Source organism: Uloborus diversus, chromosome 2 (assembly GCF_026930045.1).
Source record: "Uloborus diversus isolate 005 chromosome 2, Udiv.v.3.1, whole genome shotgun sequence".
NCBI lineage: Eukaryota > Metazoa > Arthropoda > Arachnida > Araneae > Uloboridae > Uloborus > Uloborus diversus.
In genome coordinates this window covers 190,058,479-190,202,657 of record NC_072732.1, presented here as the reverse complement: position 1 = coordinate 190,202,657, position 144,179 = coordinate 190,058,479, and the positions used below count along the sequence as shown (strand labels likewise).

General features: G+C 33.3%; 1 protein-coding gene across 1 annotated transcript; it reads right to left on the bottom strand.

Moving 5' to 3' along the window:
* Positions 1-85,915: 85,915 nt before the first annotated feature.
* Positions 85,916-123,531, bottom strand: LOC129217580 (4'-phosphopantetheine phosphatase-like). The gene is made up of 17 exons (XM_054851907.1): positions 123,439-123,531; positions 123,210-123,349; positions 122,326-122,411; positions 115,376-115,593; positions 111,993-112,176; positions 110,697-110,789; positions 105,766-105,937; positions 104,712-104,896; positions 102,271-102,352; positions 99,176-99,270; positions 96,788-96,943; positions 94,442-94,554; positions 94,265-94,352; positions 91,928-92,132; positions 91,689-91,843; positions 90,672-90,841; positions 85,916-87,894 (listed from the first exon to the last, which is right to left on the bottom strand). Exons 2-17 carry the CDS (start codon positions 123,307-123,309, stop codon positions 87,672-87,674), a joined length of 2,325 nt encoding a protein of 774 aa, XP_054707882.1. The 5' UTR covers positions 123,310-123,349; positions 123,439-123,531; the 3' UTR covers positions 85,916-87,671.
* Positions 123,532-144,179: the final 20,648 nt, after the last annotated feature.

Genomic DNA, 144,179 nt, shown 5'->3' with positions numbered 1-144,179 from the left:
ATTTTACTCATTGGAATGATAATGGTAGCGGCATATGTGCCTGACATGCATGAAGGGTTTACTGTTACTTGAACGATGGCAGGCGATTACTTAACTTTTCTGCTACACATCCTGATAACTGCCCGTTCTAAAGTTGATTCAACCCACCTTCCGCGTGTAAAGGAGACTCAATATGTGTTGGAGAAAATACTATTTACAAGTCAATCTTCAGACGATATTTAAAAAGGAGCAAGGATAATTTTGCCATCTTTTATACATTTTTAATTTATTATCTGTCAAGTTTGCTCACATTATTATTTTTCAATTTATCGTCAAACATCCATTGTTTGAATCATTGAATAATGAATAATAGCTAGTTACCTAGCCCTAGATGACCAAACATGAAACTTGGTATAAGTAAAGAACATAACAGTATGTACAATGCATATGTTCTTCAGATTTTTAAAATAATATCTTTTGGAAATGGTTTTTCAAGACCGAAGGTCATTCCAAATGACCTTCAAAACTTGAAATTGCACTTTTGTATCAGGTAAGGTATCATTTCAAATCTCGCTTCAAGATCTTTGAAATGGTATCAAGTTTTTGCATGTATTTCAATTAAAAAAGAAAAGACATGCATTCAAAAGATACTCTATCTATCCAAATTCTTTTTTTTTTCTTTTTGTAATAACACTTTGATTGCTACTTATATTAACTATCTGCTATCTCTGTATAAAATTTTAGAAAAATCCGAAGCGGTCAGTTTTAAAATCTTACTTTTTGATCGATTTGAAATTTTGTGATAGAATATGGGTCCAGTGCAGTGAGAGAATAACAAACAGTGAGGCAGTCCCAAGGATCAAGTGGCAAGACAGACGTCCTTAAATATACTTTTAAAAATATTATTAAAATAATACCTTCTGAAATTATTCAAAATGAAAGGTCATTTAAAATGACCTTTAAAATTTAAAATTGTACTTTTGTATCATGTAATATAATAATCTATCATTTACACTTGTTTCAAGACCTTTAAAATTGTATCAAGTTTTTACATGTAGTGCAATTTGAAGAGAAGTTACATGCATTCGAAAGATACTCCATCAATCATTTTTTGTAATACCCCCAATCGAAGAATATCTGTCTTAAGAATCTAAAAACTTGGCTTTTTATTTATATGACTAACTGCTATCTCGGTATAAATTTTTAGAAATATCCGAAGGGGTCAGTTTGAAAATCTTACTTTTTCATCGATTTGATATAGAGTGACTCCAGTGGTAGAATAACAGCAAACAGTGAAGCAGTCCCGTGAAATCAAGTGGCAAGGCAGTCGTCCTAAAAGCCTATGGTATATTGCACCCCAATATAGTTTGGGCAAATTTTTTTTTCCTTGTGCGACACTATCTAGGCTCGCGGAGACCAGGAGATGACCAGAGTTCCGGAATTGCAGATTGGGCATCTATTGCTGTTTAGAACACCTAGAGATATTTTAACGAATTCAATTTGCTGCGACTGTGATCAAAAATTAACTTTCAATTGAAGATTCACCATTATTTTAGAATGAAGTTCGTTAAAAGCAATCATTTTTTGCGTTCTAATTACCTTCAAGCATTGGAACAAATTTTATCTGGTGCAGAAAAAAAATCAAGGGTTACTATAGATATATAATTATAATTTATGCTAGCATTTTTTCATCCTCACATGAGATGTTTTATGCAAAAAAAAATGATTAATGTGGGAACAAACTAATAATTAATTATTAAGCAGTAAGTTACCAATCTTAAGCCAGAGTTAAGGGAGGACTTCATGCAATACACCAACATCTTGGTTATCTCATCCAGAGACTGCAGTTTTGTCTGGGATAACAGGGCTGTTGGTCTATTGCATGTAGTTCTGCCTTAGCCTGGCTTGAGGGTTGTATATTATAGTTGATTGCCCAAGTTATGCCTTCAATTTCCAAATTGAGTTGCACCATGTCTGCGGATTCTCGTAGGTGCGATTAACTTTCTTTAGCTACCAGTTTCATGAACCTTTCAGCTGTAATGAGACGACATCTGCCTCCAGCTCGGTTATTCCCTATTTCCGACTAATGAGCCCATAAAAAGGACCATGCTTCAGTCTCCGGCTGAGCGAACTTTTGAAACGTCGCATGAAATATTTAAGGGTTAATTCATTCGATTAAAGAATACTGCTTCCTAATCGGGTCTGAGATTGCATACCAAATTTCATAAGAATTGGATCACAGGAAGTGGTTTAAAATTGAGCTGCCATATTTGAGGAAGATACATAAATAAATAAATCAAGGGAAAGCGTGAAATAATCGTAAAAATTTGAAAAAGAAAGGAAAAACAAGCTTGATAAAATCCTTAATAAAATATGAAATGATCTGGGATACTTAATCTGAAGTGAATCTGAATCCATTTAAGTCACATCTCGAAACTATAAATAACGTATTATTGCTGCTAGTGATTGTAATACCGGTATACCGAATACCGGTATTTGGAGCTATTTTGCGATTTCGTAATACCGGTATTTGATGGTGTAGAATACCAGTATGGTGTAGAAAACCCTTAGCAAAAAATACAACCCAAATTCAAGAAAAAATAGAACATCAAAACTCTTTAAAACAAAACTTGTCAGTGAGTCAGGTTACATGAATGCATGCTATTTAAACACAGTAAAACATGTTATTAATAAATGGGTAAAACAATTTCAGCAACTTTAAAGGTATTATTTTAGCAATCTAAGGGTCGTTAACACATTTTAAAATTATGTTGAATTTTTATATGGGTCAAAAGAATAGAATAATCAATTCATTTAATGTGAATTTGAAAAGTATTGAAAAGTATTGAAGCTTTGCGCCCCAAAAAATTTTACGTTATTATTTTGCTTAAAAACAGGTCAAAACGTGATAAAATCGATAAAAAGGAAGTTGCTTATTGGCATCATTGTTTAAAGTTAGAAAAAAAAATAGATAATCTTGGATCAAAAGAACAGTTAACTATCTACGTTCTCGAAGATTTTAAAAGATCATTGTAAAACTTAACAATTAAAAAACAAACTAAGTAAATGATGTAGAAAGCTTGCAAGAACTGGTACATATGAAAGCAAATTGAAGCGAATCTTCCTAAATAATCAGTAGAAAAATGTCTGTTACACCCACAAGTGTTGGAAAGAGTCAGCAGTTATCGTGTCCAAACCAACTACACTTGGACGATTGCATAAACTGCAGCTGCAACTGCGATCCTCGAATTACAGCCAAATATGAACATGAAGCAGAGACGCGTCTAACTCTCCTTGAGCAAACAGAGGCTCAACTAGGTGCAACAAGACTGAGAAAATATTTTTTTCAGGAAGAAATCTTTATTTGAAATATCTGTTAATGAAAGAGGTGTTCGGGTTTGACATTATAAAAGCGAACCGCTTGAGAAATATTTTGTATAAGAATTGTCACTCGAAGAACAGTTACGATATCGTCGCCTCAAAGCAACCATAAGACATCTAATCCCAGAAACAGTAAGATAACCTACTGTTGTTCTGAGGCGACGATATACAGGCTGTCTCTGAATGCCGTGTACAAACTTGGACTGGAGGTAGAAAACATTTAAACAAGCAAGAATCTCTTTGGAACAGATGGTCGCAAACGCAATGCTGACGTGTTTCATGCACACAAAGCCAGACACGGAGAGATTTTATACAAATCATAAATCCAAGTCAAAGATCCAGCTTTTGCCCCCCACCAAGAACTACAGTTAGTAAATCCTTGGTTAAATACAAATCTATTTATGGAGATGATGTAGGCACAGAACTACCTAAAATACATAACCATCTGTAGTCCCTGAACTCAGAGAAGCGATCTCATTTTTTGATGATACTTTATAAAGGGAAAAAAAGTCGAAACAAAGAAGGCTGCAAAAGTAAAATATGAAGTAGGAGATAATGAAGATGATTGTGATGATAGGAATACAAAAGCACAGCTCAATCTGAAAAAAGTTTAGTTTATTGAGAAAAGAAGTAGATGTTTTTCATTTCTCCTCTAACTTTTTACGAGGTTCAATTTTTTAAAGATATTTGAAATCGATACAAAGCTTTTAAATACTGATCTTGTGATCAATAGTGTGAAAATCAATATTATATGAAAGCTACAAAGATAGTAAACAGTTTAAGGGTCGTCAATGGCACAGCTGGAAAAGGAATAAAACTTACTAAACTTTAAAACTAACAACATTTTCTATTACAAGTTATGTCTGAATGTTGGCACATTTTTCCACATACATCAAAATCTAACCGATTGAAACCATTACCACTTTAACTTGTCAATGAAAAGTAATAACATATTGATTTATGATTTAACAGTGTATGTAATAAAATGCATTAGATTTTTTTTCTTTTTGTAATTTTAAGTCTGCTTTCTCTTCTGAACTGCTTAGTTCCTTTATTTTAAATCAGCAATCTGTAGCATTTAATTTTTAAAATACCACCAAATTAAGCTTTTCCAATTGATAAGTTAAAATCAACAAAGAGCAAATAAATGGATTTCAATATTGTAATGTTTTAGGTCGCTGCATGAAAATTCTTTATTGATGATATCTTCCATTACCTGACCAGAAAAATGCCAAGTACCATTCTGTACGTTTTGTCTTTAAAAAAAAGATATCGTATCACGAGAATAAAATTTCCTGTTAAATGAGACCTAGACAAAGTTTCTACGTTGAAAAGTTTTGGTTTTAAAGAAGCAAAACACGATTTTGTTTTGCTAAAAATTGCTGTTTTTTGTAACTTTCGTCTATTTCCGAACGTGTTAATATTATCGGATTAAGTTGAAACGTCGCAAATCATGTTTTCTAGTCTATTGACACATTTTAAGCGGGTTCCGCAGAAGGAATTCGAAAATCAAATTTTTGTGACCACCCTACTGCACATGCATTCACACTTAAATAAAAATGAAAAATTCACATTTTAAGCTGAAATCAAGAGGGTTCGCGACATATCTTTAGCATAGCTCAGGGGAAAGAATGAAACGAAACTTTAAAAAAATGGACCTAAAAAATCAACCCTTAATTTACAATTTTACGGTTGAAAATAATAACATAGTTGTTTTCCAATCCCTGTACAGTTGCAATTCTAAGGGTAATAATGTACACAGTTCAGACAAACAGTACTACTAACAGGAAATATCCAACGTTGTCTAGCACAAATAAACAGATTACAAAATACACGTGTTTCGGGGTTTTAAGGAACACGTTTTACTGCTTTTACTGGGTGTTTTTACATCTAGAAGTTCACACCGTTGAACTGGAAAAGGGCTTCCTTGAAACCCCGAAACACTTGGATTCCGTAATCTGTTTATTTGTGCTATACAACATTGTATATTTCCTGTTATTCCTCGGCACAGAGGTACTTATTCATTGTTTAAACCGTACGACTGATTCATAAATCCTCAATTTGAACCCATAAATATTATGGAGTAATAGTATTAATGCATCAGAGTCACATATTAATGCATCATTATACGAGAAGGAAGCAGTAGCCATAAAGTAAAAGTAATTAAAAGTATGAATATTGTTAAAGAGACTCATAAAAATGATAAATTACAGTTCATATGAATACGACATAAAATATACAACAGTTGTAAAACTATTAGTAAATAGGAAGGGAACAAAAAACAAATCTAAATAGCAATGTAAAGATTACAAAAATTGAAGCATTGAAATCAGTTAAGATGAGGCAAAAACAAAAAGGTTTAGAGAGACAGTTAAAAGCACAATAAAATCAATTATGACAAACACAAGCACTTTATCAGTAATCTTAAAACTTCTTTTAAATACTGCTACCTTTCGAGGCGTGCAAAAGTGAGCGGGTACGTATTTTTAGAGTTATTGGATGACTAAACTATTTCAAAAAAAGTTTGTATTTGATTTTGCCAGTAGTATATTTACATATTGGTTGAGGAAACCTCGACTGAATTACAATCATTTTTTCATTTGAAGGGGAGAGGAAGAGATACATAGCAGTATCGGAAGGAAGTTTCAAACTACTGGGAATAAAATGAGTTATAGAAGATATTGTAATTTCAGTATTTAAATGCGAAAAAAGAAAAAAACCTGCAGAATTCGTTAGTATAACCAAAACAGCACCTCTGAATTAGTTTTACAAGTAAATATACGATTTAACTTAATATCCCGACATATATATATTTGCCATTTAACCCTACATTATTTCCACCTGTTTCTATTTTAATAAGAAATTACATAAACGTTAAGTAAAATTAGAAGCTTGAAATATTTCATATTAATAATTTTATTTGAATTCTAATCTAATTATTTTTGCAAGGAAAGTATTTGAGTATTTGTTTACGCCATGTTTTTTCAACCTTTTGTCTATAATATGTTGAAGCTGAAGCATCATTGTTTTCTTATGTTTATGAAAACAAATACTGAACTAATTCTTTGTTTCAGGAAATTGAAATCATGTGCAGTTATATTTTTACAATAAAAAAAGAACACACATCAATCAATGTATAAATGTACACATATGTATATTTTGATGTATATGACTTACGTTTCGTCGCTTGAGTGCTTACAGGATTCATAGCTGATCGAACCAGTGTTTGCGTTTCGCTGCAATAAAATATTTATTATTGTATGACACAGAGAAAAAAAGATAAACATAAATTTATATTACGCGAATATTCCACTAATTCTCGATTAGTTAGAACTACAAGCGGCGGCCTTCGGTTCAATCAAAAATGGCAGTAATATTTTGAAAATTTTCAAATTCGAAACATAATATGCACAGTAAAAGTTTGTCTGTACAAATAGCACTGAAAACGCCAAACTCCTAATACACAAATCTGCAGATAGCAGAGTGAAAATCAGAGGTCGTATTAAAACATTAAGTGCAATAGAGCCATGAGAAAATAAAACGGAAAATTTTAATGTTATTGGGAAAGAGATTTGCCAATTCACAAAAATAGCAATCTTGTAGCCCTTAAAATCTGCAAGTGCAATTCTTATACTCAGGGAATGAAACGTTTACAGTTCCAATTTAATTCCTAGCATTTTATTTTCATTCATCTCAAAATGTTTATTTAAAATTTACATCTTTTAAATGATACGTTTCAAAAAATGTATGTACCACAAAATGAATGTACTAATAACTTAGGTATAGTTAAAGGGATGAAAGAATTATTTTAATCTAAACTGTTTAACTATTCAAAGTTCATCTTTTTAATTGATTCCCAAGGTTTTCATGTCACTCTCCTGACCTAAGAACGTGTTAAAGTTACAGGTAAAAAGAAGGAATTTTGAATCTGCTATAAAACAAAACTCTTGATTCCCTCCGATTTGTTGGATTTGTTAGGTATTTGGCAGATCTGATTAGCCTGGTGTTCTTATTAAATATTTAAATTTTGAAACTAAGGCACGTGACTTTTTGTATTCATTCTCTTGAACAACATTCCTGCTTTATACAAAAATTGTATTTCTTAATAATACATGTGATGTATAATTTATAATTAAGAAATAAAAATAAAATAACACTTTAAACCTTAAAACTAATTCTGGGCCTAGCGTAAGAGACCCTCCTGTATTTCTCATAACACCTTTTACACCTGGTGGTTATAGTTTAAACGTATTGTTCAAGTGTGTTATTTTTACTTTTATTTTAACAAGCTCATCATAGGCTCAGTATATTTTTTAAATGTTTAAACCATTTTTATTTTTAAAGAATTAGTGATTAGAGAATATCATGTTTTTAGAGAATTTTCCAGTTAAGTATTCTTTCTATTTTTTGGAAAAAAGAGGGTATGAAAAATGAAAACAATTGGAAAAAATACTGTTACTTAAATGCCAGATAGATAAACTATTACAGTATTCAGATTTTTTATGAGGACAACAAAATCCATTTAATCCACATGTTACAGCAGTCTTTTACTATTATTCAAACTAAGTCTTATAAATTCACATTAAGTCTTATGTATATATTTCAAATATATACCTTTCCGACAAACCCAAAACGCAAACTTCAAACATATGATTACTATACACATCAATACTGGTTGAAGAAGAGGAAAACCACGTAAATAAAACACAAACTATCCAGAAAATACAATATTTATCTATATCATGGCTACAATGGAGCCCCTTCATTAGGACAAAAATGATCAACAAGCAAAAGATTCGTAAAAGATTCAGCAAACTAAAGAGAGGACACAATTAAAGCCAAGTGGACACCAGTATAAATATTAAATTAAATATGTCAGAAGATATGTTGACCAATAGAAATACAGGACACAAACGCACCAATAGCCTTTATATAGCTGTATGAGGCAGTGAGAAGCAAAGGGATGTAAGTTTACATTTTCGAGTTTTGAGTAAGACACGTTTAAAGATAACATCCTAGGTAGGCTTTCATTGATTTTCTTTTCTGAATAATGCTGTATAGCAGCAACTACCAGGGTTACTAGTACCATCTCTTGCCCCAAGACAGATGAGAGGTTCACCTACCATTTGTACGGATTATCTCCAACTTTTAAATATTGCCACTTACATCCCTTTGCTTCTCACTCCTTCATATGACGTATATTTTTGAAAATGTGTATATATTTATGATGGTTTTCCATTTACCCACGAGAAAGATGTAAATCTTGAAAACTGATGGCAGGAAACTGAGTAATGGCATTGAAGTACAAAAAACACTCAATTTCAAAACCATATAAAATTCCATGAAACTAAAGGATCGTTTGGTGGGATGTTTTTTCAGCTATAAGTTCATTTCTTTGAATGGAAAAATATGTTTTAGAAACTCCGTTATATCTCTTTTTTGCGTCCAATACACGACAGCCTGGTTATTACATTCAGAAATTGCATCAGTTTCATCCTTGTTACGGGTTCATCAGTCGGGAGTAGAAAAAAACCAAGCTACAGGAGTCTTTTCAATGAAGAAAAGACTAGCCAACAAACTAGTGACTTAAGTCAATATAGCTCACCAACGAGAGTCTGTAGTCATGGGGCGGTTCAACTCGCATATTAAAGGCAAAGCTTGGGTATTAAGCTGTAAGTTACCGCCCTTAAAACGTAACTAAAGTAGAACTACATGCATTATTTGCACAGCTAAATTTACTTTAGCCACAAGTTTCTTGCACTCTTGACTTCAATGAGATGGCACCTCTGCCTTCAGCTCGGTTAATCACTATACCAGAGTGATGAGTCCATAAGAAGGACGAAACTTGAGTCTCTGGATGTGATAGCCGGACTGTCTGTATATTGCATAGGGTTTTTTGGGGGAAAGTGGTCAATGGGGTAAAATGGTCATACTTCAAATAAATGATTATAGCTTGGAAAGTAAATGTTCGAATGAATGTGAAAATTTTATTTTTGGTTCGAGGAGTTAGAAACTACATTTTGAATACAAAATTTCCAAAACTGGCAAAATTTTATTTGATAAGAAAAAAATATTTTGTGTAAATATGAAAATTTTAAAAATCTAAACACCTTTTTTAACTTCTTTGGGAAATTTTGTTTGTTAGAATTATGAAAAGATTGGCGGCACAAGAAACTTCCTACATGTCTTAAGATCGTTTACTCATTAGCAGTTAGCTGAATATATTTTAGATCATTTTTTACAATAATTTCAGTAATATGGGGTAAAGTGGTCATAATATTAGGCTTAACGAATATTGTTCTTCTAATATCACTTAATAGCTATGTATGAAGCAGATTTAAATTTAATTTCACTAAATATGTATTGTTTTTACCGTAAATGGGGTTAAATGTACGAGAATATACGTATGCATACGTATATACTCGTGTAGGTGCGTATATAAACGTATTCACATAAATGCACCAATAAATACGTATATGGGTATCTGCGAAATGGGAATTTCCTATCTATGCAGATATACATTCGACTATACAAGTATATACTTGTTTTTACTCGTATGTATACGAACACTTATATACTCAGGTAGACACGTATATACACGTACGTACTCGAGTAAACACTTACATACGAGCATATTACATACAAGTATACAGGGTTAGCTTCAATTCCTGGAAAAAATTTTAACAGGTGTTAGAGGGGAGGATAAGAAGCCTTTGTTGCGATGCGTGTATTAGAACTACTACGGGACCTAACTTTTAACAAGTGCTCTAAATATTTCTTAAAAACTAAAATTTTGCGTAAAATCATCTTTGTGTAAAACATTTGTGACCTGTTTTGCATCCATCAGTTTCTGGCTTTGTGTGCATGTAGGGCGTCATCGACCATAAGCTCCTTATTATTCTTTTCTTTTTATCTTCACCTCTCACACCCCTTAGATTTTTGCTCAAGAACTTGGATTCACTCTGTAGGCATACATGTATGTAAGTGTATATACTCGTGAATACATATATGTACTTTTCTCCGCGCACACCCCACCTCTTAGCTGTAAGCCTTAGGTTCCACCGCCCGGGGGGTCCGCGTAGCAGGCCCCCCGCGCAGCTGGGTGCGGCAGTCGATAGTCGTAACGTGCTACGGACGCGCTTGATGCTTATTGCGCCGGGGAAGGTCCCCGTGCTGGGCGTCAACCCAGCTGGGAGTTTACCCATTAATGTTTGAACCTTGCTCACCATGAGATACGGTATGTCTCCCCGTACCTCGTCGGTAATACATATATGTATTGGTGTATACACGGAAATGTACGTAAATACGTCTTTTCAGGTATATAATTGTGTTTACACGTATAATTACGTATATACTCGTGCATCCATATATACATGTATATACGTGAGTAGACACGTACAAACACGCACTGGATGCATCCACGAATTAACTCGTGTATACCCGTATATATACATTTATGTACAGTTATGTATATACCCACATGTACACTTGTACATATATGCGTATATACGTCTACTATACATGTATATACTCAGGTATGCACGGTATCTACTCATATGAACGTGATTATTCATGTTTACACGACACGTATATACTCGTGAATACACGCATATATTAGTGCATATACTTGTAACTATAAAAAAAATAAAATATATACATATTAGGGTTGTTTATAATGGTTTTGCATCTATTTTTAACTATGACCACTTTACCCCATGCTATGACCACTTTCCCCCACTCCATGGGGTAAAGCGGTCATAAATACAAAGGGAAAAGAAAGTATCATAAAACTAATTAAATCAATATTTTTTTTCTAACCTTCAATGTACTGTGTTCTTTAATAATGAAATGTAAAATAACAAAAAAAAAATGAAGTGTTTAAATAATTTGTTGTATTTATTATCCACCAAAGTTGAAAACCTACGATTTTATGACCCCTTTACCCCACCAGACCCTACACATTGCCTTAGGTCTGGTTAAGAACGGTTCCTCACAGCGTAATACCCAAGCTTTGCCTTTAATTCACGTGTTGAACAGCACCATGGCTGTAGTCTCTCGCTGTTAAATTTACTTCAGCCAGCAGTTTGTCGGCACACTTTGCTTCATTAAGCTGGCATCTGCCTCCAGCTCTGTTTATCACTATAACAGAGTGATAAGTCCATAACAAGGACAAAACTGCAGTTCCTAGATGGATGTCGGTATATTGCACATAAATCTGCCTTGGTCCTGGCTTAACGGAGGTAACTTACAGCTAAATCCTTTTATTATTTTTATCAATGCATTCTCAACCTTCTTGCAAGATTTTTGAGAGAAAAGTTTCGATAAATGAGTTTATTTTAAAATTATTCTCACTTAGAAAAATTAATACACCAACATGTTTACTACATTACCTACAACAGAGGTCGGAGCGAAAATTCAAAAATCAATTAGGGCACAATTTTGAAAAATTTTAGCTCATTTATAGGTCACCAAATGTTGAGAAATAAAAAAAAAAGTTGTTTTGAGGGTTCACTTTACTTTCATTAACTTTGTTACTGTGTCTTTGCAACTCCCCTCCTATCCTCATCCCCCCCCCCAAAAAGCTATCGAGTTTGTTTCTTCTTTAACGACAATTAGCAGCGATCTGTAGATTTAATTTATCATAAAATTTACATTTAATGTGAATAGTTTCCTCCATTTTCCTTTCACGCATTTTAAGGAATTTCTTATTTTCAAAAGATGAAAAGAAATAAATCACATTTGAATGTAAGTCCTTCTTATCAAATAGAAATTTTTGCGGGTAAATGAACACTATGAATAACCAGTTTTGAACTTTTCTTGCCGTGGCATGCATTCTTTCTCCTTCCATTTAAAGACCTAGCCGGGTTTCTACGTTAAATCTGCCCATGCGGTTTTTTCGTCTCGCACCTGGAGAATCATTTTAGCGCCGGAAAAAATTATTTAGCCAAATTTTCAGCTCTTTATATTAACGACCTACGAGTTTTTCAAAAAAAAAAACATGTGTTTTCGATTTTATTTTATTTTTTTTCATAGTAAAATTCCAAATTATTCGATGTTATTTTTTTCCTTATTCTTAGTAATAAATATATGAAAAATTAAGTATAGTTATAATTTTCAAACGAAAAGCCGATTTCTGGAAACGGAAATATAATTTAATTTTTTTCAATACTTTTCTGAAAAATGTCACTCACCAAATTTTGTCATAAAATATCTTCTATACTCTTACTCTCAGGATTTTTTTATTGTTTTTAAAGTGACGGAACAATACGAAGAAAAATAATACATGATTGAAAAATAATACATGATTTTTTTTCAGAATTTCGTGTTTAAACTAATTAAAATATTTATTATTTCCAAAAAACTCATTTGAACTAAGTTAGTAAAAAATCGTCTGCTGAATAAAAAAAAAATCATAAAAGATATATTTTTTTTCGAAAATACTATCTTACTAGAGCAAAAACAAAAAGAAAACCATAAAAAAAACAAGACAGATCCTTTATGAAGTTATTCGGAGTGTAAAAACAATGATTAAAGAGTTTTTAAACGATTTGTTAACGCTATTTTGAACTATTTTTCATTCTGGATCTAATAAAGACCAACATTTCCAATATTAAAGTATTTTTTTTATAACTTAGACACCGTTTAACATATTTGGTTTAAATAACTGACATTAGATATAATAGTTTTCAACAATTTGTGATGATTTTTTCAATTAAGGTTAGTATTCATCACTGTCTTCATTCACAACGACATTGACTTTTTCATCAATTAACAGCCGACTCAGTATTTTAGCATGCTTTACTATTTTCGACAAATATCGAGCATGAGACAGAAAATATATAATCGCTGCGATGTGTGAGCAACATTCAACAATGCGGCTACCAATAGCAGTCACAACAATATCGAATAACCCCAGTGATGCCATTCTTATCAGACTGATAATCAAGAAAGCAACGATATGTTTTTGACTTAATGCGTCGCGACTTCACTTCAAGTTTTATGATATTAGGTGTGACAAAATGGAGTTTAATCGTGCCATCTTCATTCATCACCTCACCTAAATATGATACATTTTGAGTCATTCATGTCAATGTTTAACAAATAAAAATAATTTTTTTAGACTTTTGTTTCACTTTGAAATAGTGTTCCAACCTTTATCACTTGCAACCTAGTCTGCCGTGGGAAGGCAAAAGGGAGTGATAGCAAATGTTTCATTTTTCAGTTGTTCGTCACTCGTGTTTGTCTTCTATTTTACTTAAGCTTTGTTGTATAATAGGGTGGTCACAAGGTACATTGGGAAAAACCTTTTTCAACTAATCTTTTGCGGCACCCCCCTAAAATGTGCCAATAGACTAGAAAATATGATTTGGAAAGTTTCAAGTCATTTCGATGATATTAACACGTGCCGCAAAGAGGCTAAAGTTACGAAAAATGGCAATTTTTAGCAAAAAAAAACGTAGTTTTTCACTTGTACAACCAAAACTATTCATTCTAGAAACTTCGTTCGGGTCTCATTTTATGGAGAAGTTTATTCTCTTTAAGGGGTCTAAGGACCTTTAAACTTCAAAATTTTCGATTTTCTGGAAAAAATATATATTATGCACAGTTTAATTCTGAACAATTTAATACCTTATTTATTACTATACGCCAAAAACTTTTCGAGTTATTGTAAAAATGCCTAAACTTTCCCCATAAAGATTTATGTTAACAGTAGCTGTTTAAGCCTCTTTTTCTCAGGTGCCGGTTTCTTCGGTTTTCTCGTTTTGCGCGCATGGTATCTCACAAAGTTTCTTATATATCTCCGTAAAACTTTTAATATATGTTTATCTGGTTCATATTTATGACCTGAACCTAAATTTATTTATTTTTTTTAATTATTTATTTATTTTTTTGAAATTTGGTAAGTTAATATCGAAAAGTTCCAAAATTTTGGGTAAAAAAATATTGATTTTTAAATATTAACTTTAACTTTTTAGTTGAAATTTAGGTTCAGATCGTTAAGATGTATCAGACGAATATGCATGAAAAGCTTTACGGAAATATATAAAAAACTTTCTGAAATATCATGCGCGCAAAACGAGAAAACCGAAGAAATCGGCACCTGAGAAAAGAGGCTTAAACTGCTGCTGTTAACAAATCTCTACGGAGAAAGTTTACGCATTTTTACAAGAACTCAAAAAGTTTTTGGCGTATGGTAATAAATAAGGTATCAACTTCTTCAGAATAAAATTATCCTTAGAAAGTTACGAAAAATGTCAATTTTTAGCAAAAAAAAGGTAGTTTTTCATCTTAAAAACCAAAACTATTCATTCCAGAAACTTCGTTCTGATCTCATTTTATAGAGAATTTTATTCTCTTTAAGTCTAATTTCATCTAAATTCTTGTAAAAATTGATTGAACATTATTCAGCATTTTTCAAATCAGGTCGTAGCTTATATCCTCAAAATCGCGTTAAAAGAACGAATCATTATAATATAAATTGTATTGCTTCTTTTAGTGTTTCAGTTAATGGTTGTAACTCCCTTACAATGTTTAGCTATCAGAGCAAAAACAGCAATATTATCAGAAATATATGCAGTGAAACCCCGTTACAACGAATACCGATACAACGAAATATCTGTTATAACGAAAGAAATTTTCAGCTCCGGTTTGATTTCCATTACGTTGATTGAATTTCCTTGCTACTAAAACCTTGTTACAACGAAGAAAATTTCTGGTAATTTGAAGTTCGTTGTAACAGAATTTCACTGTAATAGAGTTTTGAGTTTTAGAGACATAACTAAAACAAACAATTGCATGCAAAACTTTTGAAACTTGCTGTAGAGGCCATAAATACGGAACGTTGCTTTCTTCCTCGGTGGTCAGCTCTAAAAACTAGCTTAAAAATCCCAGTCTTGTAAGGGTTTTCGACCGACGAGAGAAAGGAACAGCTACGATTCCCAGGAAAGTGGCCTGTGTTCGTAGACGAGGACTTGTTAGGGCTTTCTTTAAAATGACAGTCATTTTATGGCTCCTTTCTGCAGTAAAAACCTCCGTTTTGTATACAGATGTTACAGAAAAAGGTTTTGTATTTAGCATGTCGCTACATCTTAGAAGATGGTTTGAAAGGAGTGTTGATTTGCAAAATAGGTACGTCCACTAGTCCTCAACCAGATATTTTTAAAGAATTTCAGGATGAATGGTATAGATAAGTGGCAATTCAAAGCAAGTATAAAAGATTAAAAACAAGCAATCCAGGTGAAATTTCAAGCTTTCTTTTTGAGAAATAAAATCAGCAGCTCAGGGATGCCTATAAAAAGTTCATTCCACTTTGCTTAACTTATTTAGGGAGTCTTTCTCCAAACAAGGTTTCTCTTCGAGTATCTGGCGTCATTCATCACACAAGATGGATGGCAAAGGCCAAATGAGGCAGTGAGAAGCAAAGGGATGCAAGTGGACTATTTTAAGTTTCGAGGAAAACGCGTTTAAAGATCAGATCCTAGGTAGGCTTTCATTGGAATTTTTTTCTAAATCATGCTGTACAGCAGCACCTACCAGGGCTACTAGTACCATCTCTTGCCCCAAGACAGAGGAGAGGTTCACTTACCAATTGTATTGTTTATCTCCAAATTTTTAATTTTGCCACTTGCATCCCTTTGATTCTCACTACCTCATATGACGTAGTGAGAAGGAAAGGGATGTAAGTGGACATTTTAAAGTTCCTCATAAAATGCGTTTAAAGTGCAGATCCTAGGTAGGCTTTCGTTGAACTTTGTTTCTAAATCATTTTATATAACAGCCCCTACCAGAGCTACTAGTACCATCTCTCCCCTAAACAGAGCAGACGTTCCCCTATTATTTGTAATGATTATCGAAAATTTTAATTTTGTCAATTGCATTCCTTTGCTTCTCACTGTCTCATATATTCTTTAAAAATATGTCGTCTCAGGGATCAGTTTTCCTTAATTGATTTAATGATAAAAGGTGTTGAAGATATTTGGTTGTTTATCAACAATATTTATGGAAAAGTATGGTTTATTGTCTGGGATCCAGCTTTGGCCCCCAACCAAGATCTACAGTTAGTAAAATCTTTGGTTCAATACAAGAGTGTTTATGAAGATGATGTAGGCACAGAACTGCCTAAAATAATTAATCACTTGTAGTCCCTGAACTCAGAGAAGGTTTCATTTCCCTTTTTTGATGGTATTTAAAAGAAAAAAGATCAAAACAAAGAAGGCTGCAAAATTAAAATCTGAAGACGGAGATAATGAACATGATTGTGATGATAGGGATACGAAAGCACAGCTCAAGCTGAAAGAAGCTTAGTTTGTTGGACAAAGAAGTAGATTTTTTCATTTCTCCTCAAACTTTTTAAGAGATACAATTCAGAGATTCGAAATCGATACAAAGTTTTTAAATACTGATCTTGATGACTAGTGTGAAACCAATATTATATTAAAGCTAAAAAGATAGTAAACAGTTTAAGGGTTGTCAATGACACAGCTGAAGCAGGTGTAAAACTAATTTCTAACTAACGACAGTTTATATTACAAGTTATGTCCGAATGCAGGCACATTTTCCACATTCATCAAAATATGTCATATCGAAGCCATTAGCACTTAAACTTCTCAATGAAAAGTAATGACATAATGATGTATAACTTAACAGTGTAAGCAATAAAATGCATTCGATTTTTTCTTTTCTTTTTTGTAATTTTTTAACTCTGCTTTCTCTTCTGAACTGCTTAGTTATTTTATTCTAAATCAACAATTTGTTGCATTTAATTTTTAAAATACCTCCAAATGAAGCCTTTTTAATGGATAAATCAAAATCAACAAAGAGCAAATAAATGTAGTTGAATATTGTAATGCTTTTAGATCTTTGCATGAAAATTCCTTATTGATGGTATCTTCCATGACCTGACTTGAAAAATGCCCAGTACCATTCTATAAATTTTGTTTAAAAAATGGATAAGATAACTCATCACGAGAATAAAATTTCCTATAAAATGAGACCAGAATGGATTTTCTAGGATGAAAAAATTTGGTTTTAAAGAAGAAAAACTATGGTTTTTTGCTAAAAATCACTGTTTTTCGTAACTTTAGCCTCTTTGCGGCACGTGTTAATATTATCGGATTGAGCTGAAACTTTGCAAATCATGTTTTCTAGTCCATTGTCACATTTTAGTGGGGTGCCGCGGAAGAAATTCGAAAATCGATTTTTTGTGACCACCCTATTGTACAAGCTGTTTATTTGCTTTCCCGTATAAAAAAAACACGGGGGTGGGGGGGGGGAAGGCAAAATCTTACGTTTCCCTGTTGTTAGTAAGATATCCTAAACTCATTTCTTCTAATGTTTCAAAAACTCATTACAACTGCAGTTGTCTTTTGTGCCACGGCTGCATTCGATCCCACTGGCAGGATTGAGTGCGAGGGAGAAAGTTCTGTTTTTTAATTATCGCCCATTATATGTATGTATCAGAGTTTTAGATATACTTTTTTTTATAATTTCGAAATTGAATCAAAATTGTCGTGAGCTTTTGAGGAAAACAAATCTAGAAAAAAAACATAAAAGGAAAAAAAAATATGTCTTATTCACTGCGATTCTCCCCCTTTGTTTTAAAAAGAAGTGCAGGTAAGGAATACAGTATTTTTGAAACTGACTTATTTCATTTTCCTAAGCAATGGGACAAAACAGTTATCTTGCTTGTGAGTAGAGAAAATTTAACTTACCTATTAAAAAACCTAAATGATACGAAGTTTTTTCCTTTCACTGTTGAGGCAGCTGAGAGCTCGACTCTCGTTTTGATTAACTTGGGAATTTAATTTCTGAAATAAAATGATGAAAATAAGAAAGTTTGTAATGCATATGCATCTACAAAGTATTTTACCCAGACACATTTAAGGAATTGCTGGATTTAAGAAGATTACGAAAATCCGCGAAAATTTTGCACTTTCGATACATATCTAAGCACTATTATGTTATCAAACGTAAATAATGTGTACAAAATAATAACTTCTAAGTGAAACATGTAGAACCAGCCTGGGTAAGACGCATTAAAGACCTTCAGTTAAACGTTGATCATACTAATATAAAAGTAATTTATTAATTCAAATAAAGTCACAACGATGACTATTCATCAGTACCAGTGTTTGCTCGATTCTTTGGAGAACTTCTTAAAAAGCAATCATGCCCTAAGCGAAGAACATTCTATGAATATTCTATTGCGCTCTTCGAACTTTAAACTTGATCAACTCCAAATCTCATTCTGGTCCATTAGAATACCAAATTTCGATTGAATCCCTGCAATATGATCCGCTTGAACTAATTGCTGTGAGCGACAACTCATTCCACAAACGGTTTTCGTTCAAATATTTTTAGCGTTTGAAACACAGCAGGGCCTAACTTTATGTAAAAAATGATCAATTTGCGTCAATTACTTGCCCAAAGATCGATAAAGGTCACAAAAAGTGGCATTTTTGACGTTTTTTTTAGCATTTTTGAGGCCTAAAACTAGCTTGCACTAATTAGTTGACACAGCAAAAGTAGTGTTGTATGGAAGGCAAGTATAAGCAATTTTAAAAAAATGCACAAATTATTCAGGCAAATTCAATGTGCTTTCAGGGTCTTTAGGCCGAAACGTTGAAAATGTCGTATTTTACGGATATTCAAACTGTCATAATATCTTGCGCGAAAAACATATTGAAATGTTTCTCTTGCCATTACTATACTCTTATGTGTCTTACCATAGCAATAAAATTCATTGAGGATAAATGCCTTTTTTTTTCCTTTTAATTTTTAAACTTAGCCTATCGCCGAAGTCTTTTTTTTTATACTACTTGCCTCTCTCACTTATTTTTTTTTTTTTATCATACAGTGTGCAAAGTATAGTAAAATTTTATTGGTCTGTGACACTTTTATGTTATTTTTGACAGTTTTTTGTTTTTATGTATGACATTACTAACATTTAGATGAGATTGAGGACAGTTGATACCCTTTTTCGATGGAACTCGCAACCTTTCGTTTGATTTAATGGATTTAGATGATCTAACGTTGCATATTTTGAGCTGTCTTTTCTCCCTTAAATGCTATTCCGTTTTTAAAATTACACATAAAAATAAAATATTTTGTAGAAAAACGAAATGTTGGTAAAAGAACAAAGTCTTACTTGTACAAGTGGGTTTAATTCCAGAGTAGAGTAGACATGATCTTGGGAGAAAAGAGCTTTTATAAGTGTTTTAAATGCAAGTCAAACATGTATTATTGCGACATGGTTATTATTTACCCATATAACATATTTGTTTTAAAAAATACCAATCACTTTTCATTATGCACTAAAAATGACATTTTTTTTTTTGCAATTCTTTTTTTAAGCTTTCTTCGAAATTTCACATAAAATGACTATTGAAAGGATGAAGGATTGCCCACACCCCATTACACTCGATGTCGTTCAAAGAAATTTGTTTTTTTCCGGCATGAAACGAAGCTTGTCCCAATTTTTACAATTAATTAGTACAGCAGGGATAAGGGCTTCTAATTTACCGAAATGTCCTAAGCTCAACTCAATTCAAGCCCGGAGCTAAATAGCAAAATATATTACTAGAGCCCAGAATTTGAAAGTGACTTTTCAAGCGTTTAAAACTTCCGTTCTTCAGCGCTTAAAGGATCCCTCAGCTTTTATAGTTGTGCAAGTTGGTACAAGTAAGTTTGGAACCCAGGAAAGGAATGCTTTTCAAAGTGTTTTTTTTTTTTTTTTTTTTTTTTTTTTTTTTTAATACTTTGGTTATGCATATTTCTATCATTTTTTTTTCTCCCGGGAGGTGTGGGATTGTGCTCCAATTGTGAGTTCTTTACTTGAATTCAAATTTCTACGGATGGGAGAGGAGGATTTTCATTCTGTCGAAACCGGAATTCGTAACCCGCTCCTTTATCCGATTCTTTCTAATGGACGATATAAATAATCGCGAACCAATAAGACTGTCAAGAAATCTTCAGGGGTTGGTGAAGGCTAGCGGTTGGGGGCGGAACCACCTAGTTTTTTTAACAAACATGTAGGTCAATCAGAAAGTTAGTTTGCACTGCTTCGTAAATATGTTCCATCTAAGACAATTTTGATGACAATGTGTGGCAACACTTCAGACATGTACCTTTATCGTGTGACGTAGCGGCTTCGCCAAGGCAAGTTTAGTTTTCTGAAAATCAGTCGCAAACATGTCTCGACAGCTGCAAGTAGCGTCCAAATCGGAATTGCGTGCAGCGATTTGATTTTGTGGACAAAAAGGTGCAACTGCACTGAGAGAAATTTATAGGTAGTAGCACGAAGTGTATGGTGAAAATACAATGTCACGTTTAAGCTATCGTAAAATGGTGCAATATGTTTAAGAATGGACGTACAGATATCGACGACGCTGAGCGCGAACGAAGACCCATGTTAAGGTGGGATGAGTCGAATGCCCTTCCCTAGCAGCTTAAACCTTTCACCTCTTGACTTCCATGTTTTTGGCACCATGAAACAAGAACTTTTAAAGCGACAGTACTATTCGGATGACGAAAGGAAAGCTGCAACCCAACTATGGTGATCGGACATTGGTTTCTTTGCAGAAGGCATCGAAAAATTTGTACCATGCGCGACAAATGCTTAAGAAACTGAAGTGGTTACGTTGAAAAGTAGATTTTGAATCGAACTTTAAGATATCGGTAAAGTTATGGTAAAATTTCTATCCTTTTTTTGTTTTAAATTTTCGAGCAGTGCTACTAACATTTTGACTGACCCTCGTGGTTTTACTAACTGTTGATTTTGTTTTGTTTCTAGTTTTAGTTTCACATTTACAACTGTTTTTTTTTATCGGTAAGTATTAACTATTTAGCAACAGTAATTGTTGTTTGTGTTTGCATTTAAAATGCTTTTAATGATATTTTTGTCCCCCGGATCACGTCTCTTGCAGACTCGGATCATATTTCCTGGAACAAGGAAGACTTGATCCTTTTACAGTCCGATATTTTGTTAAATATTTTATTTTAAATATTTTTTTTTAAAAAGGCACAGCAATTTGACAGGGAAAAGCCTATTCTTAATATGTAACGTTACATGTTTCAATAATTTAAAAAAAGCTCCAAAAAAAAGGAGACAACTCCCCCTTGACTAACTTATATATTATTAATGTGACACATAAAAGTAAATACATTTTGTTGCTTTGTGTTGGCACAAAAATGTCATATATGTACCACGGAACATTAAAATATCACTTTCAGTTGCTAAGTAGTCTCAGTATCATTAGGCGAGTAGTATGAAGAAGCAAAACCCCAGACCGGATAAGTTTAAAATTTTAAAGAATTTCATCTTATTGGATTTTACTGCTGTGGTAAGACATATAAGAGAAAAAATGGCAACAGAATTACATATTACAATAGGTTGCTCTCGCAAGAAGTTATGACAGTTTGTATATCGGTAAAATATGACTTTTTCTACAGTTTGGCCTAATGACACCGAAAGCACATTGAACTTGCTTTATTTATTTGTGCATTTTTAAAGTGTTCATACTTCTCTTTCAAACGATACTATTTTTCTGGTCGCAACTAAAATATGCATGCTGTTTTCGGACCTCAAAAATGCTAAAAAAAGTCGAAATCACGAGAAAATGCAACCTTTTTGTGACCTTTATTGACCTTGAGGCAACTCGTTGTCACAAATTTATTGATTATTATATAAAATTAGCCTCTTCTATAGCTCATAGCATTTTTTGGTCAGAAAAATCCGCTTGGTTTTTGAAACCGCATGTAAACCTTTATAGGCCCGTAGAAACTGAACTTTAGAATAAGATATTATGGGTTTGGTCAGAATTTTTTGTCAATAAGATAAGTAGCAATTGGAAATTTTTTAGAGAAAATCTGAGAGGGCATGAATCACATGCGTGACACTTTCTCAGATTATTACTCTTAAGAGCCAAGTTGTACATTAAGTTTTGGGCGAGTCTCAGCATTACCTTTTGAGTTACAACAGTCACAATCAACGAGAGAAAATGAAACCAATAGTGATAAGTTTCCAAAACCAATTAACACTATTTTTTATATTGTTTTATTATTATACTTCGTTTCGATTCTTTTCATTACTCTTTTCATTATAGTGCTCACAAAAAGCAAATAAATTAAATAACTAGGAAGTGTGCACTCGCATTTAGATACAATCATAAGTATCAAATACTGAAGCAAACAATTTTCCAAAAACGGCCAAAAAGTTTTCAGTGTCCCCTAAAACGGGGAAATCCTTCCTGAGACGGGTAAGTGGATGTTTTGCATTCTTTGCGTACTGATTCTCTGATTTTAATTTTGTTTGGGTTAGCTAAAAATATAAATAAAGTACCATACATGAACCATAGTATTTCTGATTTGACATTAGTAGTGTAACTAATTATGTTTTACATACTTGAGCACAGTCTCTTGATAGTGTGTGGAAGGTATAAACGAAATCGGGCAAGAATTACGCTCTGTTGCTACTGAATCCATACCTGCACAATACACCCTCATTTATCCAAACTGGGACCAAAAGCAATCTGGATGAACAAAAAATCGGATGATGAGTGTAATATGGGCCTAAGCAAAATACAATCTTTTATCATTTACAGTTCAGCTGCAGTGTTGTCGGACTAACACCCCGAGTACACCATGGTATATCTTCAATTACCGTAGTTCAATTTACGATCTATGCGGAAGTTGTACTTTGAATCAAAATAAAAAGCGAATATTTGTCGTTTGTAATTCCATTCTTGCGATCTTAGTTTAAAGTTTTTAAGCATATATTTTTTTTTTACTTTAGGTTTTTGATCCGAATGAACGGAAGATCCGGTAAAACAGGGAACAGACAAACGAGGTTTTACTGCACTTTAAATTCTAAGCTCTGTCCACCCAAGAGACTGATTTCCCTTCCGTATAGTGAATGGACAGGATGTTTATCAAGTCTTGCACCGATGAAGGGAATTCAGTAAACATTTTTTTACAAGGTTAATACACTTCTGCGCGTGTACCTTTTGTAGCTTTGAGAAGATGCAGACTTTTGCAACTTTGCACCATATACTAGCGCAGCCAAAATTTACGTTATGAAGATTGTAGGTATAGATTGGTAATTCATGTTAAAACCCATACTTCTGGGGGCTTGACAATCAAACCCTCTAAATAGCAGTTTTTTTCTTTAACAAAGGTCATTTTCAATTCATGCAATTAGCTTGTATTATAACAACAAGAGTGGGGGGGGGGACTTGAGATAGATATCAAAATAATAAAAAAAATGTTCTTAGAGATAAATGAAATAGTTTTTTTTTTAAATAAATTTTCTATAGCAGAACAAGATTTAGCATTCGATACTTGTACCCACATAAACACCCTGAACTTTGGATCCGGATAGGAGTTAAAAGGTTGTGTGAGAAGGCGATACGGCAAGCGACTTTTAGCAAGCTCAGAATAAGGGGAAATAGAACGCGTGGAGTGAAAAAATGAATTTTCCATTCAGATTACATTTTTATTTTGGAAAGTTTAAAACATGCAATCTTTTATAAATTACTTTTGAAAATGGCTCATTGCGGTTGGAGCAAAATAAATCTTTGGCACACTTTTGGATATTCCATGGTTTAATAATTTCATTTTCAAAACCAATTAAAAATTTATTGCCCTCTAGTCATAGTTCAAGCAGCATTACAAGCAAATAAACAGATCACTGTTCTAACCTACTGGGGTTGGACTTTCACTTTAATTTATAAAAAGTTTACCAGCTGCAATACGGCAATTCCAAACTCTTGATCCTTGATAAGGTGAAACTGCACTCCCTGGATGATATAACAGGCGTTTCGAGTTTTATTTGTTGTTCTAGCCGTTGAAAACATTCCTCGCTGATGATCTTCAAGACGACTGTCGTTCGTTCTCCTAGAAAAGTCGAAAACATAAACATAATCTATTAACCACTGGAGCTCAACTTCTTTACTTACATTGTCAAAATTCTAATATTTTTTGAAGAAAAAGTTTGAAATTATCTATGTAATATTACTGCTGGTACCCTACCCAGGGAGCAGCACTTTCATCTAATCCTTACAGTGTTTTTACCTTTGCAGTTAACACAAATACCTTTACTTTTAAGTTTGCTGATGAGTCCAACTCCTAACATTTTAAAACCTCAGACTTACGACATCTTCACCTTTCCATTAGCTTTACTCCAACTCCACGAATCCGACAGCTGGCGGATCGGAGGGAAAATAAAAGACTCCAAGTTTTCAATAACAAAATCTGTCTTACTCTCATTCCGCCGCCTGGCTATTTTCAAAATAATCCTCCCGATGAAAAAATCGTATACTTTTATGTTCTAAAAATTATGACATCTTCTTTTTTTTTTCAATTGAGTAGGAACTCCTTCCACAGTGGTAGCCACAATGATACGTAAAGAAGAAAAATCAACAAATCTTGGCTGTATTTGGTCGGAAAGTTACGCAAATTCTATGAGTGGAAACTAATGGTAAAAGAAACATTTTTTTTTATTTTTTTTAAATACATAGGATTTTCGTATTCATAGAATGAAGCTTGAAATTAAACATCCTCGTTATATGGACAACATTATGAGGAGAATTAGATTTGAGTGTTCTTAAAAGCAAAATTTGCTTTTTTTTTTTTTCTTCTGCACACTGCAAAACAACGATATAAATGTTTAGTAAGCGATTGGTGACGTCACACTCTATTTTGAAAGTCATCTCGTTAGGTACTAAGCTTCAAGGGTTTGAGAAAAGGAATATGGTAGCTTGAAAAACTTCAAAACTTACTGTACGTCAACTAGCAATACATCTGAATAGATAGCGATCGGTCATTTAGAGCCGTCTCAGAAATCCTCGCAGATAAGGACCACAAAGACGAACAGGTAGGCTTGCTCCTAAAAACAAACAGTAATGGATATTACATGGGATTTCGAGTTACGACACAATTATCGAACTGGTCAACAGGTTTTAAAAAACGACAAAAAGTTTCATGATCTGAAACTTATCTCAAGACCGACTTAAAAAAAATTCATAATAAATCAAACATTGAGAGTGCCAAAAAAGGCATTGTTATGGGTAAAAGAGGGATGATGCAATCTTTTCTGATGAGAAAAAGCCCAATTAGGATAAACTACAATGTTTTTGACACTTATCGTACGATCTCTGAAGGGTAAAGAAATCTCGAAGCATACATTTAGAGGCGGCTCAGTAAAGATCCGAGGAAGCTTCGCAACGGATAGAAACTGAACCAATACTTTATTTTCAGGAAAAAATGAATTCTGAATAATGGTGATGCACTGAGTTTTTTTTTTTTTTTAAATCAAAAACACCATTACGATTTTCCAGCAATTTGTTCCAGCAGGACAATGCCTAATTACATGTTTCTCAAACCTCAAAATCATTTCATAATACTTGTTTCGCGCAATTACTGTATTGGCCATGCAAAAGGCTCGATCCAAATTTAATGAAAACTTTGTGAGGAAGTTTGGCACCCAAAGTATGAAAAACTGGCATTTAATATTAAAGCAAGCAAGAACTCATTTTCTTCATCGAAAGTGCCTGGATAAAAATTTCTAAGAACGTTCTTCAACCTTCTGATTTGAGTGACTGGGAAAGAAGGGGATATTATTGATTAATGGAGTGTTTCAGGGCAAAATGCTCGTTGTCCTTATTTTGTCCAGTTTTAACAATGACATTTTGGTTAATGACGGCAAAACATTTTTCTTCTGTATTTTCAAATGCTCTGCATTCCACTTTGATTTCTAGCATAAAAAGGTATTTTTTGCATAAATATCACTGAATTATGTCAGAAATATTTTTTTTACTGTGCACTTTTCTGTGTGTCCTTATATTTTGATCACCACTGTATAGGAAGTAAATGCACATCACAAGGTCTAGCTCAAAGAGGTACAATGGTTTGATTTTTCCCAATGTTATATAGTAACCGTTTTTATTTTGTATTATTTTATTTTTCCTTATTTACTGCAGCCAGTAATATGTTAAAAATATATAATGAAGATATAATGGTATTTGATAGATTATAATTGTAAATCTGTTTTGAATAAATAAAAAGTAGACTCTTTTTTTTCACTTTAATGGAGAAAAAACAAACTATTTTGAGCTTTTACGAGCCTACTTTTGCTTCTAATATTCTTGAAATTATTTGAAATTGCTTACTTACTAGAAACCACGATAAAATAAGTTAAAAAAAAAGAAAAAAAATAAGGTATTAAAAAATTGCGAAGCCCGTAATTTATTAAAAGTGAAAATTGGCATCGTAATAAAGATATGGGTGATTCTCCAAAAACCTGACATTTTAAAAATCAAATTTTAAAACAAAATGCTCAAAAAAAATCTGAAAACAAATTATACTTACTCTTTTTCAGGATAGAGGAAATTCACTTTAACTATGTTACACTCTCGAAAGAGGGGGTCGAAGTTTCATGCAACAAGAGACTGAGAAGCAACATTTGGAGAGTTACAAAATGAATTTATTCATGGTTTATCTAAAACATAACAAAATTAATACAGAAATAACTGAAGCCGAATTTTTAAAATATGGTTATTAAATGACACAACAAAATGTATGTAACGGACACCCCCATTTTCTTCCAGTACAAGTTTTTCCGTATTATTCACTTTGAATAGCTTACACTCCGAATAACGGACATTCATTTCAACAAAAAAGAAGCTGATGTGTGCATCACATGACTTCCTTTTACCCCAATTTAATGATAATTGTTATAGATGCCTTGGATAAAACAAAGATACACTTTAAATATTTTTGCCCCAAGTTTGTTGCGAAATGAAGCAAAAAAGCGTTTTATACTGGTTAATTTTCCCAATATTGGACATTTTAATGTGATTCAATGGTTAACTCTCTAAATTTCGCCAATAGTGGCCAAAATGAAACTATATTTAAAAAAAGATATTTCTTTTGTCGGCAAGTTGGCAGAAAAACTTGGCGACTAAAAGCTTGGTGATATGTCGCCAAGTGTTTGCCAAATGATAATAACACTTGAGTTTGCAATGATATTAACAATGATTCCCCCCCCCCAAAGAGGTATAAAAAAATCCCCTTAGGAACATCCGAATGCAACCAAAAGGGGAGGTGCACAACTAGACCACACTAGGGGTCTACGTGCCGAATTTCAACTTTCTAGTTCATACCGTTTTTGAGTTATGCGAGATACATACGCACATATATACAGACGTAACAAGAACACTCGTTGTAATTAATTCGGGGATCGTCAAAATGGGTATTTCGGGAGTCTATACGTTCTTAGACATATATCCACGTGTGGTCGGGTAAAAAAACCCCTCAACAACCCCTTTATTCTGGGACGAGCAAATGGAAATTTAAGGCCTATTTTTGGGTTAGATTTTTCTCTTGAATACAATAATTCCTTTTCTTTGTAAAAGGAAGTAAAAAATCGTTTGCTACATAGAATCTTTCCTTAAGTTAGCCATACACAGTATGATAAAATTTAACAAAAGAAAAGTTACCTTCTCATTACCTGCGAATTGTTTTTTAGTTCAGGAAATACAAACATAAAAAGAATCATCAATATTAATAACATATATTTTACTTTTAATTTAAAGCAAGTACGGAATTTACAGTAACCTCACTAACCTATTCGAGCAACACTTAGGTAAATAAATGTCTAACCAATAAATCTCTTTTGGAACGATTCGTCTGAACAACAACAGAAAACGAGCTCATGTGTGCATCACATGACTTCCTTTTACTCCAATTTAAAGATAATAGTGCCTCAGAGTGCGCAAAGAAACACCTTCACTCCAAATATTTTCACTCCAAGTTTATTGTGAACCGAAGCAAAGAAAACGTTTTATGCAGATAACTTTTCGCAATATTTGCAGTTTTAATATAACTCAATAGTTAACTCTCTAAATTTCACCAAGAATGGCCAAACTGAAACCAGATTTTTAAAAAAGCCAAATTTGTCAAAGACCCCCTTTGGAACATCAGAATGCAACCAAAAGAGAAGGTGCACAACTAGACCCAATTGGAGTCTATGTACCAAATTTCAGCTTTCGAGGACATACCGTTCTTGCGTTATGCGAGATACATACGCACATACGTACGTCACGCGAAAACTCGTTGTAATTAACTCGGGGATCGTCAAAATGGGTTCTTCATGTATCCACGTGTGGTCGGGTTGAAAAAAAATCTCAACATTCATTCGGGGGTGAGCAAAATGGAAAATAAGGCCGATTTTTAAGTGAAAATTATTTCGCGAATACAATACTTCCTTTTTTGTAAAAGGAAGTAAATATTAAATAGAATTATTCCACTGATACATTTTTTATTTATCGTTGCGTCATTTTTTTTTTTTCATTTAATTTTGTTTTTCAACTTGAGAAATAAATCCGTCTATTCTACGGGATGCATTAGCAGTGCTTCAGAAATAATGACAGCAAAGTGATTCTTGTAGGACAGGATTATGACATTTTTCAAAGACAGGAGTAAGAGATTTTCCATACAATTTGCCTGTTACGTAGGCCCAGGATTATATTAAAGGTAACTAATGTTATTTTTCTATTCTAACTTCTTAACCCAATTACACACTATGAGTAGAGTTAAAATTTTTCGTTTATTTAAAACAGAAATATTGACAGCGAAAATGTTACATACCCTATTCTTGAACTTCAAAATGCTAATAAGAACAGCAAACAAACCAAATGAACAAAATACTTAAGGAATCCAACAAAATGTTGATAACAAACAGTTTTCTATTACAGAAGATTAAAAATTCATTCTTTTACTTACAATAATTGAACTCATTCCTAGGACAGGAGAATGACATGAAAACCTTGGGAAAAAGTTTAAAACGATGTGCCTGGATAATTTAATTTATTCAAAGGATACTCTCATTTAAGTATGCATAATTTTGTACTACTAATTGACTTAGTGAAATGATGATATAACAATTGTAAATAATTTAAGTCCATTTGAAAAACGGATGGAGGTGTTCAAGGTCATAAAACAAAAAGTTATCGGGAAAACCATTCAATCAGACTGTAAATGAAATAGGGGTGATTGGATGAACTTTTGAGCGGTCTGTGAAACCGCACCTCCTCTGTTACGGGTTAAAATGCAATGTTCTAAACATAAATCAGTGCCACGCCTTCATGCATGTTTATCATTTTAACAAAATGCTATGTGGTGAAGACAACATACTACAAAATGTACTTATTTTTATTAGAGCTGCATGAATCATTTTTTATTCCATCGCAGGCATTTATTTCTTTAACTCAGCGAGGATTTGATTAATATAAAAGACAGAAGAGGAAAACAATTATCATTCATTAAAAAGGAAAATACCAATTAACAATATTCAAACTAGTCTATTTCCTTTTGAATTTACTTCAGTCTCTACTCATTTAGTTCAGTTACAAAACTACCATCTCTATATTCCACCGAAACCATCGTAAAACCATTTAATAGAGTATCCATAAAATCCATACCATAATTAAACTATAATTAGACAAACTTAGAACGTCTTCCAGGCGTTTGCAAAATCTTTGTGTTTACATTTTTTTTTCAAATCATTATTTTTGCGATATAGGAACTTACTTAAATCGGTAGAAACGTTATTTTAAGAATAGAAACCAAAAGATTTCCAAAGACACATTTATTACCAAAGAAACACTAATTTATTACAATTGTCATCCTTTAATTCATTTAAAATTCATAAACAATCATTCATTCACACTCATTCTGTGAATTTTTTTTAAAGTCTTTCCATCACATAACAACTAATCACTCATCCATTTAGCCATTCATTCCCCAAACAACCATTTCAGATCAGTCATTGACTGATGATAATATGGTATCATCAGCCAATATCAGGCACTCGAATTCAACGGCCAGGCAGTTAGAAAGTTTTGCAGTTCATGCGAGAAAAACCGATAGAATCCATCGTGCCACCCAAAGTTGTTCCGCGAAAATAAGCAACGAGACCAGGGAACTGCTCTCTGGATAGCCGACCCGGGTGCTTGCAAGAGAAAGTGCGGGTTGGGACGGAGTTTACGAAGACAGACGGGAAGAGACCCTCGAACTGCCAGACGAGGAAAGAGGGATTGGTTGGAAAATGGCAAGTCCTGAAAAACCCATTCTCCAGTTCCGAGAAAGAACATTTTGCAGGACATCCTTCCCAATGAAACAGTTCATGTTATTTGATAGAAACTATTCCAAACAATTGTCTGGTATAGTGTGGCTCTCATACGTTAAGCTATGACCTTGACAAAGTTTACCTCTTTCTTGGATGTTCATCGAAAAGGGGTCGCGTTATTTGTATCAGAATAATTTTGAAAAGCTATTACAAAAGTTATACTACTCAGCTGCCTTGACTGCCGCATCCAGAGGGGGGCAACTGCCCCTACCCTCCTCTTCTAAACTACAAAAAAAGTCAAAAATTTAGAGAGAAGTTTAAACAATTGATTAATTGACAATTGCTACAATTTCTTAATTTATCGTCGAGTTTGGCTTTAGTAATTTTTTAACCGATTTTTAATGTGTATATTCCTTCCTTTGAAGGTTATTGGAAAGGGAATTTCGTTGTTGTTAAGTATTAAGACTTATGCGGGCACTTTAGAAACGCTACCCTTTTCCACAAACTCCCACCTCAAAAAAAAAGTCTTGTTTTTTAAAAGTGTGTGATTACACTTAACCCCACTCTCAACACACTGGGGGAAAGTTTGAATTCAGAAAAATGCCCCCCCCCCTCTCCAAAGGCCTGGCAGTTCATATTTTGTCCTGCGTGGCGTGGTACATACTCAGTGCATTTTATATGGAAAAACAACGAAGTACATATACAAATGCATAGTTAGCTTGTATACAAAATCTGGGGATGGAAGACAACGGACACGACCCCTGGTTTCCCAAGTGATGAACTGCCTCCCCTTCCAGGTTGAGCCAGATACGTCATTACTTCCCAATTATCCCTAAAAGAGGTTAACATGGTCAAGGTCATAGCTCAACGTATCAGAGTCACTGTATTTCCGTTATGATGTGCCAATCGCTCACTTAAAATTTAAGTTCATTTTTCCGTAGCTCAAAATGAGTGCGCTTTTGCCGTATTAAAACACTCCGTCAGGGATTAACCTAAACTGAACGGTTCATTTCAGAAACCAGCTCTAAAATTTCAAAAAAATTTTTTTAAATTTATATTATTTTTTTCAGTTATGATTGCAATATTTTAAAATGAACATATTTATGTCTATTCTTTTCAATGAAAGGCATTGCAATCCCGGTTGAATAACTTAATTTGATGCTATAAATGCTTTTCGGAAACTATAAGTGTTGGCGTCTAACTGTTTCCTGAAATAACCGATTCAATTTCGTTTTTTAAAGTCTAAGGTAGACATAATGTATAAAAACAGTTTTGTTTGATTCTCATTCAATTGCTATCTTTACATCTACGGCATTATATTGTTTTAATTTGCAACCTGCTTCATTCTAACATATCTGGCTCAGCATGCGGCTAAATAATCAAGAAACACCTAGTTGGTCTTTTTTGTGTAAACCAATGAAGGAAGCAGAAAATAGTACATGCCATTTAAACTCACAATTCTTGTACGCGGAAAACACACACACGAAAAACGAACCCTCAAAACCCCAGATAGTGCAGATCGTTCTTTTTTTTTTTTTTTAACCTCTTGCTGGTTTCTCCTTTCCACTGTATGCACACTATTTTAAGGCCTGCATGATACATGGTAAGGAAAATTTCATTTCTGAATTTGGGAGGAAGAAGGGGGGGGGGCGCTATATATATATATATATACATATATATATATATATATTTAATACATCGCTTTTTATTTTAAATACATTTTTGATACAGAAATGGCAGAAAATATCCATCGTTATTAGTTTAAAAATCCAGTCTCTTCTTATAGAAATGCTGTGTGTGTATATTGCCCCACCCCTCCCACCGATTTTTGAATAACATGTGCTGAAAAATTTTGGGCACTTGGAGAAGTGAAACTGTTAGATTAAAAGCCCGCTCCTATTCTAAAGGACTGGTTCCTTTCTTATGATGATAAGAAACAGGGTCAGGTGGGGTAAAATGGGTAGTCAAAATATATGGTTTAAAAAGCAAGTTTTTTTAATTAAATTTGCATTTTTTTTAGTTGGTTATTATACTCGACTGTTCTGAATTTTGTTTCACAAAATATATTTTTCCAATAGATTATTTTTTAGTGAGAGGTAACACATTAAATTGAAGTAGATAAATTCAAGTCGCATGTTGTCTGCTTAAACTTCTATCTCCAGCTCCTGATTTGAGAATTTTTTTTTACTGTGTCATAATATCTTTAGTTGAACAATTTTATTGCTGCTTCAACTTACAGGAAATTTTTTTTTTTTTTCTTCCAATTTTTAATCTCATATTATGAAAATGGGGTAAAATGGGTATATGGTTAGGCTTATCATTCCAACAAGTTGTTTTAAAAGATACAACAGCATAGTTTCCTTTAAATGAATATTAATTCATTTGCGGTTAATTTAAAATGATTGAAACATAAAAGTATGCCAATACCATGACTTTATAAAATAAACTTCGTTCCATCACAACAATTAAGAAGCCAGCGGTATACTTATTTTGGAGTTTTTGTGCACTTGTGCACAAAATAACAATTTCCTCAGAATATGCTGGGCCCAGCCTGTTGCTGGTCGTCACATTTGTATTTGATTGCAATCAGATGCTACCAATTTCTCTAATGAACCTTTAAACTCGCAGAACACATCCTTGTTTCAATCCGAAAATTATGCCTCACAAAGCACAATTTCGTCACCTTATAAATATTTGAAAAGTGCAATATTATCTGCAATTTCAACAATAGCTTCAGATTTGACAACTACCTGCATGAGTTATTTAAAACAACTTAAATGTATGCTGGCAAATACAGGTAACATTGGCAAAGATGTTTCAGAAAGGCTAAGAGTTGAAAGTGGGAAAAATAATGAATTAAAAAACAAGAAAATAAAAAATAGTGGAAAAAGAAAGTTTCCATTCAGAGGAAGTATCTGGAATAGAAACTGCTAAAAATATGCTTATGAAGCAAAGTTTAACCACAGATGCATGGGTATAAATATTATACTTAGAGGAAACAAGCAAAAAAGAATTTATTCACAAATATATGGCTGTTTAGGGAAATATGAGATGAAATATTTATAAAAAAATCCGAGATTGGAGAGTTTTCTTATTTTTCCTGATATAGACGACATGGATTTCATTGAAAAACATCAAATAAAAAAAATTAATGAGTCACAATTTAACAATAGAGGCCATTATTTTTTTTTTAAAGAATGACAAGTATGGATATCATGCATAGAAAGAAACATCATTAATATTTTGTCAAACTTACTGTTTGTACTATTTTTTTTTAAATTAAATTGTAAAATTTTGTTAACTGACTCTTAAGTCTATAATATCACACTGCATTGAACAAATAGTGTGCTTTTTTTTCACTTCTTAGACTTCAATACCCATTTTACCCCAGAGGCTACCCATTTTCACCTGCGTGGGGTGAAATGGGTATAGAAAACATATAGTCATAAACACTCCACTCAAAAATAAATTTGTATCAAATTATGTGTGAAAATCATTTAATTCTACTCTCAACATATGTAATGTATACATAAAACAAAAAAATAGAAACAAAATAATTTGACAAAAATATTTGAGTCAAAATCGAAAAGTAGGCTATTTTATACCCATTTTACCCCACCTGACCCTACTAATCTGTTACCGCAGGCGCTAAATCTCTGTTGAACACAGCAGCTAATCTTGGCGCTTATTTTTAAATTCTGAATAAGATGATTTCAATTTATGGTTTGCAGTCGATACTACACGAAATAAAAAGACAAAATATTTTCATTAAATTAAAAACTGAGGTTCAAAATCACTTTAAAATGAATTATCAAACAATGTATGAAGCTTAAAAGCAAAATCTAGAATAACCCTCACATAATAAAAATGTCTTTCTATTATGTAGGGGAAAGTTGTCCAAAACTGGGACGTCGGGTCAAATGGGGACGCAGTGGCTTCAGTTGAAAGATGATGCCTACAGCGCCAATGATATGTATACTGTTGGACCTGGCAGCCATTACGGCATTCTGAGTTCGTTGTTGTGATACGGGCAAACAGTGTTGATTTAAGTGAAGTTGAAGTCTTTGTGTTTATATTTTATGATTTATAACTGTATTTTCATTTCATTTAGAACAAAATTGGTTGTGAAACCGAACTAGGTAAGCAAACTACTACATCTATTGTATGTTAAACATTTTACATATTTTATTTGAATGGTTACTCAACCTCAAATCTGTTTTAATCCATGCGTTTTGTACAGTTGTATTGTCGGCCAAAACGGGACATTTAGGGTAACTCAAGATGGGGACGGCCCCACTTTGGACGGCAAAAAGTATGAATGTAACTCTTTTACACAGCATATTTGTATTTTTCGGAAAAATTTAAATGGTATTTTTGAGTTTTCTTCCTTTTGTTAAAGGGGGGGAGTAGTTACGAATTTAATTGACGCTCAAAAACTCAATATGACAGACTTATTTTATATTCATGATATTGTACACCTAGTCTTTAGATTGACTTATTTAACTTGATTTTTATGCATGTTAAAGTAGAAACAAAGTTCAAACATTTTGACTGCTTAGGTAGGCTACATGTCATTTTTCGCGTAGGGCTCGAGTAGGCTTAATTTTTAGTGGTCTTTCTCCGGAAAACAAACCAGCCATCCTGTTTATTTTCAGATCTTGATATGGGGCGATACAAAAGGAAGACAGACAAAGCTGGTCCAACAAAAGCATGATTGGAGCTGTTTAGGCGGTTCTTAATGGAAAAATGGGATACAGGTGTGCTTCCGCAAATTTCAATGTACCGCAAACATTGCTTGAGAGACGTGTGAAAAATGTTCGTGGAAAATGTTTGTCGTCAGAAAGTGCTGCTGAAAAAGGGACTTGGTAGATGTAAGAGTGTTTTTTCAAATGCTCAAGAAGAACTAGTTAAATATATATTACAAATGGAAAAAAAGGCTCTTTGGATTGATAATGACTGATTTGAGACACTAGCATAGGAACTGGCCGAATTAAATGGCATTGAAAATGGCTTCAACAGGGATAAGAAAGTCGCTGAAAAGAACTGGCTCTACGGATATCTTAAACAAAATCAGAGGATTTATTTGCGAGATCCTGAACAAACTTCCATTGCACGAGCGAAGGGTTGCTGTGGACAGATTTTTTGACCTGTTACACTCAACAATGGAGAAACATATTTATGTCAATGAGACGAGAATCATGACTGTTCCCAGCAAGCAGTCGAAAGTTCTCGCTCTTCGAGGCAAAAAACAAATTGGTTGTCTAAGTTCGGTGGAAAGAGGGACACTAATAACAGCAGAAACCTGTATGAGTGCTGCTGGAAACTTCATGTTAACCATGTTTGTCTTTCCCAGGAAGAGGGAGAATCCAACTTTAATGGAAGATATTCCTCCAGGATCGTTTTCTTACTTTCATGAAAGTGGATGGATTACAAAAGAGAGTTTCCTGTTTTGGTTCACACTCTTTGCAGAATTTTCCAATCCAAAATCTGAAAAACCGGTTCTTGTGATCCTAGATGGGCATAGGTCACATGCAAAAAGCATAGAGCTAATTAATCTTGCACGAGAAAAAACGTTATTTTACCATGCTTTCCTCCTCACACGACCCACCGACTCCAGCCACTTGAAGTCACATTTATGGGACCACTAAGCACATATTACGAACAAGAAGTAATTTAACCACCCTGGCCGTGTAGTAACCATTGCACAAGTTGGAAAACTATATAGTGCTGCGTTTCAAACAGCTATAAAAGGTTTCGGAAAAACCGGTATTTTTCCATTGAATCGTAATGTGTTCCCTGATCACCTATTTGCACCAGCTGAGACTACAGATAGATATTTTTTCTGTAACCCTCAAGAGGTAGTACCTGCTTATAGACTATGGATTCTTCTACGGTTCCAAGTCCTCCAACAGACAGTATCTTTTGGTAAAGCATGTACAGTAGGGGAAGCTGCTGTACCCACGGACGGTTGTATCTGTACGGACGTTGGTCGGAAAATTCCGGCTAATGTCGAGACGGATCCTAATTGGGGCTCACCATGTGTATCACAGCCCTCTCCAGTACCCCTGGAAGTTTCAACGCCATCAAGCGAACATTTAAGATTCTATCACATTTTTTTCGGTTTTAATAGGATCTGAGTAAAAAAAAAACAGGAGACTTTTTTTTTTTCTTCCATCGTGGATGTATTATTCATTTTTGTTGTAGGTCTCATGATTCCCTATATTTTGAAGGTTTTGTTTCTGATTTTAGATGTTGTAAAACTGTGGTCCTGTCGATGTGACTGGCTTGCAAAGCCAAAATGGGGTACCTATGTACCCAATGACACAAACATCTGTACCCACGGACGGCAATTTTTAGTCTCTTTGGGTCACACCCTAGTCTTCTTGCAATGTGAAGTACCTCAAAATGGTGCCTTGTCATCAACGTCCGAAATTTGCTTTCAACAATGATGGTGAATTTGAAGTAGGGCTTGAAGATGTAGTATTGAAGTAATTCCAACCTGTTGTAGGATCTACAGACCGTCAATCCCACCTGTTTTCATTTGAAGTCGACTTTTCTAGATATTTGTTGGTTTAATCTAAGCTGAGTTTTTTGTAATGGGTTAATTTTGGTTAAAGGTTTCAATTTGCATATAAATTGAACTTATTATGTAGGTACATAGAGAGCCATACTATGCTGAATCTAGTCTTTTTTTTTTTGTTCAAAAACATAACATCATTAACTCTTAAAAGTAATAACTTTTTTAATGAGTTCACTGATGTTAAAAATGAAGAAAATTTAAAAAAGGGGAAAAGTCTTCGATTCATTTAAAAGTTTAATTTCTGTTAGACATTTCATTTAATGTCATTTTCAATGGATGTTTGAAATTTTTCAATATTAAATCACTTATGAAAATGTATTGAGTTCCTCAAACCTATTTTTATATTATTTTTTTATATGTCGAAGGGTACAAAGGCACCTGTCCGCGGGGTGAACGGGGCGTTGTACCCACGGACAAAAAAGATGGTTTTTAAGAATTTTTTTGAGTTGAAAGCCTTGAGATTTTCACCTGACGAAAATATCCAAATTAAGGTAATATAAGGTGTAGCTTCTGCCAGAAATTTTTCCAATCGATTATCCATTCCCAGAGCCCAGCAAAAATTGAAAAGTAAATTTTGTCCGTGGGTACAGCAGTTTCCCCTAGGTAAACCAAATCATAATCATCCAGGCCAACTTGAAATCTCTTCTTATGGGGCTATTAGAGATTTACCTATAGTGCCTCTTGTTCAGCACTCAGTCTCTTCTTCTGCTGCTGCCGCTACTAACAAAGCTACAGTGTTTGAGCCGCAACAAGCAGTCCAGATGCCCGGAACTTCTAGTGATAAACCTTCGACATCCTTTAGTGTTTCACCAAGTATGCTCATGCCTCCACCACAGGAAAAGGAGAGAATTATGAAGGTCATAAATGACAAGAGACGTGAATAAACTGCAATTCTTACATCAAGTCCATACAGAAAAGAGCTAGACTTTGAAGAAGAAAAAACAAGAAAGTCCCAAAAAAGAAATTTAAAAATAAATCTCAAATGATTAACAATCAGAACAAGACTGAACAGAGAAAAAGAAAATTATGATGGAGGGTCAACATCAAAGAAAAATAAAGTTGGGAAAAAAAGCCTGAGTATTCTTCTTCCTCCGAAAAAACTGATGGTTCTGGGGAGGTTTGCATTTTTTGTAACGAACTCTACTCGCATTCTAAACAAAAGGAGGGTTGAATCCAGTGTTCAGGTTGGGCCCATGAAGCATGTTCAAGTGCTGAAGAAGACTGCGACACTTTTGAATGTGATTTCTGCAAAATTGGCACAACTCTCCGCTAGAAAATTCAACTTTTACTAGTCTATTACGAGCCAAATAGTGTTATTAATGACATTTATTTAGGATTATTGTTATAAAAAGATTTTTAATGATCGATATCACAGACTATCTAAATCTAATATGAAGATCTATTTACATATACCCTTCTGCATTTTCATTTATATGGCAAAGTTTTTGTAAAGAAAACTTCTAAAGGTTAATTTGTGTTGCAAAATTAAACAGTAAAAAAATTTTAAAAAACAAATTTTGCAATGGTTTTTATGGTAACCCCATTTTAGCCGAATAGTCGTTCAAAACGGGGACTTGTGCACTTTAATTGTTTAATTTTCATTATAAAAATAATTTAATTATTGTCAATGCTCAACATAATTTTTTATAGTAATAGACATGTCAAAGCTTTCAAGCAGTAAATCTCTTTTTTTTTTATAAAGAAAAAAGCATAAGCTGCCCCATTTTGGACAACTTTCCCCTGGGCGTGTAATTTTTTTCTAGTCTACACAGTGTTCATGACAGGCTACGAGATTGAGATAAAATTGAAACTGACGCAGAATATGTTACTAACTCTTCAACGTATTTGTTATTTAGGTTTTATATTGAATTTTCTTTTGAAATATTATGCTTCTCCTGCATTTTTTACCCGTGCTCACATGTGCCTCAGGCCTGTTCATATGTGCCCCCTTATAGGGGCACATGTTAACGACTGAAGACGTTTTTTAAAAATACCACAAAGTATAGAAATATTTTTTACAAAAAGCCTCAAAGAAATCTACGACACAAAGAAAAGTTGATACAATCATGGGGACATTTTTGCGTTGAGAAATTAATAATATTTTTGAAAAATAAAGAAATAAAAAAAATATGTTTACGTGCCCCCCTTTCCCCCATATTTACTGATTTGGAAAAAGTTGAAATGAGTCAAATGATTTGAAATTTCTGTAAGATTGTTATTATCTAGATACAAAAAAAGGTTTTTAGAACTTACCAATTTTAATAACACAGAAATAAATTTTGCAATTTTAACCAAGCATTAATAAGATATTAATATATAAATCATTTTTGCTGTTCTACTAAACTCAAAAAGTAAAAAAAACTTATCGTTAGAGCCAAGTGAAAGTGCAAATGATTACATAATGCGTTTCAATGCAATTACGGCTTTGATTCTACTCCAGTCACCAAACTTTTTCTAAAAAGTCATTTTATCGCTTTTCTGAAGATCCTCTATGACATCCCATTAACTTATATCTATATTGATTTGGTTCTCTTTTTAACTAGCTTGGCAACTTTTAAGTCTCAATTTTAACATTCAGTATCTTGAGAATTTAGATAGGAATTACGATTGTCCTTTTTCTCCCTTATTTTAATTTTTGTTCCATCCCCTACCCCTTATTTTACTTCCTTTTACGAAAAAGGAAGTAAAAAAAAGGTGTATTCGCGAAACAATTTTCAGAAATCAGCCTTAATTTCCATCTTGCTCACACCCGAATGAATGTTGAGTATATTTTTCAACCCGACCACACGTGGATATATGCCTAGGAACGTACAGACACCCAAAACATCCGTCTTGACGATCCCCGAGTTAATTACAACGAGTTTTCTCGTGACGTCTGTATGTACGTCGCATAACTCAAGAACGGAGTGTCCTAGAAAGTTGAAATTTGGTATCCTAGTGGGGTCTAGTTGTGCACCTTCCTTTTGGTTGCATTCGGGTGTTTCCAAAGGGGTCTTTTGCCCCTTTTTGTTCAGGAAATCATTGTTAATTTCGACGTAAACTCAAGGTGTTATAATTTGGTGGACACTAGGCGATACATCGCTAGTCTTTTGGTCGCCAAGTTGTCACCAACTTGGCAACAAATTTGGCGATTTTTTTTAAAAATTTGTTTCAATTTGGACCTCTGTTGGTGATATTCAGAGAATAAACTATTGAATCACATTAAAATTGCCAGTAATTGGGAAACGACATTGAATTAGAATAAAAGGAAGTCATGTGATGCACACATCAGCTGGTTTGTATGTGTGTGTACTAATTTTTATTATTTTTGTGTGTGTGTTCTGTGGGTACTATGGGATAATTTTGAAGTTTCTTAATGTTCAGATGAATTCTATTCAGGAAATTAAAATATTCGGTACCCCAGCTTAGTTACTGATATTTTTGTTGCATTATATACTATCGATTGGTATATTATATACATCTGAACCTAAATAAAATATTTGTAAAATAATCTTTATAGGCATATATTCTTAATTTTAGGTCATTTTAGTTTTTTTTTTTTTTTCCGTAAATGATTATTGCTGATGTAATGAAATATTTCGAAAGTATGTCTGACAGAAAGATCACATGCAACATTTTTAAAGGAACGAAGTTGTTCAAATGAACGAGTTCAGTGAACGGATCATTAAAAATAACGACATTTCCCATCTCTAATTGTTATGTGTATGTTCCACTAACTCTGAGTATTCGACAAAACACATGTGAATCCCGAAGTAGCGCTACCAAACTCAACTTGGTCGAAAGGGGCGTTGTTTGGCCGCGCGTTTCATTTTAGTAATTATATTTAAACTATGAAAATTAGTCGACACTTTTCATGGCCCTCTGCCCGACAGCATTATTCAAAAGGCACATAGCTGCATGACTTCAACATTGCGCATAAGGGTAGTTCCGCTTGAAAAAAAAATTCTGCATTTCACTAAACATAATTATATTGTTATACTATGTTGTGTAATACGTCAGTACGTAAGCACTAGTAATTAGTATACATGCATATATATGTACGAATTGCATATTTTGAAACAAGTTCAAGATACATAACACTACATCTGACATGTTCAATCAAATATAAATCATACATTAGTAAAACAAAACAGATGCATACCTTTTGAGTTGTTTTTCAGCATCCCCGAAATTTTCTTTTCATCAATCAATATCCAGGCTCTCCGCAACTCGCAAAAGGCATTTGGTTGACGAAAAAAGGAAAAAGTGTTTTAATTAATATTCGGGTGATATTCTCACAGAGAGAGCATTTTCTTATCCCTTTTATAGTTTATAAAAGTTTCAGAAAATACATAATTTTAGTAATATACTTAAAATTTCAAAAAAAATGTGTATTTTATTGATCTAATCTAATCTTGCGCCTCATATGCCCATCTTTATGCACTATAGAGATACCAAAATTAGCATTCACGGCTCCACATTAAGAATAATAATGTATGCATTAATCAAAGTCTCATGTTTTCAGTGTAAAATATTGCGCTTTTGAATAGCATGTTTAGACACAAGTCAATTTTTCCTTTTAGATTCTCAGCGAGACGGTGAGCAGTATAATTTCACCGCCACCTAAAGACACAATTAAGAATTCTAGTTTACTTTTTTTTGTTAGGGCTTTTTTCCCTTCATTTGGAGCATTAATGATCGGTAGAGCTTGGCGCTTTTTTGGTTCAAACGCCGTCGTGCTTTGCACGACCTTGCACATAGGGACGGCGCGGCCCTGTATGGTTTCTTGATTAAAAGACTAAAAAGTATCATTTGGTCTTAATATCTTTATATTTAGAGCAATTCTAAAGCAACCAATAAAATTTAAAAATTGAGAAGAAAGAGGCAGTCTTGTAAAAGCTCGTAAAAAGCTGTATACCGCCTGTTTTTCAATTTAATTTAAAATTTATTGGTTGCTTTAGAATTACTCTCTCTCTCTCTCTATATATATATATATTAAGATCAACTGCAACTTTTTTAGTGTTTTAACCAAGCTTATAGAAATAGTCTTTAGAATTAAAAAACATTTTTTTTAAACTTTATAATTCTTCTCCTCTCAAATTTTTATTTTTTTGCAGCAGCTTTGAAGTATAAAGAAAATAGATGAACTACAATTTTCCAGTGCTGTAATTAAAAAAAAATCTTACATTTCTTTCATCCTTTTTATTGCTATCAAGCTTATAGAAATGGCCTTTAGAATTAAAAAAAACATTTTGATATTTTATCGCCATTGCAATGTATTGGAAACTGTTTGGTAATTAAGACATGTTATTCCTACTCGCAAATGAAATGTTCCCTTGTTTGTGTGTTAAGTTGTGGTTTGTAGTCCTCGAAAACTATTTACACAAGCAGGTGGAACTACAACCCGGTTTTGCTTTCTGTGCTGCACTTTTCAAAAGAATAGAAATTGATTTATATCAATTATGTGCCCAAACTTTTCACCTGATACAATAAAGTTTCGGAAGGGAATGTGGTGCAAAGTGAAATATCGGGTAAATTAGTGAAATATTTTTTTTGCTTTTAGCATCACCAAACCTGTAATATTTTAACTATGTAGTAAGAGTAACACACGTAGTCTATTCCAATCAGGAAAAAAATACCGCTGTCGATCAAAGGATATGGTAATACAAGCAATTTTTTAAAAATAGATGCTTAAATTGTAATATTTGTTGTTAGTCAGAAATTAATTTTATTATTATCCAACAATAAAGTTCTTGCTCTAACGTTTTAAATATAAATTCAGACCTTCTAATATTCGGTGAAGTATTTATTAAGTTAATATTAAGCTTATTTGTATTGTAAATATTTTGCTTAATTAGTCAAGCGCATGCAGGGCAAAGTGAAATAGTTCATATCGTCTTCTCACTCTATCTTTTACCTAATCATTTACTTATTCAATCATTACATTGTTTATTTACATTCTTTCATTTAATAATTCACTTTTTTGTTCACACAATCATTTCTTGTTATTCGTTACTACTTTGTTCACTCATTTATTTTCCTTCATAAATTTATTTGTTTATTAGTTTATTGTTACATTATTTTTCGCTCATTCATTTATCATTTAGTTTACCCAGGAAAAAATGTCAGCATAAAACCTGCATTGAACTACAGGTTTTAGGAAGGTTAATGCAGGTTTTTCAAAGGGAAAACTTGGATACGGGTTTAATGCAGGAACAATGCAGGTAATAAACAGGTTTTGGGAGGGTAATTTAACTTTGCATAAAACAACACAGGGATTTGACAGGTAGATGCAGTCACTGGAGAATAATTTGAACTTAGAAAATTTCCTACTGACATCAGTACAGGTTTTTCGAAGGAAAATTAAAAGCAGGTTTTATGCAGGGAAAGTTTCTAGTAATGTACAGCTTTTTAGATGGGCGCCCATATGCAAAATTTGAAGAAGGGGGGGGGGGGCTCAGATATTTTCGTTGTGGTTTTGGAAGATATTTTCCACATGGGAACCGCGTTTTCAGTTGATTAGAGTAATTAAAATTTGACATTTTTAATAACTTATTCATTAACGGCTGGAGAAGAAATGTTTTTACATTTTTGTAAAGAAAAGAGTACTAAAAGCAAAAAGTTTTAATTTCTAAAGGAGAAGTGGGGGGGGGGGCTTGAGCCCCCCCATTCCCCCTCATATGGGCGCCCATGGTTTTTTAAATCTATGATGATTGCAATTCAACGTTCTAAAAAATAGTACAGGTATTTGAGGAGTGAATTCAACCATTTTCGAAAGACTTTATAGTTTTCTACTGACAAACAGGCCCGTCATAAGCCCCCCCCCCCCCCCGGCTTTCGAAAACGAATGTGAGAGTTATTTTTTTCTCGTTTCTTTCCTCCTAGTATAACTTACATTGTTCTCGTCAGCCTATAAAACTCGAAAAGAAGAGTTTTTCGGAAAATTTTCTTTAATATAATTATACTTTTAGATTGGGTTTCCATTTCAAATGAGCTATTTTTGAATTGTTATCTGATTTTTTTCCCTTTTAAATAAATATATTTATTCAAAACCGTAGTTTCAAAAAATTGCTCCCCCCCCCCACCGCTTCTCTCCACGAAGAGCGTGCGGTACTCAGAACATTCAAGTGAAAAAAAAATCAGTTTCTATCCTGCCGGTAAAACAATATATTTTTTGTAAAAAATGCTTTTTTTAAGCAAGGGATCCTCCCCCAAGAGCACAAGAACGCTCCCTTGTAAAACTACTGAACTTCCGAAGAAGCGAGATCCCCCAGAGAAGCGAAAAAATGTCGAAAGAATCCCTTCTGAATATTTTAATGGCGCAATGTTCCCCCCTCCCCCCCCCCCCCGGATACACCCAGCTCAAAGAAAATCAATATTAAAAGAGACTTGAACGACTTTTTGCTGACAAACTTCTGTGGATTCTCACAGAATTTTTGAAAAGCGAAAAACATTCATCATTTGAGCACAAAAGACATAATATTATAAGTTTTTCATGCTTTTTAAAATAGATACTTTGTTCATCATGCAATCAGATACTGCGCGTGCGCACAATGTAAAAGGCGGAAGGTTTCGACGATGCTTGTTCACGAAAAAGTGGCAACAGCCAAAAGCCACGCCATCGCCATGTTGATTATTTGTTTACGGAAGTGTATTTTCAGCTCTTTGCTCTTGTTAGTTAAATAAGTATTATGTGTATTAATCTTTCATCTTCCCCGCGAATATCAGTTTATTATTTAGTTCCGGAAGTCAGTAGCACTTCACTAAACTTATATTCAAAAACAGTTGACCATTAAAAATTTTCTTTAGTACTATATCTCTCAGCGATTCGTACAGTAGTACTATGCGATTTTGATCTTACTCAGCAGGCTGGGTCTCACAAGGATTCGTACAAAATGCATTGCCAGAATGTATTCGATGCATCTTCTTTTTATTTTATTTTATTTATTATTTTTTTTTTTTTTGCGTTTATCTTTATAAAAAATTTTTTGAGATCATGATTAATCTTTCTGTAGCTAAATTATAAAAGCTCCCATTTTGTCATGACAAAATAGAAGCTTATTGTCGTATTAAATTGACAAAAGGAATTGTTTGAATTCCTTTTATTATTGATTATCATCCAAAAATCTAAAGTTTAATAAAATACCTGCTTAAAACTTTCAAGCCGAAGACTTTTTTGATAACTTTTTATTAAAATACGTGTGAAAAAGAATTAATCTATTTAAAATTTAGTTAAATTTATCTATTTTAATTAATGAATTGTTGATTGTATATTAATTATTAATTAATTTTGTTTTATTATGATTATTTCTTGTGTGTACAATATTGTTGATTGCCTATCAAATTTATCAATATACCTGTCTAATTATCAAAAGAGCTGAAAAACGACTTCTGTATACACACAATCGGTTAACGGTAAGAAAAAGTTGTATTCAGTTTTAGGTTTTTAGTGATTCTTCCCTCTCAATTTATATATGTCTCAAACAGAAAAAAAAAAGTGAATTAAATTTTATTATTTAAAAAAAATCGAATAAAAGGGGATTAAAGGTTTAAGGGAGTGACCGCTAGGGCTGGGCAATGTATTGTAAAAACCAGTGTACATCCTATATCGTTTAACCGGTTTAAAACTTTCCTGTAAACCTATGCATCAATATCTCACCGACTACGAATCCAAGCACCAATGTACAGACACAGGGCTTCAATTGTTACCATTTTAATCTTAATTGTTTAAAAACACTTGTTGAAGCTGTGGCATTCCAATGGGAGGTCCAGGTCACTGTGACAAACCTACCAAAAATGTTCATTGTCGACAATTTTCTTGTGATTCGATAAATTTAGAGACTGCACATTAAAATTATTATTATGATTTTTTTAAAATTAATAATGATGTTTAGATACATGTTTGTGCTCATGCTCTTATTTTATCATTCTGTAAAATTCAGAACATCATTCGACAAATTAAGATTTTTTTTTGAGCAACTTAAAATTTTCTTTTTTTTGAATGACACAAATAAGACTAGAGACGTACCGAGTAGCAGTTTGACCGAGTACTCGGCCGAGTACCGAGTTCCAATTATATTTTAAGAAGAACTATCGACTCACACGTGACGAATTTTGAAATCATTGCAATAGTAGTGTAGACTTCCATGTCTAAATAATTTTTTACAACTACTTGGTATTCGCCGAGTGCCTGATCAAAATTTGGCCGAGTACCGAGTACTCGGTACGTCTCTAAATAAGACAAAAGAAGCTTTAAAAGCAAAATTGAAGTCAGGCGGAAAAAAGTCTCTCTCTCTTTTTTTTTCAAAGAAGCAGCTTGTTGGAGTAAAAACTATTATATATATAGCACATCATCTAAAAGTATAAAACAGTTCAGAAATTTTCTTCAGAGTCTGAAATCAAAATTTATAGAATGAAGGACCACTTGTTAAGGTAATTTTGTGTGTCAATAAATTCAGATATGTTTTGGACATGAATTAAAGTTTTTGACAATTATGTCAAAAAGAGGTTTTTGACACGACAGTAAAACCCGCGGTCACACACACAAAACCGGATAAAACCATCACCTGTCAAAAACTTGCCAACCCTGTGGAGATTGTGATAGAAAATTTTCATGAAAAATCATACTACGTTGTTTTGAAATCTTTTTTTCCCAGCCTCTCTTAAGTGTGCAACAATAATAAAAATATTGTTTTCAATGTTTCAAATTGATTAAAAGGTAAGTGAAGTAGTTTTTTATGTTTCATTTGGTTTTATTTCAGAAAGTATAAATTATATTATTTGCAATACTCTCAACCACTTTGATGTCAAAAACTGATTTAAACTTGAAAACTAAAAACTGCTAAGTTGATGCTGAGAAAATTGGGCAAACTTTATGTGTAAAGTAATTTTTCAGCACGTGCTCATTTAATTATATTTAATATATAACATTAATTGCATTAAATATATATGCTTCAATAATAACTTTAATCAATTATTGCTAATAACTTTAATAAAAGAAGTTCAAGTCATCATAGACCACATCAACATTTTATGATTGCTTGATCCAACCTAAGTTGAAATGACATGACATCTTTAGTAATAATACATCTGAAAATCGCTCTGTCTGGATCTCTGTAATGTGCATAGCATCTAGACCGTTCCGCCGATTTTCATAAAATTTGGAACAAAGTTAGTTTGTAGCATAGGAGTGTGCACCTCAAGGCGATTTTTCGAAAATTTGATTTTGTTCTTTTTCTATTAAAATTTTAAGAACATTTTCCCGAGCAAAATTATCATAAGATGGATGAGTAAATTACCAAGTTATCATAATGAGGAACATGGGCCAGCCAATTGGGAGATTCACCATACATTTTTTGTAAATATACAGGCGAGCCAAAAGACCTTTTAATTTTCTACAAGGGCAAAGCCGTGTGGGTACCACTAATTTAAAATAAAATAGGTAGCACTTAAAGGGTAATGAGGTGTCATATCAAATCATTACAGAAAAATAGAATATTTTGCCTGTCTCACATTTTTTGAGGAGATAATTTTTCTTTCCTTCTTAACTTTAGTAAAAACTGATCATCTATATATATAATTCTCTTACGTGCCGGCAAATGAAGGGGTGAATTTCTAAACCTCTGTTGGCAACACTTCGCCGATAAATCATGTAAACAAACTTCTACGTTGTTTTGAAATCTTGAATCACAGAATACTCAACGAACTTTTTTTTTTTTTTTGAGATGAGTTTGAGTCGGGCTGTGGCCCATTTCAACCTTAATCAGCAAAGAAAAGCTCAAAGAAGGCAGGAAACCGTTCTTGAATCCAATTTAAGACGAGCCATTTCCAGAGTTGTATTCTCTGATTCGCTGCCGATAATTTTTAGCGGCTGGGGAATTTTCAGTCAGCAGTTCCTTCAACAGATCAGGTGCGTCACACAATGCCGGTAACCGCACCTTTCCGTCATGGCAACATTTAGTATATTTATTTGCAGTATTACGCTCTTTCTGCCAATAAAGAGCACCACAAAATTCGCATTCTTCACACATTGCTCCACAATCATGTTCATCGGCAATGTTGTTTTGAACGCGTAGGCGCTTTGAGCGTCGTCTATTCTCTGCTTCAGTACGACAGTTCAGTTCAAAATGAATAACCGAGAAAGAATTTACTTTATTCCTTTTATTCTCAGCTGAAAGGTTTCGCCAAATTTGTTTAGGGTTATAGTAGTTTTAGTATTGTGCAAGCAAAGTAGCCTTGGCGAGTTTTCGCGTTTTTAGTTAAACCATTTTTTGTTCGTGACGTGGCAAGGATTCAGAATAACAACAAGAAGGACAAACGTTTGAGAAAATATGTTTGGTGCTCTCTGAGCCTGTTTTTAGTCATGGCCAGCTCTATGTGGCATTATCAAGAACAAGATCTTTTGAAGCAGTGTCAGTTGTGGCTCCCAAACGGGACATTTTTAATTGTGTATATGAGGAAGTTTTCTCAGATTAGAATATATAAGAGTGTAAATATGTAAATATATATAAGAGTGTAAATAATGTAAATACATCCCTCGGGGGAGCCTGTAACCCCTAGAGGGCGCGTCCCCAGGTGGCGGATAGGGGAATGCCTTCATTGGTTTTCCAATGGGTGGTAGAAGGGAAATAAAATACCTTCCGCGGACCAACAGGTAGAAGTGCAATCTCTCCAAAGCAATGACAGACACTTTTGTATCTATAATGGTAAAGTTGTGCACATTGCCAAGGCAGTCATCTTACATACAGCAAAGTTAAACTGTCGAAAATCTGGCTAAAGCAGACAAATTAACATTATGAACGTAATTTTCATATTGGTTAAATGGATGGTGACCTAAATGCAATTACCAACTTTAATTTTTACGGAAAATTTTAGCTAGGCTAATGTATTGGCATACAGCGAGCGAGCGAAGCGAGCATGGATCGCGAAGCGATCCACAGGGAACTGCGTAAGCAGTTCCGGGGGTTGGCGAGCGATAGCGAGCAGGGGGCGATAGCCCCCTAGTTACAAATAATGCAATCTTGATGGAAATATGCAACTTAGTTTTCTTACATCTTATGAGACATACAACATCAACCTTACTCTACAGTCAACGCTCTATATAACGACCTTTCCATTATAGCGACCGATGCATGAAGTCACATTTCCAATTTCATAGATGCAATGTATTTTACTGTCCATTAGAGCGTCCGAACTGAACCGTTCATTCCAATATAACGTCCAAAACTAAGTTTAAATTTTTATTCTAATCTCAGGACTAACTATCCGAAAACTAATGTTTTAACATTATACGTTTCTAAAGGTAAAATATGTTCATTTAAATGAATTATTTTTTAGTATAAGGTAAAAGAAATAATGAAAATAGCGCACAAATGATAGACATCACAAATGGAAAAAGTCGAAAAAAGCGGAAAGCTTCTACAATTGTAGCATAAAACTTGAAAAAAGAAAAAAAAAAACTCACGCAATTTTTAAAAAATTATTTTGTTAGTTTCTTGATTATCTTCTAAAATGAAGCATAACTATGAGAAATTATTCCTGCTTTTCCAAAAAACGACTTAACAACTTGCAATACGTTATTACGACCTCTCGTTATAGCGACCGATTTCATTTGAACGACTGGGGTTGTTATAATGAACGTCAACTGTATAACAAAACATTTAATTATTGTAACAGAAAAAAAAAAAACTTCCAATGCTAAGTGTTCATAAATATGTAAAGTCAATAAACAGCTATTTTTTAAAAAATTATGCTTGTGATAAAAAAATAATATTCAGTCAACTCATATTAACTTGAAGTCCCAAAAGACCAGCTAAAACGTAGGAGTTATTGGTAGTTTGAGCTATGGGAAGTTTCCACGACAGTCTCAAGAGTTTGAGAAACGATGAAAATTCGAGATAAAGGAATATTCAAGTTATCGAGATTTGACTCTATTTAATAAGTTAACAATGATTAATAATAATACAGTAGCCCCTCGTTATATCGCTCTTGTCGAGAGAATATAGAAAAACGCCATATAACCGAGACCATTAAAAACAGTGATCTCTTTAACCTTCAAGTAACTCATATGTGCATCCAAAATTTTTCTGGCCTGTTCCTATATTAAGCTGATTTTCCGAATAAAAGATAGTTGTCTTACCAAATACTTAGAAAACAAATTAAAAATATCTAAAGTTTTTTTAATTGTTTTTTTTTCTGGTGAAATAAGAAATCAAATTAATATTTCAATTTAATTATAATTAAGAATTCTAATTGATATCTTGAATATTTTACATGCCCTGCCGGTCATGTTTGTCTGAAAAATAGATGCCCAAATAAAAATTTTACATGTTTGGTTTTTTATTGAAAATAACAAAAATATTTAAATTTGTCATATAGCATTAATCAGACAAAAAATTTAACAGCATTATATCTGAAACAAGAATTATTTCAATATTAAACAGAAATGGAAGTTTAAATAAATAGTACATAATAAGTTGCCAGTAAAATTACCAATAATCAATTAAAAAAATTATAATAATTATATACCAAGCCGGGCATATAAGGGTCAATTGTCCAATCAGAATTTTTACAAGCCCCAGGTATGTTGGGCAATATAATTTTTGAGCCCTGCTAGATACATTTAAGGATTTTAAATTGAAATGAATTTACTTTACACCTAAGACACAAATACATGAACTGCTTTAAATTGACCTGAAATAAAGATACAAATAATATGGTTAAAAATTTTCACCACAGTTATTTGGTATTCAGCCAGATATTCAGTTAGAATTTTGACCAAATATTCGGTTTTTAGCAAAATTTGGTACTCAATGCATCTTCAAATTTAATTGGTATTATTTCTTAAATTGTATAAATCTTATTTACTGCTGTGAGTCATGTCACAGTTGTTAGGCAGGGACCTCAAATTAGTAAAGCCCTGACCGCTTTGGGTTTATTCTGCCTTGGAGGTCGTAGCTAAATAATATAGATGCAAGCATGCTCTCCATATGCAGATCTATTATTCGAATAATAATCATTTAGGTTCTCGACAGGGCTGCCAAAATATTTTGTGTTAACCGAATTTCGTGTTAACCGATTTCCACGTTTACCGGATTTTGTGTACGCACACATTTTTTTTTGTTCTTGTGTCTCAGAAAATATAAGAACCAAGTACCTTTGTACAAACATGTACACCCAAGCATTTATGTTTATAATTTCTAAGTAACAAACAAGTAATTCGAAACAGAGGCAATGGCTATTCGAACCAGTTCTCTGCGATAGTGCATTTTCAAACATCTGATTTTTCCTTGATCTCAAGACTGGAATTTCACTGCTGTGTTGATGGGTAAAATAAAAACACTTGATCGCTTTTAGACCTTAAATCTCTACTTGGGCAAAACAAGTGTCCAGAATTAGACTTTTTTTTTCACAATGAAATTTTAAATCTTGGTTTGTCAGCCATTTGTCAAAGATTTCACTGTTCATCCCAGCTTTTTTATTGTAAGCATAGTCTACAACTAAATTTAGTACTTTCTTGAACAACGTGGTTTTCCCGATTTTCCTACACAAGGAAAGAAATTTTCTTGCTGCCAGCCATGTCGCTTGCATTCAAATGCAGTTCTTCCGACTTTCAAAAGTAATTTTATGTTAAAGTATGGAGATTTTCTTTTTTCTTTTCCCTCAAGACCTTGAAATTTTCTTTGTCTTATGCGGGATTTCGTCTAAATCCTCTTCATGTTAAAGAAATGGTTTAAGACTAATTTGTAGCTTTGTCTGACAAGGAATGGCATTTCATTCGCGTTAAGCAAGTTCGTTTTAACAAGGTTCGACTGTATAACATGTTATAATTGTTGAAGCTTAAATAATTAAATATTTTCAGAATCACAGAGGTGTGGAATTTGATCAAACTAAAAAATTAGTTAAAATTATTTATGCGATTTTATTTTCAATTCAAATTTTAAACTTTCTTTCACCATATCCTATTTATACCAATAAATTTATTCAATGATTTTAACCTGCTTATGTATTAGAATTTGCCAGTTAACTAGTTTTTTGGTGTTCCAGTTCCAAGTTAGCACTTTATTCTGAGCATAAATGTGAGTGGATGCGTCAAGACTAGACGTACCGAGTAGCACTTTGGCCGAGTACCGAGTACTCGGCCTTTCACTACTGGGCCGAGTTACCAAGTACCAATTATGTTTTAAGAAGAACCACCGACACACGTGATGAATTTTGAACTTATTGGAATAGTAGTATAGATCTCCTTGTCCATATAATAGTTTTTAAAACTGAATTCCTGCAGAAATTCAACTACGCATTATATGAACAATTTTGTTTGAGTCAAAAGTTTTACAAAAAAATTGTTTTTAAAATTAAAAATAAATAAATAAAAGGTATGATCAATCAAGTTGGAATTAAAACAAATTAAAGTAAAATCCCTCTAATGAGGACACTAACAGGACAATTTTTTTTGTCCGCAATAGAGAGGTCTCCGCAGGATAGGGGTTTAATAATGTTATTTGTATTGGAACTGGGGAATTAAAAATTGTCCACATAAGAGGGGTGTCCGTTAGGAGGGGTTTCACTGTAAGCAATCAATTATAGTTTTAGTCCACCAAACATAAATAATAATTTTAATACAACAAATGTGCAGGAACACTGCAGACACATGTTTCTGCCCCCCCCCCCCCCCTACGTCATCGGCTTAACTTGCCGACCAATCAGCTTATTCCTCTCCGGAGGATCCATCCCACCAATGACAAGACTTGGGAGGTGCGAGGCTCCGCCTCAGGTACTCCCCAGGAACGTGCATCTAGATTTTCGTCTCAGTGCATAACATGTGAGCTAAAGAATGTAAAGACATTCGACAAAAAAATCCGACTTTTGTCGGATGCCTTTAAATCCACGAGCTCCCATTTTGTGCATTGAAAAAGGAATTCCTTGTAACGCCAAAACACGTCTGCAGTGTTTCTGCACTGTACTTTTAACGTTGTTTTATTTCCTTTTATTTTTTAAGCAAAGGTATTTTTATATTTTTTAAAACTAATTTTTGTTTGTGGCAAAAATCCATTTTTAATATAAAAATTCCATATTTTCTATACTTAACCTTTTTTGCATAATTTTTAATAAATAAGTTTTATTAACTTTGGGGACATTAAAATAAAGATTTATTCCATTGAAGCATTACAAACTTCATTATTCTCAAAATTTAAATTTGACTTATAAATTTTTATTGTAAATGATTGCAGAATATAATGCTTGCTCTTGTTTTTTATAAATTTTATTACAGCTTTGGACAATATTCAATTTTTTGCAACTACTCGGTATTGGCCGAGTATCTGATCAGAATTTGGCCGAGTAGTTACCGAGTACTCGGTACGTCTCTAGTCAAGACTGTTTCAAATCATTCTGTAGACTACCAAGCACTAATCATACAGGAATGTTGTCGCAACCCATTGGTTCAGCCGCTCTTCACTCCTTGTGTTTAGAAATCTTGATACAGTTTTGCATGTGATCTATCTATAGGTGTTTCAAACGAGGGGCTCTGTAATAAAGAAGCCGTGAATACCAGCGCTGACCCCTTTGTCTAGCGGTGTGAGAAGTCTGACTTTGAATGGGGAGATCCTAGGTTCGAATCCCGGTTTGGGCATAGATGTACTTTCTTTCTCCTGTCCTTGTGCAGGGGCGAACTGGCCCATCGGACCACGGGCCGGTGCTTCCACCTGCCTGTGCTCCCTCGAAACTGGAACTACAGATTTTTTTTATGCCTCGAACAGGTTTTTTTTTTGGCTTCAGCTTTTTTTTCTGCTTTTTTACACCTGTGCTCCTTATTTTTTATCCTTTTACTCCCTCGGTTTTCATCCTGCGCCCTCAAACTGGTGCGCCTTTGTTTTTTTTTTTTTTCTATTTCCAGCTTCCCGAACCTGTGCACCTTTATTTTTAATTTTTGCGCCCTTTAGGAATCAAGGTTCACACCCTCTTGGGGGATCCAGTCCGCCCCTGCCTTTGAATGCTCTGTGAATAATAGGTCACCCGTTAAACGTGTCCTTATGGCATGTGTGTGTACAGCGGAAATCAGACTTTACTCCAAATTACAGTACAGTTGGAAAAGTGAAGCAACCTACCCCAAAAGTTGCCAACCCAGCTGGCACAAGACAACAACAACTACATGTGTTTGACTTTTTCTAGACATAGAACCTGTACAGAGTCTGAACGTAAATCGAAAGCTTTTCAACGCTGGTTATAATGGATTAAAAAGCCTGTACAGCGCCTGCCGGTAAATCAAAGGTGCAGGCTATTAACAGTTAATTCGGACAAAAAAACCTGAACAGAGCCTGCAGGAAAATCGAAGGTACAGGTTATTAGCAGTTATTTCGGACTAAAAAACCTGAACAGAGCCTGCAGGTAAATCAAAGCCGCAGGGTATTAGCAGTTATTTCGGACTAAAAAACCTGAATAGAACCTTCAGGTATCTCGAAGGCGCAGGTTATTAGCAGTTATTTCGGACTAAAAAACCTGAACAGAACCTGCAGGTTTTGATCAGGTTTTACGTAGGGAAATCAGTCCGAAATAACTGCTAGTTTTACGAGGTTTTTTTTTGAAGGTTTTACGCTGACATTTTTTCCTGGGAATGTTGTTGAAACTTCTAAAATATAATTTTAATATAATCTATGTACCTGGTACGCAAATGTACTTAGCAGATACTTTGTCTCGTGCATTTTCTACTGACACTTGCATCAAAGATGATCCAGAAATGTTAAATGTCATTCATCAAATCTCAAAATATTTACCTATGAGTGAAAGGAGAAAAAGCCAGTTCGAACAAGAAACTAGAAATGATCCAGAATTAAAAATAGTTCTTCAACATATAAAAGAAGGTTGGCCAGAAAGCACAAAGAAAGTTCCACAGAATATAAAATGTTATTACAAGTTAAAAAGTGACTTACATACTAACAACGGATTAGTTTTTCTTAGTGACAAAGTTGTAGTTCCAAAAATTCTGAGAAAGGAAATGTTACAACTTATTCATGAAGCACACTTTGGATTGGATAAGTGCAAAAAGAGAGCCAGAGAGATCATGTACTGGCCTAAAATGAATTCTGAGATTGAAAATTTAATTTCCCAATGCAGGGTTTGTGAAAAATTTAAAAGAGTCAATAGCAAAGAGCCACTGCATCCTCACGATATTCCTTACAGACCATTTGAAAAGGTTGGTGCTGATTTGATGAGTTTTGGAAACAAGTCTTTCTTAGTTTTGATTGACTATTATTCAAAGTGGTTGGAAGTTTGTGAACTTAATGATAAGTCTGCAAATGAAGTTATTGACAAGCTGAAGTCTATTTTCGCAAAATTCGGTGTTCCAGATAAAGTAGTCTCAGATAACATTCCATTTAATAGCTACTTATACAAGCAATTTTCCAAAGAATGGGATTTTGAATACATTTTCATAAGTCCACACTATTCACCTAGTAATGGTATGGTGGAAAGAGGAGTAGGAATAGTCAAATCTTTATTCAGAAAAGCAAAGGAGGATAACAAAGATTATCATGTAGGTTTAATGGAGTACCGAAATACCCCCATTGCAGGTATAGATCTCTCTCCTGCTCAAATGATGTTCAACCGAAGGCTCAAAACTAAGTTACCCATAACCAGTAAATTATTAAACGCAAAGCTTTTCAGTAATATAAGAGAAAAATTAGTTCACAGACAGAATAAGCAGAAGTTTTATTACGACAAAAATGCTCATTCGCTACAAGATCTCAGCAGGGATAATGTGACAATAAGAAATTACGCAAATAAGACTTGGGAACCAGCTCAAATAGTACATAAGTTAAAATCTGTTCCAAGATCCTATATAGTTAAAATTAGTTATGGTAAAACGTTAAGAAGAAACCGTAGAGACATCAGGAAAGTAAATTTGCAGCTTAAAGAACAAACATATAAAAATATTTCCGCATCAAATGATAATATCAATGAAATTCCTGATAATAACAGCAGCCTTAATGATGATGGAGATACTCACACTGATGTCAGCAATAGAACAACTGTGAACAATGATAACTGTATTCGAACCAGAAGTGGACGAATATCAAGGCGTCCTGCTTATTTAAAAGATTATGTAACTTAATCTTATTTTGCTTTTGTACTTAAAATTTCAAATAACTTATTATCTTAAAAGGGGGGATGTTAGATGTAACTGTGAACCGCACGCAATAGTAATGCACGTACGGTCGCTTTCCAAATGTTTAAATTATTAGTTGGTTTTAAATAAATGTATTGTGTTGTTTTGTACATGTTTGGGTAGAATTACGGTAACCGGGTCGTGTTGGCGTATTTTTTCGAAAGCTGCCAAATTTGGCACCTACGACTCAATGTAAACAAAGTACTACAATGTAAATAAAAGAAATCTTCAAATGAGAGTTGACTCAAAGACAAGGGGCGGAGCTTCGAATTGCTCAAACTATCACCTAGGTAACAACTGTTTATTAACCATTTTCTTTCTCTGATTGCAACCGTAAAGAAAAAAAAAGCATTAAAATTCTTTTTTCCTTTTTAAAATATTGCAAAATATGGAAATAATCAAATGATTAAGCCTTTTTTTTTTTATAGAACTATATTATTTTTCTTACTTTGAAATAAAGTGTGCAGAAAAGACAAATGAGAGGTATCTTTTTTCAAGATGTTAACTTAAACATGGGAAGATAAAGCGCAGTATCTACAGACATGAATATTTGAGACATAAAAGAAACGTGTTTTGGATTCGATACTAACAATAGCGAAATGATGGAATTTGAACTTTTTGTTTTTTCAGTGGAAAGCAAGTAAGCAAGCTTGTACAAGAAAGCTAAAGTACAACCCATGACGAAAATGCGAAAAAAAGTTTTAAATACAAATTTGCCGATACTGCTCTTTACGTTCCCATTGCAGTAATATTGAACTCACTTTTTTCTGTAGGAAAAGAAATAAAATATCACGATGTATGTGAACGAAAAGTTTAATGACGTATATGGTGTTACACTTTCTATCAACATATTTAATTTCCTAAGAAACATTAAAATGAAACAAATTTTTACCGAAATTTAACAACAGTAAAAGTTGGACTGAACACGACATTAGTCTGAAATAATCTGAGAAAAAGCCATTAAAAATATTTACTGTTTAATTAAGACTTTTAACGATCTACTTAATAAGTTAAATCACATCACATATCCATTCAGAGAACGTTATCATAATTAAAATTATAATTCTAACTTACTGAATAAGTGATTACCATAATTAATCCATTTTAAATTTAAGATAGAATAATAAAACATGAAGGAAATAACTTACTGCGAACACATTCCAAAAACGTATCCAAAAGGTATGAATAACTAATTTTTAAATTTATAACTTAAAAGAGTTAAAAAAGTGACAAACATTTCGCGATCTAAAATTTCATAAAATGTTTCGAAGATCTAAAAATTGAAAAAACACAATATGTTGCCAATTTTCAGAAAAAAAAATCACTTTGGGAAAATTTAAAATATTATTCTATGGAATTTTTAAAAAAAGAAAGATTTTTGGACAAATAAATTACAATTTTGTAAAGGTGAATTCTGAAATGGCTGATTGACCAAACGAATAGCAAATCAGCTTTGGTGTAAGGTTACCAAAATTGCTCCGACGCCAAGGTAAGGTAGCGGGTTGCCAGAATGAAATATTTATCGCCGCGACCCGGTTACCGTAATTCTACCCATGTTTGGCTCCTACTTTTAATATCGCTCTCTAAATAAATAAACCAACTGACACCGCTTACTTCAAAGCAGCTAAAGTTGGAAATGCCGATAAAGGGTTTAAAGAAAGGTATCGAGTCTCATAACTCTCTTGTTTTTAGCGGACTATGACGTTGTTGGTTCTGAAACTGAGAATACTAGTGTTAATCCTCAGCCTCTGGGAGTAGAAAACCAACATAGAAACCCTCAGACGAAGCAGAAGTTATGGCAAATGCTGATTCCGATACACCAAAGAAGCATGTTAGTGTTTTTGATTTCAATGCATTGCCTACAGCAACACAATGCGAGAAAACAAAAACTGAAGCTCAAACATTCTTACAAGCACACCCATCAAAGAAATGTCAGAACAAAGAGCAAAGAGGAAGAAACAAAAAATTATTATTAAAAAAAAAAAAAAGGGAAAATAAGCTTGTGAAGTTAAAAAGGAGTAAAAAAACTCAGATCAAGTTCCTGTAGGCCCAAGTCTATTACTGTGGGCCCGTATTCATGCCAAGCAATGCAGTTGCGTCAAAATCAAAGAATAGTGTTCTAAGATGCCTTGCATGGAAAGTGGAATTTTGTGATCCTCCAACAGAAGAATGGATCCAGAGCTGTAAAAGCCAAGAGTGGTGGCATGAGGAATGTTACAATCATGAAAATGGTATTTTTATTTGTGTCTATTATTAGCTGCACAACTTAACACGTGAACATTACGCTACAATGCATTACATTTAATTTTATACCTAGTAAGATGTAAAAATATAGTTATCATTTGTAAAACTAGGTAGCGTATTCAAAACACAAAATGTGTTCAACCTTTTTCAACGTTGTCATCTTGCCCCAGAGCATTTTTTAACATAGGGACTACGCGACACCAATGTCGCGTAGTGAAAAAATTCTGTCGCCTAGAAGATGCAAAAGCAAACCACTGGGCGACATAGGAAAATCCAAGATTGGTTCACTCATTTTTGTAAACGGTTTTCAAATCTTTGTAAAACCTTAGGAAGGACATCGTTTTCTTTAAAACCGCTGACTCGTACTTGCCGAAAGAAAGCTTTTTTTTCCTTGTGGAAAGGCCTTGCCCGTAGACGGGCCACCCAGGGTCACCTCGCACTAGGCGACAGATTAAACAATCGATTAGCACCCCACCTCATTAGCGCTTCCCTTGAGGATAGCCGATAAGCTGTTCGCGCCTGTGAACTGGAATGCTGACTTGGGACAGCAGAAGTTGTTTGGTTTCAGGCCCTGGTTTGCTTATCTTTTTCCCAACACCCATAGCTTTCTCCGATCAGTCTGCTCCCCTGAGGGAAGCAGACTGCATCAGAGAAAGCCAGGACTGGGAGAAAGCCATGCAACAAAAGAGGGAACCTCGGGAAAGTTTCATTCGTCAATAATGATGAGTAGCCATTATAAACCTTTCTCGAAATCGTCCCACTCTCATTTGTAGGAATGGTTTTGAGGGAAGGTCATATCAAGGCCCTGGGCCATATAGTGAAATGAAAGTGACACCTTGGGATAATCAGGGAAGGGGCTGTCCGCAGCGCAGCGGAGCCATTGTAGACAGCACCACATTTTTAGAAGGTGCCAGGGGCTCGCTTGTGAGTCTCTGAGGTTGCACAACGCATATCTATTATTGGTGTCCATAGCAAACTTTTTCTTCCTCAAATTAGGGAAAAAATATTTCAAAAAAATACAGAAGAAAAAAAATTCAACGCACTCCAAAAATGATAGGCAAGTTGTATTGCAATTTTTTGAAATGTGTTTTATTTTTCAATTTTGTGCTTTTACACCTTATTTTGGTATCCCATCTAAATAATACGTTTAGACAAAAATAGCATCGAATAAATAACATATTGTCACTCTGCACACTCCTTGTGTTTGCAGTAATCCTGTAGTTTGTCATAGGGTTATAGAGCAATCACAAATAGCTTTTTATCCTCATTTCAACAAAACTGATGCTGCTCAGATTTTTCAGATTTCTGTGACGCCAATTGTTTTTAATATTTATTTAGAGAGTGAAATTTTCTTCGTCATAGTTACAAATCTTCTACGGTTTGATTTTATTCACATTTATTTCAAGCCTTAACTCAAGCAAACTTTATATTTAAAAAAAAAAAAAAAAAAGTTTTTTTTTTGTGAGTAAAAAAATTTTTTTTTCATTAGAAAACGCCTATATAGATTAACTTAAACAGCGGAACGTCATCTAATCGTCTTTAATATTTACAGATTACTAATACTCATCTTTAAGTTTGATAAGAAATTAAAATGCATAACGTTACACGCTGTAAATAATCTTTATGCTTAGTGTACTGCTGGATATCGGCCATAAAAATCTTAATCTTTATTACCAGAACCTAATTACCATTTCTTTTTTATGGATATGCCTCGTGCTACCTATTGTAAAAAATCACCAGTACCACCACGGGTGCCAATTTCTGGACCATTTCCGTTCCATTTGAATAAACAAGAAACCCTACGAGTAGGGTCCTATCGCAATTCGTGATTGCGAACCATATAATTTTTTCACAATCACGAACTGCCACGAATTTGTCCGCTGTGTCCCGGAATACCCGGAAACTCACAACTCTTAGGTAGGATTATGGATCACAACAAAATAAAATACTTTTAAGAAATTGAAATAAAAAAGAAAGAAAGAAACGAAGGATTTGAAAAGTATAACCTACCCCAAAGTGCCTGAAGTGCAGCGAAGCTTTGAAAAAATCGGGTTTTTAACGCAAATAATTCCCACCATAGTTAAGTTAGAGAATTGAAAAAAAGTGCATAGAGAGCAGAAAAATCTGCTTTTCCCAACGATAAAAACTGTTAGTATGAGCGGGTAATTTTTCACCCCCATATTCGAGAATTTATGTGAGACGCTTTTTGGAGACTTCATTTCATACTATCTAGAGGTGATTAAAAAATTTTTTGATTAATTACCTTTTATTAATGCCTTAAAATTTTGATTAGCTAAATAATTTGAAGCTATTTATAATGCATTAACAATTGTAGTTTTAATTGAAATAGTACTAATTAATATAATTAACAACTAAAGCTTCTTATTCAGTATTCCCTCATTTTTAAAGTTCATTCCGTCTTGGACCACCCGCCGCCCGCCCCCTTGACAAAATTCTAGCTACTTGCTTGCGACCCTGATCATATGTTTTAGAAATATTAACAGAACTGCAGGGCCGAATTTAGCTCCATGCCACCCCAAGGCAGATTTGAAATTTGCCGCCCCTTCCCCCTTAAAAGAAAAAAAAAAAATTTCACTCAAAAACACGAAAAAAAAAAGGGTTCTATAAATTTAAACTGACAATCTTATTAAAAAATGATGACGTTTCACATTCAGGGGCGCCCAATAAGGATGTCAAAGTGATCTCCCCAAAAATTCCGTGATCCTCAAATTTTGCTGACGATTCGGCAAATTTGGAGATAATATTGCAACATAGAAATCGGTACAATTAAAGTTTTAATCCCCCAAAAATTTTAGTTCGACGCGCGTTTATATTATTTAATTTTGTACATCGTTCATGGCTCAAGTACTGCTCTTCGGTAGGTTATTAAACGATTCATATAAGACCCATTTCAATAATATTTACAATATGTATATTTATTAACAACTAGCAGTACCCGCACAGCGATGCCCGTGCTAAAAATATAATGGAAGTCCGTTGAATAAAAAAAAATTGACGCCCCCTCCCCCTCTGATGTAAAATGATAATTTTTCTTTGTATAAAATGCGTACACACCATTTCAAAGAAAAAAAAACCTATTCAAGTTTCTTTAGAATTTAAAACTTTTCGTCAAATCATTAATTATATTTACAGTTACTTTGAAACTGTATTTAGCAAGTGAAGCGGTTTTTACTGCAATTTAAAATATTTCGTCAAATAAACAAAAAAAAAAGACATAAAATATTTTTTTTCAAGTGTTAAAATAGTTCCGCAACTCTATTGTTTATTGCCAAACTCGCCCAGCAACCACGCTCTCATAATCCATCCGTCTAACGAAAAAAAAAACAAAAAAAAAAAAACACTCAGTGGAACATTTAAAAATCATCGTCAGAAAAAAAGAAGAAAATGTCATACATTTCACTCGGATAAAAACAAATCAAAAGATTATTTTCTTCCAAAACAAATCGCCAAAACAATGAATTACATTTACGGTTTCTTTAAAACAATAATCCTAGACTGAACTGCTCAGCGCCTAACGCGCCAAGCGACCACGCTACCGGAACCCAAACCTTTTGCAAGTGAAACGGATGTTTTTTCTTTGGCAAAGAAAAATGTAAACTATATCACTCATTATACCTCATTCATTATGCGTTGGGGGCCTTCCTGGCTTTGTGGTAGAAACTTCGCTTCAAATGCCGGTAAACGTGGGTTCGATAACCTCGGATGCTCTGAGTGGTGTATTTCCTTTTTTTTACACTGAAAATCTTTCTCATGTTGTCTTATGTGTGAATACATAAAAAAGTCCAAAATCTCGAGGCAGTGGCCCTTAATCCTTCCATGGTTATTAACTGGGGGTTTGGCGCTATCGTTAATTATGGGCTATAATTGTTTGCTTTTGTCACTATCAGCAAGGCCAGGGCCGAAGTACATTAGCCCTTGGTCTTTGGCGTCCACAAATTTGACGACAATTGGGGAAAATTGCTAAGACTCCTAGTTTTCAAACTCTTCTCGCAAGTTCTACATTGTTTGGGAGAATTATCATAACGTAGATCGTAAAATATGCAGAATTGGCGAAAACATTTCCCCTTTGCTTATAATTCCGCGGCGCCAAGTTTGTGGACCTTTAAGAAATTAAAATGAAGCGAAGCTAAAAGACGTAACCATGGCAATGCGAAACAAAACATCAGTAATTTTAATGGAGATTAGATTTATTCGAACTTTATTTTTAACGGCTTGTAACTTTTTTTCCTTTGGAGATAGAAGGTTTTTTTTTTCGACCAATGGTCGAGATATTTCTGGAGTAAAAAATGTCGCTTTTTCCAACGGTGTCAAAACGAAAACTGTGGGACGATTCCTTCACTTTTTATTGATAGATTTTATGTAGAAAGTATTGACAAAATTTCAGCTAAGCCTAAAAAAGTTCGAGATAAAAACGCAAATTGCTCCCGTCGTAATGACGTTAGAGCATTGAAACAAATTGCTTAGAACGCGGAAAATTCTACCCTTTTCAACAATATATAATATTAATATGTGCAAGTAATTTTTCACCCCTTTAATAGCCAATAATAGGCAATTTACGTTAAATTTTGGCCTAAATTTGAATAAAAAAAGAACTAATTATCGGATTTTTTTCGAATTATAGCCTATGTTACTCAGTAAGAAAGCACCTTTCATATAGTGAAAGAATTTTTCAAATAGGTGCAGTGGTTCCGGAGATTACCTCGAACATATAAACACACAAAAATCCACCCTCTCTCTTTATAATATTAGTAAAGACTAGCAAAAATACCCGGCGTTGCCTGGGTCAGTAGTAATTATGAGAAACAATCGTTACTTGCCCTTGTTTTCTGTTTCAAGCGAAAGAATTTAAAACAAACCTTTTTGACGTGATTAAAAATCGAGCTTCTTCCTTACTCCTTAAACTAAAATAGCAATAAGTATAAAGAACTAAATAGTATTCAATTAGAAACGAAAGCACGACATTTAAGCATATACAAATTTGAAGAATTTCCGAAATATGAAATTAAACTTTACATATTTAAAAAGATTTATCTGTTAGTACTTTTTTTTTTTTTTAACTAAAACCTTCTCCGTATGGCTATTGATGTACGAACTGTTTTAAAAAATGCAGCCGCCCGTGTTTCCCTTACACTTGCTTTAGTTATTAGATACTTTTGGTCAAAAAAAAAAACGGTTTCATCCGAAATGTTTCCAAAGTAAGTAGTAAAATTTGGCGATTGTTTGAAATCGTGCAAAAAGAAAAATTAATGGAAGTTTTTGTGCGGTTTACATGGGCGGATTTATGGGGGGGCAGAGGGGGGCAATGTCCCCCCAGTTTTGGGAGAACTTTATGTAGTAATAACATTTTCCAAAAATAAAAAAAATCATTATTTTTTATTTTTTGAATAGTTTAGAAGAGCATGGGTGGATTTATAGGGGGGGGGGGGCATAAGGGCAATACCCCCCAGTTTTGAGAGGACTTTATATAGTAACAACACATCTTCCAAAATCTTAAAACAAAAAAAATCATGACTTTATTCTTTTCTGAATAGTTCAGTGAAAATGAAGAGAATAGCAAATGTCCTTTTCTGATAGGAGAAAAGAAAAGGACAAAAAAAAAAAAAAAAAAAAAAACTAACATTAAATGCAAATAGTGCAGCTGTCACTGGGGTGCTGAAAATGTGTCTAAATTCACTATTTTGGACTGAAAACCATTTGGGCATGTGTATGAAAATATAGGCTAAACAAGCTATACATTAAGCTGCAACACTCAATAATAGTTCACGATTATTTTAACAAATTAGAACATAAAGCAAATGGGGGAGGAACCCCTGCCCGCGTTCGCGCTAACAGAACGATCTACTTGTTATGATTTGTGTCCACATTTAAAGCGGATTTGTGCATAATATTTATGTTCTTAGTAGATTAATTGGCTTTTTGAGAGATTCTAAAAAATAGTTCCCCCCCGCCTTTTAAAGAGAGAGAGAGAAATTTAATTCTAACACAATCTGAATAAATTTCAGTTATCTGAGTATTCTGATTAATTGAATCTTTTTACTTACTGGGAAAGTACTATTTTACTTACTTTATAAATACTGTTTAAAAAGTAAGGTAAGTCATAATCATCTAAGTCTAAGTGAGTCAGTCCTTGTCATTATTGAAATCTAAATAATTGAGTCATTAAAAGTTTTGGAAAATTTTTGTAAAATTTTATAAAAATCTATAAAAAAAATAACAAAGATTGGTAAAATCCATTGGTAAGATCCTTTAATTGTGAAAACTGAGGAATTTTTGTAAAAATTACAAGAAAATCAAGCAAAAATCTGCAGGTAAGAGTGAATTACAAACAGGGCTGAATTTGCCTATAAGCTAAACAAGCTATTGCTTAGGGTCCATGCTTTGAAGTGGGTCCCTAACTCCCACAAAAAAAAATTCATGATTTGTTCCTTAGAAAACGGAAATTGCTTGAAAAAACTAATTTCATTTTCAAGTGCTTGAACACTTTGAATGTTTGGAAACATGTGGCTACAAATCTTAAATTTTAAAATTTCTAACAAATGGTAGAGGAAGAGGAATGCCAAAATTTGTCAAATTCAGCTCCTTGCCACATCTTGCATTAAAAATTGTAAAACTCATGGTTCTTGCGTTTGTAACATATTATTTTAAATAAATTTTTGTGACTCACATGTTTCATATCTTGCTATATATTCAATCCCTAATGCAGTATTTTGGAAATTCTTTAGCATTGATTGCTTTTGTCTTACTTCTACTGCATATTGTTAATCTGTTTAGCCCGAAAAAAAAAATCATACACTACCTCTATTCCTTTTCGTTTTCTGCACTTCTTATAATTAAAAAAAGGTTGTTGTAATGAGAAATCTATAGTTTATTTTTTCTTTCGAACTTAAAATGGCTGTTTCTTACAAAGTTTGAACAATACTGTACAACTGTATAATCTAGTTATCACTTTCTTTGTCTGTCCCATTAACCTTTATAAGGCTTCAAAATGCAGAATTTTATATCCATTTTACAAAATTTCTTCCGGGGGAGAAACCCTCGGGACCCCTAAAATTAGAGATATTCTATTTCCCACTTAAAAGGGAGCCCTGTGTCACTCTCTTGATATCAGCCCCCTCTCTTAAGGTCAATTCAAAAAGGACAACATGAAAACACATATTAATAAAAACAACACAAAAAAGTAAAGCATAGACAAAAACATGGGAGTGTGTGGGGGGGAGCTATAAAAATGTTGCTCAAAAAAAAAAAATCCTGCCCCCCCCCCCCCCCCCCCAGGAACTCAGTCCTAAATCCACCTATGGCGGTTTATGGATTTGCTTATTTAGTTGTTGAATTATTTCACACAGTATTTTTTTTTTTTTTTTTTTTAAGTATCTTTGATTGGCGCTATTTTGTTTATATGGTGATAGCTGAGAAACATTATTACGTAGTCTTTGGGCTCAAAAACAGCGACAGTGGAAAAAAACTGCCAAATGCATCAGCTACTGAAATCTTTCTGAAAAAATTCTGGCGATATTTCTGCAGGTTGGTTGGATATAGTGAGCAAGTGTTCAATCAGCTTAAATAATAATAATTAACCATTAATTACATAAGTTCCGTTTAAAAGTAAAATAATCAGCGAAATTCATTTATTTTTAGCCAATCTTGTGGAAAAACGTTACTTTAAGATTTGACTTGAGAAAAGCCTCAAAAAGTCAGACGAAACGCAAAAATATTCAACAATACAATAATTCTTGGGAGTTGAGATGACACACTAAATAATGACTTGGGTTGATGAAAGCCTTCGAACAGGGAACAAAAAAGCTCATAACTCGTTTTTTATACAACTTAGAAACTTCGAACCGATGGTATCTTCAGCAGAAAAATTGGCGCTTTCGATGGACATATAATGTTAATATGTGCACGTTTTTTTTCACCCCCATATTGGGGCATTTATGCGAAAATTGGGACTAAAATTGGAATAAAAAGGGAACTATCAATCGAATTTTTTTCGAACTGGTCTATAAACCTTCCCAGTACCAAACTGAACAAACGGTGAAAGTTTCAGCCAAATCTGCCGGGTAGTTTCTGAGATCTTAGGGAACAAATTTACCAAACTCCATTTTTACTTTCTTCTATATCTAATACTAGCAAAAATACCCGGCGTTGCCTGGGTTAGCAATAAATTTGAGAAACAATCGTTACTTGCATTTGTTTTCTGTCTTAAGTGAAATAACTTAAAACACACCTTTTTGACGTGATTTAAAACGTAGGATTTTCTTCCTTACTCGTAAAACTAAAGTAGCAGAAAGTAAAAAGAGCAAAATAGTATTCATTTAGAAATGAAAACACAAAATTTAAGCGTATGCAAATTTGAAGAATTTCCGAAACATGAAACTAAACTTCACATGTTTAAAAAGATTTATCAGTTTATACTTTTTTTTTTTTTACATGGAGTCTTACCTTCTCTGTATGTCTATTGAAGAACGAACGGTTTAAAAGAATGTAGCCGCGCGCACGTGATCCCCTTAAACTTGCTTTAGTTATTTTGGAAACTTTTAATTATTGTGAGTTCTTGGTGCGATTTAAAATGTTACCGAATTTGCGGGAATCGTTTTGGGATACCTTGGATAATGCTCCCCCTCCTTACTTTGTAAAACGGTATGTCACTACTTTTTGTTAAAGAGATATTGTCGCCATATGCTAAGATACTTTTGGTCACCATAAAATGGCGCTAAACAATTTCATCCGAAATGTTTCCAAAATAAGTAGTAAAATTTGGCGATGGTTTGAATTTGTGCACAAAGTCACATTAATGGAAGTTTTTGTGCTGTTTATGGATTTGCCTAATTTAGTTGCTGGCTTATTTTACAGTAAAAAAAGTTTTTAAAGATTCTTTGATTGACGATTGAAAGCTGACAAATATTACTACGTAGTCTTTGACTTCAAAAAGCGCGACAGTTGAAAAAAAACTGCCAAATGCATCCGCTACTGAAATCTTTCTGCATAAATTTTGGCGAGGTTTCTGTTGTTAAATTGGATAATGATTAAAAAATCCAATCAGCACAAATAATTTTAAAAAACTCATTAATTACACTAAAGTTCCGTTTAAATGGAAAATATTCAACCAAATCTAGTTATTATTAGCCAATATTGGGGGAAAAAACATTACTTTAAGATTTGACTTGAGAAAAGCCTCAAACAGTCAGACGAAACACAAAAACATTCAACAATGCTAACTATGAAATGGGAGTTGAGATGATGCACTAAATAATGAATTGGGTTGAGGAAAGCCTTCGAACATGGAACAAAAAAAGCTCATAACTCGTTTTTCATACAACTTAGAAACTTCGAACAGATGCTATCTTCAGCAGAAAAATTGGCGCTTTCGATGGACATATAATGTTAATATGTGCAGGTTTTTTTCCGCCCCCATATTGGGGCATTTATGCGAAAATTGGGACTAAAATTGGAATAAAAAGGGAACTATCAATCGGATTTTTTTCGAACTGGTCTATAAACCTTCCCAGTACCAAACTGAACAAACGGTGAAAGTTTCAGCCGAATCTGCCGGGTAGTTTCTGAGATCTTAGGGAACAAATTTACCAAACTCCATTTTTATATATATAGATATAGAAGAAAGTATTGGATTCGTGCAAATTTTCGAATTTCGAATTTTGACGAATTCGAACGTTTTGAGGTGTGCTGAGTCCATTTCGACTATTTTTGGAAAATGTCTGTCTGTCTGTGTGTGTGTATGTGTGTGTGTATGTATGTGTGTATGTATGTGTGTATGTGTGTGTGTCACGTCTGTGTGTGACCAGTTTTTTGTGGCCACTCTACAGCAAAAACTACCGCATGAAATCGAACGAAATTCGGTACACATATGCGCCGCTATGTGAACTTGTGCCCATTGGTTTTTGGCGCGAATCCCTCCAAGGGGGGTGGAGCAATGGGACGTTTTTTGAGTTACGCGTGCTTGCTGTTCCTCAGGAAGTAACTGGCGGAATCAAACAAAATTTGGTCCATATGTTGCCATTAACAGGAACAGGTGCTGATTCAATTTTGGTGTCAATAACTCAAACGGGGGTTGAGATATAGAACGTTTTTTGTCGTCAATTGTGACTGCTGTATCTCAAGAAATAACAAACGGAATCAAACAAAAATTTTTTGACAAGTAGCCCTTAGTGGGTATAAGAGCTGATTTTATTTTGGTGTTAACAGCTAAAAAGGGGGTAGCGCAATCGCCCGTTCTTTTTTTCCATTGTGAGTGCCCTATCTTAAGAAGTAATGCTACGTTCTGGTTGAAATTTGGAATATATGTGAATCCATACGTAAACAGGCTTTGGTTCAATTTTGACTCCAATCGCTCCAAGAGGTGTTGATTTTTTTTTTTTTTTTTTGCGAATAAAAATAGTTTTATAAATGCAACAATAAGAAAGATAAATCATAATAGATTGTCGTCTGCGTATTTCTCGTGATTTTAATTGTATGGAAATGATCAGAAATATTATCTCAATGATTTAAAATTTTTAACTGTTGCCATCTTATGTTTGTTAATAAATAAAATATTTGTAATTAATTCAAGTAAGGCTTTTAAAGTAACTTTCAATTTTCGCTCTTTGTTTTGTTTTTACAATAATTCAGACATTGGGATGGTCGTCAAGTTTTTGCATGTGTAATTTTGTTTTTGTTAGGAATATTGCTTCCTCGTCAAGCATGGGGAGGGATCAGAAAAAGGAAAAATATAGAAGAAAGTTTCGTGATGGCCACAACATACTAGTTATATATTACTAGCAAAAATACCCGGCGTTGCCTGGGTCAGTAATAATTATGAGAAACAATTGTTACTTGCCCTTGTTTTCTGTTTTAAGCGAAAGAATTTAAAACAAACCTTTTTGACGTGATTAAAAATCGAGCTTCTTCCTTACTCATTAAACTAAAATAGCAATAAGTATGTTTAAAAAGATTTATCTGTTAGTACTTTTTTTTTAATCTAAAACCTTCTCTGTATGGCTATTGATGTACGAACTGTTTTAAAAAATGTAGCCGCCCGTGTTCCCCTTACACTTGCTTTAGTTATTTTGGGAAATTTCAATTTTTGTGAACACTTGGTGCGGTTTAAAATCTTACCAAATTTGCGAGAATCATTTTGGGACACTTTCGATAATATTCCACCTCCTTACTAATTTTTATTATAGAAATATTGTTGCCAGATGCTGAGATACTTTTGGTCAAAAAAAAAAGGCGCTAAACGGTTTCATCCGAAATGTTTCCAAAATAAGTAGTAAAATTTGGCGAATGTTTGAAATCGTGCAAAAAGAAAAATTAATGGAAGTTTTTGTGCGGTTTATGGATTTGCCTAATTTAGTTGTTGAATTATTTTACACAGTATTTTTTTTTTTTTAGGTATCTTTAATTGGCGATATTTTGTTTATATGGTGAAAGTTGAGAAACATTATTACGTAGTCTTTGGGCTCAAAAACAGCGACAGTGGAAAAAACTGCCAAATGCATCAGCTACTGAAATCTTTCTGAAAAAACTCTGGCGAGCAAGTGTCCAATCAGCATGAATAATAATAATAAACCATTAATTACATAAGTTCCGTTTAAAAGTAAAATGATCAGCCAAATCCATTTATTTTTAGCCAATCTTGTGGAAAAACGTTACTTTAAGATTTGACTTGAGAAAAGCCTCAAAAAGTCAGACGAAACGCAAAAATATTCAACATTACAACAGTTCTTGGGAGTTGAGATGACACACTAAATAATGACTTGGGCTGATGAAAGCCTTCGAACAGGGAACAAAAAAGCTCATAACTCGTTTTTTATACAACTTAGAAACTTCGAACAGATGCTATCTTCAGCAGAAAAATTGGCGCTTTCGATGGACACATAATGTTAGTATGTGCACGTTTTTTTCCACCCCCATATTGGGGCATTTATGCGAAAATTGGGACAAAAATTGGAATAAAAAGGGAACTATCAATCGGATTTTTTTCGAACTGGTCTATAAACCTTCCCAGTACCAAACTGAACAAACGGTGAAAGTTTCAGCCAAATCTGCCGGGTAGTTTCTGAGATCTTAGGGAACATATTTACGAAACTCCATTTATATATATATAGAAGAAAATTTACCAAACTCCATTTTTATATGTTAAGATTAATAGAGCATGGTTATTATTTTTTCATGGTAATATAGTTTCATAAAACATGTTTTCTTTCATTCTTTGAAGTTTTAAAACATTTCCTTATAATGACAACGCAAATGAAATACTGAAAAATGAAAGAGACATGAGTTAAACCTATAAGGGAAAATATAATGATAGAAAATGGGGAAGTAAACAAAAAGCGAGATTTTTCTCGAATGCTAAGCATGTTAATATGTTTCACATAACACAGCATCTTTATTTTCGGAATTAATTAACAAACTTCTTTGTTGTTTCATTATTTGTCATCGTTTGCTTAAAAAGACTTTTTGATTTTAGAGAAAAAAAAAGAATACGGAGAAAAAAACGATGACTTTCCGAATTAATTCTGTTTGTTTTTTTAAAAAAAAGTTACGTATTAGTGCTCTTGTGATCGCAACTGTGTTTTGATGTCAAAACTCTAGCTTAGATATTTAACATCGATATAGCTGAATCTTTGATGAGCACTTAACTTTAATGTCTTGTGTGTAAAACCATTTTATCAGTTGTCATCTTTTTTCATAACAGCATCTTTACAATGTTTTTTTTTTCATCTACAAATCAACGATTTGAATAATTTCCTCTGTTATTACGTTCACTCACTTAGTATTTCATTAGTAATTGTTACTGGGTTACATTGCAAAGAGTTTCCGCTTTTGAAAACTGTCCACTTGAAAAAAATATATCACGTTTAAAAATCAAAAAAAAAAAAAAAATAATAATAATAATAATAATAACAATAATAATTTTTATTAGGTGTGTGAAAGTAATCATTATTAAATTTCAAGAAAATTGGTCTCAGTGGAAAATAAAAGAATGCAAATATTTTACTTTCAAGAATAAAAAAATAATTTTAAAAATGTGTGGTTAAAGCAAAATTTGCCGCCCTATGCAACTGCCTACTCTGCCTATTGGGAAATTGGGCCTTGGAAAACTGTCTTTATGCTGTGAGTGCTACGTAATTATTCTTCATTCCGTTTTTAATATGGGACCCTTCAAACCACTTCTCTTGTTAATATTGCCAAAGATCATTTAAAAACTGCGTTTTAAAAAAGAACTTGTAAAAAGTTTCAAGGGAGGGTCCCCCCCCCCTCCTCTCATTTTCGCCAATATCGTTCAAGATCAGCCTAAATTTTGTTTTAGGCGCTTGAGTTTCAAAATGTTTCCGGGGGAGATCTCCTCGCTCTCTAACATCATTGAAAGTCTTCAAGATCTACGTTTTTGGAGTTCAATTTCAAAAAATTGATGGTCCTCTAAAATCTGCTCATGAATCATGGATTGCAGTGGTGCCCACCAAGGTGGGAAGGGTCATAGCGCAGATTGCGCCATTGAAATTTTTTAGGGGGTGTTTGTGTTTTGACGGGTATTTTTCTCATTGGGGGGGGGGGGGGCTCTTATTTTTGTGGGGGTCTTCACGATATTTAAGGGGGTGCAACCTTGCTCTTAGGGGGGTGAGTACGCCAGTGGATTGCCTAAATTTGCAATTTGTTAAAAATTTGGGAGTAGACCTCAGAACCTCTTCAACCTCTAACCTTACCAAAGATAGTCTAGAATGCGTTTTTAAGTCTATAGATTAGAAAAATTTCCTTGGGATGGACTTTTTCGTCTCCCCTCCCCTTAACATCACCAAAAATCGTCTAAAACAGCCTTTTTAGAGCTACAATTTTACAATTTCAAACAATTTCCTGGGGAGCGCTCCAAACCTCTTTTGCCCTACCATTGTAAAAGATAATTAGAATGCATCTTGAAGACTGCAAATTAAAAAAATTCTTGGTGCGGGCCCTTGAATCTCTCCTCCACGCAACATCACGAAAAGATCGTATTAAACTGCGTTTTTAGCACTAAAATTGCAAAAAAAAAAATCCGCCAGAGAACCCCACAAACCTCTTTCTTCTGAACATTATTCGACATTATGTTTGAGTTTTTAAGGTTTCAATTTCGAAAAATGGGCGGGTTGGGGAGGGGGTCGCACCCGAGCGCTTAATATTACGAAAGACAGTTAAATGCATTTCAAAGATTCCAAATCAGAAAAACTATCTTGGATGGGCCCTTAAATCTCTCCTCCCTCTAACATCATCAAAAAGAGCGTCTAAAACTGCATTCTTAGATCTACAATTTCGAAAAATAGACAAGTGAGCGCCATCAAACCTCCTCCCCTAACATTACCAAAGATCGCCTAATATGCGTTTTTAAGACTACGAATTCCAAAATTTTCCGGGGGAGAAACTCCCGGACCCCCTTTACTTCGGAGTTAATATTATACTTACGTTAGGTTCATATCGACTTCCTCTTAAATCAAAAGTCCCATGGAGTCACCTCAGAACAAAAAGTACTTACAGAAATACTACTTTGAGGCGACGATATATGCACACGTTTGTTGAAAAAAGAGGAAAATTATAGGGAAATGTTACAGCCTTTATGATAAAGCTTGTGTCGCCTAGTAAAAATTCCTTAAAAAATGCTCTGTCTTGCCCCTAGGTCAAAGTCATCTTGCCCCAGTACTGGGGCAAAATGACGGTTTGATAAGGTTATGAGAAAATAAAAATATCCTTCGTTATTTTTATTTGAAAAATTAAATGGTAATATATTTAGTGCTACAAAAAGGGCTATTCTAACAGCTCATGTAAAATTAACTTTACTATCCATAAAAATAAATTAATAAACCACGAAAATTGTTAGCATAGTCATCTTGCCCCGGTCTCCCCTACCTATTTGAAATATTTTTGTGAAATTAGCAAGGCATATATCGTAAAGTAATAACTCATTTCGGATGAAAGAATTGATTCACTGTCCATGGCTCCACTAGATGGCGCTGACGCTTAACGGGTTTGACAATTTCTGGCTTTTCTGCATTTAACCGATACATATATGATCCGTTTATTCATCCGCCAATCAATGGCAACGTTTCAAAGTTAGTTTATATTTGGTTGGATGTCGCCCATTTTGACCGCAAGAGACGTTGATAGGAAAACCCCTGTATTCAACTCGACGTTAAATCCCGATTATCACCAATTTGTCATTTCAATTGCGCTTGCGCGCAGACTTGGCCGATTTCAAAAATCTTGCTAAAATTAATTACAAACATTTTAAATTTCTTAATAAATACGAGATAGCAACAGATAAAATTTAGGAATAACAAAGCTTTCTCTGATTTAGTTTTTAGGCATTGGTAAAGATTGAGTTTTGCGTCTTAATTATTAATGGATTCGGTGTCTGATTTTTCTGCCTCTTTTCAGAGCCAAATTTTTAACTTCAGAGGAGCGTACTAAAATTTCAGAATTTCTAATACAAAGCCGAACCCTCAACTTAAATAAAAATGTATAATACTAAGCTTTTTACGCCTAACGTAAACTATCCGCAAAAGATGGATATCTGTACTCATATTCCAATCATTTTTGAAGTACACAACGTGTTTTACGTTTATGTTAAATAAATATTTCCAAACCAATAAGTATTGAAATGTCAATTTTCTCTTTACATTATAAAGATTATCAGTTATTCATATCCGTAGTTTCATATAATATATCACGAAATTGCTGTGAAAATATTCTAATCGCATTCATTAATTTGTTGGTACTCTAGCTCAGCCTAAATATAAACAAGCAACACGAAATCTTAAAGCAGAAAGCCCAAAAAGCTAAGTCCACGCGCAAAGTGCAGTTGAAATGGCAAATTTGTGGTAACCGGAATTTAACGTCTAGTCTGTATCCACCGATAAATGACAACGTAATGGAAACAATGGTTCCGGTAGCGCCCTCTTTACTGCCATGAGTTACAGTAATTGCCACGGCCTATAAGAATTAAGTGGGGCCATGCACTGTCTGACCACCTACAGAAAGGTTAACAACCGGTTTACAGGCGAAAATAGACATATATATTAGTTTTCAGGTATGTCAATGGCTTTGCACATGTGTGTTGTCCTCCAAATTAAGCAGAATCACACTGACTTGAACGAAACACGAGCATCAAAATTTTACTTTTACCTTTCATTCAGATGGACCAATACGCCTCCGTAATATCAAATGCATATCGCTTTCTAGCTTTTAGCATAGATCAAAAATGAACTCAAAACAAGGAGACGAGGACCAGTCAATGTTGGTATACGGAGGCCATTGTTAACACTTACATTTCTTTACAAAGAGAAGTATATATATATCCTGTTCTGTCTGTTCATGGCCCCATGCCATTGATTGGTGGATGCAGTTGTTCCGTTCAGCGCCTCTTGCGGTCAAAATGTGCGACGTCCAATCAAAAATAAACAAACTTTGAAACGTTGACATTGATTTGTGGATGCATGAGCTGCATCGGTTTAACACAGAAAAGTCATAAACTGTCATAAACTAGAAACCGGCATTCGTTATTCACTGTAGAACGAGATTCTCTCGAGAACGATAGACAGTTACCAAGCTCATTTTTTCCTACTTGCCTGAAAGAACATCATCGAAAAAAAAATTCTTCTTGTAGGAAAAAACCTGTTCTTTCTATGGGCACTAAAGAAAAGAAGATTAAAGGTGACAAACTCTGAGATCTACAGGGCATTCAAAACAGGTTATGTTTCATTTGAAGGATTCTAATAGCCACTTCGGATGAGAATAGCTTTTAGAAAATCGATATTTAAGCTATGGAACTAATCAATTAAAAACTTGTATTTGGAGAATAACGAAGTACGAGTTACAAAATTATATTTTTTCAAAATTTATGACACTCCAAAATTCAGGAAAAAATTTCCCCACTGTGTTTTGTCAAGACTTTACAACTCACAAAAATACTAGAACGTATTCGCAGAAACCAAAAGTACTCTTCTCTGCCAGAATTTCAGGCTTCCAGCGGAATGAAATTTTTTGCAACCTTAGCCTAAAAACATGGCAATTCGTCACTATAGCTACAGACTCACTATAGCTATTTCATGCTCATTTTTTTTCATCTGCATTTGAAAAAACACCGTATAAAAAAAACCTATATTTATAGGAGGAGAGGGGGGTCCCTTTATCTAAAGGTACTAAACAAAGGAAGAGAAAATCATTATTTATGCTCTGAAACTGTAATGCAATAAAACCAAGTATTTTTCAACAGAATTACGCACTACGAATATTTGAATTATTTTGTTCAGAATTTGTGACAATCTAAAATGTAGGAAAAATTTTCCCCACTGCGCTTTCCCACGAGTTTACATATACGTACTACACAAAATCTAATGAGCTTACACTCACAAAATTACTAGAGCGCATTAACAGTTGATCGTAGTTTCAGCTCCCACAATTTCAGGCTTCCAGTGCGGAGCACTTCTTTTTGGTGATCCTAGATCAGGGCCGTATACAAGAGGGGGGAGGGTCTTAGGGTTCAACGAACATTTTAATGTCAAACCGAACTTTTCGGGGGGGAGGGTCTTAGGGTTCAACCCCCCCCCCCCACCCGAAAAGTTCGGTTTGACATTAAAATGTTCGTTTATATTTTAAAATTTCCAAAAAATATTGTTCCAAAACTCAAATGTCTTTCATACGCAAGTGTCTGGGCAGAGGAAATGTAGGTCCTTTTAAGGACCCTTCACAAAAATCAGATTCGTTAAAAAATGACCCTTCACAAAATTATAATTAGTAAAAAAGAACCCTTCACAAAATTCTGATTAACCAAAAGGACCCTTTACAAAATCTCGATTGACCAAATCGAACATTTCATGGACTCATTTTTTTAATAAATTAGTACACAAACCAGAAATCTAATCTATATTGAAGGAAAACTTTTGGTTCAAATTTTGAAATTTCACAAAAAGCTTTTGCTTTTCACAATATTTTTTTTTAATTCACAAAAATAGGACATTGTAAAAAATCCTGGACAGACCCCTGATATGTATATTAATTGTATAAAACGTTTTCATAATAGATAACCCGACGACTTGAACACAAAAAGCGCAAAGCTCCGCTTGAAAGTTTTTAAATCCTTCCCGAAATTATTTTCTGGTTACGGCTCTGTCCCAGATCCTCAAGATTTAGATCTTAGAAGCTACGAATTTGCTTAGGGTAATTTCAAAGGCATCATTGCACTTCTATGAAATTTCATTCAAATCGAAGTTGGTAGAGGTGTGATCACTAGGTCACTTGACATGATAACTCTTGGGTGTGTGTGTGCGCGAGTGTTTTTTTTTTTTTTTTTTTTTGATCCGCCACTCTGAGGTCCATTAGCTCATAACGTATCACTTAGTGAACCGATTTCGATGATTATTTTTTAATGGATAGGGTATGATCTAACTACAGTTTCGGGCTTGGAAAATTTCTAAGTCTGTTGAGGTGTCAATAAAAAGCAACAAATCGTCCAGAGAAAAGACATAAACGTTATAAATTAATTTCACAAGCAAGAAAAAAAAATATTTCAAATATTTGCTTTCAAAAATAATTAATAAATTAAAATTCTAATGAAATCGTTTAAATTTTGTTCATAAAAGTGTTTGAACAAAATGTGGACGGATACTATTGTCGACGATTTAGGGGGGAGGTCATGACCCTCCACTTGTATCTACCACTGCTGAGGTCCCATACCTTTGTTTGGCCATATTTGTTCTTTAGAAAAAAAAATCATGAGTAAAATACAATAACGTAACAATAAATGTCATGTAAGTTCTCTTTTAAAGAATTAAATATGAAACTCACTGTTAAACAAATCGGTTTAACGGTAATGGTTACTACTGGTTTAAACCAGGGTTGCGGAGTCGAAGGAAAATAGCCGACTCCAACTAATGGATTTTGAAACACCAGACTCCGTTTTTTTTTTTTTTTTTTTTTTTTTTTTTTTTTTTAATTGTATTTTTCCAACTCCCTAGAGGGGAAAACCTCTAAACAGAGATAGAAATATTAATTCCTTTTTAATAAAATTTCGCATTTTGCTTTTTATTGTAAACCCAAGACGCATACGACGTTACAAATTCAGTTTAAAAATCAAATTTTTCAATAGTTACGAGTTAAAAAGTGAGATGACTCAAAAATCCCTTTTAACAAATTTGAAAAGGATTATCTGTAATTTGCCCATCTTTAATATTTAACAAATAGATATTGTTCAAATCGTGTGCTTTTAATTTTTAAAAGCTGTAACTTGAGAGAAAAAAAGCTTTTTTTTTTTCTAAATCCAAGTTCTTGAGGGGAGTGGTTTGCCCCGGGTGACACCCATCTGGTATATGACACCGAAAATTAATTTCAGTTTATAAAAAACATAAATACTTTAATTCTGAAAATTTTCGCGAATATATTTTAAATTATATTTTATCAATAAAATTTCAATGAAAAAAAGGCACATATACGTCAGGAGCTAATTTTACACGAAATTCGGCGGTATACAAATTTGTACAAATAGCTTTTACAATGCCTATATTTCTTCTTCGCTGAATTTTTAATTAAATTTTATTGGCTGCTTTAGAATTAACCTTAATATGAAGATTTTAAGTTTAACTGCAGTTATTGAGTGTTGTAATCAAGAAATCATTTACACTTATTTTGTTCCATACTTTTTAGTGAGAACCAAGCTTATAGAAATAGTCTTAATAAAAAAAAAACTTTAGATTATTTCATCGGATCTTTTGGATTCGTGCTTTCGCGCCAGAACTTTTTTGAATTTGCCGATCACACTTAAACATTTCAACCTTAGCTACGGGCCTCCACTTACTAATTTGTTACCTTTCTTTTACTATTTTATAACTGAGATCGAACAAAAAACTATATTTCTATTTTTATTTGAAAGTGATTACTTGAAAATGTTAGGAAACAAAACCGTTTGCTGACAGTTGCTATTAAAAAGCAAGCAAACTAGGGACGGCTATGGAAAGTTCGGTAAGCACTCAAGCTAGCTGATTGCCATGATGACAGTTATTTTCTCATTAGTATCTTTTTATACATGTAATCGAACCAATTGGTAGTCAGTTTTTAAAAAATGCAAGGAAAGTCAGTGAAAAGGAAAGAAAAAAAAAGAAGCCCAGAGTCGGAGTCGGCATGCTTTCTAACTACTCCGACTCCTTTACCCCAAAATCAGTCCGACTCCGACTCCACAGCCCTGGTTTAAATAGTAGGGTGAATCTTGAAAAAAATGACATTTTTCAATCACAATTTTTTTTATAAATAAAAATACTTTAAAAAAAAACAAAAACCTTCCTCTTTTTGTTAGGAACTTATTAAACGTAAAACAAACACTTTAACCATGCTACACCCCTCAAAAGTGGGGGCAAATTTTTACACACCAGGAGTGTGACAAAATGAGTTTCTTCAAAGGTTATAGAAAATTTAACTACAGTAATTGAGAAGTAATTGTAGCCTGAATCAAGAAGTATGTTTATTGCATGACAAAACAAAATCAATGTTAAACCTCCTATGTAAAACCTGTCACATTCAAATAGCGAACATTTCTTCGAGTACCAGTTCCTTTATATAAGTTTTTCCATATTACTCACTCTAAATAGCTTATACTCTGAAATAACGTAATTGTTTTGACAAAAAAAAAAAAAAAAAAAAAAAAAAAATCAATTGCTACATTAGCAAAAATTCTAAACCAACAATTTTGGCAATTGACAATTTTTACATTAAGTTACATTCTTTGTTATTTCTAAGTCTCTAGTTAAGAAAAATATTTACCAAATTCTAGAAAGCTGTTCTCTCATTTATCTAAAAGTCAGAAATGTAAAGCAACTTCACTTACCTATTGAAGCAACATTTCACGTGAAAAATGTATAACCAACAAATCTCTTTTCGAAAGATTAGTTTCAATAAAATAAATAAATAAATGGAATTTTTCTACAGCCGCATTTCCTATTTATTGCATTTTCCATTTTCTATTTGTCGTTTGCCAAGTTTAGATTTTTTTTTAATTTTTTTTATCATAATCTGAACACTGACTAATGTATTTTAAATAAAGATGGCCTGATCAGATGAGCATCGGACTTGTGACAAGAGGGTCTCGGGTTCGATCTTAGCCAGTCGAAGACCCACTATCGGCATTAATGGTCACTTGGGGACGTCAAATATACTCGTGGTCACAAACCCTTCTAAGTGAAACGATACCTCTGGGGGTGCTGGACCAGGGATTGCTCGGCTTCTGGTCTCGATCAAAAAGTTAGAATTGACTTCAGGGTCCCTCCCAACTGGTGAAACCACAAATAGTGGTAGGTACGGGGGGCGGGGGGCCTAAAGTGAAGATATACTTTTTTTTTTTTTTGTTAAAGAAGAGTGACATATTTTGCACCAGAAGAGTGACAAATCTTGCTCCAGAAGAGTGACATTCTTTTGCACCAGGAGAGTGAAATTTCCTTACACAAGGCCTGCTATGTACACCCAGAATTATAATAAAGATAAAAAATGTTATTTTGCTATTCTGACCTCTTAATTCAACAACACACTACAAGTAGAATTAAATTTTTTCTTTTATTTGAAACAGAAATATTGCCCCAGGAGAGTGACAGCAAAAATGTTACATACCCCATTTTTGAACTTCAAAATTTTAATAAGAACAGCTCAGGCAAATCATATTAACAAAATATAGGAATCCAACATAATTGTTAGAATAAACAGTGTTGTTCTACTACAGATTTAAAAATTCCTTTTTTTTTTTTTTTTTTGTCTATAAAAATTTAACTCATTTCTAGGCTTGAAGAGTGAATGAAAACCTTGGGACAAACTTTAAAATGATGTACTATGAATATTTAAATTATTAAAATAAATTAAAAGATTGTTCTTTTACACCTTTAAGTATGCATAATTTAGAACACTATTAAAGTTTTGGGATGTTGCTATAAAACTTTTAAATAATTTAAGTACATTTGTGAAACGGATTGGGACACACCAGGAGAGTGACTTTCTGGTTATTGAAAAATTTTGGTAGGTAAAAATAAATGAGCTATTGTTTCAGTAAGAATGGAATGACACCAGAAAAGTTGTTTCTAACTATTAAAAAAAAAAAAAAAATTCTAAGTCAAACACAGGGTTCATACTCTATTTGGATGAAAAAATTCCATGACTTTTCCAAGACTTTTTCATGACTTCAATGAAAATTTTCATGACCTCGTTACACGAAGAGAATAGCACTATTTAATCTCAAACTTGGCAATATTTAGAAATGAGCATTAGCAAAACATCTATATGAATGCCACAGCCTCATTGAAGCACATTGAAGCATGGGAAAAATATAAGTGCACACTTAAAAAACTAAACTATTCTTATTTGTCTTCATCATGTAAATTTAAATAAAGTAAAAATGCAGTGAAGCGAACATGATGATGTTTAAATGTCCGTTATTTTTTTAAAAAAACAGGCAGAATAACATTGAATGGGACAAAGGTGGAATGAGTCATCACTAAGTTTCAATAAATTTGCTTCAAAAGTTACCTTTTAGTGTCAATAGTGCCTTTAATCATCCACGTAACTTCACAGTATTTTGGTTCTTTGAAGTAAAGCCACATAGTTTAGTTCTTTTTTTATGTTTCTAAACCAGATCTTTTTTGAAAAAACCATTCAGTAATGAATCAATCTTCTGATTCAAAAGTACACTTGTTTTATTTACAAATTTGCATATTTTCAAATCCATATAAATTAATATAAGAAATTCCAGAACACGTTTAATTCCCGACATTGAACATAGCAGTGGGTCGCATGGATTAGTTTTGCGTGCCGTATATTGGGCACTACTGTTTTAGAGCATTAGAATTCCTCTTTATCTGTATTTTATCGCCTGACTTAAGGTCTTTATTTTCTAAAACATTCAACTAATTAAGATAAACTCTGATAAATTTAATAATAAAGTCCTTACGAAAAAATGGAATCGAACTCGCATGCAATTGAATTGCTTTTTTTTTTTTTTTGAGTGGGCGTGGCAAAGTTAAGAACGTGAAATTTTGCTACTACAGAATATGAAGTGTTGAAACATACACATAAGAAGTCACAAACACAACATAAGAAGTGTTGAAAATAACAGAAAATTCAAAATAAGTGATGTCCAGGCAGTAAAATCACATCGCAAAAAATTGCAAGCGGATGCGACAGAAGTGGAAATCTTTCAATGAGATTTCAAAATTCAGATATTATTTTTGGATCTTTCAATTTTCCAATTTTAATAGCTTTTATGTGCTATACTGTTAAATCACTCAAGATTTCTACTGCTCCTTTAGCTACTCTTCCTTTCTCTTTGTCCAGGAAATTTTTCCATGACTTGAAATAAATTTCCATGACTTTCAATGAAAATTTCAATTTTCCATGACTTTTCCAGGTCTGAAATTCTGTTATTTTTTTTTCCCATGACTTTCCAGGATTTCCATGACCCGTACGAACACTGCAAACAATTCTTGTGTTATGCTTTTTCAATGAAGACTTCTCTGAAGTAAACATGAAATTTGATCAGTATCATTGCTATTATCAGTGGTATTTTTATCTTCATCTAAGCAATTGACATGTAACATGTCCAAGTGAGAAGACATAGGAATAATTTTGAAATAATTTTTTACTCTTTTGAACTATTTCCATTTTCAGTGGCAGTTTTGAAGTTGCGTGTATTTTTATTTATTTATTTATTTTTTTTCATAAACTTTTGAGTAAAATGCACAATGAAAGCTATAAACTGACCTTTTTCTCCCTTTCTCGCTTATTTTTTTGGGTGGGGGTGCCATTTTTCTCATAAAAATAGACGTTTCGGCGCTATGGCAATCCGAGAAAAAAACATTAATTTTTTCGACCCACTGCAATGAACATGATATTTTGGCAAAACACTGAAATAGATGTAAAAATGCTTTGAAGTGCTTCAAATTTCATTAAATCATATATTTAGCTTCGAAGTATTTTTTCTTTCATTCAAAATTCAATGAGAAATTGAGAAAAAAATATTACTATATACCATTTTAAGAATATATAAATATTTAAGGAGATAGTTTATTTACTTGTCAGACTGAATTAGATGTGTTATTAAAAAATAATGCATAAAAACAAATTAACATATGCAGTAAGTGGAAATGGGTTTTAAAAATGTAGGCTCAAAACAAGCCTGATAAAAGAAAACATTGAAATATCTTTCAAAATCGAAAAGTTATTCGCCTTGGGACCTTGAATTGAGGAAAATACAATTCAGACAGAACATAATCCTCATATAAATAATAGCCAATGATCGAGTAACCCGCGTGTTTCAACAATGAAACTCGCCCCACGGCATGATAATTTGATAATATGTTTTGGTAAAGTTTAACATGCAGGGAAAGGCTTTATTGTGACAAGGCTGAACTCGATCCAGTAACTTAACTGTTTTGCTGGTAAGACTCATTTCAGGGGAATGCAGAAACGAAAAAAGGTCAACAACGCACGCTACCTGCTGGATTTTCAGTAAGTTACCGCTCTATAGCCAGGGCTAAGGCAGAAATAAATGAAATACACCGCCAGCTCAGTTATTACAGTCGATGACTGTAGTTTCATGCTACCTACTGGAGTTTAGGGTTCATTTACTGGAGTTAGGTTTAAAATTTCAACTATCAAAATATCACCAAACAGGCAATGGATTCGTTCAAATGTAGAAGCAATTTTCACCCATCATACCTTGATGGACGACTTTCTAGTGTAAAAGTAAAGAATATAAATGTAGTTGAAGATAATTATGGTCCCTTTTCCATCATTGCCTTAAAAACAGAGCAGCTAATTTATATTCCTTTCATCAAAATTTTTTAATCAAACAAAACAACTTTCCCTCGCCGGTTAGCTTTGGTTAGCAGGTGTCAATTCAGACGCAAATTGGATCCACTTTGCGGCCCTTTCACAAAATTCTACATTGTAAAAGCGGACACTCCACAAAATTTCAAATCTTAAAATTAGACCTTTCACAAAATTTCATTTGCAAAAACTTCTTTCATCACTTTTAAGCACAATCAATTCATCTGAAAGAACAGTAAAATAATCTGCAGCTTCCAAGTCATTTCCAGTGAAGTTCTTTAGATCAAAGGGATTTCAGATTAGATTTGTGATAGCTACACATGCTATATACTGTATGACAGGTTTGATTTCCACAAAAAACATACAAAAAAAAAAGCTCAAAAATTAGTTCGTTTTCTTTTTTTTACGAAAAGGAAACAATTCACAAAAATTTCTTTTTTCTCAAAGTGCAGACCTAAAATTAAAACCTGGAGCGAACCCTGGTTTGAACCTTTGCATTCTTCCCCTGAGTGATTTTTTGCTTCGACACAGACTATTAATAATGAAGCAATTTTTAATGACTGAAATCGGACAGCAATGTATTTAAGACACATTAACTGTGCGAAAATGAAATGGATTAAAGTTATTGGGTTAAATATTAAATCAAAACTAAAAATATCATTTCAAATATTTTTATAAGTAAAACTATAAATTAATCAAAGCAGCATTTTGTTTTTCAACATGGGAAATGAATATCTCACAATAGGTACTGAAAAAGTTTATTTCAATCTTTTGGTTTCAGTATAGAAAACCGAAGACATAAACAATTGTGGGCAAACATAAATTCCAAATCCACATTGGTTTAAAGGACATTAAGTTTGCTTAGTTTTGGATGAACTTCTTACAATCATCAAGAGATTAATATCAAAGAGTAAAATGAAATGCTTAGCACTAGATAATAAAGCTTAAGTATAAACAATGAGCAATTATAGCAGGGGTGCCCTACCTCTAAAAGCAAAATTGAACCCTAACAAATTGAAAGCCCCCCCCCCCCAAAAAAGCCCCTAAAAATTTTGATGCGCCATGTTCCCTCCCCCCCCCCCACCTTTCAGGTGGGCCCCCTGATTAGTGAATGTTTTTATCACTTTGAACATGTTGCTTTCTTTTATGGTTCAGTAATAAGAATATCAATTCAGGTGCAATATTTTTCTTACAGACGATTTTCAGACTTCTATTTGGTAATATTCATGCAACTTTTTCTTTGATAAATACCAAGAATACAAGCCCCCCCCCCTAAAACATGAAAGCAAACTAACAAACATTTAAACATTACGCTTGAATTTAAACCTAAATCAATCATTTGCAATAATATGCTTAGTCTGTAAAATGTTTATCACTTTCAAAACAAGTTCCTTTCAATTATTTCAGCATTAATAAATATTGAAAAAGCCTTGCAATTACAGTCGAGTCCCGACTTACGCGAGGGATGCGTTCCAAGACTCCTCGCGTAAGTCGAAATTTCGCGCTGTGGAAAAATGTATGCATAAACATTTTTTAGAAACATACCAAATTTTTCGGACATTTGTAAGTACTCCTCAAACTGCTTTAAAGCATTCCTCAACTATACATTACAGTTTCTTACATAAAAAACTCAACTTTTACTGTATTTAAAAAATTAAAAAGCTGTTTTATTCAACATAAAATAGTTAAAATGCACAAAAAGAATGATTGATAAAATAAAAAAACACGGTACGTACAGTATGTAGCAATAATAAAATGCTGCTCTATAATAGTACTGTACAGTAGATACAGTAATAATATTTATGAGTTAAAAAATGAAGATGATGAAGATTTATGCTGCATAATCAGATCATTATTTTTTATTAAATACATTTTAAAATACGGTTGCTTCACCTTTTCTTTTATAACAAGTCCATTTACGGCAACAAGCCCCTCTTCCCTATCTCTTTAATCCACAATGCAAGAGAGCAGCTTCCATTTTCATATACTTTACTCAGACTCTGCAAGCTTTAACATTGAAACTAAGTTCTGAACCAATACGGATATCATTTTGTTTTGACTTTTAACTGTACATATGGAAGATTCACTCATACTTATTGTGTTGCTACCATCAACGTTTGGTAGTTGTCCAAGCATATCGAGAATCTTAATCTTCTTTTTATAGTCAGAAACTTTATTCCCCCCCTCCCCCATCTTCACAAACTTTAGATGAAACAGCTCACTAAGCTGCCATTATATTTCATCAACTTTAATGTTTAGAATGTAAAAAAAGAAAGCTGCTGAGCGGTTTTTTTATGCACTAACAATGTGATGCCTAGACTAGTTTGATGTGGGAACTTTCGATGGCCCTTGTGATGCTAATGGGATGTAATAACATTCACAAAATATATATTTAGTTGTCAATAACGAAGTCGCTACTTCCATCTAAAGAAATTCATGTTGTGGACGACGAATTCGCTCGTGTCAGCTCTAAAATTCGTTACTCGTGGAAAATTCGCGTTATAGCCATTTCGCGTAAGTTGAATCGCGTTGTAGCGGGAGTCGACTGTATACTAAACCTACAAAGTGTATTTTATCTCTTTTTCAAAAATAATAACACATAAAAAAAATTCATATCAAATGTGCTTTATTCAAATATATCATTTCGCACAAAATACATTTTGGCACATTAATACATAATGTGCCAATCATCATTCAAAATATAAAACACAAATTTTATGCAACAGTGAAACATTTCCACATAATAACACTATTTACAGATTTTTTTAAAAAATTTTACAGAGGTAGAAATTTCATAACACAAAGTTTAAAAAATGGTAATTAATCAAAATTTTAAACATTAAAATATAAACAGTCCACAAACTTTTGATCATAAAATATTCAACACAAAAATTATTGCATCATTTCAACAGACTGAAAGTAAAACATTTTTCAAGACAAAATGCACAAACTACACAAAACAGAATACTGCCGTGCTAAGCACAAAAGTCATATCTGTGCTTTTTATCAAAATTGAGTTATTTTGCTAGGTGGCTCTTTATAACATATTTTAACTAAATACAATGTTTACAGTCATTTGTGAGAAGGAAATAGTCTTTTAAAAATTCTGAAAGGTTTTGTTTGCATACTGCTGCCAGTTGCGACTGGTCAGTTGATCACATGACAGCTAATGATGCCAGCTGTTATTCACCGATTGTTCACCAACCGATAATTCATCAAACACTTTCGGTTGATCCCCGGTTACTTGCGGAGACGAATAACGTGCAGGAGAAAAATACTTATTATTGGTCAAAAATTCACATGGTTCTATCAACCAATCAACTAGCTTAAATTGCAATGAACCGATGGATCTACTGGTGAAACTATTAGAATGACTTTGGAAACAACCAGTTAACCAGTAGCACTGTTAGAACACTGTGGTTAGTCACCTGCTAGTCACCAACCGACCAGTAGCGGTATGCGAACATAGCCAAAAAGTGGCATCTGAATCAATGATATGGAGATAAGAAACTTTAAAAAACAATTTCTCGTTTTGAGCTCTGCTGCGGAAACCACTTCTGGACTTAGCATGGCAGAATAGAGGCATTTGATGTGCATGTTGAGGGGGGAGGGAGAGAGAAATAAACAAATCATGTTTAAAAAAATTTAGAGATCTCTATTCATCATGCAACCAGGGTTTGTGTGGAGTTGGAAAGAAATCAAGAGTTCAGAAAAAATCTACAATAAAAACTATACATTGCAGTGTAATAATTTTCTGAATTTTGTACAAATTAATAAATGAAGAACATAGGACAATAAACTAAGACAATAAATCAGAATAGATTTTAATAAGTAGAAAAAATTCTGACGAAAGATGAAACAAAACAAAAAAAGGGTTGTTCCATTTTAAATAAAAATTTCATTTCTCACAAATGATAAAAAAAAAAAAAAAAAATCTATCCTAATCCCCTCCATTATTCTGTAATGATGAAATCTTTTAAATTGCTTTTCCATCTTTTTCACTATTTTCAAGCATGTCCTGAGGGCTATTTTAAAATGCAGTAAAATGCATTTCTAAAAGTTTTAGCATTTTACATAACCTTACAAAGTTCATAATAACTGTAAATCATCATTCAAAAAAACCATAAGTAACAAAATAAAATTCAGTTAAAAAACAAAAAGAAAGGAAAAGAAAACCTTTAAAAATGCTAAAAAAGAAGAAAAAAAAGTTTTTCCAAAATTCTAACTATTTGCAATCAGAGATATCACAAGTTCCATAATATCACTAATAAAAGAACACAAGCGGAAGGGAACTAATAAATCACTCAAAATTTAAAGAAATATCACACAATCCAGTTTCTCCAGCCACTACAAGAGGACGGCTTTAAGAATGTATGCTTCCTGTTCTAAGAAGCAGAATGAATATTATTTTCATACTTAAAAATGACAGAAAACATTTCACCACCTAGTCGAGATGCAAGCCACTGGTTCTTTAAGACGGCTGCTTTTATGGATTCACATTTGAATTTAGCGTTTAGATTTGTGTGAACGGCACGGCCCATTCCTTCTAAAACAATGAGGTCAGTCCCATTGCTTTCCATGACTTGAGCAACTTCAAGGTTCAAACGACTAGAAAAATTTTCCCGAATTAGTTTAAGAAATACTAATTGCTATCTGAAACACATTTTGTTTTCATTAATAAAGTAAATATACTTTTTGCATGCTTATTTATTGCAAAAGCGGAAGGTTGCCTCATTTTTTACTTTCACATGAGACTTTTGTACCTCACATTTACCTACTCCAGCTCTGAAAAAAAAAAAAAAAACTGGCAGGAAAAGTCATTATTCACATGTAAAAAGAGGTTGTAAGTTGTACCCAAGAAAGCAGTTTTACCCAGCATCCTTAGAGGCTATACCAAGCAAGTAAATAAACTTCACATAGTGCATCCCTGGGCAAAAACCCAGCATTTACTCTAGAAGGAAGCAGGAGGAAAAAAGATCCACATTTACTAGGGAAATAAGTATTTTAAAGTAGCATTTAAAGTGGTTTTTTTCCGGGGTAGAAAAGCTTCTTGTGAACGAGGCTAATAAAGCCCACCCCTGGGCCACTATGGGACATTAATTTCTTTATTTTTAAAATGTGATCAAGTACCTGTTTTCTCAAACATGAGATTAAATTGAGTTCAAAAAATAGTTTTTAAGACATTTGAGTGGTTTTTTTTTTTCCATAGTGGCCCACTCTCCCCGACAAATGTTTTGTGGTTGTAAGGAAGCCCTTTTTTGGCGAGGGATGCCACAAAGTCTCCATGGTGTCAATACATATTGCACTCTGGCAAGGAAAGTGACACAACTCAAAAAAAAAAAAAAAACAGCATTGGAGAAAATCAAATTTTTACCCAATAGTAGCTTCAAGTGAATTAGTCTCAAATATTACAATACACATTAAAAAATGCATTAAGTGGTGTTTACTGGTAAGTTAAAAGTCTAGTAAGTTTAAAGTCTTTTTAAGTCTAAATTATGACATTTTAATGATGTGTCACTTGATTTCGTTTACACGCGAGAACTCACAAGTAATGTAAACTAACTGTGCGAGAGTTTTGTGGCAAGAAAGAGCGTTAAATTTGATTTTAAATCTACAGTTAGTACGTTTTTCCCCAAATTTAGTGTTGAGTCACTTTCTTTGATGGCTCTGTATATCACAGGAATAGACTAGGGTTGCTGTGAGAAAATTCTAATTCTTAAAAGTGTGCCACGAACCGGAAAAGTTTATGAACCCTAGCACTTAAAAGAGTTTTATTTCTTAACATTAATAGTGTTTAACAGCAAGACAATAGCTGATTTTATGCATTCATACTTAAAGTAAAATTTTTTGTTCTTCTAAACGTCCGCAGAATGCCCTTTGCCACATGATGAAAAACATTTTACTAATCTTGAAATGCTGAGACTCCAAATCGTTTAGATGCACTTAATCACCTCTTATAGTTTGGCTACTTTATCAGATTCAACCTGTACATCACTGATGTTTACCTCTATGAAGCACACTAGGAACGAACGAAGAGTTGAAAATTTAACCATTGTATGCAGACACATACTGTAACACTTAGAATTCCTTTCAAATTTATTAACAATACAAATCAAGAATCAGACATTCATTGCAGTTTCTATTAATGCATTGATAAAATTGATCTGTTTCACCACAACTTGGTTTGTTGTAAGCCTGTTTGGGTGGAATCTTGATTTTGATTTTAAACTAACTTCCTGATGAGCTGGATAGTTGAAATTTTGAGCATGATTAAATGTTGGATGGAAATGAGTTAAAGTGTTTCAAAATGGGCTAAATTTTATTTTAAAGCCAAAAAATTCATAAAAAAGCTTTTTTTCTATACAAAGGAAAACTGCATTGTTTTGTACTTGATACCACGGGAAAACCAATCAAAAATTATCCCAGGTGATATTTGTTATATTGTATTGAAAATTCATAAAAAAGCTTTTTTTCTATACAAAGGAAAACTGCATTGTTTTGTACTTGATACCACGGGAAAACCAATCAAAAATTATCCCAGATGATATTTGTTATATTGTATTGAATAATTGCTGCCAACATGACTTTCTAATGTAACAAAATATGAGACACTTATTTAAAAATTTCTTTGTCTTTGTAAATCTCTCTTTACAAGCTTGGCACGATAGACACTTCAACTTATAAGTATTAAATCATGTTCAAGAACTGAATTACAGAAATATTTGAGTTACAGTCAAAGGAGATAATTGGCAAAAAACAACATAACCTGTTTGAAATGTTTAAAATTGATTGAAACATTTCAGCTATACAGTACTAAAATGTAGAAAATAATTAATCAATTAAAAAAGTTTAATTCGGTCAATAAAAAAGGATAAAACTGTTTGTCAAAAGTTCACGTAGATTCAAAACTCCATACAGATTCGGAATTTCTTAAAAAATTGTGATTATGAATCTCAAATAGCTAACAAAATACTTGTAAGATTTAATATACAAAAACATGGGGTGCATGTACTAAAACACTATAAAAACTGTAAAGATCAATCTGTAGCTATCAATGAGAAAACTTGCACATCAGTTGATATCATTTGCAGTACAATACATTGTTACTTGAATTATAAATGCATCAAATTCATCATCTGTTATGTGTGCCCCACCGTTTTCTTTTAAAAATATTGTGATCACTATTAGAGGTTCAAAATCACAAATTTTCTCAATAATCTGTAAGAAATGCTGAATCTGTATGCAAATTTAAAACTATATGAAGTTTAGAGAAATTATTTATACCTTTCAAGTTGTTCTAAAAACATGGTAAATTAATACTTTTTCATTTCATCAATTATTGATGAAAAGAAATTAGAGAACCAGATTTATATATTAACACTTACCTTAAATCTAAGCATGGTGATCCTTGTCCTGAATCTAAAATTTTAAGTTGACACGATGAAAGCGCATCGCTGATTTCTGTAATAATGGCAGCAACTTTGCGCATTAGCACTTTTAGTTCCTGGTAAGTGACATCATTTAACGCAGGCTTAGAATTAGCACACAATAAGACCTGTCAGGAAAAAATATAATCACGTTTACTTCATACAAAATATAAGATAAAATGAAGCAGTGGCGTACCTAGCACAAGTGACACCTGGGGTGGTAATTTGGGGTGTCACTCGCCCCCCCCCTACTACAACACAAAATAAATAAAAAAGTTAAAATATCATATACACACGAAATTATGCAATTTTCAGAAACAACTATATTTGTGTTATAACGAAATTTTAGGGTCTAATGCACGAAAGATAAATAAAAGGGATGGGCCATTTTCAAATTTGTAGTCTTTAAAATGCATTTTAGCTTTATATTTTTCAAAAACTTGTAATTCCACTTTGGGTGTAACACCCCCTCCCCCCGTAGCAAAGCCACTGAATGAAGCATTTGAGAATCAAGCTCAAAAATAAAATAACATGCACATTGATTATACAAATATGTTAAATTTAACGAACTACATTTTAAACTCAATAACATAAACTATTTCTTTCAGACAGCAGATGAAAAATGAAAATTTTACTTAGTGCAAAATATATTGCAAGTAAAATTTTCACTTTTAAAAACATGTATTTGATCATAAACTTAGAGTTGAATTGTCTCATATAGTTCAAATATTCAAATGTTGTGAGTTGTTCAGCAGCTTCAAGCTGAATCTTAAAGCTTATCACATAAGCTTATCACATAAGCTGAACAAAATTTTGAAAATGGCATCCAAAACCAAATAAAACAAAAAAAAAAAAAAAAGGTTTATACTACAAACTGTATATATAAGCTATACACAAGTTAACCATTTCACTAAAATCTGTTGATTTTTATTGAAAATATATAAATAATTAATCAAGCAAAAATACTTAAATTACTTTGGTATTTCTTTTTAGAAGCTCTAGAGCAAAGGGAATAACACCTAACACAACATCCATTCCACTATTATCGACGAAAATTGCTGCGCATTTATGGGCTCCTCCTTTCATTCGAAGAATCCATTGATCTAAATTATCTATCAGCCATGGTCTATCTACAATAATAAATACAAATTAGAACCTATAGAAGGCATTCAATTTCAATCAAAGTATTATGACACTAATCATTAATGTTATACTTTCAAGTCTTTTCCTAGCATCGGTGAAACCAAAATCGGAAGTCTCCATCATCTTTGCAACCTCCTTTGCTCCCCAGTCAAATACATTTCCAGCAAGAAGACCAGTGACCAGAGCAATCTGTTTCTCCTCCCATTTCATAGCGTTCAGATCGTCAATTCTGGATTTCAATAATTTAAGTGCCTGCTCATTTTCCATCCGTTTTTGCTACAGTAAAAGATAATAAATCAAAAATGAAAAAAAACTTTGAAACAATTTAAATGTTTTTCATTTGTTTTTAACAGTCAAACCTGACTATTTTGAATTCCAAAGAGAAAAGAAAAAAATTCAGACAAGAAAGTTTTGAGACACAGAGGGTTTGGTTAAAGCTAGAAAAATAAGTAATTGGGAGGAAAAGTTAGAAAGTGTTAAAAGATTCTTTTGCACTTATATCAATAAATATTTTAAGGTATGATTTGACTACTTGTGATTGGGTGCTTTACTAATTTTAGTGATTATAATCATAATAAGTTTATGCATACCTTTATGGACAAAAATTATCTTAAGCGATTGTCATTCGAAAACCTTGAAATTTTAATTTTATTTTCAATCAAAAAATTTCTTATGTTACATAAATCCAGGGAACACAACAAGATAACTGTTCTCGCTGATCAGAAAGTAAAAACCACAAAGCTTTTTTAATGATCAATATGCACAAGATTTAAATGATTAGGGCCGACGAGATGCCATGATGTCAGCCTAGTCGTAAACTAGGGGCCCGGCCCTTTGCCGAAAGGAGAGAAGAGGAGGGAGGCGGCTCCAAATAGGAGCAGTTTTAATTCTTTTAGATTGTTGGAGGGAGGCCCAATGACCAAAGTGACAAGGGCATTGCCTTGGCTCTTTATATGACTGCTGATATTAGCAGGAATGTTTTTTGCTTCAAAATTCTCCAGTGGCTGGAAATCAAATTCTAAAACGACAGTGTAACCGATTTCTAGATAGAGAGGTGTTCAGGAAAATGTATTCCAGTTAAACATGGAAAAGATTGAGTTAATGATATAAGTACTGGGAAAGAAAAAAAATCAACATAGAATTGTTTTCAAGACAGACAGGATCGAGACAAAAAGGGTTGTCTGTTCTACATTCATTTTCATTGAGCAAAAGGAAAAACTTGCATAACAGAAATAAGAAAGAAAAACTAAAACTTCATTATTTATAAAAAGTTACAATAGAATTTAAATAAGACTTTGATTTTAAGCCATTTAAAAACTACAAGCATCATTTAGTTTTCTTATTACTGCACAAATATATATATATTATTTTCTTTAGAATATAGATTGCGATGTGATTTTTATCACTCAATTATAATTTATGTCATGGAAAGATAAGGGTGCTTTGTATTAAACTATGCATTTCTTTTAAAGAAGGGGGGATTGTAGAACAATCTTTCAAAAACTATTCCAAAAGTTTCAAAACTTGCACCTTACAATTTTCTCTTTTGTTTATTCCACAAAATAAAGAAAGAAAGAAAGAAAAGAGACATATTCAAACAAACCCTGGTATTTTTAGGGAAAAAACAGTGGCAAACTACAAGAACAGTCACAAATAAAATAATAATAACACAATTTTGAAATACACTGAAAAAATTCAACATTGTTACTGAGTGAAAAGATATTTATTTAATTATCCTCGTTATTATAACACACAGTTAGTGTCAAATTAACAATAACTTTGAATTGCTATAAAATAAGTCTATTGAGGTAGTGAGAAATGAGGTAGTGCAATCTTGTGCAAAGGGATGTAAGGGGCAAAACTAAAAATTTGGAGATTTTCAGTACAAATAGTAGGGAAACCCCTCCTCTGTCTTGGGGCAAGAGATAGTATTAGTAGCCCTGGTAGGTGCTGCTGTATAGTAGGATTTAGAAAATAAATTCACTGAAAGCATACTTAGGATGTTATCTTTAAACGTGTTTTACTCGAAACTTGAAAATGTCCACTTACATCCCTTTGCTTCTCACTGCCTCAATTTGTCTGAAACTTAATTTTAAGAACTAAGCTGTACAATTTGATTCACTTTAACTTATAAGTAAATGCACTCAAAATGAAATTGAATTATCTCCTTAAAAATGCGTCAGTATATTTCAAATTCATTAAAATGCTTCAAAAACAATTGCATCAGGAAACAAGAAATTTTATCTCGCAACTTTTTTTTTTTTTTTTTTTTTTTTTTAAAGAATAAGAAGATGAAGAAAAATAACATTTTAAAAAATTGAAGTCAAACAAAATTTTAGCAAACAATTACAAAGATGTATATATTTTTCAATGCTCATCAGAAAGATTATGTATTTGTCAAAACATACCTGCAGATAAGGATCAGAAAAATCAAACTCATTTAAGCAATGCTCCCGCATATCTAACAAGCTTCGAACAGTTAGGGAACCATATGCACTAAAAGTAAAGTGATTAAAATAGCATTTCCAATAATACACATACATATTCATCATAGTTAACAAAAGATCACCGTAAGTTACACTTACAATGGATGTGAACGCAAATGCTGTAATCGACTCATATACTTTTCTTTAAATATTTTTGCCCTGTGTTGAGCATCTGAATGATGAGTTTGGCTTCGAATTGCCCTTTCAACAAACTACAAAAAATATAAAATAAAAATATTCGTTACAATATTATATTCAACATATTGTAGTACTGTAATACTGTAAGCATAATGATTGAAAGAATGTAATAATAAATTATTTATTAATCTATTTTACTTATTTACTTTTATTCGATAATAATTTATTTATTTCTTGCCCCCTATTTTTAAAATATAAAATGGAATAAAAAATATCCCTTTTTTTTTAAATTCAGTTTTACATTTTAATCTCTCAGCCTAAATTTTTTTTTTTTTTTTTTTTTTTTTTTTTGCATTCAATATAAATTGTTTCTCATATAATGCATTTCATAGCAAGAATGAACTATGTTTGAAAACTGCTAAACAATACATAATATTTTTCACTTAATTAAAAAATGTTCAGATATCACTTTTTCACAGCAGTCTTTCTTCACATAAAAACATAACTTTTTGTAATAAGTATTTCTTCATTTAAAAAAAAAAATACAACTCAACTGTGAGAAACTTTCCTTCTTTATACAGTATGCTAAATTTAACAATAAGGCTAACTGCTGTTAATTATTGCTTTTATCTGTGTAGATGAAGGAAAAGCAAGTTTTTAAAATTTACGTTACATAAATTTGCCAACCTAGGTGTCAAATTTGATGACAAAAGTTTTGGATTCCATTTGTAGTTTTCATTTACACAGTCCAATCAAACAATTGTACCTGCTCAAAGTCTTTCAGAACATAAATTTATATACCATGATTGACAGGTCAACATTAAATTAATGCACAGTAGAAACAAAACCATCGTTGTGATAAAAGCAAAACAATCAGAAAAATGCTACTGAAATACATGTCTTCTGCAACTTCCAAAAGTATTTGTTTTCATTTAAATATCATTATAAGTACTTATTTATATGGAATTTAAAAATATTCAAATAAAAAAGTTAAGTTATTTTGAAAAATTCCACAAGAAATTATGACAAATCTAATCTGGTTTTAAAGCAAAATTTGATGGATTTTTAAACAAACAAAACTCATTTGCACATTTATTTTAAGTTTATCCTTGAGTCTGCAGGAACCCGACAAGGATGTAAAAATAAATAAATTCTTTTAATAATAAACTCATTTTAGCAAATCTTGAAATTTTTGAGAAAAACATATTTTTGTTTACCTAAAACGTTGGCTGGGTTAGTTTTAATGTAATTTAAAAAAAAAAAAAACTTGTAAACAATATGTTCAGACAAAACAGCTAAAGAAGACTAATGTATTCAATGTGATTGAAAAAAAAACTTATATACAGCATATAGAGGAAGCAGTGTGAAAAATAAGTGGTCATTAAATGCATTTGGAGACCAAGAATTTTGATTTGAGCACCCTGCAAAAGTGCTCAATTATGCCATTGCGTAAAAATCTGATTAAAAATAACACATAAATATGAATATTTCAATAAAATTTTATAACAACAATAATAGTAGCTATGCTCGAAGTTTTGTTGGCAGACATAAAAAAAAGCTTTGAAATAGAAAATTAGTTGAACACGTGAAGAATTTTTGTAAAAAAAAAATTAATGATTGCAACACAGCACTGTTCTTAACTATTAAAGCAGTGGCTCCCAACTTGGAGGTAATTATCCTTAAAGGGGTAAAATGGGATTTTTTGAGGGGTAAAATAAGTACAAGGGTTGAGTCACTGTTCAGTCCCAAAACAAAACCATTTAAGAAATGTTTATCAAATCTAACTAACTAATCGGTCATCATTAGTGATGTACAGAGAAGCTTGTCTTATGATTTACATTGGCAGAAACAACAATTTAAAAAAACAATGCAATAGCTAATTTTAGTTTTAGACTGAACCTCCTTTTTTTAGAGGGGAGGGCGGGGGTTCGGGGGTAGTTGCTAATATATCACTTACTGTTAGAATAATAGCCTTGAAAAGATTGGGAATTACTGGATTAAAGGTTTAATGGAGTGATCAACTATAGAACACTGAAAACTTGAAAAGGGAAGAAAAAACAATATTTCAAAACCCAATTGCAATAATTGATTATTGATTGCAAAATCTTTAATATTTCAGAAAACAGTATGTTTTTTTTTAAGCATTTTAAGTCAAAAATGATGTTTGAACAATTTGTATATATTAACCAAATACACACCAAAACAGATGTCAAATAATTCATTCTGATTTAAAATGTATATATATTTTCTTTTTAATTTGTAGTCAACAGAATGAAAAAAAAACTAATACTAAGCTCTTAGGTATACCTTGTCTATTGCATCTTCAAAGCAAATCAACCAGTAATCTCTAGCATCTTCATCTTGAGTTAAATCGACAGTGTCAGGTATGTAATCAGCTGGATCCTTCAAAAGAGGACAATGCACAAGTTGCCAGTCAAATCGATCTATTTCTAACTGGTCAATCTAAAAATAAAAAATGTCATTTAACCTGATTTGTAAAAAAAGTTTTTTTCAATTTTGTTGACTAAATTTATGAAAATTCAATAAGAAGCATGCTTTTACAATTTCACTGTGGAAAATATTATAGATTAAAGTGAAACACCAACATAAATAAAACACAAATTACTGGCCATCAAAATGACTGGAAATAACAAAACATTTAGAATCAAAACAAGCTCAATCCATTAGTTTTCAAAAACGATTTCTTTCTCCGTAATTTGATATCTCTATGTCTATCACCATAGGATTATACTACTAAGCTACAAAGCATTTGGAACAAATCCCTCAAAAACTGCTACCAAAACCCAGTTTTATGTCAAAACCAGTTCAATCTACACATTTACCATATAAAAATGAGAAACCATATGATTTATTTGGAATTTGAAGGCAAAATTCAAAAATTAAAAAAAATAAGGCTGGTTTACTTCCAAACCAGCTGGAAGTATTAAGCAGTCAGCTACCGCCCTAAGTCAGGGCTTAGGCAGAACTATATGCAATGTACCAACAGCCCGGTTACCTCATCCAGAGACTGCAGTTTCGTTCTTGTTGTGAACTCATCAGTCTGGAATAGTGGATAACTGAGCTGGAAGCAGGTATCATCTCATTGAAGCTGAGAGTGCCAACAAACTGGCAGCTGAAGTAAATTTAGCTCAGCAGCAAGAGTCCGCAGACATGGTGCAGTCAGCTCACGGCTGTCGGTGCATATTTTATGTAGTTCTGCCTTCGCCCTGCTTTTAATTAACGAGTTGAACTGCAAAATGGCTTTGGATTCTCGTTGCTGTACTAAATTTACTTCAGCTGCCAGTTTGTTGGCACTCTCAGCTTCAATGAGATGACATCTGCCACCAGCTCGGGTATTCACTTTCCAGACAGATGAGTTCACAATGAGAATAAAACTACAGTCTCTGGATGAGATAATCAGGCTATGGGTATATTGCACACAGCTAGAAGTAAATTGTCCAGATTACTTTTATCAGTAAATAATTAGACAATACTGCTAATTTAAAAAAGAGAACAAAAATGAAGGCATAGACCTAATGCTCTTAAAACAAAAGATTTTGGAAATATTAAATGGGCAGAGTATAAAAGGTTTCTGGTCTCTCCTGTAAATTTTTTACATTTGGATTGAGCACCCTTCGATACTAAACGCTTCAAACTTACTCAATGAATGTTTCTGATTCAAAAAGTATCAAAGACAAATAATATTTTTGAGTACAGAGATTAACATCAACTTAAATTGTGGAATAATAATAAATTAAAACTGACATGGCGTAACACACCAATGGCAAATATATGGCATGTCTGCCAAACGTTGCATTCAAAAGGAAACATTTTTTTCTACATCATGAAATTATCTTAGACCACTTTATGATACTTTCAAAGGCTAGAAATAGATTTTAAGAAAATGGCTCTACAGCATGTGTTATCATGCAACTGACTACACACAAGCCTGGTATTAAAACTCCTGTAAGTACTATCAGGCAAAAAAGAACTCTAAAGAACCACAAGAATATATTATTTGAAACATATTAATTAACTTTCCCAAAATTTAAAATTTTTACATTGAATAGAGAGTGCACTCAATGTCTTGTTTCTTATCTATTATAAATTTATATAATAGGTATTGTCCATAAAAACACAGTATTGGCACCAGGGGGAAAAATACTTTTCAATAAATCTTAAAATTTTGACACCTTGATAAAATCCAGCTTGACAACACATAACAAAATGACATGTCTGATTAAAAATAATTATTCAAGAGGCTACAGTGAAGTAATGTTCATCAAGACAATAATGTTCATCAAGACATACATTAAAAAAATATAATTCTAAGAAGTCAAAGAACTGAAAAAACAATACCTAAATTATTATTATTTTTTTTTTTTTTGCTTAGTACTAAATTTTTGATAGAAGGTCATTTTTTCACAAAAACTATTCTGTCACTAAAAAAAAATATTCAAAACAAAAAAAAAAAAAAAAACTCAAAATAAGTGCTTAAAAGGTTTTTTCAACATTTTAACAATGTTTAATTATATGCAAACGATGAGATAAAAAGAAGAAGAAAAAACGTTTTGATGAACATACATTTACTGTAGGTCACTTGAATTTTGGTTTAAAAAATGGTATTCTGTCAAAAGTAGAAATTACCATTTTATATCTCTTGCATAATGTGACAGGTAGGATAAAAAAACTCACCATAGGATTATTTGCTGAATTTAACTGAGTGGGAACAGGACTACTTAATCCAGAACTTCCTGCATAATTTTCACACCATGAATATTTGTCTGTATCTATTTGGACAAAAAGAGAGAAGGAAACATTAAATCAAATGTTTACATAAATTATAAATGTTATGCCATAAAAGGCATTTTAAAGGTTAGAAGAAGGGGGAAAATCAAATTTCTTAAACTTAAACTGAAAAGAACATTTAGAAAAGCATTGATTTTATATTGTTTGCAAAATAGTAGGTTTTATATTGTTTGCACTGTAATGCTGGGACTAGAGCCCAAGAACTTCTGGGTTAAAACTAAAAATGTAACTGTTGGAACACCAGTTAGTAGGGCAATGGAAAAAAATGGAAACACAAGAAATGCATTACAAATGCAAACCATGGCTTATAGTATTGCCCTGAGCACCTCAATTTTAAAAAAAGTGTGAACCACTCATAACTGAAATTTTAAGAAAAACAGCAAAAGACAATAACTGTCCAAAAATGTTTACATGCCAATGTATGCATCTCTAAATAAATTCTGAGGAAACTACACATTTCTTTCTTTCTTTTTTTTTTTTTTTTTTTTTTTGCTGATTAGCAATGAAGTTGTGCATATGGGATACATATTTTTATATTGTTTGCATTATTTATTTAATGTTAATTAATTGTTCTCAACAGGTTAAAGTCCTACAGTGATTTTATTCAATAGAATCATTGTATAATGGACCAGAAAAATAGGGCTAGTGTTTATTAATGCAAAATCTATAAGCAGAAACTGCATAAGTATCACTTAATTTTATAAACGTTAAAAGGAAATGAAACAAAAAAAATCTAACTAGTTTTTAATCTTTGCAATCTAATAACTTTTAAAATGATTTAACTACTACAGAAGCAAAAATATTTTTTTCAATAAAGCAGGCAGTAGACCATAAAATCTGAAGTTATTTCAACTAAGTATATACAGTTTTGCTATGAAATCTTTTTCAACTTGCACTTATGCATTTTTAGGAACAGAGATTGATTTTAAAAACACATGTAATAATTCTTTTTCAACAAAGTTACTCCTTTAAGAAGAAAACTTCTTTCATAAAATGAGAAAGAGTTATTTTCAAAAATCATAGCAAAATCTATGTCATAAATAATAAATAATTAAAAGAAAACACACTCAAAATATCAAATATGAGATTCAGAAAGATACAATGCAAAAAAAAAAAAAAAAAACAGTGCAAAAGAATTGTTAAAACACAAAACAGTCATGTTTAAGACATAAATAATTCTTCAGTTGTACATGGAAAAGATTGAGGAAGAGGACAAATTTGCTGAAAATTAAATGATAGAAGTAGGATATGTTAGTACTGATAGTTATAAAAAATTACATAGGCACATTAAGTTTTATTGAAGCGACTCAATCACACTCTAGTATGAAATTAGATATTCATTAATGCTGTTAGTTTAAAATTTCAACTTCAAAATTAAGGGGAAAGCAACTATCAACTTCTTTAGCTCATGCAAGCAATTACTATCATACCGTAGTACAGTTGAAAAGACTAGGAAGAGTTGTACCTACAACCTGAAGACAAAATGAAAAGTTTTAGAATTGTTAAAGCTGATTTTTGCACAAAATATAATGTACAATAAGATTGAAAATCTACATGCAGTTAATAAGATTTTAAATTTATTCCTACTCATGTTCATTTACTCACTACCCTATCCCTTCTCCCCAAACATAAGAAAAAGGTATCCAATTTTAAAATTTCCACTATTTAAATTTATAAGGTTAGATTACAGGGGTGAATTTGTTGTTATGCTGCCCCAAAAGGCACAATTACCAACACCTGCAATATTTACTCATCATTGATTTCACATTCTCTTTACCCTGCAATATCTCCTTAACAGATTTCATGTAAAAATAAATACTTAGTAGTGCAAATATATAAGTAAAAACACTAAGGGAAGTATATGTATAAAAAGTGGAGAAATATGTGTATTCTTAATTGAACTGGTTTTATGCTTATAAATGTGTTCAAGTCTAAAATTGCCATTTTAGCTCAAATTTTTTTCACTGCTTGAATAATCAGCTCCTTTATGCCTAATATGTCTCTGCGTCATCTCAACATGTTAGGATGAGCAGGTTTATGCTACTGCTGTATCAGGGGCAGCATTTCAGCATTTCGTTTCGGGGGTCGAGTTTCTCGAACATGAATTTCCTCAGTACGGTATAAAATAAATATTGGTTAACAGGAAGTGACAATAAAACAGTTTCAATGTTAAGAATAATTCGGTTTGTTAAGAACAATTAAAATTTTTGCTACCGAAGCTTTAAATTTATTTTGTAAAAAGTCATGCCACAAAATATCTAAGAACGAGTTTTTATTTTTCAGTAAAGTTTTAAATAGCCACACATTTTTAGCGTCAGGAAGAACAGAAAATTTTGTAGCTATCAATATCAAGTGTTTTGCTTTATTGCCAGTACAGCTAGCTCTTTAAAATAACCAAGAAAGCTTTTTAAATTGGGCTAGTATTTATTTTTCGTACACAATTTTGAAATATTTAACACATATGAAGAGATTACTTCTTTAGTTAAGGCGAACAATTATTCTCTGTCAGTTTTTTTTTTTTTTTTTTTTGTTCTGAAAATGCAGACAAATGATTTTCTAAGTTGTCCAAATTGGATTTACTCATTTTTTTACTATTCTTAGTTAAAATTTTCGGGGTGCAACCGCCACCTCTCCCCCCCCCCCTCCCCACATGCTGTTTAAACAAACTAGTAATAACACATTCTAATTTTCAGAAAATAAAAAAGTATAAATAAATAAATAATGTCCTCGGCAGGAAATGACTGAGCTGGCGATGTATTTTGAATATCTATAAGGTTCTAAACTAATTTAAACCTATAGTTAAAAACAAAAACATATTCTTTAATAAACTTAAAAACCTTTCTACAGGATTTGAACACATAAAATCACTATATTGCCATTTAAAGTATTATCAAACTTTGAAGTTAAGCATAAATGATTATGAACTTTTCTAAATGAAAAACATTTTTTGCAATTTGAGAAGAAACGTAAGATTTACCCACCATATTCTTCAGCTCCTTTCAGAAACGCTCCTATTGCAGCTAAATAGCCCTCATGTCTAAGGAACAGAGCCTGAACTTTACCCTGAAATTGATAACATTTGTATAGAGTTGTTCATGTACATAAGTAAAGAGACTGTTGTAAACATACCTTACAATCAAATGTGTAGATTATCAAATAGATATGTATCAACATGTGTGCAAGTATGTATTGTAATAGTCACATTTAACCATTTGACGATGGGATGACTTAAAGATAATTAAATGTGTTGCTAGCCTATATTTTGGCTACAATATATTGGTTAATAGTTATTTTGTTGTGTTTTTATTGTTTTAGTGTTGATAAATTTACTGTTTTATACATTTAAAAAATATTTTAAGTTATTTGTTATCACTCTTGAAGTTTGTTATCATTGTTTCCTTAATTCAGTCTGTAGTTTCAATCCATGTATCTACCATACAAGAAAGCCCATGATGTAAAATCAAGTGCTTGTACAAAAAAAAAAAAAAAATAGCCGATAGCATATTTTTGAGCACTATAAAACAAAATATATAATAATGCAGATATTAAGCTGAGAGGGGGGGGGGAGGGGGAGATCTTTGGATACAGTATTTATGCAAAATGCAAAAAAAAAAAAAAGAAAGAGCCACAAATTTTTAGCCAGTTTGAAAAAACTTTTAGAGAGCAAAAAAAAATCCTGTGACCCACTTCCCCAATCAACTTTAATTTGAATTCTGACACTTTGAATTCAAATTATGTTTTTCGCAATCACGAGTTGCGACAAGATGCTACTCATTGGAGTTATTGTTCCTAGAAATGGCTAACCCCCCCCCCCCCCCCAAGCATAACTCTCCTCCTGGGTGGTTATGTGTGTGTAATTGAGTGTGTGTTATGCAGGCTTATGTGTGTGCACATAGGCGTGTGTATGTGTGTAAAGGCATGTATGTGTGTGTGTGTGATTGTGTATGTGTACGAACATGCATGTGTAAGACATGGATGCCACTGCCTAGCAGAAGTGAATTCCAGAGGACATTGCTCAGGACCAGAGGAGCCGTGTCGGTGGGCGGTGGTGCTGCAGAGGCCCCTGGTCCAGGCTGAAAAAGGAACCACAATGCCAAGGACAGTCAAGTGAGAACAATAAGCAATCGTGATTGCTCAAAAAAATTTTTCTGTGCCGCAGTAAAATTTTTTATAAAGTAATTGGAACTCTGAGAAAGAGTAAACTAATTACTCAAGGTGCATTTTATCAAGACAATATGGATTTGTCAACAGTTATTAAGCATTTTATATCAGTGATTTTGAAAGATTCATATACTTACTGTTTGACCATCGATTACATGCAAAGGCTAATATCCGGTTTATAGGCGGAAATGGACGTATCTATTAGTTAATAGGGATGTTAGCTGGTTTGTTACAGATGCGCACTTTTCCCTCTCTATTATTTAGCCTTAGTTTTGTAAAAATGAAAATTTGATCACAGCAGCATTTTTTAAATCTAAAGTATATTCTATCCATATTCTCACGGCAAAAATTAATTGATTTATTTATTCACAACAAAGTTTTGAACTTGCCATTTTCCTTTTACGTTCCTTAAGAAATGAAAATATTTTCTTTTCTTTTTGTTGTTTCCATGGTAACTATTTTTGTTTCCCCTTATTTTATTTTTGAGAATGCAATAAAAATGAATAAGGCACTAATGACATTATAAAACGTGTGCATCAAAATCCCATCGTTATTTTCCCTTCTCCCCTGCTAGATTCATTCCTATGGAATCGTCTTTACTTGGCAGATTGCCGAATTACATACAATCTGTGGTCAAACAGTACAACTAAAATATGAAAAACGGGCTCATAATCAGGGTAGTAGGAGCCAGTGACGGAGATGACGCGACACGGCGACATCATCGCGGACAACGAAACCCTATCGCGGACAGTTCTGTCCGCGTTAAAAAAATAAAAGTTGTCCAAAAAAAAAAAAAAATTCTGCAACTGTCGGACATTTATTTGCATGAACTGCTGACGCGAGGCGAGAATGATCACACACGTGATCACGTGATTGTCCGCCCGCCCCCCGTGTCACGTATAAACCAAAACAAAACGATCTTTTTCAAATTGCTTACTGAAAAAGCAAATCTGAAATCAAAGTAACGCATATTTCTCTGCACAAAAAAAAAAAAAAGTCAGCACATTTCTGTGATGCAAGTGAAAAATAACTAATAACATAGTGAATAATTTTTAATTAATGTAATTTTCCCTGTATGTGATCAATATGTTTAAGAGAAAACCTTCAATGTAAAGTTCCTTTTTATAAATTTGTAATGTGACATTTTCCCTCATGATATTTCTTAACCTAAGTGATGAACATAAAGTAATAAAACATGAAAATTTCCACCTGATATATATTTTTTTCATACATTATCATTTAACGGAATTGAAACAATTACCTTGCTCCAGTAGTTTATAGCATATGAAATAGTATGCATACTCAAATAATGGGCTCTTAAAAAGTAGCCACCAAAATACACTTTCTGCAAATTATGCATCATAGCATAGAGACAAGCTAGTTGTCCAATATCATTGCTAATCATAAAAAGTAAGCTTCTTGCAATATCTTCACCAGCGAACTGACCTGAAAAAAAAAGTTGATAAATAAACACATTGACATAAATGCCTGAAAATTGAAACATGAGGCATGGAAAATCAAAATTAAAGTGTATTAAGACAATATGTTTACATATACATGCTATTAAAAGTCTTATTTTTTAAATACAGCTTTATCAAAATCTAAATACAGTGTCCAGGAAGAAAATCAAACTTCATATCTGCTTTTGTGACTTTGTATCAAAATATATTTGAAAACTGACTTGAGTCTTATAGCTTTCACAAATATGCATATTAGGATGGTTCAAAAAAACTGCTTTTCAGCTAGAGTCCAGGACACGCCCCTCCCTCCTTTTTTTAGATTTAGTAATAGTATTATGCTGTAAAAGTTTTAGCTTCTTACTCAAATTTTAAGAGGTTGTTTAATGACCCCTTAATTTAACATTAGCCGTAGCATAGAAATTGTCACAAATTTAGTAACATTTAATTTCCCCCGTTGTTTTTTTTTTTAGAAATAATTATTTTATTGCAATGTATATGCATATTACTCGTGAATATTATAATATGTAGCATTGTTCTTTCAGTTCAATGTACTTTTTCAACCCCCACCTCTCCATACTTAAGAAGCTTGAGGGGGGGGGGGGTTGAGCAATCTCTTTCAGTTGAAATAGGAAGCTAAAATTCCTCCAGTATATAACTATCCACAAGTCTAAAAATATTGACGAGTGTCCTGTCATCTGGGAGAAACTTTTTTTACATGTATTTTTGAACCACCCTAATGCACATCAAGCTAAACATAGTACTTAAAAATGTAATTGGTTTAAAAAATATTTGAACATTCAATTGGTTTAAAACGTAGAATAAAGACAGCTTCAAAAGAATTTTAAAAATTCAAACCTGGATTGAAATTTTTATCCCTTGAGGAATGAATGGCTTTTCCAAAACTGCAAGCAATTAAATCTCCAGGCAAACACATTCCAGAATAATCACCACCATAAATATCCTTTACAAGCATGTCAACATTACGATGATCTCCTTTTTCTGCAAGCTGAAGTAATTCATCGAATCCCTGCAAATGTAAAAGTTATTTTAAGTAAAAATTCAACAATTTTTTTTAGAAAACCTTCTTTTTCAACAAATTTTGCTTCTAAATACCACTAAAACTGGGAATTAATTTGCGGAAAATAATTCAAGCTCAGAATCCTCTACTTCCTTTCTTTCTCGATTAGATGGAGTTTTAAACTATTTGCATATGAATGTGAGATCTAAAGAGCATAGGGATCCTACACTTTTGAAGTTGAAATTGAGACCTATCCAAATAGTATGTTTTGAACATGTTGGCTGCAAAAAATAGTGTTATAATCAAAGACATTGCTGGGAGTTTTATTTATTTATTTATTATTTTTTTTCAAGGCATAAAAATACTTCGTGACACATTTTAGACAAGTTAAATTCATTTTAAAGGAGTAAAATAGGTGAAAACAGCAAAGGAGGACCATAACAGTTAACAATGCCATAAAAAAAATATATTTTTTAAATATGAAATGAAAGACAGCAGGGCAAGAAAAAAATGCAAGCTATTTTGATTTTAACATTGAAGATTTTTTATGCAAAGACTTTTTATGCATATTTTTCCCAGCAAAAATCTAAAAGAAGGATTCTTTATGTAACTTCAGTGTTAAATGTTTAAGAAATTTTTAAAAGTAGGGGAAATGGGGCAAAGTGAAATGGCAAAATATTTCTCTCTTGTCTCTCTGTTTGCAGCGCCACCTATCTGGGATTATTTTAACCAAGTTATTAAACATGTTGTTGATTCCAGTTGAAAAAGGTTTCTCTGAAGAACAAAGTACATGATAATATGATCCACTTTCATAATTTGATACTGATGCTATAATATTTTGTGAAATAACAAATTTAATTTTTGTTTTTCTAAAATAATAAAGTTCTTGTTTTTACATTTCAAACATCAGTAGGTCTCAATATATTAATAGAGACCTACTGATGTTCAGTGCAATACTTATTTATTTAATATTATCATTATTTTAAATGTGTAGCACAATTTGTTAAGTACATGTGGGGCAAGTGAAGAGTTTATTTAATTTTTTTTTAAACTCTATTAGTAAATTTACCTATCATATGTATTGCTTTATTCATTCACTAATTTATATACCAATTTATTTAAAAATACAGGAATTCATTATTTTTTATTATTCATTAGTTAACCCATTCCATGACCAGCCCAAAAACCCTTAACGCGCATGCCGCAGATAACGAAACGGAGTTGCTTTTTGCTACATTGTAATAACACTTTTCTCCCCATTTTGCTATCGGTATTTTAATGTTGTTTTTGCTGTTCAGCTTGCATTCGAAAATCGCTTCGATTTAATTGTTTTTAAGCACTGAATTAAATAGTGCAATAAAATACAAGGTTGCTAATATGTGCTGAAATATTCATACATTTACATAGTACATAACAGGAAAATAAGAAACAATAGAGGATTGGATGAAAAAAATTATTTTCATAACACAAATTATTATTTTATTGATTTATTTTTCTTTTTGCTTTTATCTCAGTATATCTTTTTTTTTCTTTTACTGTTAAATGTAAGATGATCTATCTTTCAAAAGGCCTCAAAAAAACATTCTTCAAACATTTGACTGATCGATCTAACGTGTGAGCAAGCAAATTGAATGGACAAAAACGCTTTAAGTGTGGGAATGATATTCTAAGAGGATAAAAAGTATTCTTCGGCGCCTTTTGATATATTGTGACACTTCAAAACGACCAATAAACACAGAGACATCCCTTTGATGGCAGGACTATGGTCGACTTTTATTGTAATTCAGGTGACTTTTAAATCCCTTCTGAATGCCCAGATATCAGTTGCTCAAGCGTGGGAAATATTTTAAAGATAAATGATTACAAAAGATCAAAACTTGCGGCTAATCCCCCATTTCCCTAAAGGATACTTTTGTGCATGCAACTAAAAGCCCCCAGCTGAGAGAGGAATAACTAGACCGACTGGGAGGTCTGTATTCTCCAAGGACCCTCTTTGCAAACATCCGAGCAAGTTAGTTCCATTCAAAGAATGGTCAGAAGGTTTTAGCGTTTTGTGGTCAACCCTTCCACATTATTTTCTTACAACAAAACAGTTTAGCTCAGAAAGGAATTTCAAAGCAAGCTTCTATGCTTATATGACGGAACATGTCTTCAGAAGGAAAAAAAAAAGGAGATCTTGCTTGAAATCGAGTCGGATTTTAAATCTTTTTTTTAAACATACTTGGATAAATTTTAGTTAGTTTCATAGGATTATTTACTAATTATGGCAATTTGATTATTGAAAAGAAACCAAATATTTAATTTATCTTTTTAAAATCTCATAAAAGAAGGTACAATTAAAACATTGGAGCTATTTTAAGACAATAAATAAAATCTGAAAAAGAATGGGAGAAAAGGAATGTTTCGTTTCTTATGAGTAAAGCGTACAACAAAAGAACTCAAGAAATTATTATTTTATTTGCACGGTCGTATCTATTTTATGTTTTACAAAGTCAACTTTTACGTATAGTCAATGCGGTCGTCAATTTTTTTTTCGTGAAATAAAAAATATTCAAAACCGTATCACTAAAAATCCATCAAATGGTGCCGCAGTTATAAAAAAGATATAATTTACGTTTCAAAATATCATGATTTAAAAATAAATAAGTAATAAAAAATAATAATAATGTACAAATAAATAAAAAGCGTAGTAAACACATTATAATAATAAAAAAAAACATACTCGTACAAAATTAAGATATGTAAGGTAATTAAAAAAATAATATTGTGTAAAATAAATTATAAAATTTGAGGATTATGAACAATTTAGTGAAGGATACTTGCGTTAGAAGGTGAATTTTTGATAACAAGAAAAACATATTTCTGTTTATTTGCTTTATTCAGGCGTAGAAATATTGATAAATATGTAAGGAAATATTTTCACACTTGTTCATCAGGAGTTCAAATGCCAGAATGCTAAGAAACAAAGCTTCAACGAAAAGATAAAATTATAATGCCTGATTATTTGAAGCATTATACGTGTCCTATCAAAGAGTACTTGAAAAGTTAATATCTTAGTAAAATAAAATAAATTACAACAAGTTCCGTGAAATACTATAAGTTACATTCCCTTTTGTCTAAGAAAAGAGCTTGATTACCGCTCCCCTAAAAGCTCCAGAACACAACAGAGAAGCGCAATAACAGGGTTCTGCCCCTGGAAGGATCGCCGACACACATTCGGCAGAGGCAAAAACTGCTAGAAACGCTGTGACGACACAGGATCGTCGAGGGCAGTTAGGAACCATTTTCTTGCGACGAGCCTGAATCGGCCGGGGCAGTATTAACACAAACTGCATGGCCGATCCTGTATCGGCCGGGGCAAGGAATGGGTTAATGACTTCATTTATTTATTCCTTTCATTGTTTCATTCTTTCAAAGAAAAATACAAACGAAAATCAAGTAGAAAATATTTCAATAGAAAACTCACTCAAAAACATGTGATTACGATACAGTAGGTTTTTCAAAAACTATCTAATGCTCAATAAATGTTTTACATTAATTCATTTTTTAAAAATTAACTTTCATTTAATCTGGTTCTCATAAAAATTAGAAACTGAGTTTCATACACAAATATTTGCTTTAATTTTAATGCTTAAGAAACAATTAATAACAAACTAAAATTGCATCTATGTATTAAAATTTCTATCATCGAATTTTTTTATGGCAACTTGATACTTTGATATATGGAGGTCTAACTGTACTTCCCGTTGGCCTACATTTTGCAATGTAAATGTCATTTTAGTGAGCATCGGAATTAAAAATGCAACAGAATGTTTATTGAGGGCTCTAAGAACCTTTAACCTTAAAAATTTTCGACTTTCTGGAAAAACATATGTTATGCATAATTTAATTCTGAACAATTCGATACCTTATTTATTACCATATGTGAGAAACTTTTCAAGTTATCGTAAAAATGCGTATGCTTTCCCTGTAGAGATTTATGTTTACAGCAGCTGTTTAAGCCTTTTTTTCTCAGGTGCTGGTTTTGCCGATTTCTCGTTTTGCGTGCCTGATATCTCAGGTTTTTTTTTATATATTTCCATAAAACTTTTAATGCATGTTTGTCTGGTTTATTTTTATGATCTGAACCTAAATTTATTTTTTTTAATTATTTATTTTTCTGAAATTTTATAAGTTAATATGAAAATTTTCCAAAATTTTGGGCAAAAATATTTTTTTCTAATTTTAACTCTTATTTTTAGTTAAAATTTAGGTTCAGATCATAAAAATAAACCAGACAAACATGCATGAAAAGTTTTATGGAAATATATAAGGAACTTTCTTCGGTTCGCACGCAAAACAAGAAAATAGCACATGAGAAAAAGAGGTTTAAACAGCTGCTGTTGATATAAATCTCTATGGGGAAAGTTTATGCATTTTTACAATTTCTTGGAAAAGTTTTTGGCGTATGGTAATAAATAAGGTGTCAAATTGTTCAGAATTAAATTATGCATAACATTTATTTTTTTCAGAAAGTCGAACATTTTGAAGGTTAAAGGTCTTTAGACCCCTTAAAGGTTTGAAATAAAACATATTTGCTATTCTAACACCAAAAACCTTTTGTTAATATAACAAATAATTTTCATTACCAGCTTCGAAAATATTTATAACAATAAAATATATTATATTTCATATCTTATTTCAAAAACAGAAATTTCCAAAGATTTTCAAACACCAACTTTTTGTTTTAAGTAGCTAAAATGAATAATTGTAGAAAGAAACGAAGTACCTTTGCTTTTGTCAAAAGTGAACCAAGTCCCCAAAATGTTCCTCCACCCATAGCTGAACCACCTATTCTTTCATAAGAAGACTCGGATTCTACCTAAAAAAAGAACAATTGTTAATACTATCATTATTAAATACCTAATAACAAAAAAAATTAATTAATAATTAAACTATGTGTATAGTATTTAAAACGAAACTGTACAGTATTGACTTAATATCATTAAGTCATGAATACAAATCTATTAGGTTTTTAAATAATGCACAAGATGGAATAAGAAAATTTTTTCAATAAGAAATGTTTGTTAAAGCATTCAAGTAGAATAAATTTCAAAATAAATACGAGGAAGAGTCTTAGGTAAACATGCTAAAATTGAAGTTTGAACAATAGTATTTTTTTCAGCTTAAAAACAAAAAATAAATAAAGTAATGCAAATTAAATCACATACAAAAGTTGTTTAATCATTAAAAACTCTTTCAGCATATAAATTTTTTTTTCATAGTATGAAATGTAAAATTATTGTTAAAGGTTCTGGTGCAGCTTCAAACTTTCTTGAAATGATGACACAGTTCTTGAGAACACACAGGAGATTTATTTACACTACAGGAAAGATTGTTAACAACTGCTAAATTAATCATCAGCAATTAAGCAAATATCAATCAACACCGTAAACTCAACTGTTACACACGTATTTACATCCAAATACGCAAAACAACACAGCGAAATGCCCCGCAATAAACAAAGCTAATACACTCTCAGTGCAATTTCTTAATCAACACTGACTTTTTATCATGCCGCAAGGCTATTTATAGACATCGAAAGAGAGCTTCTCAGATATTCCAGAAAATCCTTCTCCATTCTACACTTTCTTACTTCTTTCCATTCACAAATTTTATCATTCAGAAATGAGGGGACCGTAGACTTCAGCTGAATGTACGGGGGCTGTATATTCATTACAAGAAACTATTTACAAGTTACATTACTAAAATAATTTTAGATGAAAGATAATTTAATAAGCTCCAAATTTAGTTAGATTACAACAAATTAATCACAAAAATAATTACTATTTACAGAATTTGTAACATTATGTATGAATGTACTTGATCATATGATAAAAAAAATTATGTAGTCATTTTTGTTACTTCAACAAAACTTCAAAAACTAACTGTTGAAATTTTTAGTAAGATACATTCCTCCAATTTTATTATTGTATGCAAAAAGCTAAAGACAAAATGCAGAAAAACCTCAATATGTCTAATAATCTACAAGTAAACTTTTTAGTATTGCTTGAAAATTATGTACCTTCATAACACTAACTCCTGAACCTATATTCACAAGTAGGTAAGGATACATGTTAGGCTCCACGCTGTGAAAACGATATTCTGGTGTAACATGTCGACGATATTCAAAAACTTCATCTGGAATGTTCCGCAAAACGAAATTGCAACCTTTTATCAAGCATTCCATTTCATCTTCTTTGTCAACCCTGATAAATTAAAAAACATTTAAGAGCTGAAAAGTTTTATTTAAAAAAAGGATGGATAATAAAAAAACTAATTTAAGGTTCAAAATTATAGTTATAATTATTGAACAGTTCTCATAATCTTTATAAAAGTATATTAACTGAAGTAACTATATGTAAAATGATGTCACAACATAGTGAACAAGTTGTCAAACTTTTGAAATGAATTCAACCTTTAAAATCCAATATCATTTATAAATTAGAATCGATGGTGCTAAGGCGAGTGATCAGTGGTATGCTGGGGGGATACGGGAGTCATAAACATGCCCAACATTTCAAAACTTTATGGGTGGGGTGACAGCAAAGGGCACATACTCAATACATTTATAGGGGGAAAACAACAAAATGCATAATCAAGAGTATCTTTACACAATGTTTCTAAAATCCAAGGAGGGTAACTGTGTGTGTGAACCCACCTACCCACCTACACTACACTACGCTCCAGGGTCCCTAATACTATTACGCATGACTTAACAATTGGATGGAGCTCCAAAGACAGCACTTTTAGAGACTGAGCATTCCCCTGACAAAGCAATGCCAGAGGTATTGATTTGAAATGAGAACTTGGAGGACTTTGTGACCACAGCATATTTAGCATTCCTCAGACACCATTAGTGAACACTGAGGATCTTCGATCATCCAACATTGAACCTGGGATCTTTCAGTTACAAGTCAGACACCCTACGGATCAGCTCACAACAGTCCCAACTGACCTCCCTGATCACATAAATGATGAGACTTGTTGTATACACGAACTCTATGAAGAGGGAAGACACATAACTATATGTGTAGCATGTGTAGTACTGACACAGAGAGGAGGGTTTGGGTGTAACATTCTCCAGAACCCGTGTTTTAAACAATATTGCCCGGAGTTAGTGATGTGTAGTATGTATTATGCATTTAATAAAAACCGTATCCCATGAAAAATTTGTCGCTGTAAAACTGGTCAGTATTGCTGCATTTGGACACTTCAAAAACACCTATAAATAAATGTAACAAAAATTAATAGGGATTAATATTAAAATATTATTTAGTATGACTTTGTTTTTCTTATATGAATTAATAAAAACTGCAGTAGTAAAGTGATTGCTCCAAATAAATTTGGAAGCAATTTTTAAATCAACGTATATTTCATTTCAAACATTAACATTTTTAACATAAAAATGAATTGTGATGGCAGATCGAATAGATGAAATTAAAATGATTTACGAACAGATGTAATTGTTGATTGCTACTGTATTTGAAAGAATAGTAGATTAATTTGAAATATCAGTTTAAAAAAAAATTCTCAACTTCATGAATCTCAAATTCCAGGGAATCAAAATGCAACAAAGTCAGCTCAAGACCAAAAGGGATATACCAATACTATGCAGGGATGCTCCAGACTTTTGGGAGGGGGGGGGGGTATCAGTTTGCTGAATGGAACTCCAAAATTAGATAAACGGCAAAATAGGGGTATGCACCCAAATGTACATCTAATGAAAAAGGAGATTTGGGCATTTAAAAATTGCAATAGTGCAATTACGTCTCCAAATGTGCCAAAACGTCAGATAAAATTCCCTGAATGAGGACAGTTTTGGGAGGTCACGGTTTCCCTGATCCTATGTGAAAAAGAAATCAAACATGAGATCAAGGCCATTTCAAACAAGGATGAAAATTAAGATCTGTGAAAACTTTAAGAGTCTCTACTTCTTTTAGCTCATTTGCATTCTAAAGAACATAAACGCATAAACCAAAGACAGCTTATAAAACTTATCGCTCCCCCCCCCTTTCCCGAACAGTAGTGACATGCCTCTCTCTTGCTGGAAAAAAAAAACATTAGAGAAAATCAAGGTTTTAGGCAACAATACTTTAGCTGGTTATTCTCACAAACATTCCAAAGGCACTATAATGATCTTACCATGTGCAAATGAGGCAAATGTTTAAAGCCCAGGCCCACATGACCATAGGAGCCCTGAAGGGGATGCAAAAATGCATGAGTTACTTCTTTCACATAGTTCTGTGATAGACAAACAGACACCAAAAATCCATTGCGATGAGCCCCCAAACCTGTAAATACGTCACTGCAAAGGAGCAAAACATTTAAGACCTTGTGTTCATTGACTGCTTTTGGTAGACTTAAATCAGAGTGAGTCATTGAAATTTTTAGAGGGGGTTGTTTTGTGGGGAATTTTTCACCTTTTAGAGGGGCCTTTGTTTTGTGGGGAATTTTTCACCTTTTAGAGGGGCCTTTGTTTTGGGGGGCTTTGTGATACTTAGGGGGGTACACTCTTGCTTTTAGGGAGTGGGTATCCCTACTTAAATAATGGTTTATAGTTAAATATTTTCGTCCTAATGGGGTTGTTTCCTTCAGTCAAAAGTACTACTTTTAGTCACTGAAATTGATAGAATAAGCAAAAAAAAAAATGACATGGACACAGAAAATACTTTTATTTTCCCAACAGTTATTTTTTAATTACTTTTTAACAATATCCAATTTTTCAAACAAGATGTGGTCTTTATGACGTCACAAATGATGCACTTTGGCGCCTATGTTTACCACACTTCCACATTATGATAATCAACAAGCGAATCAAATATTGCGCTCTTTGCTTGCTATCAACCATATTGTTGCCAGTACACATGAGTAAAGATGCGAATTAAATATTTTTCTCCCTGAATGGCAACACTGAATGGCATTTCATCATTTGTGATGTCACACGACAGAAGAGTAAACAATGAAAGCGCTCCGATTAAAATATTTTTTTTTTAAATATTAAACTCAGTCAAACAATTTTAAAAATAGTCAGATCCTATGTTTTTATAAGCATGCTCTTTCAGAAAAAAATACTTTTAAATTTTTGGAAGCGACCCCATTGTGAAATTTTAAGGGTGTGTTGATTATAGTCTGAATGCCATCATACATTAGATAAGCAATCTAACTTTCTGACAAGAAAGAGCATTAAATTCAGATTTTGCATCAATAATATGCACATATATATGCATTTTTTTTCGAGATGTGTCACCATCGTTGCAAGTGAGCAATGTGTTTCCGTACCTGAACTTGTAAATTCTCGAGATAAGTGAAATCTTTCTCTCATATTTGAGCATAAAGCAGCTTTATTATTACCATTTCAAAGCTGATTCAAATGCCACATTAATGTAAAGCTACTGATATACTTACATCAAACCAAGAGTGTGAGTGAGGAGGTCTGTGTATTTATAAGCACCACCGCCAGTTGCTTTAATACTCTTCCCTCTCATGAAGTCAGGAGAGCCAATGAGATTTTTTTGAATGAAACTCAAACAAGATTCAATATGTTTTGTCTCAAACTTAATGAAATGCAGTCGGGCAACTTCAACGTCTGTTTCCAAAACTTCATAATGAGAATCCTCCGAACTCTAAAAATAAAGAAAGAAATATGTAAGAACAAATTAAGTTCAGAAGTAATAAGCATAGATATTCAGATTCAGAATTAGGAGGAGATGAGGCAGGTTAAACCATGGGGCGTGTTGGACCGATATCAATTATTTTAATACTATTAAAGTTTTTCATTTTATTTTATGACCAACAAATAGTACATATGGTCCTACAAATCCTATAGTGAAATCACATGGTATTATAGTGAACAAATTTTAGTTATAGTGAACAAATTTTATTCCAGAAAGTATTATTTCAGTAGTGCTGAGTAATTTTCAAAAAACTGCAAGTTTTTTTTTTTTTTTTTTTTTTTTTTTTTTTAATGGTTTTCATCAAGATTGCGGTGAAAAAACTCAACTTCTCTCTTAAAGTATTAGGGTCAGTCAATAAATAACGAGTCAGAGGCTATAAAACAGATTTTATTCAATATTCTTCAAAAATACCGACTGAAATAGTTTAAACACTTATTCCACTGGGAAATTAGCCACATAATGCCATGCTCATAAAAGTCCTTTGGCTGCTGCTGGTACCAATAATGCACACGCTCCTTTACTTCACTGTCTGAATGAAATTTACTGACTGACCCTCATAAGTTCTTTTAGTTCACAATTATTGGCTTTTTTTTTTTTTTTTTGTCTTTTTGTCAAAAAGAAAAAAAATATGACATCACTTTTTCATACCAAGAACATTAGGTAGGTTGGTCCACTCTTTATGGGGCAAGTTGGACCGAAACAAGAAGCTCGTTACTTTTTGCATTGAAAAAGGCGTTCCCTGTAACGCTGAAACACGTGTCTGCTGTAATTGGCAATCTGTGCTTTTTTGACGTTTTTTCTTACTTTACTACCCCACATATTTTTTTTCTCTCTTAAATCTCAATAATTATAATAATATTTTAAATGTTTATGCATTGCATTTCATGTTACATATGTTTTTAAATAGCAATAATAAAAACTTGGGCAAAAAAAAGCAAAGATATATTTTACAATTATTTAATTAAAATTGTAATAAATTAATTTCGCCATAAGATTTATTTCATAACTGCACTTTTTTACGATTTATATTTTTAAATATAAATTTTTGCAGACAGTTATTTTCTAAGAGTAAACTATGTAATACTACATTCTATAGTAAAGATCCTGTATTAAATATAATTTTTTTGCCAAACAAGCATTCTACATAGAAACAAAATAAAACAAGTATTAGATTAAAAGAATAAAAAAAGTATACTTTTACTTAAGATTATCTAATTTCATTTTTCATATTTGATTTTTAAACACAAATATATACTAACTTAAAGTTATCCATTTTATTGTACTTTTTGTTTGAAATATATGGTATTAGTATAACAGGATTATTTTATTTTTGAAATTGTTCCATGCAATGCAATTAACAAAAAAAAGAGTCCCAAAGCAGCAAGTATTGATGTAACTGCATAAAAATAACTATGACTTTTCCTTCCAAAACCTAGTCCAATAAAAGTGCTACTTCCAAAGCTCAGGAAGTAGCCTTTTTATATTCCCAAATATCATTTAACATATCTTTTCATGGGAGCCCATAAAGGAAGGCAAGTGGAGGCTCAAGCCTGCCTTAGAAATTAGAACTTTGTTGCTTTCAATACATTTTTCTTTGCAAAAATGTAAAAACATTTCTTCTCCAGCTTATAATGATTAATTTATTAAAAATGTCAAACTTTAATAACTGTTATCCGTACTGAAATTGGTTTCAATGGGGGAAAATATCCTGCTAAACCATGGGGGAAATATCTGAGCCCCCCTTCTTAAAATTTTGTATATGGTCGCCCATGTATCTTTTGTTAACTTTAATCTGCATTAATTTTCTCGTGAATATTCAACAATTGCTTTTTCTTTTGATTTTTACTTTCTTCTATATCTATATATATAAAAATGGAGTTTGGTAAATTTGTTCCCTAAGATCTCAGAAACTACCCGGCAGATTTGGCTGAAACTTTCACCGTTTGTTCAGTTTGGTACTGGGAAGGTTTATAGATCAGTTCGAAAAAAATCCCATTGATAATTCCCTTTTTATTCTAATTTTAGTCCCAATTTTCGCATAAATGCCCCAATATGGGGGTGGAAAAAAAACATGCACATATTAACAATATATGTCCATCGAAAGCGCCAATTTTTCTGCTGAAGATAGCATCTGTGCGAAGTTTCTAAGTTGTATAAAAAACGAGTTATGAGCTTTTTTGTTCCCTGTTCGAAGGCTTTCATCAACCCAAGTCATTATTTAGTGTGTCATCTCAACTCCCAATTGTTGTATTGTTGAATATTTTTGCGTTTCGTCTGACTTTTTGAGGCTTTTCTCAAGTCAAATCTTAAAGTAACGTTTTTCCACAAGATTGGGTAAAAATAAATGGATTTGGCTGATCATTTTACTTTTAAACGGAACTTATGTAATTAATGGTTTATTATTATTATTTATGCTGATTGGACACTTGCTCACTATATTCAACCAACCAGCAGAAATATCGCCAGAATTTTTTCAGTAGCTGTTGCAATTGGCAGTTTTTTCCACTGTCGCTGTTTTTGAGCCCAAAGACTATGTAATAATGTTTCTCAGCTTTAACCATATAAACAAAATATCGCCAATCAAAGATACTTAAAAAAAAAATACTGTGTAAAATAATTCAAAAACTAAATTAGGCAAATCCATAAACCGCACAAAAACTTCCATTAATTTTTCTTTTTGCATGATTTCAAACAATCGCCAAATTTTACTACTTATTTTGGAAACATTTCGGATGAAACCGTTTAGCGCCGTTTTATTTTGAGCAAAAGTATCTCAGCATCTGGCAACAATTTTCTATAATAAAAATTAGTAAGGAGGGGGAGTATTATCGAAAGTGTCCCAAAATGATTCTCGCAAATTTGGTAAGATTTTAAACCGCACCAAGTGCCCACAAAAATTGAAATTTCCCAAAATAACTAAAGCAAGTGTAAGGGAAACACGGGCCGCTACATTTTTTAAAACAGTTCGTACATCAATAGCCATACAGAGAAGGTTTTAGATTTAAAAAAAAAGTACTAACAGATAAATCTTTTTAAACATGTAAAGTTTAATTTCATATTTCTGAAATTCTTTAAATTTGTATATGCTTAAATGTCGTGCTTTCGTTTCTAATTGAATACTATTTTGTTCTTTATACTTATTGCTATTTTAGTTTATTGAGTAAGGAAGAAGCTCGATTTTTAATCACGTCAAAAAGGTTTGTTTTAAATTCTTTCGCTTAAAACAGAAAACAAGAACAAGTAACGATTATTTCTCATAATTATTACTGACTCCCGGGTATTTTTGCTAGTCTAATATATAGAAGAAAGTATTGGATTCATGCAAATTTTTGAATTTCGAATTTTGACGGATTCAAACGTTTAGAGGTGTGCTGAGTCCATTTCGACTATTTTTAGAAGATGTCTGTCTGTCTGTGTGTATGTGTGTGTGTCCGTGTGTGTGCGTGTCACGTCTGTGTGTGAGCAGTTTTTTGTGGCCGCTCTACATCAAAAACTACCGCATGAAATCGAATGAAATTTGGTACACATATGTGCCCCTATGTGAACTCGTGCCCATTGTTTTTTAGCGCGAATTCCTCTAAGGGTGGTGGAGCAATGGGACGTTTTTTGAGTTACGCGTGCTTGCTATTCCTCAGGAAGTAACTGGCGGAATCAAACAAAATTTGAACCATATGTTGCCATGAACAGGAACAGGTGCTGATTCAATTTTGGTGTCAATAACTCAAATGGGGGTGGAGCTATAGAACGTTTTTTGTCGTCAATTGTGACTGCTGTATCTCAAGAAATAATGAACGGAATGAAAAAAAAATTTATCAGCATGTAGCCCTTAGTGGGTATAAGAGCTGATTTTATTTTGGTGTCAACAGCTAAAAAGGGGGGTAGCGCAATCACCCATTCTTTTTTTCCATTGTGAGTGCCCTATCTCAAGAAGTAATGCTATGTTCTGGTTGAAATTTGGATTATATGTGAATCTATATGTAAACAGACTTTGGTTCAATTTCTACGCCAATCGCTCCAAGAGGTGTGGATTTATTATTATTATTTTTTTTTTTTTTTTTTTTGCGAATAAAAATAGCTTTATTAATGCAAAAATAAGAAAGATAAATTGTAGTAGATTGTCGTCTGCGTATTTCTCGTGATTTTAATTGTATGGAAATGATCGGAAATATTATCTCAATGATTTAAAATTTTTAACTGTTGCCATCTTATGTTTGTTAACAAATAGAATATTTGTAATTAATTCAAGCAAGGCTTTTAAAATAACTTTCAATTTTCGCTCTTTGCTTTGATTTTGCAATAATTCAGGCGTTGGGATGGTCGTCAAGTTTTTGCATGTGTAATATTTTTTTTTTGGGGGGGGGGGGGGCGGATATTGCTTCCTCGTCAAGCATGGGGAAGGATCAGAATTATAAGAAAGATATAGAAGAAAGTAGAGACGTACCGAGTACTCGGTAACTACTCGGTACTCGGCATACTCGGCCAATTTGCCGAGTACTCGGTACTCGGCCAAATTTTGATCAGATACTCGGCCAATACCGAGTAGTTGCAAAAAATTGAATATTGTCCAAGACAGATATTAAAATTTATAAAAAAGCGCAAGCATATTAAATATTCTGCAATCATTTTACAAGTCAATTTTAAATTTTGAGAATAATGAAGTTTTTAATGCTTTAATGAAATAAATCTTTATTTTAATGTCCCCAAAGTTAATAAAACTTATTTATTAAAAATTGTGCAAAAAAGGTAAGTATAGAAAATATGAAATTTTTACATAAAAAATAGATTTTTGCTACAAACAAAAATTAGTTATAAGAAATATAAAAATTCCTTTGCTTAAAAAAAAGGGAAATAAAACAACATTAAAAGCATAGTGCAGGAACATTGCAGACACGTGTTTTGGCATTACAGGAAATTCCTTTTTCAATGCACAAAATGTGAGCTTGTAGATTTAAAGGCATCCAACAAAAGTCGGATTTTTTTGTCGAATGTCTTAACATTTGTTAGCTCACATTTTATGCACCGATAAAGACGTTCCTTCTAACGCAGAAACACATGTGTGCAGTGTTCCAGCACATTTGCTTTTAAAAATTATTTATGTTTGGCGGACTAGAACTAAAATAGATTGGTATAGTTTGTCTTAATTCCAACTTGATCAATCATACCTTTTATTTATTTATTTTTAATTTAAAAATATTTTTTTTTGTAAAATTTTTGACGTAAACAAAATTTTTTAAATAATGCGAAATTAAATTTCAGCAGGAATTTAGTTTTAAAAACTTTTATATGGACAAAGAGGTCTATACTACTATTCCAATAAGTTCAAAATTGATCACGTGTGTGTCAGTGGTTCTTCTTAAAACATAATTGGTACTTGTTAACTCGGCCGAGTAGTGAAATGCCGAGTACTCGGTAACTCGGTACTCGGCCGAGTAGTGAAAGGCCGAGTACTCGGTACTCGGCCAAAGTGCTACTCGGTACGTCTCTAGAAAGTTTCGTGATGGCCACAACATACTAGTTAAAATATAATTTTGTACTAATGGTGTGAATGCTTATTGCTGTTTTTAATTAAAGATTATTTATCAATTAAAAATGTTACATTGATCTTTAAACTTTATTCTTCACTCTACACACAAAAGAGAAAATGGTAGTTACAATGTTTGATGGTATTTATCACTAAAATTACAAACAGATATTGTTTGCGTTATGAGGTTCACCCACCAGGCAGACCAATGTACCTCAGCCATGGGGCACATTGGTCCACTTTACAAGGTTTCATTAAAAAAATCAATATAAAAAAAGTTAATCTCAAAAAAAATCTGTGGTTTTGAGAAATGTTTAGTGAAACTTATTGAAGAAAATCAAACTGTTCATTAAATTTTTGATGAGATAAAAAATAAAAAGTAAAAAAACAGACCAACATGCCCCACCTTCCCCTATCCAGATTTGAGTCAAACCAAACCACAAACTTCATAAGAAGGCCATCAATTTAAAGATCTCTTTCAGCAAAAAATATACAAACAACTTACATTGTGGAAGTTTCTCAAAAAAAAAAAAAAAAAAAATAATAATAATAATAAATAAATAAATAAATAAATAACAATAATGCTAATTTTGTTTTTTAATCAAGCATTTCTGCAACTTATTGCACACTCTGGGAAAGGTCTAAGTAGATTTGTCCTTTAGAACATTGTGCAAATGATGTAAAAGTTGTGAGTTCTATCCCCCTTGGGCCAGAAAATGTCCTTTTGAATAACATTTTTTCCTCGGGTGAACTCTAACTCAAATTTCCAACAATAAAAAATCAAAACTCTTTGCAAGATTCTGGAACACAGCTGTGTTACTGCATTGAAATCAGAAAAGAAAATGTTTATTTTAACATGGTAAATCACAGTATCATAAATAACAATTCTCTTTTTCTTTGGTGGATGCATCTTTAGTACTTTAGAAAAGTACGAAAACTAAGGCAATATTTTACCGCCTTTTTTTCCCCAACATGAGTTAAAAATAAGTAGACAATTCACATTTTAGCTGTTTTTCAAAAACATACCTTCAAAAAAGATATTAGTTTTGAATTACCGCTGTTGAGCAGGCATGCTTTACATGGGTCAGCTACTTCATATTATTCCTCATAAAACAAATATTTATAATAAACTACACAACTACTTATGAATATTCACTTACTTGAGCATTTTCTTCTCCATCTAATGAATAAAAAGCTCGTTTGTAAGAAACAGTTGAATAATAAGCAATTTTTGTCAATGAACCACCTAATAAAAAGCAGAGTTTATTTTATTATTGAACATATAGCACATAAAAGGTACAATAAAAATTAAAAACATTGTTAAACGTTTTGTCGGATTATTATCAAAGGATTTTTTTCACATGTTGTATAGTCCTAAATATCAGTACTTTTTTTATCAAATAAATAAAAAGACATTAAATTAAGTTACATGTCTAAATTGAAGTTCAAGAAAGAACCAATTATCCAGGATGTTCAGAGCCATTGCTATCCCAGATATCTAAGTTTCATGGTTTTCTGGATCATAGGGTTCTGTCTTGAAGTTATTACTTATAGCTATCCTCGTAACCTATGGAAAAATTTGGAAGGACAAGTCCGACATTAATTTTAAATGTTAAAAACATAAACTTTGTGCAGGAGTAATTCTTATGCAAAGGAAATGTTTCAAAGTTATTTGCTCGAAAAATTATAACTAATCATATTCCATTAAATTTTTTCAACTTTAAACAGAAACGTTTCCTTTTTTTTATTTTTATATGTATAGAAATTCCTTGAAAATTTGACATTTGAAGACATGATTGAAGAGCAATGAACAAGCCCAACTTTAGAACTGCATTTTGTTAACAAGAATCAAAAAGTTCTTTCTTCAACAACTCCGTTTTTAGTTGTATTTTAGCGGTAACAATTTTTTCCAAGTCGTTTAGGGACATAACAGAACCCTTCAAATAAAAAATTTTAAAAAAGAGCAAGTTATGAGCGAAACTAAAACTTCCCGTGCAACATACGATCAAATCCAATTTACGGAACAGAAACAATAATTACGCACCAATATCTATTGCAAATCTCTTGGCATTTTTCAAATTTCTGAAAACATCATCCTGCTGGGGCAATGTGATACTACCAGCTTCTTTCTGAGAACAACTCATTGTTTGTTTACTTCTCTTGACATCAATATTCGATTCCAATCTGCATTAAACAAGAATCTAAATTAAAATCATTCGTTTCCTCTAGAAATATGTTTTACAGACTATCTTATTGCATTAGAAATTGCTTACCTAATTTTGTGTAAACTTTTCAATGATTAAAACTAAAATTCCACAGTATACAATCTTTCTCCTAATAACTACGGCCAAAAAAGCCGTCTGCTTACAACAGTAGTATTTCTTCATTTCAATGCGACAGATAATCGGTTTTTGCTCTAAATATTTTCGATGACCTCATAAAAAAAAGGTTTTGCGTCAAAGAATGAAAATTAAATTTAGGATTTTATGCACTATTTTTTTTAACTAAAAAAACTCAAAACTTGATTAATTAAATTAGCTGAAATAGTTTGATTTTCAAATAATCACATTCAAACATGAAATTGTCCCCACTTTTAAGACATTCACGAAATTTACTCCAGTATTTGTATTCACATTTGTATTTGCACTTTAAATTATTGTCACACTAGCATACATTTTGCTCTTTTTTTTTCTTTTTTTTTTTTTTTTTTTTTGCTACCACAATTGTTTCTCGAAACAGTGGACTCTAGAAACAGTAGCTTTTCTCTCCTTTCCTTCGGCTCGATATGGTGTCAACGGAGGCCCTAAGCTGTCCTCTAGTGATGTTCGGTGAGAGTCGGATCTTGGGAGATAGAGGATTTTTCTTTCAATAATGAAAATGGTATGTTTGATTCTTCGAAACAGTGAAGAACAAGTTAGTGTGAAAATGATACAAGCTGCAGAAGAACCTGTATGCCTTCGGGCAGCGCCGGATTTGGAAGTTTGGAGGCCCCGAAGCAACGAAGGAGTGGGAGAAACCTAATCAGGGTTCGAAAAGATCATCATATTTTCGAAAATATCCGATACTTTGATATATATCCAATATTTTCGACCCGTGAAAGTAAGGATTTTAGACCGTAAAAATTTTATTGTGCTGGCCCCTTTGTTGCGGAGGCCACGGGGCAGTACCCCGCCTGCCCTCCCCTGAATCCGGCCCTGCCTTCGGGTTCCCCCCCCCCCCCCCCCCCCCCCCCCGCTCCCTCTTAAGTTTGTGCGAATTTTTTTCTCACCCACGAAAGTTTTCATTTTCATTTTATTTTATTTGCACCGTCGAACTTGTGTGCCTACATTTTTTTGCTCGCTCTTTGGGAGTCAGATTTTGGCGCCCTCTTGGAGGACCTAGTCCGCCTATGGTGAAATGCGCAAATAATTTTGTCTAAAGACCCTATATAAATGAGTCGACGCATCAGCTGAAAGCAGCCATTTTGAATCGGAGCGCATGTTGAGTGATTGTCTTTTGGCGGGTTATCCCGTTTAGTGATTTTTCACGGCGAGCAACTATTAGCGACAAGTGAATTGTTTATTAAATGAAGTAATACTTTTGGCCAGATTGTCAAAACCCGGAACTTTGCTCTGGTAATCCTAGCGCAGCAACAATGATTAATCCGATCCAAAACGGCGAAACTTAAGCTGATGCGCAGTCCTACTTTGTCCAAAGGGACCACGTGACCACAAGACACAAAAATCTTTACCTCATGCGCAGAAAAGACAACTCCAAATAATAATGGAGTAATGGTGATGGGAAAACATCCACGGAGAATTAAATTTAAAAACAGAAAAGAAAAAGGAAACGCCTAAAATTTAAAAACTTTTCTAAGTGTGAATTTAAGCACCAGAATTATTAAAGGCACAAGATTCGTAAAGAACGATGTCACAGAAAAATCCAAAGCCATTAGTGTAGCGAGCGATCTACCGCTCTCGCTAGCTTCTTACTTCATAGATAGCACCACAGAAATCAGTTTATATATCACAGGTTTACAAACAACGTAATTGTCGCCGTCTGTGAAGCAACTGGCTATAACTAGAGCGGTAGATCGCCCGCTACTCTATTACCGAATCAGAGCGAACGAATAACAAGGAGAGCATTTTTTCTCCTCAAAACAGAATTTTCAGCAATTTCTGGCAGGCTACTATGTGCACATTTTTAAAGTTGACTATTTTTTAACAGTTTGGCACTAATTTTCGGAAAGAAACCGATATAAAGTTATAAAAGAATTGCTATGGGGTAATTAAATTGCTATGGGAGTATTAATATTTTTGAATGCACAAAATTGCTTGAGTACATGGTGCTAAGAATGAAATTCTTGAGAGGATTTCACAGAATTTATTTTCACAAAAGAACTGCGACTTGCAACAACACCTTTTTTTGCCAATCCCCAAATTACATCACTGATACATTTGTTATAATAAAGTTTTTGATGTGTTCTTGAACATGCATTCTTTAAATTTACATGTGCATAAAATACGCAAAAAATGTATAATTAAGAAAATAAAAATAAAATCACTGTTAGAATTATCATAATTAAGGGGTCATAGTACCTTTCAAACATTTTTTTTAATTTAAGAAAATTCTATTTTTTGTTAAAACCATAATATGCTTACTTATTTTGTAATCGATAACTTATTTTAAAAAATTTAAAAATATTGCCTACTTTTCTTAAAAATTCAAAAAATTTAGGAAATTTTCAATTTTTTAAAAATCCCTATGCCTTTTTTTTTCAAACTAATATAAAAAAAGCTTTTTGCTAAACGATCACAACCATCATCTCTAAAAGTCTGCATTCATTTGCTTTTGTGTTTATTAGAAAATTTTCTGTGATTAATTACGTAAAAAATTGTAATTTTTTTCAAAAATATTTGTTTTTTAAAGATATAATATGCTCCAAACATTTGAGTAATTTATAAAATGCTTATACAATACACAGTTTTGTTAAATATATTATCCTTATTACAAAAAGTATTACTTTAAAGCTGTATTTTTAATAGAAAAAAATCCCTAGGGATTCTTATGACATGAAAACACATGAAAAACGATCATCCAGAAAAATCAATTTAAAGTTTTTCTTTTAGACTAGTGTTTAGTTTTGAAATAAGCAATAATTTTTTTTTCTTCTTTTTCTTCTTCTTTTTTTTTTTTTTTTTTTTTTCTTTTTTATCGTTTGATCATTTTTGAGATTCTGTAACCCCTTAAATGAAAAATTTTAAGACTTAAATGAGAATTTCTAATGAATGGTGGAATAACTTTAATAGTAAGCAAAATATAATAAGAACTTTTAAAATCGAATTATTATATTGAAAATTTCGATAATTTTGGGTAGAAATATTAGGAGCTAATTTTTTTTGAAATAATTATTGTTTAAGAGTTTAAGAAAACCTGAAGAACTCTAAGAAATTCGATTTGGAAAATCATAATTTGAGGAACGACAATAAATCACCGTAATAATTAGGAAATAGCTGAACTAGTGGGGATTGTGGGGGGTGTGTCAAATTCCATTCAGAACCCTTGCTTTTTACAGTAGTGATCACCCCCCCCCCCCCCATGGTGATGCGCATTCTCCTCAAATGAGAAGGAGCTCCCCCCCCCCAAATGAGATCAAAAACCTCAAAATCTGACCCCGTCTTAAAATTTCAATGGCGTACTCTAAGCAATGACACCCCTCCCCCCCGCACCCTTCGTGGGCACCCCCCGGATTTTACAGCAAGGTCTTTTATGACCCCCCCCCCCACCCACTAGAGTAAATTCTGGTTTCACTAATGAGCAGAAGAATATAATAGCCGCGAAATAATGTGAGCAATTAAGAAAACATTTAGAATTCAGGAATTTTTTTCTAATGCTCGATGCTGACGCATGTACAGCCTGCAGCTCGCTTCGCTTGACGGCGACGGTGGTGGGGGTTATTTGCTTTACAGTGCGACGCAGGTCAGTTGCCTTCCAGCTTTCGGAGCGGTATTATAAGCTTTAACAGTAACCCCTATACGGTGGTGCGTGACACGGTGGAAAGTTCGTCAGAGCAACCCAAAGAGAAAAAATTTTACTTCCGGTTTCCTTCACAAAGTTTGCAATGCTTCAACAGGTGTTTGGGACTGCGTGTCTGTCTTATTCGCAAGTAGAAAAGTGGCACGAGGCCTTTCGTAAGGCCAGGAAATGTTGACTGACGAACCTCAGTCTGGACGCCCGTTCTCGGCCCGTAGTGACGTGAATGTGCAACGAGTGTGATAATTTTTGAACACGAACTGGTGTTTTAGTCAAAACCAAGTAACAAAAGTCCTGGACTTATCGGAGACAACGGTGCTGCGCATTGTCATGGAGAAGTTGCACATGCGGAAAGTCTGCGAAACTTATGCCGAGAGTTCTTACTGAAGAAGGTCCGAGTCAACGCTCCCGTGGTCCGCTAGCCTTTCTATGGTCCGGGCTTGTGGCCTCCTAACTTCTTCTTGTTTAAAATCAGCTCTGAAAAGGTTACGTTTCGACTCTATCGAGGACATCCAAGCACATGTTAAGGCATTCCTTGCAGATTCTCAGGAGCAGGACTTCACGGATGCCTTTGAGTCATGGGGAAAACCGCCTAGAGAAGTACGTTGTTGCAGGACGTGCCTATTTTTAAAATTATTTGCTAGTTACTGATCAGTTCAATAAATTTGTCTTTTAAAACGAAGGCTTAAAACGAAGGCTCATTACTTTCGGATCGTACCATGTAGTTTACAATGGGTAAGGGAAAAATATTTTTGGAAACCAAGCTTACTGTTTTTAATTGGATGGGGCAGAGTACCCATTTGTCCCCGCAGACCACGTAGTTCGGTGGGTGGGGAGCACGTCGGGGGAGGTTTAGGGTCCAACGACCCAAGAAATTGAAAATGAATGAAAAAAAAAAAAAATGGACTAAGACTTATTAACGTTGCAAATTTTCACTGCTGGCCTCTGGGGAGAGGCCCTACACATTTTGAGGCCCAAAACCAGATCCGGGCCTGGTTTTGCTTCCAACAGTTATGTGCTAGCAATGTTTTCACAATACGGAAATTGGGGCTGGGGGGGAGGGGATATGGAAGTGTTTTTCCTATTTCAGGAGAAAGAAAATGGTAACTAATCCAAAAACTTTTTCAGTGAATTCAATGAAGTTTTACTACTGATTACAGAACTACAAACTTAACACATTACTATAGACATAGATGAAGCATATTAAATGAATTGCGAATTATATATATATATATATATATATATATATATATATATATATATATATATATATATATTATAAATATTATATTGTTTAACACATATTTATGTGTTTGCACTCCAAATTAAACTGATTTAATAACACTGCGGACAGTGCCTTTGGCGTTCTTTAGTGTTGAATTCTTACTACTAACTCATGTTGAAATATAATCGAGAAATTCTTAACGTTTTGTGATTGTCGTTTGTAATTCACGTCGTATGTTTTAACTTTATTTAATTTTATTTTGCTTACTGTTTGTTATTTATGTACGTTTTTGTTAATAAATCTTATCTTATCTATCAAACTTATCTATCTAAATATATTTACATCTTCACAACCGCACACTTAAGTTACAAGTTTCTCTGCTATTTTTAAAAAGTTTTTAAAAAAAAGGAATGAAAAACTCGTGATAAAAATCAGATAAAGAGTTATTTGGTTGCAATTTATCAGTATGTAGGTTTTTCCCAAGATTAAAAAAGCTTGATGTAATATTTTTTTATTACGGCGATTATCTTTATGCTAATCAGTTAGAAATTTCCCAAACATAAAAGTGATAACTTATTATTCATCCAAAATGAAACTACAAAGAAAAGATAGTGAAAAAAAAAATAAATAAAAATAAAAACTTTTTTTTTTTTTTTTTTCATTCTACCGAGATGAGTGGGAGCCGAACAGTGACGACATAGGCACCTCCATGGGAAGTCACTGTGACCTCTTAAAAAATTCCTTATTCGAGAAATTTTGTCAGACTAATTGGCAAAATTATCATCACTTGGTTTACTTTGATTTGTTTGAAAATCAGCAATTTCTAGTTATTTTGAAAGTTTTTTGGGTTATTTCCTACATGAGACTTTTTTTATGCTGTCTCTATTCAGCGCATGAAAAAAAAATATTTTTTTAACTGTATTGCGAAAACATTTAGAGCTACTCGTGAAGTTTCGAACAACTTTTTTTTATGCGGTCCCTATCCACCGCATAGAAACAGGTTTGGGAGTAGGGGAGATCGATGTTAGTTGTTATAATTTTTTTCAATATTTTTTTACGCTAAACTATTTCAATTATTTACACGCGTAAAACTTTAAAATGCATCTAGATTGTTTACCATTCATAACATATTTTTTTAAAAAATGATTCAAAATATTTCAATTTTTTTGAATAGCTGTAGAGTGTAACAACTTACCCCCACCACGGGGCATGTTGTTACAGTATATGGGGTTAGTTGTTACATGAGATATATTTTAGTAATGAAATGAATTTTACACATTTTCTGGTTTATTCTGTTACATTTTGAAAATTCTTAACCACGTTAAAAATCAAAAACTTTTTGGCTTTACAAATTTATTTCATTAATGACTTATTCTAATAAACTATCATCATCATTATCATTGTCCGAATTAATTTTCACAAGCACATAATTTATCAAACTTAGCACATCGGTCATGTGCCCCATTTGTCACAATTATGACATTGAAGCCGTTTAGTTGGTTTTTTGGATTCTGAGTTTAGTTTAGAGCACTCTATGCAGAACCAGTCTTCATCATCTTCATCCGAAGGATGTACTGTTTGGACGCACCTTTTTCCTTTTTTTCTTTTTTTGCCTTTGTGTCTGTTGATTTCTTCTCTGTTACACAATAGGGAACCCCGCTCTGCTATGCCATCTTGGGCTTCCAGAGTACTGACCTTTCGGCCGGGGATTTCTTCTCTTAGTAGAGGGGCTATGGTAGAAAATATAGCCGGAAACTGCATTTTGTGATAAAATCATGAAACTTGGCATGCATGTAGATAATGTACTAACAAACATTTTTGGAAGGGGAGGCAATTCAACCCCCCCCCCCCCCCCCCAAAACCCTCCTGGCAGCCATTTTTGGTCAAAAATCCAAAACTACTTTTATTTTTTATTTCTTGAAAAATACCCACTGTATCTTCTTTTGGGAGTTCTATTATGCTTACTAACGTATTACTAAAGCGTAAAATATCATCAAAATATCTCTAAACCTCCTAATCTTAAAATTAATTTTAAAAATTTGATTTTTTTTAAACAAAACTTTAACTAATCAAAGTCTTTAACATTTCTTGAGGGGTCATTCAAGAAATGTTTTTTATGCATTTTAAAGCACTGTGTGCTAAGGAAAGTCAATTCATTTACAGTAGAACCCAATAATCCGAAACATCAGAAAATCCGAACCTATGTTTTAAAGTTTTCTACGAAAAATTGATTACAAAACTAATAATAAAACTAGGAATTAAAAACCATAAACAAAGCTAGTAATTTTTCAAAACTTGAAACAAAGATTTGAATTGTTGTTTAAGAATAAATACAGCACTTTGATTAGTTAAAACGAAATCAATTTTCATTATCGGCGAAAAAAAAAAGAAACTTCAAACACTTGGAAATGAAGTACGCAATTTTTTGGAAGTTTCACTCACATTCTGCAGTTTTATCAGTCATATGTGCACTTGAAATAAGGGGGAGGGGGCACGGACGTTGTTTTTCCAGAACTCCAATCTTTATTATTATTAAACGCTTTTAAACAAGTTTCAAGTTTTTTTTCATTAGATGATTTGAGGCGTTCTATGTTTTAAACGATGTAAGTGGAAGAAATATTTAATTAATACAATAAGAAGTTTAGTAAAAGCTAGCAATATTTTTACTATTAATAAAATTGCTATTTATTGAAATGTAATTTTCACTGATACAAAAACTACAACTAAATTGCAATACAAATCTGATTAAGTGATGCATACAACAATTATGTAGAAGGCAATTTAAAACGTTTGAATTTACAAGTAATTTACACAAGTACATAACATTTTCCATTGCAGTATTTTACACATAGGAGTTTAGATAAGTCCATTTTTGAAGCACCCACAAGTTATTTAAGATCAGTTTTTTTTACACTTGCATAACGTAAATTCGCTTTCAGCAAGAACTTGAAACTTCGAGCAAACTCAAACAAATAAGAACGTGCTTTTCATCAGTTACTGTAAAACCAAAATCATAAATTGAAGTTAAGGCTAAATTTTTGGACATACTGCCCCCACTGATGTCCACCTTGATAAGCACTAAATAACTTGCCTTAGGGCTTCAGCTGTGGGTGGTAAGTTATTCATTGATCATTGTTCGATGGTGGAAAAAGTTTCCAGCTTCATTTACGGACGACAAGTTGCATGCAGACGAGTAGTAGCAAAGATTAATGAATCACTTAGATATTTGAAATTTTTAATTAGGTGTGCATTTTTTTAGGTTAGGATATATATATATATATATATATATATATATATATATATATATATATATATATATATATATATATATATATATATATATATATATATATATATATATATATATATATATATGAAAATACACCAATAACATCAGGATAGTCTTTTCATCATTTCCACATCGTCACTTTTTTCTAACCTGCAAGAAAAGAAGTAACCATGAGAGTTCCACTGAGGATGAGTGAAATTCTCTGAGAACAATTGATTATGGCTGAACGAATTTGTACGCTAAGTCTTGGACTAGTATAAGTCGAAAGTGTTTTCCAGCTCCAAAATCTTCTTTATCCCCTTTCTGTACAGCTGATGGAAGCATCGTTGTCAACAGTTCCAACGAATATGCTCATGTGTCCTCTTATTGCAGCATGCAAAACATGAAACCATGAAAGAAGATCCAGAAATTAGCTTCCTCGTGATTTTATGGCACTAGAGATGTCTTATTCGATGAAAATCACCGTCACATCATTAAGAGCAAACATAAGATCATATAGCTAGTGCAATCATGGAAAACAATTCTGTCTTATCTGCGTTTCGTAGAAACTGAACCAGTTCTTAGAAAGCAAACCATTGTCTCTAAAATGATATCTTTCTCTTATTCCTCTTATATGTCTTACTTGTATCCTGAAAAGAATGCAGATCCACCGAAAAATTTTCTGTCCTAGGTCGTTTTATATGAACGATGAAAGAACCATCATAGACCATGGCGTCACAATGTATCTCCATTGCACTTATTTTAAAATTAGCATTCATCATTTGCATCTTCATCATCCCATCTTAACTCGTTTTCTTTTTCTCTCGAGTTGTTTTCATCAGTAGGAATACTATAATTTAACTCATTGAGCAGGAATGTTATCGATCAGACTTATTTCCCGTTCAAAGAGCTCCATTTATTGAAATCGTTGTAGGGTGATGTTGATTTTCATGGAGGAGAAATTCAACTAGGTTGAAATTTACGGTATTGCAAATAATGAAAAGCGTTGAAAACGAATCTGTATCGGATTTTAATCTTTTCAGTAAAAGAGCAGACTTACTGATTTTTCTGGAAAAATGAAATGCTAAAAGTTATTGTTTTTATACCCGTGAACATAAAGTGACTTTTGAGTCACAACTCTTTTTTCTATAAAATTGTTGCACTGTTTTTTTTCCTCAACTTGCATAAGCTTCATCAATTGCTAAACACATTTTCGTCTACTGCTACATTCGTCTCCAATGAGAACAATTCTTTCGATGACTCTCAAAAATGGATTCTCATGTTTAGCTATTTCTCTTCAAGACCTTTCTTGAAAACATGCTTTGAAACTTAACATTTTTTCATTGCGCATATACAGCGTTTCTTTAAATCAGCAGAGGTAACTTTTTCAAACTGTGTAATTAAATCGATAATTTGAAGACCAGCCAACACCCATCTTCTTAACGCAGTTGGATCTGTGAAAGACCAATAGCCCCACCATCTCCTTTCCCTATCGCATTGTTTTGCAAAGCATGGTCCGATCCAATTACAGAAAACACGTTCATTGTCTTTTTTACAACAATCGTTCCTTTTTCAAAGGCTTTGTGTACGTCTGGAAGGTTTGTGGCTTAAAGAAAAAGATATTGAATAAAAACTAGTAACTATCCAGCATAGTTACCAAAGTATATGTATAATGTATAGCAATAAAATGAAAAAAAAAACCACAAACACACACAAAATCAACTCCTTCAAAGTTTCAGTAAAGATACTAAAGTTGGTTGAGATCTATGATCTAATAAACTTTAATTTTAAAAGCACCAGCTTTAATACGGTGCTCTAAAACTTGAATTTGTTTATATATATATGTTTTTTTTATATAAAATGAGAAAAAGCTTACTGATGATCAATTGGGTGATGGAGAATTAACAACAGCAACAATAGTAATAATAATAATGAACAGCAATTTAAAATTCAACTTTAAATTTCTCTCTATTAGAATTATGTTGTCTTGAAATTAATTTCTCCCTTTTTTCTCCAAGTCCTTATTCAGTTATACTCTTCGCAATTAGTTTCAATTATGCGTGCTCAGTCATTTAAAACGAGGCGCATCATGACCGGATAATTGGACAGTTCGGGCAATTAGAGTTCGGATAACTGGAACCCTACTTTGATATAACACTAATGTAATGTATCTTTAAATTCAGAAACCTGTAATTCTGTTATGGGGGGGGGGGGGGAATTCACTTCAGGGAACTCACAATTTAAAAAATATCAATTTCTTTTTTAAAAACCACTTTTTGTGAAGTTATTTCTGAAATTAGACATTTTTTTGGAGTTTCAAACAGTAAATAATGTAATAGACATCCATGGAATGACACAACCAATGATTTAAAACATTATAATAACGAAAATTTTAAAAGAATCGCCGTTTTTGGTTTTTGACCAAAAATGGCCGCCAGGGAGGTTTTGGGGGGGGGGGATTTTGGAATGCCTCCCCTTCCTAAAATTTTTGTTTATACAATGTCTACAAGCATGCCGAGTTTCATACTTTTATCACAATTTGCAGTTTCCTTTTCCCCCGTAGCCCCCCGACTATCTGTTAGACACAATTTCCTTTTCACAGATTTTTGTTTCCCAGCTTCAGCTTGCAAAACATTTTTTACTGGTGTATCTGTTAAAGTGGCGTTGACTTATGGTTTCCGCTTGCGAACCGTCTTCACTTCTGCACTGCCTGAGCGTTGGAGAAAGACCTATACATTCGAATAATACACTATTTATTATTATTATCATTGTTGCAATTATTATTATTATTTATTCAACCATACATATTAACAACAAATTAATCATAGAATGAAAGAGATCAGAAATATTATTACTATTATTATTACTATGGTCATCCAACTACAGTACTTTATGTGAATTAAATCATGCAATAACGCAGATCAGAAATACTACTTACCACCACTAGCATTTTTCATCTTACTGCAGAATCTCTCTAGTGTCATGAAATTCATCGGCTGCCTTTCGTAATGAACTACCTGCAATTACTTCTGTAGCCACATCCCGGTATGTTTCTTTAGCTGTTTTGCCCCTGTCCGTCTTGTTTTTATAGTCCCCCCGCCATATCACATTTAAAAAGAAAACATAATATTAAATTAAAACTCGCATGGGGCAATTGTTACTTGTAGCAACTAACCCCAACAAAACTGCAACAACTTGCCCCATACGACACCACTTTAGTCATTGGCACATATTACTGGTATTATATCTTTGTACAAAACTTTTAAATATGTTAGCACTTACCTAAAAATGTAGACTTTCACGTGGTGCAGAAATAAATTCGTTATCTGCAACGGCTTCGCCAGAAATAGAAAAATAACAGCGGAAAGAAAAATTACTTCCAGACTCAAAAAAACCGTTTTCCTTGAGTACTCTCCCAAGATGGCTGTGAGGCCGTGACTCTCCATGCTACAGACTGCAAGCACTCCACTGACTATCAGGGAATGCAGATGGGTGAGTGCTATCATCTACTGCAGGGAAAGTCAGTTTCTCCTGGCGGTTACTTTTAAATTGGAATGTAACAACTTACCCCGTGTTACAACTGACCCCGGTCTCCCCCTAAATTTTTTGCATCTTTTCGTCAATAAATGAGAAAGTAAATAATGCATAGCAAGTACAAAACACACAAATTGAGACGCTTTTTAATTTTTATAAATACAATGCATTATCTACTGAGCTTAGCATCCGAGTGAGTAGATTTAATCAACTTTAAATATTTTAATTTTTTTTCTTATCTTGACACTTTTAAAATACTCCTTCGCACGAAACAACTTAGTTGAATCAGCTTACAAACAGGCGGTTATTAGGAACTACAGTCGAACTCGCTCATAACGATCCCTGATTTAACGAGAACCCTGGTTTAGCGAGAAAATCAGAAGCACTTAGTTGGCACAATGTTAAGTCTGTGTTACAACTCGCTTTCAACGAGCAAATACCGCTTAAAGCGAGCAATGTTTTTGTGATTCGTAAAATTTCTATTGACTTCCAGCTCAGCTTATCCTTTTTTGGGAAAGTTTCTTTAACATTCCAAAGTTAGTGATAAATCATAAATCCTGAGTACAAGAGATGACAGCACTTTTTAAAATTTGTTTAGAAAAGAAACATTTAAAAATTATATATGTCTATTTTTATTAAAAACAATAACATATGAAAGAGACATTCAGGCAGTTCAAAGTTAAGTAACCAACTTATTTGGTTCTGTCGGCAGGGGTGCCCACCCCCTTAAAAGCAATGTGCACCCCCCTCCTTAATATCGTAACCCCCACCCCAAGCAAGAGCTCCCTAAAAAATGAGAAAAATACTCTTCAAAACACCCCCGTTAAAAATTTCAATGGCGTAGTCTGCGCTATGACCCCCCCCCCCCCTAGATGGGCGCCTCTGCTGTCGGTAATTGAAAACAAGAACTATAACAACTATATGATGAAAATCTTTGAAATTTTTCTCGAACTCGCTTTTTACAAGCACACGACTATAACGAGCAAAAATCGCGGCCCCTTTGCTCTCATTATAAGCTAGTTCGACTGTATAACCAGGTAAAAAAATGAAGGAATCGCCTGTGATCCTCCACGCGACAGTCAACTCGTCAGGCACGCCAAGCACACGTGCCACTACCATTGAGTTGAATCAACTAAACGGACATTGCCAATCTTTTGACATCCTTTACACGCCAATCAACTGTTGGCAGGGTTGGCTTTCTGCCGGCAGAAACTAGTTTTCGCCGTGCCAGTGGCAGAAACTGGTTATAACCGGTAAAAACCGGCAGAAACTGGCAAAAACTTAAAAGTGTCTTCAATAACTTAAGTAACTACTAAATGATGTTTGTTTAAGTAAACTAAAAAGTTAAACTTCATTTCATCATTTTAAAAAATAAAATACTATGCTAGTTCCCTTGATTTAGTTCGGAAAGGGAACTTTTATATTTGGATTAATCTACCAAAGGACGAAAGACCATATCGGTGCTTATGAAAGAGGAGTGACATACAGAATTAAACAGGTCCTACTGATTGCAATTTGCTCGTTTACACGAATCATCTAAATTGCTTGTGATTGAAATTATCATGTGCTTCAAGAAGAGAGTGCCAGGACATTACTTGCCAATATTAACGTCGATTTTGTACCTAATCTCACAGCTTTGCAAAACAAGCCCCATTTCTCAAAACTTATTTTTCCAGTCAAATTTTTCCCACTACCCCAGTTACTGCATGGTGAACCAGTTAGAAAAAACATACAATAAATGAAAGTTTCACGAATATTGCTTGTTCCTCGATGCATTGCCTGCTAGCTCTTCTGTTGCAAGCATATTCAAAAGTTTCTCATTTGTGCATATTAAATCGAGAAACCATTTAGATTTTAGAAACCACCTTTTCTAAGAGGCAAGTGCAGGGTCCAAACAATGTAGCATTTGATTTTGAATTGTGATAATATTGTAATTCTCTCAATTGTGCATTGGTTAGCAAATTAATATTTTTTTCCATGCATTTTTATTGTATGTCAATAATTTTTCTTTTGTCATTTTGTGAGTTTTTGCCAGTTTCTGCCGCAAATGTGGCAGAAAGTGGTTTTTTGCCATGCCGGTTTTAACCGGTTTCTACCAGTGGTTTTAACCACCTCGACAGAAACTTGCCAAACCTGACTGTTGGTCCTTGGTGCGGCTACCAATCAGCTTTTTAGTTGAGTAATGAATTCACTCACAGACAGCTGGTGCGCAAAAAAAAAGTGGGGTGCCAAAAGAGGTGGGGGGAGGGGAGTCAGGGGGGTTGATTTTCACCCCGATTTTCGTAAATTTGAGCTGCATGTTGTTGTGTTTTCACATTACTGATTAAGTGACCTCTGAAGAATGTGGAATGTGACCTCATAAATCGGGGCGAACCGTAGACTCCCCCTTTCCAATTAAAAGTTCCATTCCAATGAAATATCATGATGGAAAAAAGCACATTTATTTGGAATTTTTAGTTTTTATTTTCGTGATATAAATCAATCTGCCAGTACAAAATCATTTTTCAATGGATTGATAATTTTCAACTCTGCGAATTGGAGTAGCAAGGGCTCTTCACTATTGGAAGTGAGGGGCAGTTGCCCCCCTGTTTAAGCCGCCTATGAATACACTCAGGTGGCAGTGGCGCACAAAAGGGAGGGGCCCAGGGGGTCCGGACCCCCCTCCCATACTTTTTGCATTTTTTTCCCGATTGAATATGATTTTATGTATTTTGTACGTCGAATAATTTCAAACAAAGGAATAATTTCAATTTCAATAAGTGAAAAAATAAAATCGTCGTGTTAAAAGATTTTTATAAATATTTTACACTTTTCCTAATAAGAAGCAGAATGGTGATTATAAATGAATACGCTGTAATAACCATGTTTTTAGTTTTGTAATTACTGAGTAAAATGAGATTCTATGAATTAGAATTCATTTTTTTTCATTATGAGAAAGGTAAAAGTGGAAATTATTTCGCTTTCAGGTATTTTGTTCGAGTATATTTCATAAAATAATGTTAATTATTCATTCAATAGTTTTAGTTTTTACTGTTTTTCGTCCTTGGGAACCGATAAAATCAAGTCGATATGTTTGACGACGTATTGGGGTAAAATACAGTAATGAGGTTTTCGACCTTGGACCTTCCCCTTGCAAAATTCCTAAGTGCGCCACTGCATGGGGCATTACCAAGCGCATAATACTCTACACACGAGTTAATCAGTTTGAGAGTCAACTCGGATCGGTTTTAACAGCGTTGTAGAGCAGCTATTCGACTAAATTCGTTTAGAAGAAAATTTGATTCAACCAGGGATACCCACCTAGGGGGAGTCTTGGCGCAGACCGCGCCACTGAAAGGGGTTATTTTAAGGGGTATTTTGCTGCTTTTTTTGGGGGGGGGGAGGGCTTTTACTTTGGAGGGGTTTTCGCGATATTTAGGGGGTTGCGCCCTTGCCCTTAAGGGGGGGGGGCAACTAAAATGATTCAACTAAGCTGCCTCCTGTGAAGACAACGAGAACGCTAGTCAACAAGTTGACCATGCAACATTTTCGAAAAGTTGATTCCACTAAATAATGCCTCATGTGTAAGAGGCCTCAGTCAAAAAAAAATATGAAAACTAATTTGAATTCTGAAATTTTGAATTCAAATTATGTCTTTCGCAATCACGAACTGTGACAGGACCTTAATCATTGGAGTTATTGTTTCTAGAAACGGCTCCTGTCCCCCCAAGCCTGCCCCTCCTCCAGGACGGTTAAGTGAGCATAATTGTGTGTGTGTGTACCTAGACTGTGTGTATGCAGGTAGGCATGTGTGAGTGTATGTGTGTGAAGTCATGTGTATGAGTGTGTGAGCGTGCGTGTGTGTAGGACATGGACGCCACCGACCAGAAGAAGCGGATAGCTCAGGACCGGAGGAGCTGCGTCTGCAGAGGACCGTTGGCGGGTGGTGTTGCAGAGGCCCCTAGTCCAAGCTGAAAAAGGAATCAAACGCCAAGAACGGTCAAGTGAGGACAATAAGCAATCGTGATTGCTCAAAAAAAAAAAAAATGTTTATCGTAATTCAAAACATTAAGCATGGCTGTTGTTCCTGATCCTACTTGGGAGATCCAAGTCCCATTCGCAAAACTAGTTTATTTAAAGATAAAAAAGCTAGCTACTATTGAGAAAATGAAGCTCTCAAATAGGGAGCGGTTGACTTCGGCCTCGACAGATCATTATCCCACCTTTCCAATTTAAGCATAGTTCTGGAGGGGAAGTGAGAAGTTTCTGATTCGTGGTAGCTGCTAGCGACCAACCACAGCACTTTCGGATCCTCAAATTGAGCGCATACTTCGCATGTACTCGATGCGGTCTTTATTGCCGTCGGGCTTTGACACCGGTACCTTCCGATTCCGAGTGCAGATTTTTATTGACGAGCCGAACCTCTGTTTACTAATCAAGTAAAATCTATCAGAGAATAATTTGGAAAAACTTTTTTGAAAATAATAAATCATTTACGTTTAGAGATTACGTACTTTTTGCAAAATACATTTTGTTGTTGTCTTGTGCCAGCTAGGCTGGCAATTTGGGGTGCGCTGCTTCACTTTTCCAACTGTACCATAATTTGGTGTGAAGTCCATCACAGTACACACATACCATAAGGACCCGTTGAAAAAGTAGGCAACTATATGCAGCACAACAACACATTCACTCAAAGAAAGGACAAGGACACAAGGACGGATACAAGGCAAGGGGCGATCGCCCCCCCCCCCCCCCTTGAGGGTGACCACAACAGCAATTTTTCCGAATTAGAGTCCTAAAATGCAAGTGTAGGCCCTTTTTGATGACGTTAAGAAAATATATAGGGTTTCGGAACTCCTTGCAGAAACTCTTCGTAGTTGAAGTTTCAAAAAGGAAATTTTAGACGATCTTTAGTGGTTTTAAGAGAAGAAGTTTTTAAGCCATTCTCCCGGTCGTCTTGCAAATTTGAAGTGTTTAAAACGCGATTGTAGACGTTTCAGGCAGTGTTTGGAGAAATGACAAGTTCAGTGATAATATAAATTCAGTGATCTAATATTCTAATAAGTTCATAATTTTTTGAGTTTCAAAAAGCGTAGTTTTAGACTACCTTATGTGATGTTAGGAGGAGAGAGTTTTGAAACATTCCCCCAGAATTATTACGAAATTGAAATTCTAAAACGCAATTTTAGGGTACCTCTTTCATCAGAAAAAGAAAGGAAAAATTTCGGGTTAAATTCCTTGGCTAAATCTCTGAATTTTAGTTGCTTTAGACAAAAATGCTGAGACAACCCCCCTCCTCCTAGAATATATAAATCAGATAAGTAATAAGAGGTCAACTAAAAAATCAACCGCCCCCTCCTTGAAAACATTTTGGATCCGTCACAAATGACTTTTACGGGCCCTCTTCATACTGTTTACTCCTACGTCCCTACATATATTTTCGCCCCCCGTTTTAAAAATCTCGGGCCCCCTTCAGGCTCAGGCCCGGGCCAACAGGTGTCCCCCCCCCCCCCTCTGCACGCCTCTGTTCAGAGCAGCAGTAAGATATACCAATAATGCTTTGCGGCGACGATATTACCATATGCAGTATCTTTTACTTTTGAAAATGCTTACAATACAAACATTTTACGAGAGAGAAATAATGAGTTAAGTCTCGTGAAGATACAAATCGTTTAAAAATAATATGATTACATGAGTATTTACTTGATGATCGTCCAGGACAGTTTGTGACAAGGGGGAGAGAGTGGGTTGCAAATAGTATGACATCACGCATTTTGGTTGACAGGGCCGCCGAGAGCGCCTCTCTTCCTAAAAAACCCCTAAAACGTGTGCTACTCTAATCCCGTCTCGGGTCCTTCCAAGGACCGGGCCCCTAGTATCCGACTGGGCTGACATGGCTTCTCCTCGGCACCGCTGGTTGAAATGAAATTCTTTTTCATGACAATATATTTATGTAGTTTAGTGTGACATGTGACAAGGGGAGGAAAAGGGGTAAGGTGAAGTGTGACAAAAGGGGAGGAGTTCAAGTATGTTGAAAAGTGTGACGTCATTCATGAACATCCCTTAAAATATTTAACGCAAATGACTCTGAACGCTGAACTCTTTTTAAGTTCAACTTATTATTATTTTTTTTAAACTCAAACAGACTGTTGACAATATATTTGGGACTGTCCACGTATAGCAGTGTATATAATAATACCAATAACGTAAGCCACTATTTAGCCAATATTGGCTTCAGATCGGCATACATTAAAGGCTCAAGAGTGATTGCAATAACGGACCCTTCGATCTTCAGCCAATATTATGAGCCACAATTGAGCCAATATTGATGGCTTTAGATCGGCAAGCAATAATGGCTAAAGATTGCAATTGCAATATTAGCCAATATTGTCAAAATATATCCCCTACAAGCTTCGGCAAATATTCTCGATAACTCGAAATCGGCTAAAACGTTTGAGTTATGGGACGTTTCCACAACAGTCTCAAGAGTTTGGAACTCAATGAAAACTTCAAAATGAAGGAATATTCTAGTTATAAGATTAGAGTCATCGAAATTCGACTGTATTTTTCAAATTGGGGGGGGGGGGGGCTCTTGCTTTGCGGGGGGGGGATCTTGTGATATTTAGGTTGGGGGGTGCTCCTAGGGAATGGGGCACCCCAGTTCACAACGCTGTTAAAACAGAACCGAGGTGACTCAACTAATTTACTCGTGTGCAGAGAAAACATTTGGCAGTATCTCGATGAGTTGAATCAGCTAAAAAATTGATTCAACTCATCCGGATGAGAATTGTAGCGTCACTTGAGCCTGGCGTGAAGACGAGTTGAATGTCTAATGAAGGATGCTGGGAGATTCCGTACCTGGTTACACACATTGAGACGAGATAAAATGTAGGGAGTGAAGACTTTCATTCGTGAAGCCAGGACTCCAAGTCACGTGATAGATTTTGAGGCAAAGCATTGGAAGAAAGTAGTTTTCTTTCGCTTGTTCCTCGCAAAACGTGCCAACCATTCGTCGTTGTTGAGTCACGTGATTTGGGGGCTTTACCTCAGATTTTGCAAAGCTTTCCCTCGATTGGGCTTACTCCCTCCATTTACTAATTCCTGCTCTAAGGTTACACATCCTTAAACCCGCCAGTTATAAAGTTGGTTCAACCATGGGTGCCCATATGCAACATTTTAAGGGGAGAGGGGCTCAGATATTTTCCCCATGGCTTAGCAGGATATTTTTCCCATGGAAACCGATTTCAATACAGATTAGAGTTATTAAAATTTGACATTTTTAATGACTTATTAATTAATGGCTGGAGAAGAAATGTTTTTGCAAAAAAAGTACTAAAAGCAAGGAAGTTCTAATATAGAAGAGGGGGGGGGGGGGGGGCTTGAGCGCCCACTTGCCCTCTCTCCTATATGGGTGATAGTGACTGTGAGTTCAACAAAGATGCCTAGTGTGAAAGAGCGAAGGTGGCATTATTTTATGCGAGGGAAGTAAACGATACGCACGCCGGCCGCATGTTCTCTTCGACAAAGATGTTTAAAAAAAAAAAAAAAGAGATGGGGGGGGGGGGGGAACTCTTATTGGAGAGTGAAGGACGAGTGTGCAGCAAACTGATACGCAGCTCCTTGCTAGAGCAGCTGTTATCTACGGGCGGGATGGAACGCATTTGATGCCTATGTCATGAGTGAGCCGGTCGGTCGTGTATGTCGCTGACGACAATGAATAACATTCAATTCAGTCAATTCGGGATTGAAGTGTCTCAACCCAAAACTAAAGACACGTGCTGCGGAAAGGTAATCAATTCGTTGTTTATTTTGCTCCTCCTCGAGCCGTAATTTTTTGCATGGGAGCTCGCGAGAGCTCAGTTTCGGTGAATTGTAAAATGAAGTTGGGCCTAAAGATTGTGTTGATTAGCCAGGGGGTGTGGCAAAAGGGAGCATGGGCGCTCATATGGGGGGGGGGGGGAGTGGGGCTCAAGCAAGGGCGCAACCAGAAAATATTTTTAGGAGGGGGGCACAATTTTCTTTTTCACAACACTCTATCAGCGTTCTCTCTCTCTCTCTTTATATCAATATATATTTATAATTATTCTTAATATTATTTAGCAAAATTCCTTAAAGTTGCATAAGTTTTGCAATTTATTCAAAAACTGTTGCAAAAACATTAATTGTTCTTATGCCAGAATTGAAATCACGTTAAGAATAAACTTTAAAGTACTTGAAAAAACACGGAAAAAGATACGATCTTGTAATCACTGACGTTTCAAATGAGTTCCTAACTGCAGAAAAAAAAAAAAAAAATGCCGAAAAGGAGAGAGGGGGAAGTTTAAATGACCTCTCGTCGTCCCCGCTTACTTTGGAACCACTTCGTTTTATCAAAGCGCGTTCATCTTCGTTCGAATAAAAAAAAAAAAAAAGAGCATTTTTGAAAATTGTTCAAATTAGCGTTCTGGGAGAGGCACGGGCCCTGTGGGCCCCCTCTCTGGTTTGCGCTTCTGGGCTCAAGCCCCCTGTTGAAATTAGAACTTTCTTGCTTTTAGTACTTTTTTCTTCGCAAAAATGTAGAAACCTTTTTTCTCCAGTCATTAATAAATAAGTAATTAAAAATCTCATCAAAAACAACCCTGTTATAAAAATTTCCCCGCCAAGAAAACCTTTAACTTTTCCGCACAAAAAAGGAAACCTGCATCCTAAACCCAAAAACCCTCAGCCATAAAAAGTTATGATATCTAGTTTGCCTGCCAAGTATCGGCCAAACTATCATCCTCCCTCTTCTCCTTTTTCATCACAGCTACTTCCATTAGAACCTCCTCCCACCTACAACTCCTCTGAAATGTGGATAGATCTTTTAAATTGTTTATTTTGTTTGGCGGGAAGCTTTTCAAAGTGAAGTGGTTGCTTGGTGAGCAAAAAGCTTCTCGCCAAACAAGATAAACAATTTAAAATATCTATCCATATTTTTGAGGAGTTGGAAGGTGGGAGTAGGTTCTAATGGAAGTAGC

Excerpts from the sequence above, each read along its gene's own strand:
- LOC129217580 (XM_054851907.1), bottom strand. The coding sequence starts at position 123,309 with ATGAGTTGTTCTCAGAAAGAAGCTGGTAGTATCACATTGCCCCAGCAG. Across the intron at positions 115,594-122,325 it reads ATGGAGAAGAAAATGCTCAA|AGTTCGGAGGATTCTCATTA; the intron begins GTAAGTGAATAT and ends CTTTATTTTTAG. Across the intron at positions 104,897-105,765 it reads GGATAAAAATTTCAATCCAG|GTCAGTTCGCTGGTGAAGAT; the intron begins GTTTGAATTTTT and ends TTTTTTTTTCAG.